General features: G+C 44.7%; 2 protein-coding genes and 2 long non-coding RNA genes across 6 annotated transcripts; 3 read left to right on the top strand and 1 right to left on the bottom strand.

Annotated features, from left to right (window-relative positions):
• Nucleotides 1–5,295: 5,295 nt before the first annotated feature.
• LOC120976281 (uncharacterized) lies at nt 5,296–6,100 on the top strand. Its single transcript, XR_012181108.1, has 2 exons — nt 5,296–5,559; nt 5,637–6,100. It is a non-coding gene; the product is annotated as an uncharacterized lncRNA (long non-coding RNA).
• A 79,312-nt stretch (nt 6,101–85,412) lies between these two features.
• Nucleotides 85,413–92,440, top strand: LOC120976128 (uncharacterized). Of its 3 annotated transcripts, XM_073511323.1 has the most exons (3): nt 85,413–85,941; nt 86,330–86,569; nt 92,065–92,440. In XM_073511323.1, the coding sequence occupies exons 1-3, from the start codon at nt 85,562–85,564 to the stop codon at nt 92,066–92,068; spliced, it is 624 nt and encodes a 207-aa protein (XP_073367424.1). In that variant the 5' UTR covers nt 85,413–85,561; the 3' UTR covers nt 92,069–92,440. The 3 variants fall into 3 exon arrangements, with proteins under 3 accessions (XP_073367424.1, XP_073367423.1, XP_040258888.1); XM_073511322.1 differs by lacking the exon at nt 92,065–92,440 and having other exon boundaries at nt 85,418–85,941; nt 86,330–87,043; XM_040402954.3 differs by lacking the exon at nt 92,065–92,440 and having other exon boundaries at nt 85,422–85,926; nt 86,330–87,043.
• A 24,425-nt stretch (nt 92,441–116,865) lies between these two features.
• On the top strand, nt 116,866–118,188 carry LOC109768466 (cationic peroxidase SPC4). The gene has a single exon (XM_020327180.4). It carries the CDS (start codon nt 116,941–116,943, stop codon nt 118,015–118,017), a length of 1,077 nt encoding a protein of 358 aa, XP_020182769.1. The 5' UTR covers nt 116,866–116,940; the 3' UTR covers nt 118,018–118,188.
• Nucleotides 118,189–142,178: 23,990 nt separating this feature from the next.
• LOC120976280 (uncharacterized) lies at nt 142,179–142,692 on the bottom strand. The gene is made up of 2 exons (XR_005771524.3): nt 142,578–142,692; nt 142,179–142,425 (listed from the first exon to the last, which is right to left on the bottom strand). It is a non-coding gene; the product is annotated as an uncharacterized lncRNA (long non-coding RNA).
• Nucleotides 142,693–144,179: the final 1,487 nt, after the last annotated feature.

Below are 144,179 nucleotides of genomic sequence, written 5' to 3'. Positions count from 1 at the left end.
TCTGATCGTAGTGTCGCGTTAGCAGCATCCTGCAGTAGTGATATAAAATTTCTATTATTTTGCGACTAGTATAATAATTAAATAGCTAAAACACTTGATCAAATGAAAAAAAATGTTTCTGGCGTACAAAGCAGACAGACGCCAGCACTGAAAAATTAACAATGACGTTCAAATAAAAGCAACGCCACCAGTGCGTTCCAAACGATGAGTGCATATGGACCAAAAGATTTGTGTCGTTTCAAAGAAAAGTAACGCCAACACTAAGCTTGTAAAGCTGACGTGCCGATTTGGCCTACGCCGGCACTATTTGGAAAAAATAGTGCTTGCGTTGATGGGAAATGGCGCGCGACCAATGATAGTTGTGGCTAGTCGTTTTTCCACTAGTGAGTGATCCTCCTAGATATTTATTTTCTCACCAGAACCAACTCTCCTAATATGGCCCCTTCTAAACGTTCGCAAACAAGCGAAGATACTCTCCCAGGTAAAGATGGTCCCTTTCTTGGTCATAAGGAAAGTACTTTGCTGTGAAGATAGTACCATAAAGAGTATCCTGATGGGTTATCATTCGCCAACTTTGTTTCTATAGCATGGCTAAATCATAGGCATGGAGGTTTCACAATCCCACACCTTCCTTGTCATTTGGAAGGCATATTCACCACCAAGCTAGCCAATGCATTTTCTTCTCTGCCTCCATGTTCCCCAAACAAAAGGCCGGCATTGCATCAGCTATTTCTTTGCATAGTTTCTTCAGAATTTTGAAAACAGCCATGGCATAAACCGGGATAGATTGGATATTTTCTTCCAAAAGTATTTCCTTACTGCTAAGGACAACAATTTTTCCATGCAACCTTTAAGTCGATTCACAAATCTTTCAATGAGCTGAGATAAACTATCACTATGGTCTAAACCCACCATAGATGGTAGACGATGATATGTGTCAGAGATAGATTCCATCATTATGTTCAATTTCGAACAAACCTGAGCCCTAACCTCCACATTCACATTTGGAATAAAAATAGATACAACATTTCCCTTCGCATGTCATTTGTCCAGAACATGCACAATATTCATCCAATAACTACCTCAGTTAGATTGGATTATTCATAACTGCATTCATAAGGATTAGTGAATCATTAGCAATTAGTAAATGAGAGACAAATGGTGCATTTTTTGCACCCGAATGACATTAATGCCATGAACCTCCTCCTTATGAGCCAAAACACTAGATAAACCCTCGACGCATAACATATAAATATTGTGATAAAGGGTCCCCTTATCAGAGCCCCCTTGTAGTGGTAAATACCTCCACTTCTTGGTCATTATACTTCACTCGATATTTCACCAAAGAAACACAAGCCACTAAGAGCTCCACAAACTCGTCCTGGAATCACAGTTATTCCATCATCCTCTCCAAGAATTTTCATTCCACACAATCATAAGCTTTGTGCATATCACGCTTGACAAGAAAATACCCCTCATTTCCTTCCTTTTTATTCTTTATAGTATGACCGCACTCATAATCTAGCAAAATATTATCCATAATGAGATGGCCTGGAACAAGAGCACTTTCCAGTAGGGAAAAATTATCACCAAGACATAGCTTAAGTGAAAAGCGGTGACCTTACAAATCACCTTATAAAGCACATTGCAAGGACTTAATCGGTCTATATATGCTGGGTGATCTTATCCGGGTTCCACTCTTAAGATTAGAACAATGACCTCCATATTTCAGGAATAGTGTTCTTTTTAACATCATTAAGAACTTTTGCAATTAAAGCATCACCAAGAATGTTCTGTATACAAAATAGCATGCAGTCCATCTATAACGGGAGCTTTGATATCATGAATAGAAAATGTGTTTCTTTACCACTTCAGGAGTATATGGTTTCAGTAGAGCTTCATTCGTATCCGTCGTCACCCTCAGATTAACATTTTCAAGCAAACACGGATCCGGTCCGTCTATCTCGATGGAGAACAGTCCTTCATATTGGGAATTTAGTGGGCTTAAGTATGATGTACCCTCCTTTAAAATGCCTTGAGCACCCTTTAGCTTGTTCATATGGTTCCCTCCATAAAACCTATAGGGTGAGGACACAGATTTCTATCGTGTTTCCCTCCATAAACCTCTATGGTCTGCTCACGGCACATAGCCCCACGATGGCCATGGTTGCTATTAACAACGGAAATTTGAAAAATAATGGTAAAGGAAAATGGGCGATCCATCCACAAAACATCGCTACCCCACAAATTATTCCACCATCTAATATTTCTTTTCCAAGCATGGACATCTCGTGGATTTCCTGTAGAAATGGATAATCTAATTGCATATCTAGAACAAGTAGGGAGAAGCAACTAAAATCATCAGTTTGGCCACAAAACTATCCTTGAATTGGCTAGGCTGCATTGGTTTACCTACATATGGAAAGTTGTAAGCACAACAGAGCAAACAATAATGAAAAAATCGCCCAAGAAATAATGTGGGTAAGAACAACTTTACACAATGTAGCTAGCAAGTATGTGGCATCGTGATGCAAAGGAAATTGAAACATCCTCAACCATGAAAACTTGATCATAGATCTTGTCGGCCGCTAGATCCACCTCTGGGCCTTCTTCGCCGCTCCGTTCGATCCCATTGGGGCTCTCTTGTGTCCCATCAATGCATCGGCATCAGAGACAATGCGGCAACTAGCCCATGATGTTGTGCCTCCTATCGTGAGCACTGCCAATGACAAGGTCCTTGCCTGCCTTGAGCTGGGAAACCATCCCATGACAAAACACCTCATGAAGGAGGCCCTTGCACACCAAGAAGAGGAATCAATGCACCTTCGTGTCCCTGTGGAGCCCCATCTTTTGACGCTCACTCTACCCAAGCGGGTGGCAACATGCCACAGGCTAAGAGTACTCGATGGTTCGGGTTGTTTTGCTGATGCGGGATGAAGGCATCGGTCAGTCATAGGCTCGTAGTGTGTTGATGCTTAGAACTCGACATCTAGGATAATGGCAGAGACGATGCTTGCAGTGCCGGAATTCGTTGAGGAAACGGTGGGCATCACCTCATCGTCAATGGAAGCTCGGGCCTTGGTAGCGAGGCTGGTCGAGCAATGGGTGGCCACGTCAGCCAATCTGTCTAGCATGATTACATGCTTGTGAGGTCTAGTTAAGGCGGCAACAGCCTCCGCTGGTAATTGTATCGGTGGGCTGCGGTCCTTGATGACTGGGCAAGGAATATTAAGGCGAGCAGTGGCCCATATGTTGTACCTGCATGCATAGTGGCGGTCATCATGTGCAACTTGTCGGCGCTCACTTTTCATTGGAAGAGTTTTTAGTCTAGTCCTAGAACAATGGCAATCGCACGAGGATGTTCGTGGCCCCAGTAGCATCATCCAATACTGATGAGTATAAACATTTCTTATGAAAAACACATTATTTACAAAAAAAATGGATCAACACATTAATATTACAGTGACATTTTTTTTTAACACATGAACATTTTTATTTTCAAATTGCATGAACATTTTATAAATACGTGGAGATATATTTAATTATGAACATTTCCTTGAAATACATCAATTTTATTAAATTACACGAATATATTCTTGAAAATGCACCAGTAAAATTTTATAGTAGAATGATGTTTTACAAAAATATCTGAATTATTATTACATGTGAACTGTTTCTTAAGTTACATGAACATTTTTATTAATATGTGAATGCCTTTTTTGTTTACATGGATATTCTTTTGAAATGCAAAAAATATTTTATAGTTACATGAATTTGTATTGAAAACCCTAGGACCATTTAGTAGTACATGAAGTTATTTTTTAAAAATATGGATACCTTTTAAAAGTATGTGAGCATTTAAAAACATAGATACTCATTTATCTCCAAATGCATCCTTGTAATTTCCTTAAAATAAAAGAGAAATCTAGAAAAAATAGAAAAGGAAGAAACAAAGAATTTCTTAAGCAACGTCGGTCTAAATATTTTGAACATTTTAATAAATTACGCTGTACCGAATTATATAAAAATAAAAGGGCTTTGGCCCATCCAAGCTGGGATCAATCTGGGCCGAGAGACCAGATCGAAATGACTGAAATCCCGACGCTGACGTTGATGCTGACGTTGGATCAATATCTCTTCCCGCGCGGAGGAAATTATACGCGGAAAATTACTTCCTTCCAATTTTTCCTGAGTTTACTTCTTGCCTAGTTTAGCATTCTCCCTGAACCCTAGCCCCTCCTCCCACCTACCCACGCCGGTATATATACCCAGCCTCGCAGTCCATTCCAGTCACAGCCAGTCAGCCTCTCCCTCCTTTCCTTCCATTCAGTTCGTTCCAGCTCGCTTCCCCGGCTGTGCGATGGATCCCAAAGCCCTGGCCGCCAAGGAGGAGGAAGAGCTCGTCGAGCAACTCTGCAGCGACCTCACCTGCGCCTGTGCCCACCCACATCCTCCCCCCACCGACGGCGCAGCCGCCATCGTCCCCAGCAACCCCTCTTACCCTGCTCCTGCTGTCGTCAACCTGTCTCCCACGGGGTTCCTCGCCACCCTCCGCCAAGCCGCCGTGGACGCATCGTCCGTCGTCGGCGAGTTCACCCGCGCCAGGCTTCTCAGCTTCTCCCGCGCGTTCGCCCGGGGCTGGGGCCCCGCTGGCCCTGGCAGGTACGAACGTCGCTCCGTCAACGAGCTCGTCGACGACAGGATCTTCCCCGACCTCAACCTGCCAGCCGAAGATGACCCGGAGGAGCAGATGAGGAGGCGCAAGCGCAATGTTTCCTCCTCCAATCTCGACGGTGCCATCCCCGGGCCAAGTAAGAGGAAGAGAAGCCTCTCGCCGCCCAACATCACCGATCTGGAGGAGGAGCTGGCTGGTTCGCAGGTGGCTGCTGCCGAGGCCGAGGATGCTGCTCTCAAACAAGGTAGTATGCCTGATTGTTTTATCAAGGAGATTAACCAGTACCTCTCGATCTTATGGTTCATTTCCCTTCTCAACCGATCCTTTTACATTTTCAGCTGCAATGTTAGGAGAGGAGCAGGCAGACGGTGGATCTGCATCTGTTTTCAATAGACAAGGCCAACCCGCCGCAACCGAGAATGACGAGGCCGAGGCTGATGTTGCTGCTCCCATAGAAGGTTCGCGTGCTTCTTTGATCAAGTGTTCATTCAAGATGGAGAAAGGCTCTCCTATATACTGTTCCTCATCCTATGTCATTTTCTCAGCTGCAATGCCAGGAGAAGCTGCAGGTAGACCTCGGCTCAGCCAGGCTGACATCCGGGAGAGACTCGGGGCGCTGATCTCCAAGGTGAAAACCCAAGCCACCAGGACGTTCCCGGAAAACTATCTGGGCAAGTTGAATTGGTTTCGGAGGCAGGTTGCCGAGGACCATGGATATGCTATGGAGACGTCAGCTCATGTTGGCAGCGCTTTATCGGACCAACCTGCAAGCAGATGCAATGTCGAGAGTACTGTGGGAGAAAGGGAGTTGCCATCTCAATTGAATGTCGCAAGTGCCCAGGCAGAAGAAAGAAGGCCTGAAATTGGTACATCAACAATCGCAGGTAACGAATTGGTGTTCTAGATGTGCCTATCAGAAGTGTTTAGATAGATGAGTTGGATGCTAATGTTCCTGTTACAGGTGGTTTGTTTCCTGTGCATGGAGATGGAGGCATGTCTTCACAGCGTGAAGCCGGAAATGAAGACAAGGCAAGTGACGACGTGCTTGAAGGCAATGCTTCTCTGCAGGTGTCGGTGCCTGATGTCATACCGAGGGTTCCTCAACCCTCGCCTGCTATGGAACATCAGCCGGCCATCGCTAGCCCGAGAAGGGAACCGGGCAATCTGGATGGGGGACAGAACGATCTGGATGAGATGCAACCTGGCCCTTCTAGCTGTGCGAGCGCTCCTCCATAACTCTGGTTTCCTCCTAGTTTGTTAGTGACCTTGTTGGTCTATACATTATTTCAGACTGTGTTTTGTTTACTGGAGCCATCGCTTATGTCTACTAGATTATCAACTATAAGTTCTCGAATGGAATGGTTGACATTGTTATTGTGTCGCTGCTTGGTTCTATGCTTAATATGATCATACCATTTATTTTAATTGTGTGAATTTTCATATTATTAACATGAGAATTAATCATGTTCAGTATTTTGTGTTATGTTTTGGTTTTACAATCTATTATATATACAACTTGGCTGTTACGAAAAATAGGCAAGATGAGATATGTTTCTGTCCTCTAGGCTTCTTGTTGTGGCATCATAACTAAAATATATGTTCATGTTTTTTAAGTGTCCAAGCATTTTAAGAAATACCTATGCATAGATGACATTTAGTGCTACTTCTTGTGAACTCTGCCTATCTGCGCTGGGTGAGGAAAAATATCATGGCTGTATTAAAACATAGGCTTTAGCTATCACGAAGCATGTAAAAGGAGTCATTTAGCTGGCTTACACTAGAACAAAGCATTGGTGAGAGATGATTTTCTTCGGCCAATAGAGCTATGCCATCGTCAGTAATCAAGGCCTTAGTTACTTGGAGCAATACATAAGATGTAGTGGTTGATGTATTAAAATTTCTTTTTCACCATGATAAATTTTGTTTTGGTAAAAATAAAATAAGAAGAGGTCTGGATATTTATATCTGATGTCGTGCTAGATAGTTGGTGCTCTGCCAAGTTCCATATACAAATTATGAATTCTTTTATCAAAATCAAATCTTGAATTTATTTGCTTGCTGGCTAGAGTAATTCTTATACCAATGGCGAAGATAGTAGTTATGCTCAGGGCAAAACGGCAAATTATTTGGCATTTGGAATCTGTATAGACCAGCACTTGAGAACAGTGATAGCCATCAAGGAGAGATGTTCAATAAAGACCACAGTGAATATTTGCGCGGTTTAAATGACATATTCGCGAAGTTTCTGTGTGAAGATTGACACTCTAACGTAGAGACAATTGCATACCTGTCCTCTTTATTTGATGGCTACCTAATTTGGTTCCTTGGCATTATCATTCTTCGAGGTAGCCTCATTTTGAACTTATGTGGTTCGGAAGTCTTGATTTATTCTGGCTACGAGTAGATATTCTAGTGTGCTAAAAGCTAGGACGTAGAGTAATTTATATGGTTGACTCTTCTAGTGGGATCTGTGAGAAAGTCGAGTGTAAATATTCTGCAGTGCTTGCTAGAAGTAGTGGCTATTGAACGTTTTAAGCACAAAGTTTAATAGAAATCATGGAGTTACTGCCTCTAGCTGGTCATTGTTCTTATGTTTCTAGTGCACTTCCTGAGTTTTTGTGCACTCACCCTTGCACTTATTTGGCTTTCACGTAATAGATGAACGACATGCCTGGAAGACGGACGTAGTACCTCTATATCACTTCAGACTTCACACACTTCCATATAATGTTTTGTGGATAACTATACTTCCACCTAATAGTCGTATAATATTAGTTGTTATTTTGTATTGCCAAGTTGATCCTTGGTGATTTATTCGTGTGGACCTATAGTTTATTTGATATACTTCTTGCCTCAGAGACTCAATGATATGTACTGCACTGCGTGGACATATGTTTGAGTTACAATGTTACTTCTTGTCGTATATTTGCACATGCCAGTCATGGATACAGTAGTTTACAAGAGAAACTTTTTCAAATTTTCGCAAAATTTCCAGGCATAGCAAATTGTAGCATTCTGCGGTCTCCAGTGTGTTTCAAACCTTGGCTGTTATAGTCACTTTGATCCGGGTGAACATTATCTGAATGTGATTGATACGAGGTCAAATACTAGCAGCGCCGCAAATGAGTGAAGCATTCTTCACTTGTCCTTGTGTTCAATATGTGCTCGGCCTGCACACCCACGGATGCATCCCATGAATCGAGATATTGGTAAAGGCATGCATCACACAATGCATACGGGCTAGAGGAGTATGTGGTACGTCTTGTTTATTATTTTCAGAAGGATTATTTTTTATTTTGAATGTGTTTTAGTGCTTTTTGCATGATACATCATGCATATATAGCTAGCTAACTCGTTTGATCACTTCAGGTTTTATTGAGAGCATACATATGGTTCATGCATATGAGCTGTTATAATTATGGCCTTATTGGACTGCCGATACTTTACCTACACACATGTTTACAGACACGGTGATATAGTTAGTACATTATATGCCTTTGTTTTGGCAGCGTATATATGGAAGCAACATAATTACATTGAAAAGAAAATTAAATTTGTAAATTAACTCAAAGCTATAGAAAACGTACAACATATTACATACACTATGATCACTAATTTTTAAGGCCTCGCAATCAACTGAGGTCGTCAATTTGGAATTGGTTCACCCGATTTTGACCGGGGCAACAATTTCTCAATGAGGGCTTGCATTCAATTCGTCTAATTCACTATGCTTTCTATGTTTGAGGCTCTCTCAACGATTTTCAAATTAATCGGCAGCAATTGACCTATAAAATTATATCAATCCCGTGAACCTTCTCACCACCTAGAAGAAAGAACCGCCAATACGTGATACTGTAGCACCAATATAGTGCATGCAGTCAATGACGCAGAAAATTTTCTCACATAAATATTACTTGATTAGCATATAACACAGAATCACACTTTGAAAGGCCCAACAAAACACCACATTATAAATTAAAAAACACACACTCCATCATCTCGCCCACTCGTCAAACCAAATATTTCGCCAATTCTAAAATATAACATTTTTGAATAGTCAAGTTTCTTTTACTTTGACCAACTTCAGAGCCAAAAAAAATGAATGTCCAAATTAGTAAATAAATACAATATGAAAATTATTTTCATGATGAATCTAATGATACCAATTTGATATTTTGTAATGATATATTTCTCTACATATTTGATCAACCTTAAATAGGATTAACTTTTCAGAAAACTAATACATCATATAAGCGCCAGGACGTCGAGCACCGCGGAGGTCGTCACCGCCAAGACCGCTGAAGCCCAGGTCGTCAGTGCTAGCGGCAGCGCTACCGCCAAGACCGCCTCCACCTCCGCCTCCGCCTCCATGGATCGGAGTGGTCGGGCTCCGTGACTCGGGAGTGCTGCGAAGACCACAGCCAACGGTTGATCCACCGGTTCCCTGGATGTTGAAAAGACATATTAACGGGATATATGACTGTGTTGAAAGGCATGATATGCTTTGAGTGAATAGATTGGGGATGAACTAACCGGCGAGGGGCCAGCGTTCTGTGCCACAAACTCCTCAAAGGTCAGCAACGTTGGTTGTGCTGGAGGACCCTCTGCTGATGGCCATTGAGGACACCTGCCGGCCGCCATTTCCTGAAAAGCGTGCTGCATCTGGCGATCCCTCTGCTGATGGTATGCATGAAGGCGGTCGTGCCACGCCATGGTCTCCTGGCATGTGTACTCCATGTAGGCCTACAGTATGACATGATGAAACTCATAAAACTACTAAATGCGGAAAATAAAGGGAGCAATGAAGATAAAAGGGAAAATACTTACAGTTTGCTGCTCCTGAAAGAGGGACAGTGACGATGCACTGCTCATGGGCGTGCTCGTGCGCTGGCTCAGGGTCGGGTCGATCCGACGGAGCTGTGTGTAGGAGATAGTAGGAGTGATCACAGCATCGAGAACCGCCTCCCGACCGTGCTCCTTCGGCCCCATGCCCACCACCACCCTTTCGTCCAGATCCGCCGCAATGGGGTCAGGTGTGTCAGGATGTAACGCCAGATACCCATCGGAGTAGGCCTTCTTCCTATGCGCGGTCTTCTTGCCGTAGTACTTGGGCTCGCCAGGCTTGGGGTCCTTCCGCGTATGGGCGATCTCCCACGCCTGCATGTGTGAGAGCGGCCGCTTCAGTTTCTCCTCCTGCAGCACCAAACAGAGGTTAGTCATACATAAGAAAGTAATGGTAAATAGAAGAAGAGGAATGTTTAATGGGGTTAGTCATACATTAACTGCCTTGTGAAGATAGTGGTTTCGGTTTCCCTGAGCATGTACTCCCTCCTTCCCTCGGTTAGCCTTGTGAAGATAGCCGCCCAGGCTCCAGCCTCATCACACCAAAGATCCACCAATGCCGCCCAGGACTCGTCTTTTCCATAACACCAATTTGGTAACACCTACATAATGAAAGCATAATGGCATGTCAACACGAAACGGTGAAATGTACCACAAGGTAATGAAAGCATAATGAAAAATCTTTTATACTTACCTTCAAGAACTCGTCCCTCTCCAAGGTAATGCCCATCCTCCGCGCGTCTTCCTTGGTCATCTTCACACCAAGATAGTCGTGATGGTGTGTCGAGATGGCCACATAGCGCACCTCGTACTGCATCTGGCGGGCCTTCTTCTTGCATTGGCGCAACACGATCTGGTCCGCTCTGGCCCTGTGCTCCGGGAGAACTCGATAGAATTTCTACAATCATGCACGAAACAAGAATGGAAGAAGCCATGAGTTAAATCATTCATGAAACGAGAATGGACTTGTGCTTCTGAAGAGAACTCACCCAGAAAGTGGTGATCATGGCCTTGGCATGGGTCCCATGGTCCGCGTGGAGAGCCGCTTCCCAGTGCTCCCAGCTCGTGGCCAAGACCCGATGGTTCGGGTGCCTGACTGGATCCGGACAGTACAACCCCGGCCAGTGTAACTTCAGCAAGACGGTGATGAGGCCGTTGGGAATACGGACCCCTTTAGAATATATCCAGTTGCTGCAAAAGAATGAACTATTAGCATGTGACAAGAAAAATAAATAACAACCGGAATGAGCATGTGACAAGCAAAATAATGAACTTATTATAAAGTGGCACTTACTCTTTCCCCGTGGGCTCAATGAGCCACTTCTGCTCCTCAGTAGCAGGAACCTGCTTTGGTAGCTTTGCGTTACCACGCAGCCACCCCTTGTTGTCAACCCCCTCCCCGCCAGCACCATCATCCCCGCCACCACCCTCCTCCTCGCCTGCCTCCCCCTCCCCAACCTCCTCCTCATCCTCCTCCTCCTCCACCTCCTCCTCGGCCCCATCCCGAACCTCCTCCTCCTCGCCTGCCTCGTCGTCCTCCTCCTCCTCACCAGAGGAGGGTACCTCACTAGAGGAGGGTACCTCACTAGAGGATGGCCTCGAAGACAACACCCCTAAGTCGGTGAGGGTGCGCTCTTTCTGGCCGCGACCCCCACCACCTCGCCCTCTAGGGGCTCTCCCCCCGCCCCCTCCTCCTCTAGGGGCACCTCTCCCTCGACCTCCCTGTGAGGAGTCATTGTCAAGTAGCCGGGGGGAGGATTACGTGCTCGACCACTCCGACTAGGCAGGCCAACGACCTTGCGTAGGAAACCCACGACGTCGGCCTTCCCCTTGCCCATGTTCCACGAACCTGCATTGAAAAGAGAATAAGCAATTAGTAAATTAATGAAATTAAGGAAAAGGCATGATAATAAACACATTAATAAAAATGCATAAATGGCATATTCCTAAACTATAGAAAAAAAGACTTGACACGTACATCTGCTAGAAACCATATGAATCATCACTGTTGTAACCTCTTTCTCGGTCCGTCTCATCATCACTATCAATCATATCATCTTCGTTGTCTGACGGAGGTGGAGGATCTTCCTCGTCGTCAGCGTCTTCGTTTAACATTTCTAGCATAAGTATGTCATTTTCATTGACAATGGTCTCACCATCATTCCGTGCTTCGTCGTCGTTTGGATCCACATCATCATCACCCAATGGTCTAGCGTCATCGTTTCTAACCACATCATCTCTAGGAGATATGCCCTAGAGGCAATAATAAATGTTATTGATTATCTCCCTGTTCATAATTATGTTTATGTTCCATGCTATAACTGCTGTGGTTCCCGAGCCCGTATATCCATAAAGGCTCTGGGGAGAACCCATATGCACGTGTGGAATAATAAAAGGTAAAATGTATTCCTAGTCGTGCCTCTAAGACTAGCTCAAGTGTTGCATGATGATTATGTTTTCCCAATCATGGGCATGTCTATGCCAAGCAACTTTGAGGGCACAATGTCAGGAAGGACATTTGTGTTGAATCGACCCGAATTGATGCTATGCTATGAGATACATTCGTCACAAGTTAATGGTTTATAACACAGAGATAGTTAATGTTTGCATAATTCCTTAGACCATGAGAGTATTGAGTTTCTTCATGCTTGCTTCATGAACTTTGGGGTTTGTTAAACGTCATCCGTAACTGGATGGCTATTACGGCGGCTTACGGGTTCATGGGAAAGTATGTTAAGTAACTTGATAGCTCAAGATTGGGATTTGCTCCTCCGACGATGGAGAGATATACTCGGGCCCACTCGGTGTTACGGTGTCCATCATCGTCTGGCCAGACACTTTGTGATTTGATCACGGGGATGCCGGAACACGAAACGAGAAAAGAGAACAAAACCGGTAACGAGGTAACTTGCATAGTGGAAAAAGTGTTGGCCCACGGGGATGCAATAAATCTCACCTCAGGTGTTTGTGATATATCGTGAAGCAACAGGAATAGCTCACCTCAACTGGAGGTTCACTCGAATATTCATTCGTGTGGGTATAGGGGTCAATATGGGTGTCCACGGCTCCGATGTTGATCATTGATCGGAAGGGGTTCCAGATCATGTCTATACTTCACCGAACCTATAGGGTCACACGCTTAAGGGTCATCTATCTGCTGAATACTAGACAGGGAGTCTGAGAGAAAATCACCGAAAAAGTTTCGGACACCGAAAAGTTTCGGACAGCGGAATCGTACCGCAGAGAGAGGTCACCGGATGAGTTTCGGTGAAACCGAAAAAGTTGTTTTGGGGTATGCCATTAAGTCAAAATGGTTTTGGCACATGCCTGATAATTCTTGGAGGGTGCCAGAATCATTCTGGAAACTTTTTGGAATTTTCAGAAATAAAAACCGAAAATGTTTCGGAGCTGCCGGTACCGCTTTGGCTGTTTTTCGCAGATGAAATTCACTAATCTGAAATTGTTTCAGAACGAATCCAAAATCATTTTAGTGGGTACTGGAATTATTCTAAGACCCACAGAAATATTTTCGGATTTAGTGGACGCGAAAAATTGTCTTCATGAATAGTGAAAACGCATTCTTGTTTGCTTTTCGCAGATGAAAATCACTAAACTGAAATTGTTTCGGAACGCGTTGAAAATTATTTAGTGGGTACTGGAAATGTTCTGAGCCCACATAAATATTTTCAGTTCGAACGGACGCTGAAAAATGTCGTCATGAATAGTGAAAGTGCTTTTTGCTTGGCTTCTTGGAGAAGCCACCTTGAGGGCCTTTTTGGTATTTCCCCCCTTGGCTTCTTGGAGAAGCCACCCATGGGCTTGGCCTATAAATAGGGGTGGAGGGCGCTGCCTAAAGGATCATCCCTTCTCACATACAAGTGCCATGCATGATCTGGCTTCTCTCTCCCTCCCAGCGAAATAGTTTCGTAGAGCCGAAAGGCTGTCTGGGTTCCGGTGGGAATTAGTTCTGGACGGCGAAGCCCTGCCGGATAGATGACACCGTATGTGTGCAACTCTGTAGAGAGATCGTAGTTTCGGTCTTAGTTCGTGAGTGCCTCCCGAAGGGCTGTCTGTGTGACCGTCCGAGTTTCGAAGGTCCTCCCGAAGGGTTGTCCGAGTGACCATTCGAGTTTCGAAGCTCCTCCCGAAGGGCTGTCCGGGACACCGTCCGGGGGGCTGTCCGGGACACCCTCCCGAAGCAGATGAGGGTATACATCCTCGGGGTTGGGAGGTTGTAAATCCTAGCTGCGGGGATCTGCACCGCCGATCATCATCGACTCTACTTCCCGCTGCGCTACGAGTCGGTAACGAAAAAGATCAAACCTTGTATGCAGTCTCCATAGTGGCCCTGGGCTGGTGCGTAGGTCGGAATTTTTTTTGTTTTCTACTGTGTTCCCCTACAGTGGCATCATGAGCGGTGCTATGCGTAGATGCAGGTTGCAATCTAGAATACATAGAGATGTATGGGTATTGCATAATATAATTTTGGAGTGGATGAGATCTATTGCTGAAAATTATTTATGCGGGTGACAGATGAAATCTGTTACCCGACGTTCTTGTTGCTTCCCTAGAATTTGCGTTTGCTCAATCTCGAGACAGCATGGTGGAATTTGACAAAGTTCTGGCAATCCGTGATCCTGATTGATCATGGAAGTGCTATCAGTTCTTTGGGTTCTCCCGTAGTCAAAAGAAAGATGAAATTCGCAGATGAAAGGGCATTGCAGATATGATCTGCACGGGGGTCATGCGTATGACGAAGTTTAGTATGGGGCTCGGGATTTAATTATCCCGTGTTTCATACACCCCGAGATGTTAATCTAGCAACCTGAATAATCATACTTGATGATAAAATGTTGGTAGCTGCGGTTTAAGTCAAAACCTTAGAAGCCACGTAAAATAAATTTTGCATAAACCGATTAGAGGCGTCTAACTTGGTTTTGCAGGATGTGCATGTGATGTGGTATAGCAGTGCTCATACTAATTCGATTATGTATGAGATGACTATATGATGTAATTTGATTAACATGACCTGCGTGTCATGATTCGGCATGATGGCTGGAGCCATATGATTGCACTTTAATGACCTGCGTGTCAACCTTGTTGTAATGCATTATTTTGTTAGCTATAGAGATAGCAATATTATCTGGTGCATCGACAAGGTGGTGGCAATCTTCGCGAAGGTGAACACCGACGCGAATGCCGAAGACGAAGAAATGAAATACTTCTCCGTCAGAAAGGGCTATACCATATCATGCTATTATGAATTGCCTGAGATGTTTATCCCTTATGATGCACCCTTCTTGATTGCGCGGTAGTCGCTTTTATTAGGGTGATCTCTCACTTAAAATATCAAGTAGTTAGTGTTCTCCCAAGTGTAGCACCGTCACGGCACCTATCTTTTCGGGGTGCGCCATGGATGCATGGTTACGAACGATTAGAGAAGTGTGAGGCGGGTGAGGTCAGACCTCGCAGCAAGATCACTTGGTTGTCTTGACATTCATGGCAGGATCGTCCTGAGCTCAGAACACACGCATCAAAAGATGAGCAAGAGTCACATAGAGATGTGATCGGCAAGTTGGCCTACCGATTAAAATTCCCGTTATGAGATGATGATTCTATGGCGATGAATTGAAGTCTGGATCTTGTATCACTCAAAATTAATTGTGAGAGATATTGATTTGAGTGGGAGCGCACTGTTGAATTAACATGTTTAATTCTCAGTGCAATTAATTATGAACACTGTCTAAGTGTTTCTTGCATAATAGTTCTAGAATAATGGCTCGCATTTCCACCTTCCCTATTAAAATTGAATAGCTGTTAAATATCTGGTTAAAACTTTATGATTGGTAACGTAATATGAGGATTGTCCTCAAAAGTGCCGAGAAGGACTTTGTCCTATCGCATGCTTTCCGTATCCTCCCGCTAATGCTATGGATCATGTGACTCTCGTCCTTCGATCCAAAAGCTAGAATTCTGTTACGGTCAAGTGGAATATGTTTGCTTCCATGAAACCCAAACTTCGAAAGTTGGGATAGTTATATGATATTCATGGAACTGAAAATTATTTTCAGATACAAACAAAGCAATGTTTGTTTGCAAGTATTAGTAAAAGTGTTTACTATGCATTCGACTGTTGGGAAAGGGATCCAGCAGAACGCCTGTCATATAATGAAAGGTGAATAAAACAACAACTTAAAGAGAAAGGAAGTGTCCAAAGGGTGTTAGTATGACTTACACGCCTAGGAAGTCCGGGGCTAATGTCACTCTTAAGTTGGGTGCTTCTTCTGAGAGTAGGAAAAATATTAAAAGTTAAACTGTTAGAAGTATAAAGGCAAAAGGAAAGAAGACTGGAATATCCAGCTCATGTATGAATGTCATACAAGTTTTTTATGTATAGAAGGCTGGTCAAAGATATAGTTCTTGCGAATTATGGTTAAACATGTTAATCACTAATTCTTGGGTATTGGGAGTTCATCACAAAAATGCCCGCTCGATTGCATTCTGTTGCAACTCGATGTAAGAACTACTATGGCCTGAAAGACTAGCTAGAAATGAGGTTAAGGTATACACAGGGAACATAGTAAATGTTACTATACCTTCCATCGGTGTATTGCCGTCTGTATTTATTTTCATAATTCATTTAGAGTTTTACAAAATCTATCCCATTGCATAAGGTATCTTGCAAGAAGGTTGTTCATAAGAGAACTTTTTATGTTCGATGTTATGAATAACACAAGGGCCATACTTTCATTATGAATGAGATGTATGTTATGAATATTGATAATAATATAATACCTCTGGGTTTACTTTCATAATTCATTTTAGAGTTTCATACACTCTAGCCCATTGCACAATGTTTGTTGCAAAAGAGTTGTTCATAAAAACAACAATTGTTGTTAAGTATTATGAATAACATAAGGGCCATACTTCCATCATCGATGGGACGTATGTTATGAATATTGAGGGTAATATGATACATCCATAACACTGACGCTAAATGTCGAAAGACTAAAAGAATACCACACAAGTGTGGCACTACATTTGGTCACATTGGAGAAACCCGCATGGAAAATTCCATTATGATGGATTTTGAAGTCTTTTTTATTTTGAATCATCTGACACTTGCAACTTTCCTCCGAAAAGTGAAGTGACTAAAATACCGTTCACAGGCCATAAGGAACGAACAACAAACTTATTAGTGATCATACATTTGATGTGTGTAGTCCGATAAGTGTTGTTAGTGGTGGATTTATTTATCTTCAGAAATGACTCAAGTAGATATATGGATATTTACTTGATGAGATGTAAGTCTGGATCTTTTGAAATCATTCGAAAGGTTCTCAAAAATGAAGTAGAAGTTATTGTAACAAGAAAATTATGTTTCTGCAATTTGATTGCACAAAGGAATATTTGAGTTACATGTTTAGCGAATGTCTGATGAGTTGTGAAAGGGGTTTCATAACTTGCACCTCCCGGAACACCACTGCAAGTGGAAAGTCCGTGGAGATGTAATCAAACCATTTATGACATGGTAAGGTCAAAGATGACATAAATAAATTTGCCATTATCCCTTTTAAAGTGATGCTTTAGAGACTGCGGCTTTTACACTGAAAAGAGCTACATCGGGTCTGTTGAAATGAAGCCATGGTATGGTATGCCCAACCATCTTATATCTTTTCTTAACATTTGGAATATGGGGCTTGTGTAAAAGGTTACAAACCTATTCCAAATCAGACAAGTGCTACTTTGTAGGTTATACCAAAATGTTGGGTATTCCTCCCTCACTATACCGAGGCAAATAGTTTTGCCGCGAAACGGTGTGCTTTTAAAGAGAATGGTTCTTTCAAAAAGGTGAGTGGGAGAATAGTGCAACTCGATGAGATAAACAGTATCTACGTCATCAGATCAAAGGAAAGAGACCTTGGAAGTAATTCCAGAGTTTCCTACTGCGACTGATACGGAAGTCTCTACAATAAAATGTATGAACTTCGGTCGAACTTGCAGCTGAACCACGTAGGCAAGGCTCGTGCAAACCTCTCAGGTGCGCAAACGAGATATTGTTGTTAGACAACATTATACCTACGATACACAAGGAAGCGTTGATGGGCCCTGACTCCGGAATTGGCTAAATGCCAATACAACCCGAGTTAGTTTCCATATAAGTGATTCAAGATTAAAACCTTGATACACCTTTCGGAAGACTTAGAGTCTAACGAATATTTATGGAACTTAAAACTGATGCGGATAAAAAAAATTATCCATAAAGCTCGACTTGTTGAAATAACAAGTTCAAGAGTTGACTACGATGAGGTTGTTTTCATCATAGCGATGCTTAAAGTCGGTTCGAGTTGAACTAGCAATTAATACATATTTCAATCATGAGATATGAAACATGGATGATAAAAGGATTTCCATCTGATGGAAATGAAAGCTAGGACTTGTATATGATACAGCCCAAAGTAATTTGTCGATCCAGAGGATGCTAGTAGGTATGCAAACTTCAGAGTTCCAGCAATGGACAGAAGAGAGCAAAATGGAGTTGGAATCTTCGTGTTTTGATGAAATGGTCAAAGGGGTTTTGACTTCATCAATGGGTAACGAAGATGCTTGTAATTCAAGAAAGTAAGTGGGAGCGTAATAATATTTCTAAAAACCTTATGTGCTTGGCACATTGGTAATTGGAAATAAATTTCTTCACACAAATTAGGACTTCATTTGAAAATAGTTTTTCGATGAAGTGCTTAGGCTAAATAGCCTCAATATTAGGCATGATGATCTATGGAGATAGATTTACCTAATGGGGCTAAGCAATGAATACATATTGACAAGATGCTAAAACCTTTTAGCATTTAAAACGCCAAGGAGTGATTCTTGCCAAAGTCACATGGAAAGAGTTTTTGCAAGACTCGGTGTCCCAAAACACTGATGAGTAAAATACATGATGCAGATTCCACACACTTTTGTGTTTGGATTAATCATGTATTCCATGGTATGTAAAACAACCAGATATGTCCGATACTCCCAAGGTGTTGCGAGTATGGATACCAAAGTGATCAAATTACTGATCATGGGACAACAGTGAAAGATGTCACAGAGTACTAGAGTAAGTACTGATGACATGGTTTTCTCGCAAGCAGAGATCATGAAGAGTTCGTTGTAAAATGTTACATCGATACAGTCTTCATCTTTTCTCCATGCGATTTTCGATTTAAATTAAGGGTTTTGTGTAACACACAATGTGGTGGCACAGTTAGTTGGAATTTGTTCAAACTAGTTACTGTGGCGAATTCTATAACAAGGGCTAAGTATGTTGATGCTTTAGAAGCGACAAAGAAGATGTTGAATCATATAGTTCATTCATGAACTTAGTATAGTTCCAAGATGGCTTTTGACAATGGGACACTACTGCAGGTAGTTGCTCCATAACTCAGTCTGAGGAATCCAGGTTCGACCTGTGATTCACATACATACAAAGCCAAGTCCACACAAAATATGAATCTTGTGAAAACGTGAAAACGCGAGGACATGCAAAGATACACATGGAACTGAAATCGTCAGATCCGTTGGACATCAGGCTATACCACAAGCGAAGCATATTTACACCGGTGTGCCACAGGTGTGAAGTGCATTAGCATAAGCTAGATTATTGTCTCTAGTGCAAGTGGGAGTCTGTAGGAGATATGCCCTAGAGGCAATAATAAATGTTATTGATTATCTCCCTGTTCATAATTATGTTTATGTTCCATGCTATAACTGTTGTGGTTCCCGAGCCCGTATATCCATAAAGGCTCTGGGGAGAACCCATATGCACGTGTGGAATAATAAACGGTAAAATGTATTCCTAGTCGTGCCTCTAAGACTAGCTCAAGTGTTGCATGATGATTATGTTTTCCCAATCATGGGCATGTCTATGCCAAGCAACTTTGAGGGCACAATGTCAGGAAGGACATTTGTGTTGAATCGACCCGAATTGATGCTATGCTATGAGATACATTCGTCACAAGTTAATGGTTTATAACACAGAGATAGTTAATGTTTGCATAATTCCTTAGACCATGAGAGTATCGAGTTTCTTCATGCTTGCTTCATGAACTTTGGGGTTTGTTAAACGTCATCTGTAACTGGATGGCTATTACGACAGCTTACGGGTTCATGGGAAAGTATGTTAAGTAACTTGATAGCTCGAGATTGGGATTTGCTCCTCCGACGATGGAGAGATATACTCGGGGCCCACTCGGTGTTACGGTGTCCATCATCGTCTGGCCAGAAACTTTGTGATTTGATCACGGGGATGCCGGAACACGAAACGAGAAAAGAGAACAAAACCGGTAACGAGGTAACTTGCATAGTGGACAAAGTGTTGGCCCACGGGGATGCAATAAATCTCACCTCAGGTGTTTGTGATATATCGTGAAGCAACAGGAATAGCTCACCTCAACTGGAGGTTCACTCGAATATTCATTCGTGTGGGTATAGGGGTCAATATGGGTGTCCACGGCTCCGATGTTGATCATTGATCGGACGGGGTTCCAGGTCATGTCTATACTTCACCGAACCTATAGGGTCACACGCTTAAGGGTCATCTATCTGCTGAATACTAGACAGGGAGTCTGAGAGAAAGTCACCGAAAAAGTTTCGGACAGCGGAATCGTACCGCAGAGAGAGGTCACCGGATGAGTTTCGGTGAAACCGAAAAAGTTGTTTCGGGGTATGCCATTAAGTCAAAATGGTTTCGGCACATGCCTGATAATTCTTGGAGGGTGCCAGAATCATTCTGGAAACTTTTTGGAATTTTCAGAAATAAAAACCGAAAATGTTTCGGAGCTGCCGGTACCGCTTTGGCTGTTTTTCGCAGATGAAATTCACTAATCTGAAATTGTTTCAAAACGAATCCAAAATCATTTTAGTGGGTACTGGAATTATTCTAAGACCCACAGAAATATTTTCGGATTTAGTGGACGCGAAAAATTGTCTTCATGAATAGTGAAAACGCATTCTTGTTTGCTTTTCGCAGATGAAAATCACTAAACCGAAATTGTTTCGGAACACGTTGAAAATTATTTTAGTGGGTACTGGAAATGTTCTGAGCCCACATAAATATTTTTAGTTCGAACGGACGCTGAAAAATGTCGTCATGAATAGTGAAAGTGCTTTTTGCTTGGCTTCTTGGAGAAGCCACCTTGAGGGCCTTTTTGGTATTTCCCCCCTTGGCTTCTTGGAGAAGCCACCCATGGGCTTGGCCTATAAATAGGGGTGGAGGGGGCTGCCTAAAGGATCATCCCTTCTCACATACAAGTGCCATGCATGATCTGGCTTCTCTCTCCCTCCCAGTGAAATAGTTTCATAGAGCCGAAAGGCTGTCTGGGTTCCGGTGGGAACTAGTTCTGGACGGCGAAGCCCTGTCGGATAGATGACACCGTATGTGTGCAACTCTGTAGAGAGATCGTAGTTTCGGTATTAGTTCGTGAGTGCCTCCCAAAGGGCTGTTCTGTGACCGTCCGAGTTTCGAAGGTCCTCCCGAAGGGCTGTCCGAGTGACCGTTCGTGTTTCGAAGGTCCTCCCGAAGGGCTGTCCGCGACACCGTCCGGGGGGCTGTTCGACCGCCTCCCGGAGGGCTGTCTGAGGAGCAGATGAGGGTATACATCCTTGCGGTTGGGAGGTTGTAAATCCTAGCTGCGGGGATCTGCACCGCCGATCGTCATCGACTCTACTTCCCGCTGCGCTACGAGTCGGTAACGAAAAAGATCAAATCTTGTATGCAGTCTCCATAGTGGTCCTGGGCTGGTGCGTAGGTCGGATTTTTTTTGTTTTCTGCTGCGTTCCCCTACATCATCATCATCAGGTTGCTCTTGATAGAACACTCCCTCGTATGTCATGGGGTTAATGTTGTAGTAATCGTCTTCATTCGGGTTCGGTAGCTTACCATGTGGCGACACCTTGAACACAACTTCCCAACCCTTTAGGTACTCTTTCTGGCATGGGTAAGGCACATAATATACTTGTGTAGTTTGGGTAGACGCAATGAAGAGATCGGCTTCGGCATAGACGGTTGATGGTTTAACTTCGACCAAACCAATGGAAGGCGTATGTTTTACCCCCTCCCGCGGATCGAACCATCGACATTTGAACACAGGAAGACTTAGGGTCTCGCGCCCCTGGTGGAATTTAGTCTCGTATATATTTTGTACCCTTCCGTAGTAGTCTACTGAATTTTGACCGGGGGTGTACACTCCGGTATTTATAGTTTTGGGATCAGGCCGGCTGTTCTGGTGATCCTCTGTATGGAAGCGATACCCATTCACATCATACTTTTTACATGTCATGACGGCAGGGTCAAAACCCATGGAAACCCATCTCAATTCATCATCCATAGATATGTTCGGATCTTTTCCCTACAAGTATAATTGAAATTGTTGCATGCATTAGTTAACTAATAAATGTTGAACTAGGTATTTAATAGGGGAGTGTGGAAAATTACTTTCTCCATGAACCAAGCAACAAAATTTTTACGTCCAGGGTTTCCATGACGGAGAAGAGTAAGTGCCTCCGCCTCAGTAGGAGGATTCATTCCCGTCCATTCCTCTTGAACGAAATCACTAAAAAAAGAAAACCGGTGTTAGACTGGGACTAAGTGAACATAAAACATGATGATGTGGAAGACATAAAGGAATGGTGTAGTGGTATTACCTCATCCACACTTCCTCAACTTCCCTGATGTTGTGCAAGATATAGAACATGAGGTCCTCCCACTCTTGTCGTGGCATGTTATAAGGTTTCGAGGCCCCAGCCCTCCCACCTTGCGCATTGAATAGATGGAGCTTGGGTTGATACTTCGGCTCTTCTATATTGTATCGAGGCACCTTGTTATGCAGATGGGGAACGTGGTCTGGATAGTATGATGTCCTGAGGTCTGACACCTCCTCTAGGATAACTGCCTCAGCTATGGAAGCTTCAATCTTAGCTTTGTTTCCACATTTCTGTCGGAGATGCTTGTTCTGTCTCTCAGGGCCGTACTGCCAGCGATTCTGCACAGGCCCCCCCAACAATACCTCGTTCGCGAGGTGCAGAATGAGATGTGTCATCGGTGTAAAGAAGCCTGGCGGAAAGATCTTCTCTAGCTTGACTATCAACTCCGGTGCCTTCTTATGCAATTTTTCAATCACGTCTTTACTTACTTCTTTAGCACAGAGCGTGCGGAAGAAAAGGCTTAGCTCGGCAAGCACTTGCCAGACATGCTCGGGGACATAGCCTCGAACCATCACCGGCATTATCCGCTCAATCCATACATGGTAGTCATGACTCTTCAGGCCGGTCACTTTGCCTGTTGAAAGATTGACTCCCTTACTTATATTTGATGCATAACCATCGGTGAACTTCAAAATGTGTTTCAGCCAGATAAGTACTTCCTTTTTTTCTGGCAGTTTAAGGACAAAGTCAGCATCTGTCTTGAACCAGTTTTTTCGACCGCCTGTGGGAGGCTTCATGTTCAGACGTGGTCTATCACAAATTCTCTGTTGATCGGCTCTAGCTTTAACGTTATCCTTCGTCTTATCAGGAATATTGAGGATGGTGTGGAAAAGGGACTCTGCCACATTCTTTTCGGTGTGCATCACATCGATATTGTAAGGAAGTTTGAGGTCCTTGAAATAGGGAAGCTGCGAGAAGGGGGTAATGTGAGTCCAGTTGTGCGTCTCACCATATCCCTCGAAGCCTTTGGCTTTGGCTTTGGCTTTTCCTTTGACTTTAGGCTGGAGAGCTTTTAGCTGAGCAAGAACATCTGCCCCCGAAAATATTGGAATCTCGGTTACTTCATGAACAACCCGGCCTTTCGTGAAGTTCTTCTTGTCTTCCCTGTCTGGATGGTCTGGAGGGAGGAACTGTCGATGCAGGTCAAAGGCTACATACTTGCCACCCTTACTCAGCCAAATCATTCGTAGAGCCTGCATGCACACTGGGCATGGCATCTTCCCACTTGTACACCATCCGCAGAATAGAGCATAGCCGGGAAAGTCATGCATGCAATAGTGCAACCAAACTTTCATCAAGAAATTTCTCTGCAGATCCCGGTCGTATGTCAACGTCGGAAAGTACCAAGAATGGTGCAAAGCATCCACCAGCGGCTGCATAAACACACCCAATTGCTTCCCCGGATAATCAGGCCCCGGAATGATGAGCGACAAGAACATGGTCTTGCGTTACATTAGGGCACCGGGAGGAAGATTGAGCGGAATTACAAACACGGGCCAGCAGCTGTATGGATTGGACGACACACCATATGGATTCAACCCATCACCTGATATGGCTATTCTGACATTCCCAGCCTCGGCTGCTTCCTCAGGGTATTCTTCATCGAACGACTTCCATGCTTCCCCTTCCGATGGATGTACGATTTTTTTTGGATTGTACCTTATACCTTCCTTGTGCCACTTCATCATTTTGGCAGACTCCTTTGTGATGAAAAGGCGCTGCAGTCTTTTTATAAAATCAAGATACCGAAGAACCTTAACGGGGATGGTTAGCTGCTTTTTCTCACCATCCTCACTGACCACCTCAATGTACCGAGACGAACCGCACTGCCTACAGTACTTGTCATCCGCATACTCGTGCCTAAACAAAAGGCAATTCTTCGGGCAAACATCTATTTTCTCATAATCCATAGAGAGTGCCTTCATGATTTTCTTTGTATCGTACATGCTTTTCGGCAGTTCATGACCCTCAGGGAGGCTGTTAGCCCATACTCCCAAGAATGCTTCGAAGCATTTCTGGCTACAGCCGTACTCAGCCTTGACTACAATCAGTTGCGAGATGGCATCCAGCTGAGATATTTTCGCACCCGCATAAAGAGGTTTCTTCGACGAGGCCAAGACCTCCAAGAAGGCCTTTGCGGTTGCCTCCGGCTCCTCCGGTTCATTCTCTGAAGGTGTTTCATTTCCCGTTTCTGCAACAATGACATCATCTAGCATGTCCCTGACCCCGTCGTCCTCATATCCATCAATGCGTTGTCGCATCACCTCCTCTCTACCACGGTCCTGCTCGGCTATGTTTATCGGCGGCATGTCAAAGTTTGGCATATATCCGTGCGTGCGAAGGTGCTCACTCATGTCCGTCTGATTTCTACGGTGACATCTGGCACATCTCGCATAGGGGCATGGTGGGATAATTCTCATTGGACAACGGAATATCTCCTTCAAATACACATCGGTTTTCGCGATCCACTCTGATGTTACTCGATTCCGACGAATAAAACCACTGTACATCCACTGATTATCTGCCATCCTCTGCTTTTTTGCAAGCCACACAACATAATTAAGGATTCATTTAAATTAATCACATCAAATTTTCAGTTTCTACCGCGTTTAATCCACCTACATCTCTAATAGGTAAAGATGGGTCCTAATCCCACCCGAGGATGTGTAGATTGAGTACGTTCTCCATTCTACCCCGTTCCGAGACAAAATTTCGGCAGCACCTCCCCGCTGTTCTCCAGATACACGTCTCGGCAAATAGCCGAGAGAATGTGCTCCGGAGAACAGTGGGGAGGCGCCGCCGAAATCCTGTCTCGGAACGGGGTAGAACATGGAGAACATACCCAATCTACACATCCTCGGGCTGTCCGTGGAAAACGCTGGACAATCCGAAAGAGCTGCGGTGATAAATATGCAATTGAATGCATATTTATCGATGCAACCCTTTCGGACGGAAGACGCCTAGGTTACGCCAGGTGACTTGAGAATAAAATCTACTGATATGAAAAAAGGGAGGAGATGGACTTGTAGCTCACCCTCGGCTGTAGAGGAAGTAGTCGAACAGCAGAGGGATGCTCAGGGGGGCCAATGCGTCGGACAACGGTCACTCCGATGAAATGCGACACCACAAAGCCTGCAAATTCCATCGCGAAAAAAATTAGAACATCACAACTAATAGAGCATATTTAAAACATTTAAACATGCATTCATTTATTTTTGCATCATGTAGGCAAAAAAACTAACAACATTAAAAATATATTCATCATCGTCATCACATATTCATCATCATCATTATCACCTATTCGTCATAATCATTGATCCATCTCATCGAACCAATTTTTTTTGCAAGATATGCAACATATAGCATCTCATCTAACCAATTTTTTTTACTACCTATCTCACTATCTATCTAACTATCTAACTATCTACCTATCTAACTATCTATACAACTATCTATCTAACTATGTATCTAACTATCTAAATACCTATCTAACTAGCTACAAAATTACTAAAAACACTAAAAAATACATAAAATTTTCACCTTCGAGAGGGCCGGCCGGAGTTGGGGCGGGGAGGCGCGGAGTCGGGGCGGGGAGGCCGGCGGGGGGTCGGGGCGGGGCGGCCGGCGTGGGGTCGGGGCGGGGACGCCGGAGGGGGGTCGGGGCGGGGCGGCGCGGGGTCGGGGCAGGGAAGCCGGAAGGGGGTCGGGGCGCGGGGCCGGCGCGGGGCGCCGCGGAGTCGGGGCGGGGCGACCGGCCCGGGGTCGGGGCGGGGTGGCTCGGGGTCGGGGCCGGGAGGCGCGGGCGGCGGCGGGCTCGGGGTGGGGCGGCGCGGGTCGGAGCGGGGAGGCGCGGGCGCCGGCGTGCTCGGGGCGGCGCGGGCGGTGGCGTGCTCAGGGCGGCCGGCGGAGAAGGTGGGCGGCGGCGGTAGGGGTCGGGGTCGGGTGCGGTGAGGGAGAGAAATGAGTGGAGGAGGAGGGTGGCCGAGGGGATAAGGTTGGCCCTATGCCGACGGCATGGCCGTCGGCATAGGCTCGGCCCACATGTCAGCAGCCCGGGGGGAGTGGATAACGTGGACATATGCCGACGGCCCGGCCGTCGGCATAGATGGGAGGCCTATGCCGACGGCCAGGCCGTCAGCATATATGCAAACCACAATTTTTTGAAAAAATAGTCCCACCTTGCCGGGGGAAAAGCAATTTGACCTGTTTAAATAGTTCACTAATCCATACGTTATAAGCTCCGGTATTCATTAGACTTATATAAAGAAAATGGACAATTACTTTGAACTTTTCAGTGCCCGGGCAGCCGGCCCGGTGCCCGAGCACTAAAAGGTTGACAGTGATAGTACATTTTCAATGATGAATACCGGAGTTTTTAATCAATTCAATTATTATATTTTTAGATTCTTAGTTTACCGTCAGTATGGGACCCGGTACCCGGTGCTACGCCTGTGACACCGTGACCTGGGGCTTAGGCGGTACGGGGGCCGTGGGGGGTAGCAATGCCACTGGAGCTTAGCCGTCGGCATAGATGGACATGCCACGTCCGGCGAAAGTCAAAGGGCTAGACCCGGCGGTCGTCTGTGTCAGGGATAGACAGGACGGGGTACCTGTGGGCGGGGGAGGGGGGTAGCAATGCCGTCCGTGAGGGGGTCCACACCCCGGAGACGCGTGCCGCCTCTTCGTACATGCCACCACACCACCCCGCATGTATGAGGGCCCGGTTCGACGCTCCGGTGCCATTGCTACCCCCCAGGGCACCCGTCCCGCCTAACCCTGTAGCGTTAGACCATGAGATCTAGCCCTTTGACTTTACACAGACAGGCTTTGACCAGTGGAACTCTCCCCCCAGGTGTGTTAGGTCAGCCCATAGGAACACTTTGGAGCAACATCCGGGCCAAACCCACAGCAAGATCCCCTCCGTGTAGACCCGACGCGTCTGTTTCACCCTTCAGGTGCCGGCGGCGGCGCCGTCCGCGAGGGGGGCCACACCCCGGAGACGCGTGCCGCCTCTTCGGACATGCCACCACACCACCCCGCATGTATGAGGGCCCGGTGCGACGCTCCGGTAGCATTGCTACCCCCAGGGCCCCCGTCCCGCCTAACCCTGTAGCGTTAGACCACGAGATCTAGCCCTGTGACTTTCGCCGGGTCTACACGGAGGGGATCTTGCTGTGGGTCTGGCCCGGATGTTGCTCCAAAGTGTTCCTATGGGCTGACCTAACACAACCGGGGGGAGAGTTCCACTGGTCAAAGCCCGTCCGTGTAAAGTCAAAGGGCTAGATCCCGTGGTCAAACACTACAGGGTTAGGCGGGACGGGGGCCCTGGGGGTAGCAATGCCACCCGAGCGTCGCACCGGGCCCTCATACATGCGGCGTGGTGTGGTGGCATGTCCGAAAAGGCGGCACGCGTCTCCGGGGTGTGCCCCCCCTCACTGACGGCGATGACACGGTAGTAGACGTTCTGCGGTAACGATGCGGCGTGAATATTATTAAATACTCGGAGCGCGATAAAATCATGAGTTTTTTACACGACGTGGGCACATGTGTTGTAGGACTGATGGTAATTTTTCATAATTGTTGGTGATGGAGTAGTATCTGAACAATTCCCTCTACGCGGATTGCTCTTCGCGTGTCTACGACTATGGCCGGCGGCCTCCGGGGGCTAGCATGTCGCCAAATCTTGCGTAGGCGGCCTCTCACAAGTCTGGAAGTGTTGTGGCGGGTGCAAACGCCCGGCACGCGTCTCCGGGGTGTGCCCCCCCCCCCCCCTCACGGACGGCGCCGCCGCCGGCACCTAGAGGGGGGATACGGACGCGTCGGGTCTACACGGAGAGGATCTTGCTGTGGGTCTGGCCCGGATGTTGCTCCAAAGTGTTCCTATGGGCTGACCTAACACAACCGGGTGGATAGGTCCACTGCTCAAAGCCCGTCCGTGCAAAGTCAAAGGGCTGGATCCCGTGGTCAAACGCTACAGGGCTAGGTGGGACGGGGGCCCTGGGGGTAGCAATGCCACCCGAGCGTCGCACCGGGCCCTCATACATGCGGGGTGGTGTGGTGGCGTGTCCGAAGAGGCGGCACGCGTCTCCGGGGTGTGCCCCCATCACGAACGGCGATGACACGGTAGTACACGTTCTGCGGTAACAATGCGGCGTGAATATTAATAAATACTCGGAGCGCGATAAAATCATGAGTTTTTTACACGACGTGGGCACATGTGTTGTAGGACTGATGGTAATTTTTCATAATTGTTGGTGATGGAGTAGTATCTGAACAATTCCCTCTACGCGGATTGCTCTTCGCGTGTCTACGACTGTGGCCAGCGGCCTCCGGGAGCTAGCATGCCGCCAAATCTTGCGGAGGCGGCCTCTCACAAGTCTGGAAATGTTGTGGCGAGTGCAAACGCCAGGTACGCGTCTCCGGGGTGTGCCCCCCCTCACGGACGGCGCCGCCGCCGGCACCTGGAAGGGGGAAACGGACGCGTCGGGTCTACATGGAGGGGATCTTGCTGTGGGTCTGGCCCGGATGTTGCTCCAAAGTGTTCCTATGGGCTGACCTAACACAAACGGGTGGATAGGTCCACTGCTCAAAGCCCGTCCATGCAAAGTCAAAGGGCAAGATCCCGTGGTCAAACGCTACAGGGTTAGGCGGGATGGGGGCCCGGGGGGGTAGCAATGCCACCCGAGCGTCGCACCGGACCCTCATACATGCGGGGTGGTGTGGTGGCATGTCCGAAGAGGCGGCACGCGTCTCCGGGGTGTGCCCCCCTCACGGACGGCGCCGCCGCCGGCACCTGGAGGGGGGGAAACGGACGCGTCGGGTCTACACGGAGGGGATCTTGCTATGGGTCTGGCCCGGATGTTGCTCCAAAGTGTTCCTATGGGCTGACCTAACACAACCGGGTGGATAGGTCCACTGCTCAAAGCCCGTCCGTGCAAAGTCAAAGGGCTAGATCCCGTGGTCAAACGCTACAGGGTTAGGCGGGACGGGGGGCCTACGGGGGTAGGAATGCCACCCGAGCGTCGCACCGGGACCTCATACATGCCGTACGGTGTGGTGGCATGTCCAAAGAGGCGGCCCGCGTCTCTGGGGTTTGGCCCCCTCCAAGTGACGGCGGCACTGCCTTGCGTGCAGGGGGGCATACCGCGGAGCCCCAAGACGGGCGTCTACTCATGCCTGAACACTTTCACATATGCATGGGGACCCGTGTGATGTTTCGGTGACATAGCTACACCCCGAATCCCCCCACCAACTAGAATTCCCTCTGTGTCGACCGTTTCCCCCCTTCGTGACACAGCGATAGCGACGTTCGTAGTGGGGGGCAATCGATATACCATCGGGGTATGATTTTTTAGATAAGGCAAAATTATCTTATGCAAAAACAAAAACTAAAATAAAGTAAAAATAACAAAATAAAGTAAAAATAAAAAAATAAAGTAAAATAAATGTATGCCGACGGCAAGGCCGTCGGCATATCTGTGCACACACGGAGGTGCAGTCCCACGGATCGATGGCGTGGCATGGCACACGGATCGATGACATGGCAGAGGGGCCTATGCCGACGGCTATGCCATAGGCATACCTTCGCCATAGATAGTATAAAGCAAAATTAAAAATAAAACTAAATAAACATATGCCGACGGCAAGGCTGTCGGCGTAGCTGCGCACACGGATCGATGACGTGGCAGAGGGGCATGGGCCCGGTCTATGCCGACGGCCTTGCCGTAGGCATACCTCTGCCATAGATATGCCGACGGCCGCCGTTACCTCCCGTCGGCGTAGCTTCAACGCCGTCAAACGGTCAGCGCTGACCGGGTAGGTGGGCTCGGGCTATGCCGACGGTCGCTCCTATGCCGACGGTCCCCGTAGGCGTATCTCAAGCGGTCCCGATGGCCTCGTCTATGCCGACGGCCCCGTCGGCATAGATGGATGTACGCCGACGGCTTTTCTACGCCTACGGCCTGTCCTTGGCCGTCGGCATAGGTCCATCTATGCCGACGGGGGCCGTCGGCATAGATGAGGCCGTCGGCGCAAGCAGTTATTCTGGTAGTGCACCTTGCTCGCTTAGATTTAATTTTCCTAATTTATATACCTCTTGGATTTTCTTGGGTATCGAGGAGCCATCTCAATAATTAAGGAGGAATAAGACGTCTCATAAGGAAAGAGGCATTGAGAGAATAAGGAAAGGAAGAGGGATTTCAGATATGATTAGATGATTAAAAAAACAAAGAAGGAAAGAGGAAGGATATAGAAGGAAAGAGGGAACTAAATAAGAAGGCAACCCTGTCGTTTGTCATGACTGAGGATGAGAGATGAAAGCTTCCATATGCGGAAAAGAAGGAGAGAAGGAAGCTTCCATGTGCGCGCGGAAGATGAGGAAGAAAAGAAAGGGATCGGTCATGATGAAGGACTCAAGAAGGATTCCATCTGTGAAAGATGTGAAGGAAAAGGATCTATGTCTGGGAAGGAGATCGCATGCATGGTTGGTGACCCTGCTCACGCCGATGTCAAACTGGGAAGCTCGTATATGGCGAAACCATATTTGGAACCAAAAGCATGTACGTCACAACTCAATTATGAGTCAGGAATATATATAAAACATGTGTACAATATTTTTTTATGGAACATGCAAGCTGAGTTTAACTTGAGCACATATAGAAAAAACATGAGCACGTACAAAATTAGATGTCTTTGCACTAGAAAAAACCTTAGATCGTGACCGATCAAGATTTTGAGTTATTCAATCGGATCCCTAAAAAAATGTGATGTTGTAATACCAATATTTGACGTCTCAAAATTATTTAACTCAAGAGAAAAATATTATATATAACACACACACAAGAAAAACTATGTCTAAATCGCAATAAAAAGTGTTCATTTTTTGTTGGTCATAAGCTATATAGTTCTGAGAACAACATAAATCGTTACTCTTATTTTTCTGCTCAACTCAGAAGCACCCGTCACCAATGTACAAGGAGTCAGACTCAGAGTCCTTGCTATGTGCGACACAAACTTCGCACTTTTCTCTGTTATATTATACAAAGATGGAGTGCTCCTAATATTATGTTATTTCTCATGTGACAACATGGAGGATTTCAAGGACTTTGTTGATGTCGTCATGTCTGGTGATGTGAGCCGTTGCATTAGTGAAGTGAGTTTTCTGTTCCCGTTGCAACGCACGGGCATTTGTGCTAGTATTCTATAAAAAATCATACTAAATTTTCTAGGCATTTGGAGAACTTTTATTTTCGGAAAAGAAATTATTGCACGGATAATTCAGAAAACAGATGGATAATACAGTTTTTGCTTATTTAATCTGAATAACAGAAAGTAAAAAGTGGGTACAGAAAGTTGTGCTTTCTAGATTCATCCATCTCATGCTCATTAAAAGGAATCCATTAACAAGGTTGATCAAGTCTTATTAACAAACTTCTTTCGAATAACGTGAAACCAGAGAATTTTCGAATAACACTAGGTTACCTCAACGGGAATATGCATGTCCCCAACAATAAGGATATCATATTTCTTTTTGACAGTACGAAGAGGGAATTCAAAACCTCCAATAGTGACTGTTGAAATTTTTTCAATAGAATTGATACTACGAACTTGAGGTTGTTTCTTCAGAAAGTGTACCATATGCTCATTACCATTAACATGAAAAGTTACATTGCCATTGTTGCAATCAATAACAGCCCCTGCAGTATTCAAAAAGGGTGTACCAAGGATGATCGACATACTGTCGTCCTCGGGAATATCAAGAATAACAAAGTCTGTTAAGATAGTAACGTTTGCAACCACAACAGGCACATCCCCACAAATACCGATGGGTATAGCAGTTGATTTATTAGCCATTTGTAAAGAGATTTCAGTAGGTGTCAAGTTATTCAATTGAAGTCAAGGATACAAAGAGAAAGGCATAACACTAACACCGGCTCCAAGATCACATAAAGTTGTTTTAACATAGTTTCTTTTAATGAAGCATGGTATAATTGGTACTCCTGTATCTCCAAGTTTCTTTGGTATTCCATTCTTAAAAGTATAATTAGCAAGCATGGTGGAAATTTCAGCTTCTGGTATCTTTCTTTTATTTGTAACAATATCCTTCATATATACTTAGCATAAGGAGACATTTTTAGAATATCAGTCAAACGCATACGCAAAAAGATAGGTCTAATGATTTCAGTAAAGCGCTCAAAATCCTCATCATCCTTTTTCTTGGATGGTTTAGGAGGAAAGGGCATGGGTTTCTGAACCCATAGTTCTCTTTCTTTACCATGTTTCCTAGCAACGAAGTCTCTCTTATCATAACCTTGATTCTTTAATTGTGGATTATCAAGATCAGCAGTAGGTTCTACCTCCATGTGATTAATATTACTAGGTTGAGCATCAACATGAGCATCATCATCATTAACATTATCACTAGGTTCCTGTTCATCACCAGATTGTGTCTCAGTATTAGAAATAGAAATATCATTGGGATTCTCAGGTGTATCTATAACAGGTTCACTAGAAGTATGCAAAGTCCTATCAGTTTTATTTTTCTTTTTATTACTAGGACTAGGTGCATCAATATTAATTATCTGAGAATCTTGCTCCACTCTCTTAGGATGGCCCTCAGGATACAAAGGTTCCGGGGTCATTTTACCACCTCTAGTCATAACCTTAACAGCATTATCATTATTCTACTATTCAACTCATTGAGCAAATCATCATGTGCCTTAAGTACTTGTTCTACTTGAGTTTTAACCATAGAAGCATGCTTACCAGTAAGCTTAAGATCATCAAAAGTTCTACTCATATAATCACCCAAGCATTCAAGCATGTAAGCATTACGTTTCAATTGTCTACTAACATAAGCATTGAAGTTTTATTGTTTAACAATGAAATTATCAAACTCATCCAAGCATTGACTAGCAGACTTATTATGAGGAATATCACCTTCATCAAATCTATAGAGATAATTTACCTCTACTACCTGTGTCGGGTTACCAAGACCATGTATTTTTTCAATAGGCGGTAAATTCTTAACATCTTCAGCTTTAATACCTTTTTCTTTCATAGATTTCTTTGCATCTTGCATATCTTCAGGACTGAGAAATAGAATACCTCTTTTCTTCGGAATTGACTTGGGAATTGGTTCAGGAAGTGTCCAATCATTATCATTACTCAATATATTATTCAATAGCAATTTAGCTTGCTCAACAGTTCGGCCCTAGAAACACAACCAGCACAACTATCTAGGTGGTCCCTAGAACCATCGGTTAGTCCATTATAAAAGATATCAAGTATTTCATTTTTCTTGAGAGGATGATCAGGCAAAGCATTAAGTAATTGGAGAAGCCTCCCCCAAGCTTGTGGGAGACTCTCTTCTTCAATTTCCCTTAAGACAGCTTGTTTCTCATGAGGAGGGAAATATTTTTCAGAGAAGTAGTAAATCATATCCTGGGGACTACACACACAATCAGGAGCAAGAGGATTAAACAATAACTTAGAATCACCCTTTAAAGAGAAAGGAAACAACTTAAGAATATAGTAATAGCAAAAAAAATTCCTCATGAGCAAATAGGGTGGCTATATCATTCAATTTAGTAAGATGTGCCACAACAGTTTCAGATTCATAACCATAGAAAGGATCAGATTCAACCAAACTAATTAACTCAGGATCGACAGAGAATTCATAATACTTATCAGTAACAAAGATAGGTGAAGTAGCAAACTTAGGATCATATTCCATTCTAGCATTCAAAGACTTTTCTTTCCACTTGCATAATAATTTCTTAAGATCATCTCTATCCTTACAAGCAAGAAAGTCCCTAGCTACCTCTCCATCCATAACATAACCCTCGGGCATCACAGGAAGTTCATATCTAGGAGAGCTAGTCTTATCAGGTGTTTCAAAGTTTTCAGTTTCAATAATTTCATCAGTTTCAGAAATATCATCATCTTCAGCACAATCAATAGTTCTAACTCTAGCAAGATGTTCATCAAGTAATTCACGTAGTGGCACAGTTTTATCAAGCAAAGTAGTAGCATCATAAGCATCATTCATTGTAGAGGTAGCATCATCAATAACATGCGACATATCAGAATTAATAGCAGGTGTAGGTGTCGCAAGCTTACTCAAAATAGAAGGTGAATAAAGTGCAGAGCTAGATGGCAGTTCATTACCTCCCCTCATAGTAGGGGGGGAAATCTTGGTTCTAGTATCTTTCAAATTCCTCATAGTGATCAACAGATATAAATCCCAAGTGACTCAGAAAATATTCTCAAGTATTAGTAGTTGAGTTGTCAATTCAACCACACCTTAAAGACTTTCTGCAGCGAAGTATTTAGTAGCAAAGTAGTATGGAAGTAACAGTAACGATGGCAAAAGTAACAGTAACAGTTTTGTAGCAATTGTAACAATGGCAACGGAAAAGTAACGTAGGAAAGATCAATATGTGAAAAGCTCGTAGGCAAAGGATCAATGATGTATAATTATGTCGGATGGCATTCATCATGCAACAGTTATAAACTAGGGTGACATGTATTCCGTATATAGTCATACATGCTTATGGAAAAGAACTTGCATGACATCTTTTGTCCTACCCTCCCATGGCAGCGGGGTCCTAATGGAAACTAAGGGATATTAAGCCCTCCTTTTAATAGAGAACTGAACCAAAGCATTAGCGCTTAGTGAATACATGAACTCCCCAAACTACGGTAATCACCGGAAAGAATCCCAATTATTATCACCTTGGGGTATGCAGATCATAACTCGTATGTGGCACCCCGGCTCAGAGAAAACCGGAACGCCCCGTATTCCAGCCCAGAGATCGAGGAGAAGTCTTCTGGAATACGGCACTGCTTAGCATAGAACAAACCAGCTTTCTATTATTACCCGAATATGATTACAAGGTCTCCGATATTACAATGAATAACATCGGCACGGCGACACTACGCCATCCTCAGTTGCTCTATGCAAGCAGTAGAACAACTCGAAGCAGCGGAATAACTCTAGCAGCGGAACAACGACGACGGTGGTGAACTCCACTCCGCAGGGACTCTGGCTGGAACGCTTATCCTAGGTCGCAAACAAAGAATCCACGGCAAACAAGCATTCAAATCCGGCATGACCTGCAAACTGGCATGACACGCCAGGTCAATACATTGAATGTACTTGCAAGCTCACAATTAACCAGAAGCATTCAAGACAAACAACAACTTGGCAATTACAGGTTAAGCAGGAATTATCATGAGATCATGAAGATAACATGGCATGAACAACATGAATATAATACTGCTAGAACACTATGAGCATGGCATGAGCATATAAATCTGACGATACTAGCATGCAACATGATGACACTACATGCACCATTTATTCTGCTCGGGTTACCTCATAACCATCACATGCATCACTTACCAACCTCGGACATCACACGATCATCTCAGGATCAAATCAAGCTTGGTATAAACAATACCGTAGTAATCATTAGATGACCACAAGGACCTTGATCTTTACCCACGATTCTCACACAGTATCACGAATATCCAACAACTCGGTATCCTCGATACAACGGTGATCATTCCGGCGATCACAACCATGACCAACACTTGGTCTCAAACGGTGATCTTTCCGGCGATCACAACCAACTTATCTCATCGTCGAACCGGGGTTGTCATTAATCAAGTTATTATTAATACTGTTGACTCACGGTGGGACCGACACGAACTGGGCCCTTATCCGCGGGCGCGGCTATCGATAGATTTAGTATACACTCTGCAGAGGTTAGTACACTGTACCCACACTACGGAACCCATGGCCTCGCACTCCCATTCGGGTGGACCAACAGCGTTCCGACAAAACCGATCTATTGTCATGACACTCTCCCGACCAATCCGACCCACTCCCAACTGGGCTAGTCCTGGGTGGCCCCGTGTCTACCAAAGACACAACGACCACCGTCGTGGTCCGTCCCAAACAGGGACAAAAGCGCTTATCATCCAACCTACGGGCACACAAGGTTATGTCTGCCTACCTAATAAGGGTAAGCACGCCCATAACCTTCCCTAGTTGGAGGAACCGGCGAGTTGCACGACAATAGACCTAGCTAGGACCTCCCCATAAGGTAAGCATGGTTGCACTGGTCAGTTTTGATATGGTGGCACCATGACTCAGCCAACAGTTGTTCAAGTTCAATTTAATCCGGTTAAACTTGAATGCAAATATGCTGAGCCATCATAAAATAACATGATGTAATTACAATGCATGAGCATGATATCAACATAAGCATGGTGGTACAACATAACTATCCACTATATCAACAATGAATCATATACAACTGAGCATGGCATATTGACTAACATGAACATCACAAGTACACACTTCTTAGAAGCATAGCATGACCACTAGCATCAACAATAAATATCATGCAAGAACATAACAACAATGCAAGCATTTAACCAACGGGATGCAATGAAACATGTATAACAACGGTACTTGGGACAAACGGCAGTTATGCATCGAAGACCATCACCAACATCAACAGGTACTACTAGCAAGCATAAGCATATGAAAGGAATACTAGCAACTAGCAGGGCATGGTAACCAGGTGCATAACAACATAGCAAGAAGGTAAACACTAACCCAGAAGCATTACCGAAACAACGATAACCATATTTTAAACACGCAAACATTTAATAAATATTCAAGTTGAAAACCATGGCTAATGCATGACTATCATGCAAGTGGGTATTGTGGCTTGCCTAGGGATGAAGAAGGCACCGGGGAGAAGTGCGGTGAAGCCGCGGAAAGATTTGCCGGAAACAGTTCTCTGTCGGAGGGGCTGTTTACGTGCAAGGGAAAAAAGGTCATTTTCACAGTGTCAAATCATAGTGAAAATTAAACCAACAGAACGGGCTTGACGAGACGAAGAAATGGGCTTTGGAATCACCTCATTTGGAGTTGGGAGTAAAAAGATATGAATGTTTTTCTGCCAGGGATCTTTCTGTAATAGAATCATCACAAACAGGTCCTTGGCTGGAGAAACATAACTTGCCTTTTCAGAAAATACGTTTTCCAGAGAGGAAAACGCACTCTGGCCCGCAGAAGAGGAGAATACGCTTTCGGTGGATGAAAGCGTACACAGGCAAAGCCCGTGTCCACTTATCCACGTCAGCCGGGGGCGGGGCCGGGCTCCAGGGTCACTTACAGGTGGGTCCCGCGCCCTTTTCTCTCTCCTCCCTCGCTCCTTCTTCTTCCTCCTCGACGGGGCGCTGGGCAGAGGCGAGGCCGGCCGGCCCGAAGACGATAGCCGGCGGCACGGTCCACCATTCGAGGCGCCCGACCTACTGGCGTGATCAGCAGGACGAGGCGGCCCCCTTCAGGTAGGACACGGCCACCGACGAGCTTGGAAGAGCACGGGAGGCCAGCCGCGGCGGACTGCGGCTTCGGCCAAAAGTGAAGATGCGGCCTTGGCGACTCCGGCGACAAGACGAAGGGGTAGAAAGGTGCTCCGGTGGTGGTGTGGCCTTTTGGTGGTGAAGAGATGGAGGAAGAGGCGTCAACTCGCTCATATTTGAGCGGAGCCGAATGGCGGCCATGGTGGCAATGGAGGTCAAGGAGGGGCTCTGGTGCTCGAGGAAGTGGACGGGGAGGGGAAGAGGAGCGCGGGGAGGCCAGTGGTGTGCTCGAACGGCTCGGGGGAGGGCTTAAATAGCCAGCGGGGAAGGAGGTTGAGCTGGCACCGCCGCGGACGCGTGTCTGGCCCCGCAGAAGCGTGTGCACGCGCTCGAGCTCGGAGGTAGGCGACGAGAGAGGGAACGGACGAGGGGCAGGGCTCACGGAGACGAGGCCGAGCTCGTGGACAAGAGGTGAAGAAGCCGAACGCCATAAATGCCCGGTCGGCACTGTGTGCTCGTGGACGCGCGGCGGCTTGCGTTGGTGAGGAAGCGGACGGAGGGGGAGAGGAGTCCAGGGGAACGGCGATGACGCGGGCCAGCTGCTGGACACGCTCACGCGCGCGAAGGCGATGAGAGGAGGAGGGGGTCCAGCACAAACAACCACTGGACGCGGCCACTTCACACAGAGCGCGTGCACAGGCATGCCATTGTCGTGGTCACCGCGTGCACTGGCATGTAGCGGGGAAGATGAGCTGGAGCGTGTTGTCTAGTGGCAAGTTCATCCAGAGGAGGTTCCTACTGCGGTGGTAGTTTGGTTAAAAGTGACATGGTTAAATGGCAGTTAACACCTGAAGTTTACTGCAGTAAACTTGGATGAGCACTGGTGATCCACAGGAGAGGGATTGGGTCAAATGGAGTTGTCTGGGAGGTTGAGGTAAAGAAGGACTTACATCCTGGTAACTATGGAGGGGTTTGGATCAAGATTTAACAGAGTTGCTTTGCAACTGCCAAATATGGTCCAGAATCAAGATTTGGATGATGCACTCTGATGAAGCATCAACTTGAGCTCAAATTGGGCAAGGAAGAGTAATTTGGTCCTATGAAGATGCTCAAAAAGTCTCATACCCATTGGCCAAGCCAAACTGGTACTTGCTTCACAAACATCTCCTCTAGACAGAAACTTGCGAAATTTCTAGAGGAATAATGGCTTGATGAACCATGCCCAAAATGGGTGGAGGTAAGTTATATGGATAATAGAAGGCCTAGAAAAATTGTCAGCCATAATGGATCAAGATAAAATATACTTGCTTCACAAACTGAAATTTTGGACAGAATCAAAGAATTGAAGATGAGCTCACATTGAGGCATGACATGAGCTCTACTTTGGTGGAGGGCTATGATATGATGATATGAGGGATCATGCAAAATGGCAACTCATTTGGATATGCCTAGCTTGCACCTCCTTCACAAAGCTTCTTTCTGGATAGAAACTTTGGAAAATCATAATTAAATAATCACTAGACAAATGAGGTTTCATTTTGGCTTGTGGCAATGATATGGACAGGAAAAGTTGTCCAAGGAGTTTTAGGTCAATTGGGAAAATTAAAATAGCACTTGCTTCACAATGTGCCATTTAGGGCAGAATAGGAAATGAATTATTTGAGCATGATGATAAACATGACAAATGAAATATTTTGCCATATTTGATAAAGATATGACCCAAACAATTTATGAGAATTATTTGGGAATTTTAGGAGTGATGGAAATAAAGGTTGCTTCACAACCTAGGGCAATTTGAGTTATTCCTTTAATAGAAAAGGAATATTCCCAATAAAAAGAATATTGGGATTTGGGCTAGGATGAAAATGACAGGGTCTAGGGAAGGATTTGTGTATGACAAGCCACTCTTGAAGCAAAGAAGAGTTCATCTTCTTCACTTTCCAGACCACAAATCCACGGAAAAAGAAAACTCAAGCAAAAACCTCAGAAAAAGAAAAGAAAAAGAAAAGAAAAAGAAAGGGCCAAAAATCAGGCTGTCACAAACCTTACCCCCTTAAAGAAATCTCGTCCTCGAGATTTGGTTGCTCAGGGAACAAGTATGAAGATACTGACTTAAGGAAACCGTTTCCAACTCGGGTATCCTTTTTGTTATTTTTGTTCCCACTAAATTTTTATCTGACTGGCCCTGGGGTGGTTTGCTTTAATATATCCATATTCTAAGATGGTGTAGGCGGTGGACCGAAAACGATGCCACCTACACTCACAAGATTAACCGTTAGTGACAAAATAACAATCTATATGCATGCTATGCGACAAACAAATGCAACAATCAAGTGCAACAAACCAACTGGGGTCTATACTACCGCTTTCTAACGTTCGCGCGGGCTAGGGCATCCTACAGCCAGACCTGCTCTGATACCAAGCCTGTGGCACCTCGGCTCAGAGAAAACCGGAACGCCCGGTATTCCAGCCCAGAGATCGAGGAGAAGTCTTCTGGAATACGACACTTCTTAGCATAGAACAAACCAGCTTTCTATTATTACCCGAATATGATTACAAGGTCTCCGATATTACAATGAATAACATCGGCACGGCGACACTACGCCATCCTCAGTTGCTCTATGCAAGCAGTAGAACAACTCGAAGCAGCGGAATAACTCTAGCAGCGGAACAACGACGACGGTGGTGAACTCCACTCTGCAGGGACTCTGGCTGGAACACTTATCCTAGCTTGCAAACAAAGAATCCACGGCAAATAAGCATTCAAATCCAGCATGACCTGCAAACTGACATGACACGCCAGGTCAGTACATTGAATGTACTTGCAAGCTCACAATTAAAAAGAAGCATTCAAGACAAACAACAGCATGGCAATTACAGGTTAAGCAGGAATTATCATGAGATCATCAAGATAACATGGCATGAACAACATGATCATAATACTGCTAGAACACTATGAGCATGGCATGAGCATATAAATCTGACGATACTAGCATGCAACATGATGACACTACATGCACCATTTATTCTGCTCGGGTTACCTCGTAACCATCACATGCATCACTTACCAACCTCGGACATCACACGATCATCTCAGGATCAAATCAAGCTTGGTATAAACAATATCGTAGTAATCATTAAATGACCATAAGGAGCTTGATCTTTACCCACGATTCTCGCACAATATCACGAATATCCAACAACTTGGTATCCTCGATACCACGGTGATCATTCCGGCGATCACAACCATGACCAACACTTGATCTCAAACGGTGATCTTTCCGGCGATCACAACCAACTTATCTCATCGTCGAACCGGGGTTGCCATTAATCAAGTTATTATTAATACTGTTGACTCACGGTGGGACCGACACAAACTGGGCCCTTATCCGCGGGCGCGGCTATTGATAGATTTAGTATACACTCTGCAGAGGTTAGTACACTGTACCCACACTACAGAACCCATGGCCTCGCACTCCCATTCGGGTGGACCAACAGCGTTCCGACAAAACCGATCTATTGTCATGACACTCTCCCGGCCACTCCGACCCACTCCCAACTGGGCTAGTCCTGGGTGGCCCCGTGTCTACCAAAGACACAACGACCACCGCCGTGGTCCGTCCCAAACAGGGACAAAAGCGCTTATCATCCAACCTACGGGCACACAAGGTTATGTCCGCCTACCTGATCAGGGTAAGCACGCCCATAACCTTCCCTAGTTGGAGGCACCGGCGAGAGGCACAACAATAGACCCAGTTAGGACCTCCCCATAAGGTAAGCGTGGTTGCACTGGTCAGTTTCGATATGGTGGCACCATGACTCAGCCAACAGTTGTTCAAGTTCAATTTAATCCGGTTAAACTTGAATGCAAATATGCTGAGCCATGATAAAATAACATGATGTAATTACAATGCGTGAGCATGATATCAACATAAGCATGAGAGTACGATATAACTATCCACTATATCAACAATGAATCATATACAACTGAGCATGGCATATTGACTAACATGAACATCACAAGTACACACTTCTTAGAAGCATAGCGTGACCACCAGCATCAACAATAAATATCATGCAAGAACATAACAACAATGCAAGCATTAACCAACGGGATGCAATGAAACATGTATAACAACGGTACTCGGGACAGACGGCAGTTATGCACCGAAGACCATCACCAACATCAACAGGTACTACTAGCAAGCATAAGCATATGAAAGGAATACTAGAAACTAGCAGGGCAAGATAACTAGGTGCATAACAACATAGCAAGAAGGTAAACACTAACCCAGAAGCATTACCGAAACAACGATAACCATATTTTAAACAAGCAAACATTTAATAAATATTCAAGTTGAAAACCATGGCTGCTGCATGACTATCATGCAAGTGGGTATTGTGGCTTGCCTTGGGTTGAAGAAGGCACCGGGGAGAAGTGCGGTGAAGCCGCGGAAAGATTTGCCGGAAACAGTTCTCTCTCGGAGGGGCTGTTTACGTGCAAGGGCAAAAACGTCATTTTCATAGTGTCAAATCATGGTGAAAATGAAACCAACAGAACGGGCTCGACGAGACGAAGAAATGGGCTTTGGAATCACCTCATTTGGAGTTGGGAGTAAAAAGATATGAATGTTTTTCTGCCAGGGATCTTTCTGTAATAGAATCATCACAAACAGGTCCTTGGCTGGCTAAACCGAACGTGCCTTTTCATAAAATACGTTTTCCAGAGAGGAAAATGCACTCTGGCCCGAAGAAGAGAGGAATACGCTTTCGGTGGATGGAAGCGTATACAGGCAAAGCCCGTGTCCACTTATCCACGTCACCCGGGGGCGGGGCCGGGCTCCAGGGTCGCTTACAGGTGGGTCCCGCGCCCTTTTCTCTCTCCTCCCTCGCTCCTTCTTCTTCCTCCTCGACGGGGCGCTGGGCAGAGGCGAGGCCGGCCGCCCCGACGATGATAGCCGGCGGCACGGTCCACCATTCGAGGCGCCCGACCTACTGGCGTGATCAGCAGGACGAGGCGGCCCCCTTCAGGTAGGACACGGCCACCGACGAGCTTGGAAGAGCACGGGAGGCCAGCCGCGGCGGACTGCGGCTTCGGCCAAAAGTGAAGATGCGGCCTTGGCGACTCCGGCGACAAGAAGAAGGGGTAGAAAGGTGCTCCGGTGGTGGTGTGGCCTTTTGGTGGTGAAGACATGGAGGAAGAGGCGTCGACTCGCTCGGATTTGAGCGGAGCCGAACGGCGGCCATGTTGGCAATGGAGGTCGAGGAGGGGCTCTGGTGCTCGAGGAAGTGGACGGGGAGGGGAAGAGGAGTGCGGGGAGGCCAGTGGTGTGCTCGAACGACTCGGGGGAGGGCTTAAATAGCCAGCGGGGAAGGAGGTCGAGCTGGCACCGCCGCGGACACGTGTCCGGCGCCGCAGACGCGTGTGCACGCGCTCGAGCTCGGAGGCAGGCGACAAGAGAGGGAACGGACGAGGGGCAGGGCTCACGGAGACGAGGCCGAGCTCGTGGACCAGAGGAGAAGAAGCGGAACGCCATAAATGCCCGGTCGGCACTGTGTGCTCGTGGACGCGCGGCGGCTTGCGTCGGTGAGGAAGCGGACGGAGGGGGAGAGGGGTCCAGGGGAACGGCGACGACGCGGTCCAGCTGCTGGACACGCTCACGCGCGCGAAGGCGACGAGAGGAGGAGAGGGTCCAGCACAAACAACCACTGGACGCGGCCACTGCATCCAGAGCGCGTGCACAGGCACGCCATTGTCGTGGTCACCGCGTGCACTGGCATGTATCGGGGAAGATGAGCTGGACCGTGTTGTCTAGTGGGAAGCTCATCCAGGGTAGGTTCCTACTACGGTGTTAGTTTGGTTAAAAGTGACATGGTTAAATGGAAGTTAACACCTGAAGTTTACTGCAGTATACTTTGATGAGCACTGGTGATCCACAGGAGAGGGATTGGGTCAAATGGAGTTGTCTGGGAGGTTGAGGTAAAGAAGGACTTACATCCTGGTAACTATTGAGGGGTTTGGATCAAGATTTAACAGAGTTGCTTTGCAACTGCCAAATATGGTCCAGAATCAAGATTTGGATGATGCACTCTGATGAAGCATCAACTTGAGCTCAAATTGGGCAATGCAGAGTAATTTGGTCCTATGAAGATGCTCAAAAAGTCTCATACCAATTGGCCAAGCCAAACTGGTACTTGCTTCACAAACATCTCCTCTAGACAGAAACTTGCAAAATTTCTAGAGGAATAATGGCTTGATGAACCATGCCCAAAATGGGTGGAGGTAAGTTATATGGATAATAGAAGGCCTAGAAAAATTGTCAGCCATAATGGAGCAAGATAAAATATACTTGCTTCACAAACTGAAATTTTGGACAGAATCAAAGAATTGAAGATGAGCTCACATGGAGGCATGACATGAGCTCTACTTTGGTGGAGTGCTATTTTATGATGATATGAGGGATCATGCAAAATGGAAACTCATTTGGATATGCCTAGCTTGCACCTCCTTCACAAAGCTTCTTTCTGGATAGAAACTTTGGAAAATCATAATTAAATAATTGCTAGGCAAATGAGGTTGAATTTTGGCATGTGGCAATGATATGGATAGGAAAAGTTGTCCAAGGAGTTTGCGGTCAATTGGGAAAATTAAAATAGCACTTGCTTCACAATGTGCCATTTAGGGCAGAATAGGAAATGAATTATTTGCGTGATGATAAACATGACAAATGAAATATTTTGCCATATTTGAGAAAGATATGACCCAAACAATTTATGAGAATTATTTGGGAATTTTAGGAGTGATGGAAATAAAGGTTGCTTCACAACCTAGGGCAATTTTAGTTATTCCTTTAATAGAAAAAGAATATTCCCAATAAAAAGAATATTGGGATTTGGGCTAGGATGAAAATGACAGGGTCTATGGAAGGATTCGGGTATGACTAGCCACTCTGGAAGCAAAGAAGAGTCCATCTTCTTCACTTTCCAGACCACAAAGCCACGGAAAAAGAAAACTCGAACAAAAACCTCAGAAAAACAAAAGAAAAAGAAAGGGCCGAAAATCAGGCTGTCACATTGTAATAGGTGTCTACAACTTGCAAGATAGGATCAAGAACACAAGTATATTCATGAAAACATAATAGGTTCAGATTTGAAATCTTGGCACTCGGGCTCTAGTGACAAGCATTAAGCATAGCAAAGTCATAGCAACATCAATCTCAGAACATAGTGGATACTAGGGATCAAACCCTAACACAACTAACTCGATTACATGATAAATCACTAGTAGAAAAAGGGCCATTTGTCCCAGTTCATAAGGCCCATCTGTCCCGGTTGGGGAACCGGGACTAAAGGGTCGTTACTAATGCCTAGGCCTTTAGTCCCGGTTCTTATACTAACCGGGACAGATGGGCCTCCACGTGGCCGGTGCTGCGAGCCCAGGTAGGAGGCCCTTTAGTCCCGGTTGGTGGCACCCACCGGGACCAATAGGAATCCACGCGTCAGCTGTTCAGGGGCTAGGGTTTTTGTTTTTTTTCTGAAAGGGGGTGGATTTGGGGGTTTTGTGTGGTTAATTAAGGTGTTTCATACATTGTGTTAGGTAGCTAATTAATTAATAGAGAGAAGTGTCCTCTCTTATCTCCGTGCTTGGTCGACGCTACGTACTATACGTATAGAGAGACCCTCGACATGCTAGGTAGTAAGAAAATGAAGGAAACCATTAAGTACAGAAGTTCGTCATGCATACCGAGAGAAGTGATCGACCTCTCCTTCTCCGAGAGATTGGTCGAACAACAAGTTTTCGTATTATCTATCCGACGCTACTGGCTACATACATATACAATATGTAAGATCTCTTACAATCCCCTAGCATTTGAACTCAACTTCCACATGGTATTCTCCGGCTTTATTGATGACGTGGTCAAGAAAGAATCCCGCCAATTCCTCTTGAATTGCTTTCATGCGATCTTGTGGTAGGAGTTCATTCCGCATCTGCCACGTCTAATTTGAAGAAGGGGGTTAATACATATATATGAATGAAACTCAACAGAAATGATGGTGTAATAAAATGAAATTGTGAATATTATTGCTTACGCTCTTCATATTGTCTTTTAGAGTACCCCGCTTATCTTTGCAAGTCACGTTGTAGATGAACTCGCACACGTAGTATCCACAGTAATCATTCCCTTGTTCCTGCCACAAGCACTTTACGAGAAATAGAGGTCAATCAAACTGATAATGAAGCATTATAAATGGCATTGATGAAAGTAGCTAGAATTAATGGGAGATGCGCGCAACTAGCTAGCTAGTAGTACTTACTTTCGGGTATGTATATCGCAGCTCCTTCGGTAGTCCCGGAGCTTCTGCGGTGAACTCTTTCCAAACCCTGCAAGACAAAGAAAATAATTATTACTTGAGATATCAGGAAATGAACAAAAAGTTGCCGATATGGTGCGATAATGATCGATTGAACTTACTTGTTGAGAATTTTAGTCATGTCCGCATAGGTCCCGGGATCTTTTCGTCTCGAGTCTAAGACGGTTACTAGTCCCCGCTCAAGCTTAATCTCTAGGATAATATAGTGGAAGCTGCGCACGCATGCATAACTCATCAATTACATTACTATAACCTCGCTGGAGTAATAAGGGAAACCGAATATGCACACGACAGTAACACTCACTCAAAGTTTTAAGGAAAGAGTATTAAATCTTTGTTTTGATTTACTATCAATGATTTGAGGAAGTTGGCCTCGGCATCTCTGGCGCTCTTTTTAACCTGAAATTCATCTATGAGATTTGTGTTAATGAACCCAATAGCATACATTTCTGCTTTTCTGCACTCGACGATCTTCAATCTGCATAATATAGTGAGGATAATTATAAATACATGCAATGAAAGAGTTGAGCTATATATAGAGACTTAATGATAGAAGTTGTACTTACAGACAGTAGCAAGTTACCGTTAATTTATCGAGGGCCTTTTGATTGAAGAACTGGAAGAACTCCTCAAATGGAACATGCAACAGATCAATTCCAATGAGGTCGTGCTCCTCTTTAACTCTCAGATACAAAGTATTCGTCCCCCCAGACTCTCTGCAGGTTTTCATGTACCAATCATGGAATCTTCGCATCATCGTTGTTAGAGATTTTTCATCTTTGACGAGAGGCTTCCCGTACTCGTATCTGTGTTCGTCCACCTCCAAGGAATCATAATGTACATCATCGGGCAGGTAATCTCCAAGATTGCTACAACTGGGCACCATCCCCGGATCATTAGAGACGATGTCGCTAGACACATTGACAGGGGGCACGATTGGTTTGCTTGTTCGCCAAGCTGGGCAATTTTTTCCCAGCTGCTCGTCGTTCTTTTAACCTTTGATCAGTGACAGTACTTCCCGACCGTTCCGCTTCGAGATATACCTTTTCAGTAACGCGCTCATAGTTGGTTTTCGGCGGAGACTTTGGTGGTTTCCTCAGGGCATCGATAGTGCGCTTTGCTTTCACCGGATCTACCTTCTCCTCCGGAGGTGGATGTATCTTTGCTTTCACCCCTTCAAAGAAGTCCTTCACTTCGGTCCGCACGATCTTCGCGTTTTCCTCCTCGGTCCTCTCGTACGGTAACTTCTCTAGAGGCTTGAGAGGTGGACCGTATCAGTATTGCCTCCCGCCTCTGGCTGTACTGCTAGACGCCGGAGCAGACGGAGCAGCTGCGGCTGTCTTCTTTCGTGCTTGCTTACTAGGCGGAGGAGAAGGACTACGACGCGCCGGAGCAGCCGGGGCGGCGGCAGGTCTCTTCCGCCCTTGCTGGCGAGGCGGAGAAGGAGGAGGCTGGTGGCTGCTCGGGCGCGCCGGCGCAGGCAGAGAAGGAGGCGGAGTGCTACCACGCGCCGGAGAAGGAGGCTGAGTGCCCTAATCACTCACAGGAGGAGGAGGCGGTGGAGGATGCGGAGTGGCCTGACTCGCCGGAGGAGGAGGAGGAGGCGGAGGCGTCCAGTTCGGAAGGTTGATGAGCTCCTTCCGCCATAGGCATGGAGTCTTCAGACAAGAACCCAGCCGAGTCTCCCCGTCACCCGTAGGGTGGTCAAGCTGGAGGTCCTCAAATCCTTCTGTGATTTCATCCACCATCACCCTAGCATATCCTTCTGGAATCGGCCGGCAGTGAAAAGTTGCGCCAGGTTCAGGAGGTGCAACAGAGCCAACAGCCGCCTTGACTTTCAATTCCATCCACTGCGTCATAAGGTGGCAATGCTGAGACTCCATGATAGCATCCACAGGGTAGCTAGCAGGAGCCGTGAAGACAGGCTCCTGAAGCAGCTCCGTGGAAGCCACGCTGCTTCTCCGCTGAGATGGCGGGGTAGCTTCGGGTGTAGCTTCGGCAGGTCGCGTGCTGCGAACTGCGTCTCGTTCCTCTAGCGCTTGTACCCTTGCGTGCAGCGCCTGTAGTTGGGTCAACTCCTTTTTCTTCTTCCTCTCCCGGCGTTTGTAACCGCCTGCGTCGGGAAATCCAGCCTTCCACGAAAGGGAGCCTGGCGTGCCTCGTGTCCGTCCGGGGTGCTCAGGATTCCCGAGGGCCTCTGTGAGCTCGTCGTTCTCTCTGTCCGGAACGAACGTCCCTTGCTGCGCTTTTTTGATATACTCCTGAAGCTTCTCGATGGGTGTGTTCAGCTGCTCGTTGGTCCAAACGCACTTCCCTGTTACAGGGTCCAATTTTCCCCCAACCCCGAAGAACCAAGTCCTGCAACGGTCTGGCCAGCGTCGCATCTCTGGTTCGATCCCTTTATCAATGAGGTCATTCTCAGCCTTGTCCCACAACGGCCGGGCTTTCAGGTAGCCACCTGACCCCGTGCGATGGTGATGCTTCTTCTTTGCAGCATTCTTCTTGTTTGTCGCTGACATCTTCGCTGCTCTCTCAGATTTCTTTTTCGTGACAAATGCGGGCCACTGATCTTTGATCTTCTCAAATCAGCCGATGAATTCTGGAGTCTTGTCTTGGTCGACAAACGATGATTTCAGGTCATTCTTCCACCTCCTGAATAGCTCATCCATCTTCCTAAGAGCATAAGCCTTGATCATTGGCTTTTTAACTGGATTCTCCGGATCTTCCTCTGGCGGGAAGGTGAAATTTTCCTGCAGCGCGGTCCAAAGATCAGCTTTCTGCCTATCGCCGACATAAGACACCTGAGAGTCTATGTCCTTAGGCTTCAACCATTGCTCGATGCTGATCGGGATCATGTCCCTAACTAGAACCCCGCATTGAGCATTAAATGTTTGCTTGGTCCGGAGGGGTTCAATCGGTTGGCCAGCGCGATCAATTTCGATGATTGTGTATGTTTCATCCGTGCGCAACTTTCTCTTTGGGCCTCGTCTCGTTACCGAAGTGTTGCTCGATCCGGAGGGCTAGAAAAGAAGAAAAAGAAGAGAGTTAATATGTGTACATACCAAAAACAATTAATGCATCAATTAGCTATATAGTCAGCACATGCTTAATTAATTAATATATATACCTGGCCGGACTCCGTTCGGTCACCAGAGTCGTCATCACGGTGTCCTTCCCCCTCCATTCGGTCACCGGAGCCGTCATCACGGTGTCCTTCCCCCTCCATTCGGTCACCGGAGCCATCATCACGGTGTCCTTCCTCCTTCATTGTTTGATCATCGTCGTAGCCTGCTTCTTCATCCTGTCTTTCCAGCCCATCGGTGCATGGATGAGGCCAAGAAGATCGTGTGCCCTCTTGATCTGCTGCACGTTAGATAACATGCATGTATCAACGATTGCATAATTTATCGGAAGGAGCACGCGGAGAAAACAAGCTGTCCAGTGTGCAATGCTTCTCGATACAAGAAGGCCGAGAAGAAATGTCCCCAGAAAGTTGTATGGTACTTACCGATCACTCCCCGTCTCCAGCGGTATTTCATAGATCCCAAGGAAGCAAAGCTCATGCGCTGGCACGCGGAGAGGAAGAAGCCCGACGATGGAGATGATCCAAAGCTGAGACATGTCAAGGAAGGAAGCCAGTGGAGAGTGTTGAACGGCTTCTATCAGTATTTCGAATGTGATGCAAGGAACATCGTGCTCGGCGCGTGTACCAATGGCATGAATCCGTTTGGCAACCAGAACACCAACCATAGCACATGGCCCGTGTTTGTATGGATGTACAACCTCCCCCCTGGTTGTGCATGAAGTCGAAGTACATTCACATGAGCATGCTGATTCAAGGGCCGAAACAACCAGGAAATAATATTAATTTGTATCTGGGGCTACTTCAAGAGGAGTTAGACACGTTATGGAAAACACCGGCCAAGACATGGGACGCCAGCAAAGGTGAGTATTTCTATATGAGAGCCGCGCTGATCACGACGGTGCACGACTATCTCGGTTACGGATATGACGCAAGCCAGGTGTGCCATGGATATTGCGGATGCATGTGGTGCATGGATGATACGACGTCTCAGCAGCTAACGTCAAGGAAAGATGGCGGGTCTGGGAAAATCGTGTACATGGGGCATCGAAGATGGCTCGATCCGGACGACCCGTGGAGAAACCATGGAGATCTATTCAATGGTCATGCTGACCATCAAGGGCCTCCACGTAAGCGGAGCGGCGCCGAAATCGATGAGTTGTTGAAAAACTGGGAACTGTGCCCCGCGTCAGGAAAGACGATGAAAAAGGCGCGGGAGCTGCTGCTGAAGGTATGGAAGACGAGGTCTGTGTTCTGGGACTTGGAGTACTGGCACAAACTCGACACACCTCATTTCCTTGATCAAATGCATATCTGTAAGAATGTCCTTGAGAGCTTGCTCGCGACACTAATGAACATGCCGGATAAGACCAAGGATGGGCCGAAGGCAAGAAAAGACTTGCAAGATTTGAATATCAGGGAAGATCTGCACATGCCGCCCCATAAAAAGACAGAGACGGAGACAGAGGCGCGGGAGAAGAAGGGCCAGAAAGTAAAGGAAGAGGATTATTGCCCCCCTTCTTGCTTCACCTTAAGTCAGGCTGAGATCGATCAATTCTTTAAGTGCCTTACCGGAGTCAAAGTTAGTTCCGGTTACTGTGGCGAGATAAGCAGATATCTAGACACGAACAAGAAAAGGTTCAGCGGGATGAAGTCCCATGACTTTCATGTCATGATGAGGCAGATACTACCTGTTGCACTTAGAGGGATAATGGACAAGCACGTCTTTGACACGCTTATTGGTCTCTGCAACATTTTCGACGTCATCTCTCGAAAGTCGATCAGTGTGAAGCAGCTCCGAAGGCTACAGGAAGAGATCGTTGTGATACTGAATGAGCTTGAGATGTACTTCCCGCCCGCGTTTCTTTTACGTCATGGTGCATCTGTTTGTCCATATTGTGGATGACATAATAGATCTGGGGCCGTCATTCATTCACAACATGATGCCGTTTGAGAGGATTAATGGGATCATCAAAGGATTCATTCGTGACATGTCCCATCCGGATGGAAGCATTGTCCAGGGATATCTGACACAAGAGTGCATCTCTTTCTGCGAGAATTTTCTATATGGCGCAGACCAGCAGCCTGGTGTTGGTGTTGGTTTGCCCATTAACAAGCACGATGGGAGGCTCGAAGGAGAAGGTCACTCCAACGGTCGCAGGGAACTGCACGTGGCATACTCAGATCGACGCAATGACTTTGACAAAGCAAACTTGGTAGTGCTACAACACTTGACGAGGTAGATCCTTTCACGGCACTGCACAAAGAAATTATCGCAAAGAAGTATAGTGACCGGGGGGTATGCAGGACGGACGCCGAAGTTACTAGAGAGCACAACTCCACTTTCTTGCATTGGTTCAAAGAGCATATTATTACTAATACCCCGGAGGAGGGCTCTAAGGACGGATTGCTCATATACACCTTAGCACATGGCCCCTCGCCCAACCTCGTCACCTATCAGGCATACGATATCAAAGGATGCACGTTCTACACGGAGGCCAAAGATATGGAAAGTGATGATCAGAACTCAGGGGTGACGATGGAATGCATGACCGACAGCGACAACGGCGCAACTGAGAGATTTTACGGAAGGGTCGGGGATATCTTGGAGCTTGACTACTCTGGACTGCACAACACGACGATGTTCCGTGTCAGATGGGCTAAGAACGTCGAAAGAGAAAACCGGTATTTCACTACCATGACCATACCCGACGCCAAGAGCGCCACCGTCAATGCTATCGCAAAAAACGAGCCATGGGTACACGCTAAGCACGTGACACAATGCTTCTTCATAACCGACCCGTGCAATCCCAGCCGTGTTGTCGTGAGGAGAGGCAAAAGGAACATCATTGGAATGGATGGAGTCGCCAACGAGGAAGACTACGATCAATATGGCAACCCAATGAGGGAAGATGACGATGACGATGAAGCATACATCAAAAGAAGAATCAATACTACATTACCTAAGAAAAATCATACTCCATGGAAACGGAAAAGTCACAATGAGGGGCTCAATTATTCTTCAACGAACAAGAAGGGAAAGAAGCTCAATCAAAAACGAAAACGTCAACGCTGAGTTACCTAATGTTATCGGTCAAATGATGTAATATATATGTTCCTATTTTGTATACACAATTAGACATTATGCATGGGTCCAATGATGTAATATATATGTTCCTATTTTGTATACACACTTGGCCATTATGCATGGGTCCAATGATGTAATATATACGTTCCTATTTTGTATACATACTTAATCGTCAAATGATGCAATATATATCACCTTCCCTTCATTCATTGCTCTTAGAAAAAAAGTAAAGAAAAGTGAGAGAAAACAAAGGAAAAAGAAAATAGAAGAAAACAAACAGGATAACTGCTATAGGTACTGGTAATAGAAGTAGCGCTTTTCTGAAAAAGAGCTACAGCTAGTCAAGGTAGCAGCAGCGGTTTCCTTATAAAACCGCTATAGCTACATGTAATAGGAGTAGCGCGGTCTGCATAAAATCGCTATAGCTAATTTAGCTATAGCGCATTTGGTTTAAACGCGCTACTGCTATGTCCACTTAACCCCCAAAATCCTTCTCTCTCTGCTTCATCCCGCCTCTTTTCCCCCCAAATCCCCACTCTCTCTTCCCATGTCGCGCCGCCGAAGCCATTCCCTCGCCGTGCCCTGCGCTCGCCCCCGACCCCGGCGCTCGTCCCCGGCCCCGGCCCCGACCCCGACCCCGGCTCCGGCCCCGGCGCTCGACCCCGATTCTGACCCCGACCCCGACCCCTCCCAACCTCGGCCGTCGTCGGGCCTGCACCCTCTCTAAGCCCCCCACCGCTCCTCCTCTCTCTGCTAGCTAGGGTTCTTTGGTTAATTTACTTAGTTTTTAGTTAGGGCAGTAAGTTTTCGCTAGGTTTTTAGTTTAAGTAAATGTTGCTATTTAAATTTTATAGTGCTAGCTAGTTCATTAAAATTAGTATTTAGAAACAGAATTAGTTTAAGCAATTGTCCAAATCAACATCCCTTGTTAAAGCAAATTTAGGTAGGCTGAATTCTACTTTCAAATATTGTTACGACTTCTTGCATTTTTCTTCAAGTTCTATATTTTCTTCCTTTTATATGCAAATTTGAAGTGGACTTGTGATATGTGGACATGTGAAGTTTTGGACATGTCATTTGGACATTTGATGTTTTGGACATGTCATATCTGGAAAATGATGATTATGTGCAGGATAAATGATCCGAGTGGCCTAGTTTATGCCTGAATTTTGATTCATTTCCGTTCCGGTGAATTTCAGGCGCTCGATATGACCATTTTTTAGCAAAGGTCATGCCGAATTTTTCCGTGAATTTTGGCATGACTTGTGCTAGATAGTAGGCATATCGAGTGTCGGGAGTTGCTGGGAAACGACATTCCGGCAAACATAGATCTTTTTTATGTCATTTCTCTTTTTTTTCATAGTTTTAGAATTAAAAGAGGAGACTTAATCATAGGAAACATGTCGAACAATGAAGAAACTGGGCCTTCTGACCAAGATGCAGACGAGATGGATTATGATGGTGAGCAAGAGTACCTCGACTTTTTGTTTGCCAAGCAACGTCAAGGTTTGCTGGTCGGCCTTGATGATGGTACTGACGCTGACATCGACACCAACGGCGCCGGCATCGATGGTGGCGCCGAGACCGGCGGGGAAGGTAACGGCGGGGAAGATACCGGCGGGGAAGGTACCGGGCCGATGCCGCTACCGAAAAGAAGAAGCAGAAGAAGCTGAGGATACGAAAACCTAACAAACTAGGCATTGGACGACTGGTGATCACAAAGATGGCACCTGGCAAGTTTGAGCCATTAGAGACGGAAGAACCTCGCAAGTGATATGGGAACCAAGTAGGATGCATCCTACGGGAATGCGTGAGCATCAACGACGATGACTTAAGGAGTAAAGAACATTTGAGGCAGTTGCTCCTGACGAAGTTGCACAAGATATTCAAGTTCCCCGACCGGGATGATAACATAAAACAACCGTGGGATGATCCGAAGATGAAAAAGATTAACAATCACGCCATGGGCATGTTCAACAATGATTTGGCCTCCTGGAAAGGGAGGGTGAAATGAGCTATTGAGGCTGAGGAACCCCTATCCAAGATTCTAGAAGAAAATCCGACACTTACAGAAGAGGAGTTCGAAAAGTTCATGGACACTTGCGCTACCGAGGCAGCCAAGGCTAAGGCTGCGAAATTCAAGAGCCTTCAGCAAAGGAACACGGGGAAGCATCGCCTCGGAAGCCGTGGCTACCTCGGTAAAAGGCCCATATGGGATAAGGAGGACGCGGAACGTGAAGCCGCGTGTCTCCCAGACCCCTTCGCGAAGTTCACCAACCCCTTGGAGTGTGACTTCATCAGGGCCCGCTACTACTTCTTCCCAATAGGAAATTGCTCTCCTCCATGGTCAAAATATACCATACAAATAGCAACATCTCCATCCTCTAACCTTACATTAATTTCTTCAGGTTGGCGCCATGGCTACTCCTTCCATTATGTAATAAGTTAGCATCATGTAGTGAGAGTCGAGGAACACCAATGTTTGTGACGTGCAGAAGCAATTAGTCAGTGCAGCGCTCCAATTTACATGATCGTGTGGGACAAGGAAAAGAAGGTTTTTTACATGGACCAGATCACGAGGAAATTGATTAGACTACTGGTAATTATTCTGTTACCACCTTACATTTAGCTCCAGATCTAGTCGACTACACATTCGTAAACGGTTCACATTCCTTCTGCAGGAGAAGCAACACCAGGTTGCTGTCGAAAGCCCTACTTCTCCAATGAGGCCCAAGTGGGACACCCCTCTCAACCAGGCCTTGAACGAACTTAAGGGACTCCCTTTGGGCCAGCGACCGCAATATGGTCATGTGGAAGGTGTTTTACAACGAGGGCCTGGAGGCCAAGAAGCAGAAAAATAAGTTTAGTCAGGCGGACATCAACGAGAAGGTGAAGCTTACGTTCGAGAAAAAAGCAGTTGAGGACGCGAAAAAAACAGCCAAGGAGAAAAATGAGTTGCTACAGCAGGCAGTCAATGCAGCTGTAACTGCGTGCAGAAATGATTTCGCTACTAACTTGGTCCCGGCTATCATCAACTGGACGAAGAAAAATCCAGACAAGACGGTACATGATTTCCCGTTGCCCAGTTTCGTCGCGAGCAACTCCGTGAACAACAACACCACCGCACCATCACTTGCTCACGAAACCGGGCCTCCTCTCACACCCGCACCCACTCATAGCAGCCCATCCTCAGTCTCTGGCGCGCTAGGCAGGCCTTCGCCTTTGGCTGAGCTCGACACCCTCACGGTAATTACATGTCGCACGAACATATATATCTAGAATATTCCATTTCCGTTGCCTATCCGATATTTTACGCCACAGACATGTGTTTGCAGGCCGACGAAACCCCGTTCACCGTACTCTACTTGATCAAAGGCCAGAAGGTGGACATGGGAAAGGGGGTGATAACGAAGCTCTTGGATCTCACGTTCCACAACCAACCGATGCTCGTTGGGCACTTCAGGGTTACCTTGTCGAGTGTGACATCGAGGCACGAGGATTTGCCTCCTCCATTACGCCTAGGGGGAGAGGACGACGAGACCACTCCATGGATTGGCAGCTGCAAGGGTTGGGTGCTGCTATGGCCGAAGAATCTTCTTCATCTAGAGCCGGCCGAGAGCACACCAATAACCGCACATCAACAAGCATGTATGGAGACCACCACCCCACCTATGCAATTACCAGCTCCTGTAGTGTCGGGTGAGAGCGGCGGACAACGTGATGAAGGGGGTGCAATAGTACTGGTTGATGTAATAGGTCCCGTAGAACAGAGATTTGATGATGAGACGGAGGAGACGGAGGACCCAATGGGTTTCCTCAATACAAACACGTATGAGGGTGACTTAGATATGATCAGTCAACCATATGGATGATCTGCCCGGGCAGGAACATCATAGCAGGGATTGCAAGAAGTCTCTCTTCATGAAATCCTCACAGGACACGCCTGAAGATGCCGCCTCAACACAGGCTCAACTAGCCGGGGGTCGTACAGTGCTTAGCCCGGCAACACTGGGGCAAGGGTTAAGGAAGGGTCGGGAAGGTGTGCCCAAAAAAAGGAGACGAAGAGAGCGGGGAAGATAGCTGCCTCCAAACAAGCCAGAGCACATAGCAGCCAGACGGTGGATTTTGAAGAGCGTGTACCCATGAAAGGTGCGGCCATGTTCCATCTCACAGGCGAGCCGATGCTACCGCCAAAACTGCTGGAGGCACTATCAGGGGGTCTCAGGAGACTGCACGACCATGTGCTGTCGACTGAGAAAAGCCTACTAGCCTCGAAGGATCCAGGATATCCGACATACGCAGCTCGTGTGCCTGAGGGGAAGTGCTACGTCGACACACGGCCCGCGGAGGTGTTCTTCCTGCGGTTTGACCATATCTTTGAGATTTTTCTGACAAGACAGCTCGATTTTACAATCGTCCGCCTTTTTGCGCTACATATGAGCTCTGTGATGAAGAGAGAAGAAGTCTCGCAAATCTGTGTGGCAGATCCGTAATAGATGCATGAGTCTTTCTTGAGTCTCGGCGACTTTGAGCGTGAAACTGCTAGGGACTACCTCCAAAACTTCATGGTACAAAATAAGGACCAGGAATTTGTCCTCCTGCCTTATCATCCAAAGTAAGTCAGTTCTGGATAACCCTTTTGTAGATTTCAATCATTCCTTCTCGCTCATATGGAGAATAAGTTGAGGTGTCTTTTCCCCGCAGCAACGGGCGCGCCATCCTTATCGTTCTTTACCCGCGAGTCTCCCACGTCGTGTATTTCGACCCTACCAGAGACTACGAGAAGAAGGACTACACCCACATTATGAATATTCTAGATGATGCTCTCCGAGGCTTCAGCATTAGGGGTGGCCACGTGCAGATCAGGAAACAAAGGAACAAGAAGTTGGGCTTCTTGCATAAAACTAACTTCTGTTGCATCCATGTCCCAAAACCAAACAAGAAAGATGGATTCTACCTACTCGATCTCATGATTGAGTTCAACACGGATCACCAAAAGCTTCGTATGACAACCAGAAACGATGATCATATCCGCAAGTGGGTAGAATCTCATGGAGAAGCGGATTATAAACTTAGAGATGACTTCTTTCGCATCCAAAGGGACATTGCGGCGATCATCATGAAAGAAGTCGTCGATGAGAAGGGGATGTTCCACGACGGCCCTATATCGCGAGCTGACGTCCGAACTCACATAGGCATGCAACGTCATGACCTCACGCCATTCAAGAAGCTAGGGTCCATCCTTCATGATATGGAAGGATGGAACTTCTAGTGATTTACGATGCCGATGATGATGATATGTGTCGGTTGAACTTGTATACTTTCTGTAGTGATTAAACTTTGTGATGTCCACGGTCCCTGCCGAACTTGCGTAATGCTACTTTGTTAGTTTGGGTACGATGACATGCGTACCTCTAGTTAATTAGTTTTCGTACTATATGTTGCATCTAGTTGCTAACCCTTTCTTTTTCGTGTTGCTCTAGTATATTTTGTTGCATATGATCGTACATTCTCTTGATGAAGACGCATCTCTAACAGGTACCTAGATTCTTGATGGCGAATGAGTGCTATGTCATGTACGAAGGGAAGGTTCCGGGACTATACGATGAGTGGTATGAGTGTCAGGCGCAAGTGGAGGGGGACTCGGGCGCCAATCATAAAGGCTTCAAAAGCACACAAGAAGCACAAGCTAGTTACTTGAGGTACACGCTAGCGCAAGAGAGGCCTCATAACCGCCGCCTCATGTACTGCATAGTTCTGCTATCACTCATAGTGGTAGCACTTCTCACGTATATCATTGTTTAGATGGATGACGTTGTATTTGCAAGTATTCGAGACTTGCATGTATCGCTATTTTCGAGATGATGACGAGAGATCACTTTGTGTTGGATGATGATTATGATGAGACTATTTGTATGTATATGCTATGATTACATTTGTGGTCTGGCAGCCATTTGTATGTGTACGATGATGACATTTGTATGTGCTAAAGATTCTTGTATAAAGTCTGTTCAAATACAAAACAAATATGCAGAAAAAAAACTAATAAAATTAGCAGTAGGGAGTGGCGAAAAGTTAGCAGCAGCGTGCCACTAGCAGTAGCAGTAGCGCGGCCTAATAAAGTGCGCTAGAGCTATTAGTAGTAGAGCGCTTTCATAGCGCTCGCTGCTGCTACGCTTGTATAGCACTAGCGCGGGTGTACACGCGCTGCTGCTACAGGTTAGCTGTAGCGCCGTATCAGTAGCGCGGGACCCCGCGCTACTGCTATACCTAAAACCCGCGCTGCTGCTAGGCTTTTCCCCAGTAGTGCTTGTTTGCATATAAGAAAATAAATGACATGAGCTCTCAAGGTAGTACCATTGCCTCTTGTAAGTACAATACTTGCATCAATATCTCCAATGTTTTACTCCCTATGTGCACATATATATGATGTTTTAGAGACTTGTGTCAAAAACATCTTATATACATTTACAAAGGGAGTAGTTCTCCATTTATGCTTCAGCTACTTGCCAACTGATATACCATGAGACCTTAGGGGACAAAACGAACTTCAACTAAAGTAAACTGAATTGATCATAAATTGTATTGGATGTATATCACATGCGCAAAAACATAGCATCATTGCATCTTGTTTCCTTGAGCGGAGCTCTATCAGGAAAAAGTTGCATAACTGCATTAAAATTTTGATATTCATGTCTTACTACCTAATGAGAGAAAATTGAAGGTGCATCGTACGAGAAAACATATTACATAAGAAGTGTTACAATCTTACATTGTTAGCACAAGCAAATAGCTGATCTTTTATTTTAGTGCAATAATGGATTAACTCATAGTCACTGCTTCCAAATGATTCCTTCCAACAAAAGTAAAATTAATAAGTCTACTAACTCAGTATTGTCAGATGAAAGTACTAATAGAGATGTGTCCACATAATCACACCCAATTACTAATCATATCTCTGCACTTCCAAACTGCTATGAAAGCAATCATATCAGCCTTGGAAATTCTTTTAATCTTCTTAAGAAAATAGTGCTCTGTATCTTCAGAGTAATCAATAGTTACACTCAATCAACACCTTAATGAAGAAAAAATTAATTAGTCAGGGGTACAAAATACATGTTTGGATTTTCGACATGGTCCATAAAGAAGCATGTGAAAACAGAATTCCACAAAAAACTAATTGTTATTCATATCCTTATAATAACACTTCTTGGACCTATTCTGGAAGGCTATAGCATGAAGGGCGCCAGCAGATCAACTCCAGTATACAACTATTATTCTAGTTAATTTCGTGCCAATATTTGTACTTATAGATGGAAAATATGAAGCTACAAATACTATTTTCCTGGATGAATGGCATCGCTGCATGAACTAATTTGCTCAATATGACTGTTTTTTCTGGATGAAAAATATCGCTCCATAATACTAATCACAATGTTACTATTGAGATCCGTTTCGACATTAAAAAATGACGGACATTATAATTACATGAAACTGTGGAGAGGGGAATTATGCTCACCTGAATCTATAGAAATCACTTCCATCGTCTTTCATGAACACAGATCTATCAAAAACATAGCATAGCTGTATCTCCTCATCCAACTTGGTCAGATGCTGCGAGAAAGAGGAAGCGGCTACAACATGATTGAGAATATGTATAGATACTCGTATCTATGTTAGGAGGAACCTGATGCTGAAGGAAACAAAACATGGAAGCCATGTTGGAGACCTTGGCTAGCATCATGACAGAGGAAGACAATACCAGATTGAGAGGGAGACGGCTGAGCTGATCATGACCAGCTACATACTTGTAAGTGCATCTAGTGCCCCTTAGTGATTTTGGTGTATTGAAGACTTATAGGTTAAGGGACTAATGTGTTTATGAGTATACACAGGTCTATAAGTCTATGAGGAGTTTGATATTTACAGAGAAAGTCGACCCCTAAAAATGAAGTTCTTCGACTGAAGACTTTGGTATTTCTGAAGACTTTGAAAGTGAAGAAATTGGTGTGACCTTGAAGACTTGGTATTCATTTGAGGAACATGAAGCGTGAAAACTATTTTTTCGTAGTTTCATTTTCTCTTTCTTGAGTCATAGGAAACACCGTACTGTTAAAGGGGGTCAAGGAAATACTAAGTAAAAATTTCCATGTGATGCTCAACTCAAAATCCTACACCTACCAATCCCTTCGAGTGAAGCCATTGGAAATCTCATAGTTCAGTCATATTCTTCAGTGACAGAGACGAAGTTCTTCTGGTCTCTGAGGAATTTGTTCTGACTGAGGAGTTAGGAATTCGCCAGTGCGGATTGCCTACACAGTGAGGAACATGATAGCCCTGAGGAATCTGAGCCTCAAATTTCCGACCGTTGTTGTGCTATGCGCCAGCTGTCCCAAAATATCTTATCCACCTAACGGTCATATCATTGAAGGGCATTTATGTCTTATCATCTCGGGCTGCTCCCTAGGCTATAAATAGCCGCCCCCTACAACCACTAGCTGGTTGGCTGCTCCGAGAGAAACTGACACTTGTCATTTGAGAGCATCCCATCCTCCGAGGACTTTGAGCGAAAATCATCAAGTGAGGAAAACCCAAACCCAAACACCTACAAACCCAAAGTGATTGAGCATCACTGAAGAGATTGATCCTGCGTGGATCCGACGCTTGTTACCTTTGAAGACTGTGCTTCTTCTAGACGGTTAGGCGTCATGGTCTAGAGCATCCAAGAGGAATTGTGGATCGCCGAGTGACCGAGTTTGTGAAGGTTTGGAAGTCACCTGAAGACTTACCACGAGTGATTGGACGAGGTCTGTTTGACCTTAGTTCAAGGAGAATACGGTGAGGACTGTGTGTCCGGGACTGTTGTCCTCAGGTTTAAATACCTAGTCGCTCCAACCAGACGTACAACTGAGACAGCAGTTCGAACTGGTCTACCAAATCATTGTCTTCACCAAGCTAACTGGTTCTATTTCCTCAACTCTTTCATTTCTTCATTACTGTGTTGTATGCTTGTTCATATCTGTGTTTGAAGACTTTGACTGAAGACTTTCTCAATCTCCTCAGTTCAATTTCTTCAGTCTGTTTGTCTTCATCCTGTGTTATCCTGTGTTTACGCTTTCTGTACTCTGTGCTTGTCTTCATTTCATCATAATGACTATGCTTGTGTTCTGCTATGCATACTTTTGATTACTTATTCCGCTGCAAGTAGTTCTTCGCTAAGGAATTTCCTCACCCACAAATTCCTCAGTGAAGAATTCATAAAAATCGCCTATTCACCCCCCCTCTAGTCGATATAACGCAGTTTCAATTGGTATCAGAGCAAGGTACTCCCTTGTTCTGTGTGATTTTGGTTTAACCGCCTGGAGTTTTAGTTATGTCGACCGCAGGTATGATCAAGGTCTCTGCTGGGTGTCCTACCTTCGATGGGACAGACTACCCCTACTGGAAGAATAAGATGCGAATGCATCTTGAGGCAATTGATAACGATCTCTGGTATGTTGTGGAAAATGGTCTTCCCTCTGTCTCACCCTCACTGAACGCTGCCGATGTGAAGAGATTCAAGCAACTCGATTCTCAAGCGAAGAATATCATATGTGGCCGTCTGAGCAAAGGACAGTATGGAAGAGTGAGTGCTTTGGAAACTGCTAAGCTTATCTGGGATATGATGTCCAAAGTGAATGAAGGAGTCTCAACTCAGCGTGACTCTCGAGTTGATGTTCTTCGCAATCTTTTCAACCGCTTCAAAAGACTCGACAATGAAAATGTTCAACAAACCTTCGATCACCTCACTGACATCTCAAATGAGCTTCAAGCACTTGGTGCCACTGACATCACCGACCATGAGGTGGTGAAGAAATTATTGAGATCGCTTGATTCCTCATTTGATACTCTGGCTTTGATGATACAAGAACGTGCTGATTACAAGTCACTTGATCCCGCTGATATCCTCGAGAGGCTAAATACTCATGAATTTCAGCTTGCTGAAAAGAGAAATCTCTATGGTTCGAGCTATGGCAGATCACGTGCACTGAAGGCCAAGGCAGTTTCTGAGTCTGAAGATGAAGACTCTGACAGCAGCCTTGGTGATCCTGAAGAAGTGAGCCATGATCTAGCACTGCTAGTGAAGAAATTCCAGAAGTTCTCAAGACGTGGTCGCTTTGGAAGACCCTCAAGGAGCAATGATTCCTCATCCAGTGACTACAAGAAGAGGCTTTGTCACAAATGCAAGAAACCAGGACACTACGTTCAAGATTGTCCTCAGTGGGAAAAGGAATCAAAGAAGAAGAAATACAAGGATTACAGTTCTGATGATGCGAAGAAAAAGAAGAAATCCTCAAAATCTTCATCATCAAAATCCTCAAAGTCTTCATCTCACAAGAAGAGCAGCTCCGAGAAGGCTCGGGCATTCATTGGCAAGAAAATGGACTCTGAGGCTGAATCTGAAGAAAATGAGGAAGAGGAGGCATCTGAGGATTCCGAATCAGGTGTGGCGAGCCTAGCCCTCGTTACCGCATTCGTCAGCAAGTCTATCTTCAACACTGAAGAAAATGACCTCACCAACAAGGCTGATGAAGGCAATGATGACTACGCTCCCACCTACTGCTTCATGGCAAAGGGTGCCAAGGTACTCAAATATTGCTCATCTGAATCAAGTGAAAATGAATCTGATGAAAACCTTAAGCCCAGCTATTCTAAACTTGCTAAGATTGCTGTGAAACAACAAAGGGCCCTTGAAAAGGTTCAAAACATGCTAGACAAAAGTGATGATATGTTGGGTGAAGAAATGGATCGCACTAAAACCTTGACTTAAAGTCTTCAGAGACTTCATACTAAGTATGACACCCTTCAAGGTCATCATAACACTCTCTTGTCTGATCATGAGAAGCTTTCTTATGAATTTCTTCAAAGAAAGCAAGATCTTGAGAAGCTAAGAGTGAGTTATGAAGATCTTCAGAAGGAGCGTGATTCATTACTTGCTCAACAAATCAGCGCTGCTCAGGAAGAATTTGTTCCTCCATGTTTGAAATGCATTGAACGTGAATCTGCTAATTCTTCACCTGAATGTTCAAATGCTTCTAATGCTACAAATTCTTCAACTGTCTCTGCTATCACTAATTCCTCATCTGAGGACATTGCTAGTATCACTAACGATGCATGGCTGAAGGAATTGTACATGACAGGCATGTACAAAAGCCTCAAAGGGCATCAGACTCTTTGTGATGTGCTTAAAAAGCAGATCCTCAACAGGAACCCTAGTAAAGAGGGTATTGCCTTTGAGAGGAAACTCAATGCTGATGGTACATATTGGAAGCCTGAGCAGTATCCCAAAACCTCATGGGTTGCTGCAAAGGGACCTCCAGTTGATCCATCTAATTTATCTGGCTTTACATGTGAATCTTCTCATTCCTCTGATGAGTCATTTGACTCCAACTACAAACTGTTTAAAAATCAGAATGGTGAAGTATTTGCTAGATATGTTGGCACTGACTGCAGGAACGGTTCCCCTATGAAGAAAATCTGGGTCCCCAAAAGGTGCCTTGAAAGTCTTCAAGTAAATGTCCTCATGACACCACCTGTGAAGAATAGGAACCCCAGATCAAATTCTTCATATGGATCCAAGTCCTCATACGGACCAAATTCCTCACATGGATCATATTCCTCAAGAGGATCAAAGTCCTCATATGAACATCATCGTGCTAACAACTCTATTTCGCAGGGAAGAGCCAAGGGCTATGAATATGAGCATTATTCTTCTAATCATTATGTTCATAAGTCCTCGAAGAATTTCTCTGCTTATTCATATGCTTACCCTAACTTCTCTGATGTGAAACGAAATGGATTGGCTTCTATGCCACCTTTTTCGTATGGAGCTCTTAGAGTGATGAACTCTTTGCCACCCCTTCAGATGTGGGTGGTGAAGAAAAAGAACTAATATCTTCTGCAGGGTCAGGTCTCCAGACGTGCTCAAACGTCTGAAGAATTTGCTGGAGACCTGAAGAGTGCCTGAAAGGACGCAGGCTAATCATGAAGAAATGAACTTTCATTTCTCACGTCCTCATACTGTTTTTAACTGTTGGATTGCTTGATGAAATTGGTCTAATGAATTGTGATGTCATATTCTTCACCGATGAAGTATATGAAGTTCGTAAGCTGCACTGATTCATCTGTAGGATGATAAACCCAAAGCCACTGAGTGGGTCCTCGATAGTGGATGTACAAATCACATGACTGGTGACAAGAATCTATTGATTGATGCTCCCTTATCACCATCGCATCTGAAGCATATCATCTTCGCTGACAAAGGCAAAAGTCAGGTATTGGGTCTAGGTAAGGTTGCAATCACAAAGGATCGACACATGGACAAAGTCATGCTTGTCGAGTCCTTAGGATACAACCTCATGTCTGTCTCAATGCTTTGTGATCTTGATATGGTAGTTGTCTTTGGCAAGTATCGTTGTGTTGTGGTTATGGAAGCTGACAATTCCAAATTCTTCGAAGGCTTTAGGAGAGGAGACTTGTATATTGTTGATTTCTCTACAGGACCGCAACCGGCCGTGTGCCTACTCGCAAAAGCTTCAGAAGGTTGGCTATGGCATCGACGACTTGGTCATGCAGGCATGAGGAATTTGCACACGCTTGCAAAGAAGAAGCATGTCATTGGCATTGAGAATGTCAAATTCCTCAAGGATCACTTGTGTGGAGCTTGTGAAGCTAGAAAGATGACCAAGGCTAAGCATCCAGCGAAGACTATCATGACCACTACTCGACCATTCGAATTGCTTCACGTGGACCTCTTTGATCCTAACCATTACTCAGCTGTCACAAATGACGCATCTCTCTATGGGCTTGTTATTGTTGATGATTACTCTCGTTACACATGGGTACACATTGTTACTTACAAACATGAAGTGCAGGAAGTCTTCAAACGATTTTCCTCGAGGGCTTCAACCAACTTTGGTGTGAAGATCAAGCACATCAGAAGTGACAATGGAACTGAGTTCAAGAATTCTGGTCTTGATGACTATCTTGATGAGCTTGGTATTACTCATGAGTTATCTGCTCCTTATACTCCTCAGCAAAATGGCGTCGTGGAGCGCAGGAACAGAACTCTTGTTGAGATGGCTCGCACTATGCTTGATGAGTACAAGACGCCTCGTCACTTCTGGATTGAGGCAATTTATACTGCGTGCCACATCATCAACAGGGTATATCTTCACAAATTCTTCAAGAAGACTGCCTATGAACTCCTCACTGACAAGAAACCCAATGTGAGTTATTTCAAAGTCTTCGGTGCTAAATGTTGGATTAGAGACCCTCATCACAATGCTAAATTTGCAACGAAAGCACATGAAGGTTTTATGCTTGGTTACGGAAAGGACTCGCACACCTACAGAGTCTTCAACAACGTTCTTCACAAGGTTGTTGAAATTGTAGATGTGCGGTTTGATGAAACTAATGGCTCGCAAAGAGAGCACCTACCCTCTGTGATAGATGAACCAGCACCTGAGGAAACTATCAAGTTCAAGGCTACTGAGGATGTCATTTCTACTGAAGAATTCATCCCAGAACGTGAGGAACGTCGAGTTAATGCACCTGAAGAAAATGCTGAAGAAAATGGTGCTGAAGAAAATGCTGATCAAATTCCTCGACGACAACCAACTCATCCTCGCGTTGCAAAAGAAGTGCAAGTTGAAAAGATCATCGATGACATTGAAGCACCAGGTCCTTTGACACGCTCAAAAGCTTCACATTTATCTAACTTTTGTGGGCACGATGCTTTTGTCTCTATCACAGAGCCCACTAAGGTAGATGAAGCATTTCTGGAGCCTGAGTGGATTCAGGCCATGCAAGAAGAATTACATCAATTCGAGCTCAACAACGTCTGGGAACTGGTTAAACGTCCAGATCCTCGCAAGCACAATATCATTGGCACAAAGTGGATCTACCGCAACAAGCAAGATGAAAATGGCCTTGTGGTGAGGAATAAGGCACGTCTTGTAGCTCAAGGCTACACACAGGTTGAAGGAATTGATTTCGATGAAACTTTTGCACCTGTTGCTAGACTTGAAGCTATTCGCATGTTACTTGCTTATGCTAACCATCATGATATCACTTTATATCAAATGGATGTGAAAAGTGCATTCCTCAATGGTAAGCTTGAGGAAGAAGTATCTGTTGCTCAACCCCCAGGTTTTGAAGATCCAAAGCATCCTGACAAAGTCTTCAATCTCAATAAGGCCCTCTATGGCCTCAAGCAGGCCCCTCGGGCGTGGTATGATACTTTGAAGGAATTCCTCATGAAGAAAGGCTTCAAACCCGGTTCACTCGACCCTACTCTTTTCACTAAATCATATGATGATGAATTGTTTGTGTGCCAAATATATGTTGATGATATCATCTTTGGCTGTACTGACCAACGTTATAGTGATGAATTTGCCTATATGATGAGTGAAGAATATCAAATGCCTATGATGGGAGAGTTGAAATTCTTCTTAGGTCTTCAAATTTGTCAACAGCGCAATGGCATATTCATATCTCAGGAGAAATACCTCAAGGATGTACTAAGGAAATTCGGCATGCAAGATTGCAAAGGCGTCAAAATTCCGATGCCCACAAATGGGCATCTGTGCACTGATGAAAATGGTATTGACTTTGATCAAAAGGTATACCGCTCCATGATTGGTTCTTTATTGTACTTATGTGCATCTAGGCCAGATATTATGCTTAGTGTTTGCATGTGTGCCCGATTTCAAGCAACACCGAAGGAATCACACCATAAGGCTGTGAAACATATTCTTCGATATCTAGCTCACACACCAACACTAGGGTTATGGTACCCCAAGGGCTCGGCTTTTGATCTCGTTGGATATTCTGACTCTGACTATGCTGGTGATCGTGTGGATCGCAAGTCAACATCTGGTACATGTCATTTCCTCAGACGATCTTTGGTCTGTTGGTCCTCGAAGAAGCAGAACTACGTATCACTGTCTACTGCTGAAGGTGAGTACATTGCTGCTGGTTCTTGCTGTGCTCAATTGCTGTGGATGAAGCAAACTCTCAAGGACTACGGCGTCAATGTGAAGAATGTGCCTCTCTTCTGTGACAATGAGAGTGCCATCAAGATTGCTCACAACCCAGTTCAGCACTCGAAGACAAAGCACATTCAGATCCGTCATCATTTTCTTCGCGATCATGTGTTGAAGGGCGACATTTCCATTGAGCATGTGAAGACTGAAGAACAGCTAGCCGATATCTTAACAAAGCCCTTGGATGAGAAGAGATTTAGCAAGTTGCGGTATGAGCTAAATATCCTAGAATCTTCTAATGTTCTTTGAAAAGGACACTCATCCTAACACTTATGCAAAATTGATGACTTAGATGTGCAACACATGAAGAAACGTTTTTCTTCAATCAATGAAGAATAACACTCTAAGTGTGAAGAAATTAATGAAGAATTTGATTCTCAGAACCCTACGACAATTGTACGCGGTGTCTGAAATCATCATTCTTATATGGTGGGTCACGCCACCACAAAAGTTGAAAATCTTCAATTTGAGTTTTTTCCTCAGTTTTGAAATTCCTCAGTTGTTCATATTCTTCAACTTTGCAAAATCTTCACTGTTTCCGTCGTTTTTCTTCATTAGCTATATATATATATATATATATATATATATATATATATATATATATATATATATATATATATATATATATATATATATATATATATGAGTTTATGTCCTCTACAGCATTCACTTATGGCTAATTCTTCAAGTTGGTTTTTCTGCTAAGTGAATGTGATCGGACCCTTCCCCCTCTATGCTATACTCAACCCATTCTATTCACAAATTCTTCATGTGCGTTCTATTTGAAACTCGTTCAAAATCTTCACTGTGTCCTTGTCAGCTGAAGAATTTGCGAACGGAACTTTTAACTTATCTTATCCAAATTTTCGGCTTTGCCGCTCAAACCGTTCCGCTTCCCACGATATACTTATCTATTCACCCACGATCTAACACGATCTCCACTTCTCAGTACGTGGGTGACACATGTCATGCGAATGAGAAGGGTCAGGGGCACGTTCGTCCAATTTCTTCGGGCGAACCGTTTTTCACCGTGGCTATAAATACCCCCTCTCCCCTTCCTCACTTCTTTTACTCCGCTCGACCTCTCTCCAGCTCAAGCTTCTCAAACCCTAGCGCCGCCGCTACATCATCGTCGCCGGTGAGGAAGAGCTTCACGGCCTCGACCTCGTCGCCGCCGTACTCGCGCCCGCCGCGGAAATCTTCACTCCGCCGCCGCCGTAGCCGTCTTCCTCCGCCAAGTTAGGGCGTGGAAGATCTGCACGGACGAGCTTCACTTCTCCACATCCCAGTTCGTCGTGTTCTTCGTTCAGGGTAATTAAAAGTTACTTTTACTGCCCTCTTTGATTCAAATGTTTACTACAAAATCTTCAAAGGTGTTTTTCTTCAATTCCTCACACACTAAACACCTCACATATCATCTGTTCTTGATTCATTTCTCTAAGCAATAATTTTTCTTCAAGATTCCTCAATTGTGTGGACCCTCGATCTATACAACTCTGGAACCTAAGACAAAGAACGCTTAGTGAAATTCTTCAAGACTCGTCTGGTCAAATTCCACAAACTTGTTCTTTTTGAAAAACCTTCTGAGAACGCATATGACCTCTCCAAATTCCTCGCAACTATACTCTGTTCACAGGTACTCATGTCCGCTGCTGAATCACTAGGTTCTCATCAACTTAACTCATTTTCAGCGTTCCTCGAAGAAAAGTTGCATACTTCTTCAGAGAGTTCAATTGTTCAAATTCCTCAACTGAAGAAAATGGCTGATGGAAAGAAGCCACAGAAAGGAGGAAAGAGGCCTGAGGTCAATACTGCCTTTGAAATCCCTGAGGACATTTATGCTGGGTACTGCACACCCCCTGAGGAAGATAAAAATCAGCGCAAGGTGCGCATTCATAGGATAGAAAGGAGATGGGCAAAAGAGTGGAGGGAGTACAGGTATGTGACTCCAAAATACATGAAGAAATTCGCTGTTACTCCTCCATGCTCAAGACCACCATTGGCACCTGGCCAAGAGGCAGATCCCACTAGCATCAAGCGCGGTGAGGATTTTCCTGAAGAATGGGCCAAGCGCTAGGCCAAGTTGGCCAAACAGGCAAAATATGCAGTGAGGAAATTCAACGAAGACTCCACTGCTGCTGCTGAGGCCTCTGTAAGGCCGAAGAAATCCATGGCAAAGAAGCCTGCGCACAAGCCTAGTGCTTCTTCTTCAATGCCATCACGGCCAATTTCCTTAGCTAAGCCCTCACGGCAAATTCCTCAAGCCGCTCCTGCTCCTCCAAACTCCTCAGCTGCTCCGACAAAATCCTCAGCACCTGTGCATCTTGCCACGTGCCAAAGGACTACAGGCATCTCCATTGCCTCAGGAGCTTCAGCTAGTTCCTCAGCTGCACCTAATTCTTCAACAGGACCCTCTCTGCTGAAGACAAAGACCACTGCTGGACGAGGCTCTCGCCCAAGTCCTCACAAGAAGCAGGTCGCCTTCCAAGTGTCGTCTGAAGAAGACGAAGCTGATGATGAAGAACTTGCTGAAATCATCAGAGACAGGCAAGTCAGGGCCGCTAGAGCCAAGGGCACATATGTGCCACTGCTTTTGGATCCAAAGTTGATCCTCGACTACATTGACCTCTGGCACAAGGACCCAAACACTCCTATGCCTGATTTCAAGTTGACACCTGGCCAAAGTCACATGCTGACCCATTTAATCCAAGAAGAAAAATGGAAATATGAGAAGGCCAGGCAGCTCAAGAAAGCACAGTACAGGAAGGAGAAGTTCATGAAGAACAACGTTGTCTCTATGACAACTGATGAACTTGTAAAGATCCAGTCTGAAATCAAAGTCCTCAGCGATGATTTCAACGCTTACTATGCTGATTGGAAAGGAGCCAAGGCCAGGTTTGTTAAACTGACTGAGAAGTTCACCACCAATGTTGCAGCCCCATCGCAACAAGAAATTCCTCAAGCTGATGCATCTGCTCAGCCAACTGAAGAACATGCCAGGGCTGATGATAATCAGGCTGCTGAAGAAAATGTGAGTTCCAGGGCTGATGACTGGATTCCAGCCGCTGAAGAAAATGCCAGGGCATCCACTAGCGGTGCGCCTGAAGAAAATGAAGAGGTCAGGGCAACTGCATCAGTTGTGCCTGAAGAAACTGAACCAAATTCCTCTGCTCCTCCTGCGCCTACCCCAACTCCGATCCTTCCATCTGGATCAGATGTGAAAGGAGACCAAGGCTGCAGAGCGTGCAGCTGTGAAGAAAAGGAAAGCATCAGCTACTTCAGATTCTTCAGCTCCGAAGAAGATGAAGCCCTTGACCAGTTCGTTTGCAAATCCAATTGATGTTGTTCCAGTTTCCTCCATGCCATCAAAGGAAATCATCCCTTTTGATGAAGAATATGAGATCCCTAGCGGATCTGATGAAGAAAATCCTTCTGCTGCTTCGTCAGAGCAGATGGATGAAGAAATTGAAGCGGATCAAATCCCTTCAACACCAGTTGTTTCCTCGCCCATGCCTCAGTTTACTACTGAAGAGGCTGACGTTGAACAAATTGAAGATGCAGATGTGGACATTGGCTGTACCATACCTGTGATGAATGATGACTTTTGGGAAAGTCAGCACCCCAATTCTCCACTCTTCACTCCACTACAGCAAATTCCTCAGTCCCCAGTCACTACAGTTCAAATGGGATCTGATGAAGCTCATGAAGACATTCCAGCCACTAGTGCTGAAGAAAATGATAATGAAGAATTGAAGAACCAGGCTGCCACTAAAGACGAACCAGAAATTCCTCAGTCTGAAGAACCTGAGATTGCGATTCCTGAGGTCATCATGCAACTGACTGACACTCCTCTGCCCAAGCCAAAGGATCCATTCTCAAGGAAGCAAAAATTCAAGGCTGAGGCCTTCTTTGGCGAGCATGTATTCTTCACTGATTACAACCCTTATGACTCCGCTCGCATAAGGAAGAGGCGTTTCTGGACTGCCAGCCAGGCAAATTTCTATTCCTCAGTGCTGTTCGACAAAGACAAAGTCTTCGATCATGAGCACATTCCTCACGTGGATATGGAATCTCTGTCGTGCTTCGAGCCAGTCCTAAGTGTTCTTCACGACGCTGGATTGTTAAATTTCTGCACTGACATCTATGATTGGAATGAAGAACTTATTCTTCAATTTTATGCGACGTTGCACATCACCGGAAATTCTAAAGATGGGAATTCATGGGTGCTGGACTGGATGTCTGAAAACACTCACTACAAAGCACCAGCTACTGAATTGCTTCGTGCTTTGCCTCTCAGTCCGCCCCTTGAAGGTGCTTGTTGCGTCTACAATGAACCTGAGCTTACCGATCACTACATGCAAGTGCCGATGAAGCCTTTGAAGCCAGGTCAGGCCCCAAGAACAAAATTCCTTGTGAAGGAATTGTTGTATGTGCCTCGGACTGTCTATCGCATTTTGACAAAGACATTGAGTCCAATCAAGGGCCACGACTCGAATGAAGAAGAAGTCGTTGGCATCATGAAGAATCTGCTTTTCAATATCATTCATGGCATTCCCGTCAACTTCCATGATTTCTTCATGAGGACTCTGGCCAATGTCGCAATGTCACCATTTGAGTTGAAGCCTTATGCACCATGGATTATGAGATTCATCAGAACAAGGTCTTCACTCAACTATAAAGCTGATACACTGAACCATTGCAGCTACTTGCCCCCGATCGAAGTCCTCAAACGGACATTTTCCTCAGCTGATGAAAAGGGCAAGGCTACTGCTGTAATTGATGAAGGCATTCGTCCATTGGATGGACAATTTCGTAAGGCTGCATCCTACTCCACCAATGATGACTCTGCCACCCATGACTCTGCCGCCAACGCACCCAAGCAAAATCCTCAAGGCACAGCACCCAGGGTGATGAATGACCGTGAGCTTCTCCTCAGTCTTCACCAGAAGGTTGATCGCAATCACAAATGGGTCAAACATCAGTTTGGTTCAATTCTTCACAACATGACTGCTACCCACAATGTAGTGAAGAAAAACCACTACTACCTTCATGAAACCCTCAACCGCACCTGGGCTGTTCTGTCGCACATATATGGTGAAGAAGATCTGAAGAAAATGGGTCTCAAGGAAGATCTTGACTGGGCTGCACCTCCTCCGAAGAAGTACAAGAAGGTCAAGGTTCCTTCCTTGGTGGCTAGCTCATATTCTTCATCACGTGACACTGATGAACATGAAGACTTGGACGACACTGCAGCAGGCCCTACTACAACAAACGACCCCAACAACGCTGATGCTCCTTCATCACCTTGATATTCTTCAGGGGCGTTAGTCCTCATTTTCGACCCTTTTGGTCATTTGATGACAAAGGGGGGTAAATTTGAGTTAGTCTTCAAGCGGGTCTATCTTATGGGCGTTTTTTTTAAGTTACAACTCTCGTTCTTCTGATGACTTTGTTGGATCGAGTTGTAAACTTAAACTCTATGGTGGCCTGATACTTTTGTTGTTTTTTCTGCATGCTTATTCCTCGTTAATGTTATTGCACGCATGATGAATTACATCAGTCACCATATTTCATCATGCATTTCAAATTTTTCATATATTATGTCAAATGCGTGTATGAATTACAAGATATAGGGGGAGATCTCCATGATTCAACTCTTCAAGTGTGCATTGCTTCAAAAGCAAATTCCTCACTATGCACGTCTTCAGGGGGAGTTCTTCAATATCTTGCAATCAAATTCCTCAATATCAGTATTTACACATCACATGTTTATCCCCGTTGAAAACTTAACCTATATTGTCATCAATCACCAAAAAGGGGGAGATTGTAAGTGCATCTAGTGCCCCTTAGTGATTTTGGTGTATTGAAGACTTATAGGTTAAGGGACTAATGTGTTTATGAGTATACACAGGTCTATAAGTCTATGAGGAGTTTGATATTTACAGAGAAAGTCGACCCCTAAAAATGAAGTTCTTCGACTGAAGACTTTGGTATTTCTGAAGACTTTCTGAAGACTTTGAAAGTGAAGAAATTAGTGTGACCTTGAAGACTTGGTATTCATTTGAGGAACATGAAGCGTGAAAACATTTGTTTTTGTAGTTTCATTTTCTCTTTCTTGAGTCATAGGAAACACCGTACTGTTAAAGGGGGTCAGGAAATACTAAGGAAAAATTTCCATGTGATGCTCAACTCAAAATCCTACACCTACCAATCCCTTCGAGTGAAGCCATTGGAAATCTCATACAGTTCAGTCATATTCTTCAGTGACAGAGACGAATTTCTTCTGGTCTCTGAGGAATTTGTTCTGACTGAGGAGTTAGGAATTCGCCAGTGCGGATTGCCTACACAGTGAGGAACATGATAGCCCTGAGGAATCTGAGCCTCAAATTTCCGACCGTTGCTGTGCTATGCGCCAGCTGTCCCAAAATATCTTATCCACCTAACGGACATATCATTGAAGGGCATTTATGTCTTATCATGCCGGGCTGCTCCCTAGGCTATAAATAGCCGCCCCCTACAACCACTAGCTGGTTGGCTGCTCCGAGAGAAACTGACACTTGTCATTTGAGAGCATCCCATCCTCCGAGGACTTTGAGCGAAAATCATCAAGTGAGTAAAACCCAAACCCAAACACCTACAAACCCAAAGTGATTGAGCATCACTGAAGAGATTGATCATGCGTGGATCCGACGCTTGTTACCTTTGAAGACTGTGCTTCTTCCAGACGGTTAGGCGTCATGGTCTAGAGCATCCAAGAGGAATTATGGATCGCCGAGTGACCGAGTTTGTGAAGGTTTGGAAGTCACCTGAAGACTTACCACGAGTGATTGGACGAGGTCTGTGTGACCTTAGTTCAAGGAGAATACGGTGAGGACTGTGTGTCCGGGACTGTTGTCCTCAGGTTTAAATACCTAGCCGCTCCAACCAGACGTACAACTGAGACAGCAGTTCGAACTGGTCTACCAAATCATTGTCTTCACCAAGCTAACTGGTTCTATTTCCTCAACTCTTTCATTTCTTTATTACTGTGTTGTATGCTTGTTCATATCTGTGTTTGAAGACTTTGACTGAAGACTTTCTCAATTTCCTCAGTTCAATTTCTTCAGTCTGTTTGTCTTCATCCTGTGTTATCCGGTGTTTACGCTTTCTGTACTCTGTGCTTGTCTTCATTTCATCATGATGACTATGCTTGTGTTCTGCTATGCATACTTTTGAGTACTTATTCCGCTGCAAGTAGTTCTTCGCTAAGGAATTTCCACACCCACAAATTCCTCAGTGAAGAATTCATAAAAATCGCCTATTCACCCCCCCCCCCCCCCCCCCCTCTAGTCGATATAACGCACTTTCAATACTTGCCCTTTTTATAGAGGGAGCGACGACATACATACGTTTATTTTCTTTTGAGAACAACGACTTATATATATTCAGAAAGACAGAAAAACAGAATTGTGATTTTGTTTTTCCTGTTTGCAGGTGCATGCATACAACCCTACATGTTGCATGTTGCCGTTCCAAGATGTACACGATAGGAAATCAACTTTTGCCTTGTATGCTTGTAGGAGGGTAAGAAAATAAGACTCCATGTCTGCAACTATGTCTCCTCTCCAATTAACTCAGAATCACATAATTTAGATCTGATGGTTACTTTTATCATCAATTATGCCTTCTTGCCTCCTTAAATCTGAATCACACAATTGAGATCTAATAGTTATTTTCTTCAGTTAATTAGGACGAACATGGAGGCTCAGATGGTGTTCCAATTAGTAAATATGAGATATAAGATATATGATGTTTTATACAGTCAAAATCAAAGTCATAGAGGTACTACTAATTTTATTTGTCTGTGTTTACTCTATCTGTTATATGTCACCCTATTCTTCAAGCCAACTGGTCTACGCTCTTGCTCACGTATATATGTTGTCTCGTGTAATATAGTTACACCAGCTTGTACGGCATAGAGCCGACAACAGTGATATTTCTTAAGAAATAAATGATTTTGCTACCTATCTTGAGCACACCCATGCCAACAAGTATTTGTAGTACTAGATCAATGTCTGGGATACCAACCACAGGTTGGATGAATGTTTATCGGTGATATTAGATTGGTAGATATATTTTCTATTAATATTGTTAGACCAAAATATGTATAATTACAATTGGACATATGATATAAAGTTATATTCATATCATGAGATTCCATTTGGTTTCTACGTGATATGTATTATGCCGATGTGCGGAGTTAATACTCATCACAAGCGTATGATCTATGGTTGTTTGTAATACTTGTATGTTTTGTCGTATTATATGTGTTCACATAAAATTACAAAGTCTAATATTTATGATCTTCCTATATGTTTATTTATGAAGATCTCAGTTCTTATGAAGACATCAACTAGGGGTGACTAATTTCTTTTCTAGATGATAATTGTCCGTTGTTATGAAAAACAAATCTGTTGTCATCTATATGCTTACGAAAAGTAAACTCATTAAGCTCGAAGTAACTGTACATGCTAAAAGATGATGATTCTAAAAGTATGCACAAGTCTTGCAGAGCACGTGGTTCGGTAACATATTAAAACATTTTTACTCGCAGAATTATTAATTATTAAAACCAACTATAGTACGTATGATTTGGGCAAAACCTTTGTCCAGTATATCAAACAGAACATCAGAATGTACTAAAACAGTTTATTTACTTTACCCATGCAAATATTAGTCACACAAAATATCATTAATACGTATTGTGGAAAATATTACTCCACATAGACAACAGATAACTGAAGACCACACCGCAAACAGAACATCGGATTGTATCCATGTAACTTAGCAGATCACTCCTTCAGCTGATAAAACATCACTACATGCATTGCATTAAAAATCCAAACTAAATGCATGGGACACTAATCTATTCACTAATATCCACAAGATTAATCTCAACTCTTTTTTCAGAAATGCAGAACAAACACACACACACTCATAAAAACACACATACACCCACCCATATCAATAGACACACGCAAACCATACCTCTATGAGCACCTCTGAAATGTTGATCCAGAAGATCTTGAGATTGACAGACTCACCACGTGTGCCTCACAGCCGACGAGAACATCGTCTCCCACTAAAAAAACATCACCGGATAGACTAGAATAATTGCAGGAAAATGTCAGCACCCTTGCCAAGTCTAGGACTTGAAGCCAAGTGGTTTCCATGACAATCAACCTAACCACCTTCTCCTCGTCCCTTTCCTCTGGACAAGACCATGGAACCTACTATCTTCCTGCGCATTTATTAGTCCCACTCACACTTTGGGTCAAAGTTTGACCATAAATTTAACTAGCATAATATAATAATATCATTTGAAACTTCCTTCAAATACGTATCTGCCAATATAATTTCATGACACATAACTTATTATGTTTTCATTGTATCTAAGGTCAAAGTTTAGCACAAAATACGAAGGGGACTAAGAAACCCAAACAGAGGTAGTATTAGATAGCAAGGAGCGGCCGGTTTGAGGCAACAGGGGGTCGCCACTTCTGCTAGAATCACCAGCAAGAGTAGGGGCGAAGGGAGGTGCGAGGATGGGTGATAGGAGGTCATGCCACACCGAGCCAGTCATGGGATCCAAGAATCGTCCATCCGATATACTTGGGTTGTGATGGTTTTTTTTCCTCTGAAGGACCATTCTTTTCTATCCAATTCCAAATAGAGATTTGTCATGAAAAAGTTGCGGGGTTAATTATATGGCAATTATTTGAGCATAATTACTAGAGATTGATGCATACATTATAAGAGCATATACAAACATTAGTAGTGGATAGGGAGACAAGATGGACCTAACTGGATAAATTATTTTAACCAAAAATGTATGGAAGGGAAAGCATGACAATTTATTAAGTGTGGGGACAAAAAGGTACAACGATAAATGACTACCATGTGACATATGCTTTGAGGGGCCCTTAGGATGCCAAAACTACTGGCAATTAATGTCACGACGAAAGCAACAAAGGAAATGCATGCATTGATCGTATTTGTAGAATGACCATGCATCCCTCTACATTTCAAGGCTTTGACAATTAAAGCTCCATTTTTTCAGTCAAAAGCTTTAACACAATGTATCTTCGACAAGAACGCTTTACACTTTGAGGGCAGGAAATTGAAAGAGTGTGTAGTTTCCTAGGTAGTTCTTGTATTGAAAGATATTATATAACCTAGTTTGTTGAGTTCCACAGAGGTAACTAGGCAGATGATTTTCCAGAATACAAGCCAAAATTTTATCATGTTTTAAAACTATAGTGCTACCATTTCAAAATAACTCTCATATTTCCTATATACCTAAAAGAGTCATTCCCACTAACTTATTTATCTCAACGTGCAAGCATGCCACATCACCATACAATTATGGATTACGTAAGTCCCACCTCAAGATGCAACCATGCATGAGAAAAGGCCGTCACCAGATGCCATGCAACGGAAAATATTTTCATTCTGTGATTCTACTTATATTCAATAAACATATTACAACTATGCATAACCAAATATAATAAATCATATTTATTTTATTTTGGTTCACATTTTTTTTATATAAATATTTATATTCCATACAGCCAAATCTCATTGAAATATATTTCAACAGATTCCCGTAGCAACGCGTGAGGTATCATCTAGTTAATTCAAGCTCGGGCTCCATAGAGTCCCTCTTCAAACAAAAAAAAACATATTTGACAGTTCAAACATAATATGAAAATAACTACATATGTTAATATGGTTCTATAGTACATATTTATAAAGTTTAATCATGAAATACGTCAACATGTGAGCCACCCAAAAGGACAAGTTCATGGATTTTGAATTGTGACAGTGCATGTACTCTTGACTTTTTCCGAAATCAGAAATTCGTTACCAACTTTTGTTTATCACATGCCTAATAATGTATATCATCATCAAACTCCCCGCAAAAAAAGACAAGTTCATGGATTTTTAATTGTGACAGTGCATGTACTCTTGACCTTTTTCGAATCAGAATTTGTTTACCACTTTTTTGTTTATTCACATGCATAATAATGTATATCATCATGAAACTCCCCGCAAAACAAAATATCGTCATGAAACTTTAAACATATGTAGTATACACCTATATACGAACATGCCTAATTATTTTTGAGACTTTTATATAACATTGAATGTAATTTCAGAACTTCTCAGAAAAAAAAAGCTCCATGGAGCGTTGGCTCTACAATGCATTTTCTATAGGGTTGAGTCTTGTTGTGTACAAACAATGATTACTCTATTACAATTACTTATAATTCTAGTTGCACAATCAGGAATCAGGATGCCAGTTTTCTTTTTCGCCGGTGCTAGGCATCGATCGGCCCCCAGCCGCTCGATCTAACCTCCTGCAGTCGTCTAATCTGGCCTCTGCCACTTGACTGTCTTCTTCCGCCAGTCAACACATCCCAGAAAAACACGCACCCCCTCCGTAGCTGCAAGTGTGATCCCGTCGAGCTCGCCGCCCCCTGACGCTGCTCGTGACACCCTCACCCTCCTCGCCATGTCCAGCTAACACAAACCTAAAAGAAAAAAAAAACCTCCCTTACTCGGTTGGAGCAAAACAAATTTGCCGGTTAAAACTCACTTGCAGTTCCAGAAAAAATCTCAGCAACAAAAATACTAAGGTAGTTAATTGTACCAAACAAGATAACCAGTTCCAGCAAAATATTTAACTGGTTCCAGCAAACTTACTGGCGGTTCCAGCAAAAATCTCAGCAGAAAAAAAACTATGGTAGTCATTGTACAAAACAGAATAGCCAATTTCAGCACAAAAAAATACACTGGTTCCAGCAAAAATAATCTCAGCAGCAAATACACCGGTGTCGATTTTAGGAAAAAAAACCGTTCCAGCAAAAAAATGCGGGTTCGAGCAAAAAGATGTGCCGTGGGGCGAGGGCGCGTCGGGTTCTAGCACCAGGGAACACTGGTTCCTGCATAGCCGCGCGTGCCGGTTGCAGCTTCCACGTCGGTTGGTTCCAGCACCTCTAGAATCTTTACCTTTGCCGGTTGTTTTTTTTTTCTGAAAAGGGGGATTACCCCCGGCCTCTGCATCAATCGATGTATGCGGCCATATTATTAAATAAAAATGCAACAAAGTATTAAGGTCCAAAGAGGCTCATAAACTGAGCAGTAGTCGAAACAAAATAAATATGAAAAGCGCCACATCCGGCAATATAGAACTGAAAAGTGCCACATCCGGTGATAAAAACATGCTATGATGCCTACACACCTAGCCTATTATTAGCTGGCCACCCAAATCAGCTGAAGATAGCCCGTGCTACCGTCTCCCAGCGGTTGCACCCAATAACCAAAAGCTCCCTAAAGTCCGCATGAGTGAGTAAGGACCACATACGGATCCATGTTGTAGATCTGTAGATAACCTGCAACAAAATGGTGAATTTTGTCCCATTAAAAATCGTATCATTCCTTGTGCTCCATATAGCCCAGAGTAGTGCACATATTCCTATCCGAATATGTTTTGCGATGTGTATGTCCACTCCATTAAGCCATGTCCCAAATAACGTGTTTATGCTCCTTGGGGAATGAACATTAACATCTATATGAATTGGTCGCCATAATAATTGTGCGAGAGGACATTCGAGAAAGAGGTGTTTAATCGTTTCATTTTGATCAAAAAAACAACACCTGGAGTTACCAACGCAATTCCTTTTCACTAAGTTATCTTGGTTAGAATGACTTCTTTATGGATGAACCACATAAAGATTTTAATTCGAAGCGGAACTTTAATCTTCCAAATGTGCAAAGACCTCGACAATGGCCCGGAGTCAATTAGGTCCGGATACATGGATTTCACTGAGAATATTCCATTCGTGGTTAACTTCGAGTGAATTGTATCCGCCTGATCAAATAGGTGAACATCCATCAACCTACAGACCAGGTGCAACCAAGCATTCCAACGTTCCCCTACTAGGGATCTCCTAAATTGGATATTAAGCAGTATCGAGTATAATACTGTGGCGACATAATCCTCCTGACGTTGCACAATATTATATAAGGAGGGATATTGCAAAGCCAAAGGCGTCTCCCCTGGTCATGTATTCTCTCAGAATCTAGTAGTTGTACCATTACCAACTAGGAACTACAGCCGTTGGAAGAAAGTTACTTTCGTCCTCATTAACCCCTTCCAAAAGGGTGAGTATGTTGGCCTAGCGGTGAACTGGGCCAAACTCCTAGAGTGTAGGTATTTATTCCGTAAGATTTGCACCCACATACTGTTGGGGAACGTAGTAATTTCAAAAAAATTCCTACGCACACGCAAGATCATGGTGATGCATAGCAACGAGAGGGGAGAGTGTTGTCCACGTACCCTCGTAGACCGCAGCGGAAGTGTTATCACAACGCGGTTGATGTAGTCGTACGTCTTCACGATCCGACCGATCAAGTACCAAACGCACGGCACCTCCGAGTTCTACACACGTTCAGCTCGATGACGTCCCTCGAACTCCGATCCAGCCGAGTGTTGAGGGAGAGTTTCGTCAGCACGACGGCGTGGTGACGATGATGATGTTCCACCGACGTAGGGCTTCGCCTAAGCTCCGCAACGGTATTATCGAGGTGTAATATGGTGGAGGGGGGCACCGCACACGGCTAAGAGATCTCAAGGATCAATTGTTGTGTCCATGGGGTGCCCCCTGCCCCCGTATATAAAGGAGCAAAGGAGGAGGAGGCCGGCCCTAGGAGGGGGCGCACCAAGTGTGGAGTCCTACAAGGACTCCCTAGTCCTAGTAGGATTCCACCTCCATATGGAATAGGAAAAGAGGAAGGGAAAAAGAGAAGGAAGGAAGGGGGCGCCCCCCTTCCCTAGTCCAATTCGGACCAGACCAAGGGGAGGGGTGCGGCCACCCTTGAGGCCCTTTTCCTTCTTTCCCGTATGGCCCAATAAGACCCAATACGTATTCCCGTAACTCTCCGGTACTCCGAAAAATACCCGAATCACTCGGAACCTTTCCGAAGTCCGAATATAGTCGTCCAATATATCGATCTTTACGTCTCGGCCATTTCGAGACTCCTCGTCATGTCCCCGATCTCATCCGGGACTCCGAACTCCTTCGGTACATCAACATACATAAACTCATAATAAAACTGTCATCGTAACGTTAAGCGTGCGGACCCTACGGGTTCGAGAACTATGTAGACATGACCGAGACACGTCTCCGGTCAATAACCAATAGCGGGACCTGGATGCCCATATTGGCTCCCACATATTCTACGAAGATCTTTATCGGTCAGACCGCATAACAACATACGTTGTTCCCTTTGTCACCGGTATGTTACTTGCCCGAGATTTGATCGTCGGTATCTCGATACCTAGTTCAATCTCGTTACCGGCAAGTCTCTTTACTCGTTCCGTAACACATCATCCCGCAACTAACTCATTAGTCACAATGCTTGCAAGGCTTATAGTGATGTGCATTACCGAGTGGACCCAGAGATACCTCTCCGACAATTGGAGTGACAAATCCTAATCTCGAAATACGCCAACCCAACAAGTACCTTTGGAGACACCTGTAGAGCACCTTTATAATCACCCATTTACGTTGTGACGTTTGGTAGCACACAAAGTGTTCCTCCGGTAAACGGGAGTTGCATAATCTCACAGTCATAGGAACATGTATAAGTCATGAAGAAAGCAATAGCAACATACTAAACGATCGAGTGCTAAGCTAACGGAATGGGTCAAGTCAATCACGTCATTCTCCTAATGAGGTGATCTCGTTAATCAAATGACAACTCATGTCTATGGCTAGGAAACATAACCATCTTTGATTAACGAGCCAGTCAAGTAGAGGCATACTAGTGACACTCTGTTTGTCTATGTATTCACACATGTATTATGTTTCCGGTTAATACAATTCTAGCATGAATAATAAACATTTATCATGATATAAGGAAATATATAATACTTTATTATTGCCTCTAGGGCATATTTCCTTCACATACCCCTCGGTCTCAATAGATATTCTGTATAGCCACTTGCTAAGCAGATATCTATTCTTTTACCTCTAAATTTTCGATCCCTAACCCGCCTTGGTCTTTTGGTCTACAAATGATATCCCATCTAGCCAATCTGTACTTCTTGGCCTCATCACTTTGCCAAAAGAATCGGGATCTATAGAAGTCAAGTCTTTTCCGTACCCCTACCGGTGCCTCAAAGAAAGATAGAAGGACCATCGACAGACTCGTCAAAACCGAATTTATCAAAACCAACCGACCTCCGTAAGACATTAGCTTGCCCTTCCAGCAGCTCATTTTCTTTTCAAATCGGTCTTCTATACATTTCCATTCCTTGTTTGTTAAACGTCTATGATGAATTGCGATCCCTAGATAACTAAAAGGTAAGGATCCCATTTCACAACTGAACAAATTTCTATAGTCATCTTGTTCCTCTTTGGATCTCCCAAAGCAAAACAATTCGCTTTTATTGAAGTTGATTTTGAGCCCAGATAGTTGCTCAAAAAGACAAAATGCAAGCTTCATATTCCTACCATTTGCAAGATCATGTTCCATGAATACAATAGTATCATCCGCGTATTGTAGGAAGGAGAACCCCCCCCCCCCTCTACAAGGTGGGGGACGAGTCCTCCTACTAGGCCACTCTCTTTGGCCCGACCAATTAGTACTGCCAACATATCCGCTACAATGTTAAACAGCATAGGAGACATGGAGTCTCCCTAACCCCTTACGTGTCTGGAAAGAATGTTCTATATCATCATTGACTTTTATGCCGACACTACCTTTCTGTATGAATGAATCCACCTGAGATCTCCAAGATTCATTGAACCCCTGCATATGTAAGGCTTGCTGCAAAAAGGGCCATTTGACCTTATCATACGCTTTTTCAAAATCCACTTTAAAGATAACACCATCTAGTTTCTTCGTATGGATTTCATGCAGCGTTTCATGTAGGACCACAACCCCTTCAAGGATGTGTCGTCCTGGAATGAAAGCAGGTTGTGTTGGTTGCACAACCGAATGGGCTATTCGTGTCAACCTGTTCGTGCCAACCTTTGTAAAAATCTTAAAGCTTACAATGAGAAGACAGATCGGTCTAAATTTCTCAATAAGAATAGCCTCAACCTTCAATGACAACAACGTCATTGTTCCAAATTTGAGGTGAAACAGGTTTAAGTGACCATCGAACAAATCACGGAACATAGGCATAAGATCTCCCTTTATGATATGCCAGCATTTTTGATAAAATTCCGCTGGGAACCCATCCGGCCCAGGGGCTTTATTATGCTTCATTTGCATTATTGCATCAAACACCTCTTTCTCAGTGAATGGAGCAGACAACACCTCATTCTCTTCTAAGTTAAGTCGAGGTATGTCCCCGATCGCACTCTCATCTAGAGCTACGAAACTTTCTTATGGTGCTCCAAAAAGCTTATAATAATAATCAGAGATGTACAATTTTAGTTTCTCATGTCCTACAATTGTACCCTCATCTTGTTCGAGCTGAATTGTCTTCTTCTTTCTATGTTTCCCATTAGCTATCATGTGGAAAAATTGTGTATTATCATCTCCTTGGACGATCTTAGAAACCTTTGCTCTAAGCGCCCATTTCATCTCCTCCTCTCTCATAAGGGCTTGTAACTTCTTCTCGTTCTCATTCTTAATATCTCGCTCAGACATATTAAGAAGGGTGGATTCCGCTTTCACATCAAGTTCATTAATAATTCGTGTCAGTCTCTCCTTTTTCAACTTTATAAATACCACTTTGGTTTTTGGCCCATCCCCTCAAGAATTGGCACAAATGTTGGTTGTAGCTCACCTCACGAACGGCTCCAGCAAAGCCACCATCGCCGGGATGCAACTCTCACCGACGCCAGTTCCAGCACACAAGGGGCACCCATGTCGCGTCATCGACTACCTCCGGGCAGATTGCATCTGACCGCCCCAGTAAGCAGCCCTGTCAGCCGATGGTCGCGGCATCGTCGCAAAACCAGAGTGGTGGTGGTCATGGCCGCTGTTTCAGATCTGAAAGATGGGTAGAGGGATTGGCCTTGGAGATGGGTGGAAAGGGCTTCGAGTAGGTCTGCTCGTTGGGCGGAGGCAGCCAACGGCGGTGGTCAGGCCGGCATCGCAACAGAATTTCAGAGAACGGCAGAGGCGCGGAGGCGAGGAGCGGAGCATCGAGTGTTGAGACAGAGCACTGCTACATAGACGACCCCTTGGCAACCGATGTATGCACTGACACATGTTGACAGCCGTCCATCACTTTGGTTGCATGGGTTGGTGCCATCGATCACAGCTTCGTTCAGAGATCGGCTGCCCATGTATCGTGTGCATAGTGATTTCGGTTGAGAAAAGGATAAGGAGTTTGGGAAAGTGAAGATAGACACAAGCGTGGGAAAGGGACCGGACACTCGTCCAACACATGTGTTATTTGTGCGACGTTTGATTTGTCGCAATCCAACGGTGCTTGTTGGACGGGCGTGGCCATTAGGCCGGCCAGCCAGTGGAAAACGTTTCCCTTTCTTTTTTGCCGGGCCGGACAAGTCTGTAATCGAAAGTACTACTCCCTCTGTTTCTAAATATTTGTCTTTCTAGAAGTTTCAAATGGTGACTACATACGGAACAAAACGAGTGAATCTACACTCTAAAATATGTCTATATACATCCGTATGTGGTGATCATTTGAAATCTCTAGAAAGACAAATATTTAGGAACGGAGGGAGTAGTTAGTATTACGACTTCGTATCACCAAAGTTGCATATGTATTAATAATTGAATTTTCACTCAAATATGGTGTGATTGTGAAGATAAAATATAAATAGTGTGCAGCCAATGCAGCACCCGGGGCCAAGTGGAGAAGATAACGGCTGCCGCTCTTGGACTCATCCGAGGCCAGGTGGAGAAGATGAGGCCACGCCAGGCCAGGCTGCTTTACTCGCGGCTGACGGCAGGTTGGAGGAGGACGAAACAAGACAAGGGCTGACGGCTGTTCGCCTCGCCACCGACGCACTCGACGTCCGACGACACCCGAGCTTTGGATTCGTGTGACAAGAGTGCAAGACAAAGGCTGATGACGTCTGGACACTCCAGTACAACACTTCTCACGCACGCACGCACGCGGTGGCGCTCCCTCGCTCCTCACCCAACACGCGCCGCCGGCCGCAGAGAAGAAGAAAGTACCAGTTCACAGTGTTCACTCAGTGTCAAGCCTCCATACCCAGTTCCCCAGCCAACACTCGCCGCCCGGCTGCGCGATGGGAGATCCAGACGAACGTCAAGCCGTAGCCGCCGGGGAGCTCATCTCCGCCCGCGACCCTCCTCCCACCGAGGGTAACGCCGTCGTCGGCGTCGCAAACCTGCCGCCTCCTGGATTCCTCGAGGCCCTCCCACACGCCGGCCTGAACACCACGGCCGTCGGCCTGGTCGATCCCGCCAGGCAGGAGCCCAGGGGCCGCGCGCTCGGCCGGGGCGACAAGCGCCGCTCCGTCCAGGGTCTCGTCAACGAGATCGACCACAATTTGCCGGCAGGAGAAGCCCCGGACGAGGGCGAGGGCAGCGCGGTGGAAGCCCCGCAGGGGACGCCCACGCAGAGGAAGCGCACGCATCGATCTGCCATCAGGTCTGTGCTAACCTGGTACGGTAATTATAGTTTCATCTGTTCAACTGTGCATAATCTCGAGGCGCTACATCTGGTCTTAGCTCGTGGAATCCTTGCATATCTGACGCACCGTTGATCCTGCCTAGTGTTTTTGTCAAACTGCTGTGTAAAACAAACTAGAAAGAAATACTTATATACATATGCTACCGCTAGTGGTTACTGGTCAGTACTACTACATTTTTAGATTCGATTTCATTATATAAGTCTAGTTAGTATAAAATGTACTTATACCAAACACAAGAGATTAACTTGTGAATTAGTTGCGGTGATGTTAAATATCGAATTGATCATCCTTTATGAGATTGGTTCGCTTTGGTGCCAATGTTATATGTACTTGAGATTGATATATATACTGTTGTGTTAGGAGGAGGAAGCAGAGTGGGTCCTCGACCATGGCCAACCTGGACGACGATGGCCAGAACAAGGATGAGAGCACTGGGTTGGGGCTCTCGGCGAAGCGGGAGAGGAAGAGGAGCAAGTACCTCTTGCTGCCATACACCAACGATCTTGACGGGCTGGATCTCGACGAGAAGGAGGAGGATGTCGGTGCCCGGGAGGTCTTGCTGTTGGTGCGCGGCTTCGCCAAGGACATCCTTCATCGGAGGTATTTTCCTACGGCTGCAAAGGGGTATCTCGGAAGGCTTAGGAGCTCAACATTCTTGCCGGAGAATACTTTTGCAAATAGTGTTGTTGTTCCTGAATGTTCAGCAGAGGATGCTTTTGCAAAAGCTACTGCAAATGCTACCATTGTGGTATCTGATTCATCATTTGATTCTGAGATGAAACAAGGAGAGGGTGTATTCAAGGGGAGCGGAAGGAAGAATGATCAATATGGAGGTGGAGGTTCTTCTATCAAGGGGAAGGAGGTGGAGAAAACCCCTCCAGCAAAAACCCATCTTGACCATGGCTTACTTATTACTCCCGCTATTCCTCTCAGGCAAGTGAGGCCAGAAGGTATGATAAGCCATGTGAAATCGGGAGTTGAGGTAGATACTGTCACAAGTGTGCAGAGACCAACGGAAGAAACCGTTTCTCCTGGTTTGCTTCCTGAAAGCTGAATAAAACTGTTGCTTGTTGATGATTTGGTGCGGCATACAAGAGTATATAAGAGGGTACAAACCGACTTGGGGTAGGGGTACAAAACTGACTTGGACTAGAAGTCGTATACTATAATGACTACTCTAACATCCCCCCGCAGTATCAACGGCAGGCTCGACGACGTTGAGACTGAAACAGATATCTTGAAACAGCTTAGTAGGCAGTGCCTTGGTGAAAATGACAGCAAACTGAGCCGTAGAGGGAACATGAAGCACCCGAACCTGACCAAGAGCAACCTTTTCACGAACAAAATGAATATCAATCTCAATATGCTTTGTGCGTCGGTGTTGAACTGGATTGCTGGTCATGTAGACTGCGGATATGTTGTCACAGTAGACAATAGTGGCCTGCTCAATAGGCCTGTGTAGCTCGGAGAGTAACTGCTGAATCCAGATTGTATCTGCAACGGCATGTGCCACAGCGCGATACTCAGCCTTGGCCGACGAACGTGAGACTGTAACCTGTCTTTTCGAAGACCAAGAAATCAAATTGTTACCAAGAAAAACACAAAAACCAGAAGTGGACCTTCGAGTGTCAGGACAACCAGCCCAGTCTGCATCAGAGTATGCGGTAAGCGAGTTTGGAGAAGAATTATTGAGGTGGAGACCATGATTGAGAGTTCCTTTTAAATACCGAAGAATGCGTTTAACATGATTATAGTGAGGAACCCGGGGATCATGCATATAGAGACATGCTTGTTGAACAGCAAAAGAGATTTCAGGACGAGTAATGGTGAGATATTGGAGAGCACCTGTTAGGCTACGATAGAGAGTAGGATCGGAAAAGGGTTCACCGGTAGCTGAAAGTTTAAAACTAGTATCGACAGGAGTGCGAGATGATTGACAGTCAAGCATACCAGCACGATTAAGAAGATCAAGAATATACTGGCGTTGGGAAAGAAAAAGGCTGGAGGAATCTCGAACAACAGCAATGCCTAAGAAATGATGAAGGAGTCCTAGGTCAGTCATAGAAAAATCAGATCTAAGAAGAGAGATAATATGATCTAAGAACTTTTGAGAGGAGGCGGTAAGAATGATATCATCTACATAGAGAAGTAAATAGGCAGTGTCAGAAGTTTGATGATACACAAAAAGAGAGGTGTCGGAGAGAGATGGAGTGAAGCCTATTGTTTGAATGAAGGAGGAGAAGCGTTGAAACCAAGCTCGTGGGGCCTGTTTAAGACCGTAGAGAGATTTCTGAAGAAGACATACATGAGTTGGAAAGGATGGATTTTCAAAACCCAGAGGTTGCTGGCAGTAGACAGTTTCTTGAAGGGAACCATGGAGGAAAGCATTTTCAACATCAAGTTGGTGAATGGGCCATGAAGAGGAGACAGCAACACTAAGAACGGTGCGAATGGTGCTAGGTTTAACAACAGGAGAGAAGGTTTCTTCGTAATCAATTCCTTGTTGCTGAGAAAAGCCACGACAAACCCACCTGGCTTTATATCGTGAGAGGCTCCCATCGGAGTGGAACTTTTGGCGAAAAATCCATTTGCCAGAAACAATATTTGTATTGGGAGGACGAGGAACAAGTTGCCAGGTGTTGTTTTGAAGTAAAGCATTATATTCTTCTTGCATGACAGCGGCCCAATTGGGATCAAGTAGAGCAGTTTTGTAATTCTTTGGAAGAGAAGTGAGAGATACGGAGGTATGAAGGTTTAGGCGGTCTTGGGGTTGATGAAATCCTGATTTGGCCCTAGTACGCATGCGATGATCATTAATCGGGGCTGCTGTAGGAATAGCACGAGGGGGTAAGGTGGGTACTGGTGAGTCCGGCGCAGCGGAAGAGTCGGACGAAGGAGTAGGGCTGGGTGGTGGAGTGGGAGCAGGGCTGGGTGGTGGAGTGGGAGTAGGGGCCGGGGGTGTTGGGGAGGGAGCAGGGGTCGGGGATGTTGGGGACGTCTCGGGTGGGGTGAGTGTATGGTTGGGATTGGCTATGGTGGGTGTTAATGGTGGTGGTGATAAGTTGTGTTCGGCAGGTAGGGGAGTATATAGTTGGAAAGGACGGGGAGAGGAGGTGTTTGCGGAGCTAGGGGTGTTGGATGGTGTAGTAGTGCGTTGTGAGAAAGGAAAAATGTGCTCAGCAAACGTGACATGACGAGAGACATGAACGTGTCCGGTGTGAAGGTCGAGACAGCGATAGCCTTTGTGCTCGTCAGAGAAGCCGAGGAAAGCACATGGGATAGAGCGTGGTGACAATTTATTTGCAGAAGTGGCGTAGGCATTGGGAAAACAGAGACAGCCGAAAACACGAACCGCGGAGTAGTCGGGGTGGGAAAGAAAGAGGGAATAATAGGGAGTAGTGTTGGGTTAGTTTTAGAAGGTCGAATATTTAGAAGGAAGGTGGCCATGTGTAGGGCTTCAGCCCAAAACTTGGGAGGCATAGATGATTGAATGAGGAGAGTGCGAACTATATCATTGAGGGTGCGAAGAGAGCGTTCTGCTTTACCATTTTGAGGGGAGGTGTAGGGACATGAGAACCTAAGCAGGATGCCATGTTGTAAGAAGAAAGTACGATTTTTAATGTTATCAAACTCGCGACCATTGTCACATTGGATAAAGCGAATTGGGATGAAGAAGTGAACAGACACATAGCGTTGAAAATTAAGGAAAAGAGAATGGACCTCGGATTTGTTGCGTAGAGGAAAAGTCCAGACAAAGTGGGTGAAATCATCTAGGACAACAAGGTAGTATTTAAAATCCGAAACACTTGCAATGGGAGAGGTCCATAAATCACAATGTATTAATTCAAAGGGATAAGTGCTATAAGAACTAGAGGAACTAAAGGGAAGACGCACATGTTTGCCTAATTGACAAGACTCGCAAAACACGGAATTATGAGAGTCCCTATTACATGGTATGGTAAATTCACTAAGCATAGAAGCTAAGACGGCGGGGTTGGGATGGCCCAAGCGACGATGCCAGAGATCGACGGAGGCCAGCATTGATGTTGGAGGGGTGGCGGCAGGAACTCCATTAAGAGAATAAAGATCACCGGAGCTATTGAAGCGAGCGATCTCGGCCTTGGTCAGGTAATCCTTCACAGATAAACCAAAAGGGTCAAATTCAGCCGAAACTAGATTGTCACAAGTAAATTGGCGAACAGAGATAAGATTTTTAATGAGGGCGGGTGCAACTAGAACATCGCGAAGTAAAAGAGGTTTGGTGGAAGAGGGAAGTTGAGCCTGACCAACACAATATATAGGAATAGATGATCCATCTCCAAGGATAATGGAAGGGAAAGGAGATTTAGTGCAAGAAGATAACCAATTACTAGATGCAGACATATGACTAGAGGCCCCTGAATCAAAGATCCAATCCGTACCTGAGTTTCCTTGTGCAGCAAAGTTATTCATGCCCTGGAGAAAGGCAGCTTGATCCCAGCTCGGCGTCGCAGGTGAGGGTGGCGTCGGAAGCAGTGCCGGCGGATACGATGGTGAAGGCAGTAGGGCCGGCTCGGGAGTGTAGTAAGCATTGGCCGGCTGTGGTGGGGGTGGCGTCGGGAGCAGGGCCGGCTGAGGTGTGTAGTAGGCGCCGCCGTCGGTGCTGTAATGACCATAAGGAGCATACGTCGGGGCGGCGTGATAGGCATTGGCCGGCTGTCGAGGGTTGAGAACCCCGGGAGCACCAGTAGGCGGCCGAAGGCCGGGTTGCCAGGCACCTGAGTATGCCGGCGGGGTGGACGGAGCGGACCAGGGCATGGGCCATGCTTGAAAAAGCCCCGTCCAAGGATCATGAGGAGGCCGCCATGCAACCGCAGATGGAGCACTGGTGGGTGGTGCAGGACTCGGTGCTGGTGATGTCGTAGGCGGAACCGAATGAGTCGACGGCGGCATGTAGATAGGGTTTTTGCCGCGGTAGTTCGGACTAGGATGCCAGCCTGGGGGCGGTTGAACAGATGACGATGCGGACGGCCCGGCGGCAGGAGCCGGCCTGGAAGGCGGCGCTAGTGTAGACGACAGAGGAGGACGAGCCGCAACATGAAAGACCTTGGGGCGAGAGTCCTTGCGAGCTTGTGTTTCCGCCGCGAGTTGTAGCAAGGAACGAACTTCAGCGAAGGTAGGAGGGGGCCGTATCATCGGTATGAACGAGGCTTGCTTGTCAAAGTCTTCGCTGAGGCCGACGACGACGATATTGATTAGCTGTGAGTCGCTAACTGTATCGCCGAGTTCGCGGAGCTCATCACCAATGGTCTTAACGCGCTGGCAGAACAGGTTCACCGGGGCGTCTCCTTGCACCATATTGCGAAGCTCGGTGTGGAGAGCGTTTTTCTGAGCGTCGGTGTTGCTTTGGAAGAGCTGACGGAGGGAGTGCCAGATGTTGGCAGCGGTGGCGCCGTCGTGATCGAGCATGTTGAAGATCTCGGTGGTGATGCGGGTGTAGAACCACTGGACGATCACGAGATCGTCTTTCAATCATTGCGGATCGTCGGGGCGGGGAAGACAGTTGGCGGCGACATGCGAGCGCAGGTTGCAGCGGCCGAGGTGGAGATCGAAGAGATGTCTCCAATGGTAGTAGTTGTGGGCGGCGAGATCAAGAACTATGGGGATGTAGGGGCTGACGTCGGAGATTGTGTCAGCAAGAGATATTGGTGCGGCGAGGATGGGTGCAGGGTAGTTTTGTGGAGCTATGGTGAGGGCCGAGAGAGAGGCGGCCGCGGCGTTGGCAGCCTTGGCGATGAGTGCGGCCCGGCGCTCGAAGTAGCCGGGCGGCGGCGGCGGCGTTGGCGTTGGCGGAGCCATACCCTAAATCCTGGGACCGGTATCTGATACCATGAAAGCAGAATAAAACTGTTGCTTGTTGATGATTTGGTGTGGCATACAAGAGTATATAAGAGGGTACAAACCGACTTGGGGTAGGGTACAAAACTGACTTGGACTAGAAGTCGTATACCATAATGACTACTCTAACACTTCCTATGCATGAAGGCGTATCTTCTCAGTCCACACATGGAAATGAAGACACTGTCCAAGAACAAGAACCTAATGCTTCTCTGCAGGTGATGGTTCTGAAGGTACGGAACGTTCATACACCCCGACCTGCCCCGACAACTCAGCTGAGCATCCCTGAAATGAGGAGGGGTGTCAAGCACATGATCTCGCGCCTGCAAAATGGAGTCAAGCCCGTCCAGGAGAACCTTCTAGGCGATTTGCAAAGGCTTCTGGCAAACCTTGACAGGGCACAACCCGGGCCTTCTAGCTCCGCGACTGCTACTTCATAGCCCTTGCCCACCATCTAGCTTCGCGGCTCTGGCCTCTCCATAGTTCTTCTTAGTGTATGGACTCTTCTTCTTTTTTCATGGAGCTTCTTTTTTCCATTTGATGATGAACAAAGTATAATTGCAAAGTCAATGCGAATGGTAGACATTATTATCATGTCGTTGCTTGCTTGCTTGTCACTTAAGACCATTTTCTATACATCAAACCCTCATTATACAGCCATGAGGCACCACACCCCGGCCACCTCCATGTCGCACCACCTACAGGCTTCTTCCTCACCACGTGTCAGTGATGGATCCGACTCACCCCTACCATCTCATGACACATGACAATAGATCGGGCCACCCCGTCGCAGGCTGCCTTCCACCTCCCCACCTGACCATGATCCATGCAACGAGCATCGTTGTGAGCACGTATAAATCGTCCGCGTGGGACTTGGGCGACAAGGTTAGGACACACGACAGCAGGCGTCAAGGAGAGTGTGTAGTTGACAAAGGACAAGCGCGCTGAAGAGTTTGTTGCATCTAGGGCATTCTCTCTTGCGCCGCTTCCCTCTATTTTTTGTGCTGCTGCTCTCCAGGCCTACTATTGGCGACAATGATGCGACGGACGTCTCCCACGCCCTCCTCCCAGGGCCTCCCTGAAACGACCACAAGCCGGTGATCTGGTCGTGCGACAACTACGACGCCTCCATGCTGCCAACGCCAATGGGATGGACCAACGTCCTCACATCCCCTTTCCATGCCCTACCTGTGACGGCAGTAGTTTTCTGCTAGTTCCAAAAATTGTACATTGGCAGACTTTTTGCAAAATCTGCGTGAAGACGACACGGACTCCTCCAACATAAGGGGCTATACCATGTCACTAAATTTTGAATTGCATGTGATGTTAATCCCTTGCTATGCACCTTATTTCATGTGCAGTTTGACCTCTGGCCATGGTGCCGATGGTTTAGGCATTGTGGATGGTGGTCTGCGCAGGAGAATGCGAGGGTACAACCTACTAGAAGGCTAGGAGCGGCCGGTTTGAGTCAATATGGTGGTCCCTGCCACCGCTATAGTTACCTGCGGGAGTAGGGCCGAAGTGAGGAGCGAGGGGAGGGGATGTGAGGTCCTGTTACACCGCAGCCTATTGTGGGATCTATGGATCGCATGTTCAATATAATTTTTCTGTGACGGACCATTTTTTTCCTTTCCAATTCCAGTTAAGAGTTTATCATGCGGAAACTACTGGTTTAATTATATACAAAATTGTTTGTGCATAATTATTAGATATCGATCCACACATTATAACTTCAAGTGCAAGCATTAGTTGTGGATAGGGGGACAAGATGGACCTAACTAATTGCAAGACAAGAAAGTGTCTTGAAGAGAAAGCATGGGAATTTGTTAAATGCAGGGTCACAAAGGTACAACGATAAACGACAACCTTGTGTGATATGCGCCGAGAGCCTCTCAAGATGCCAAAAAGCCTAATCATTAATATCACGACGAAAGAAATGGAGGAAATCCATCGATGGATCGTATTTGTACAACGGCCATGCGTCCCTTTATGTATCAAGCGTTTAACAAGTAAATCTCCATTCTTTTTATTCAAAAGCTTTAACACAATGTATGTTCGACATGAAAACTTTACAATGGAGCTACTCGGTGCTATCTGCATACGCTATCAAATTCGCAGGCCGGTAGCCTGAAACCGTGGCCAATGTGATCTGGAAGTCTAAGGCCCCTCCTCGACGCAAGTTCTTTGTGTGGCTGGCCCAAAGCAATAGGTGTTGGACGTCATATCAGTTGGCTAGGCGGGGATTACCCCCACCAAGAGGCTTGCCCTATGTGTGATCAAGCGAAGGAAACAATGGAGTGTATCTTGGTTAACTGTGCGCTTGTGAGGATGGTGTGGGCAGAGGTACTATCATCTTGGGGGAGAGGTTAGTGGACGCCGACCACTGACGACCACGTTCTCTCCTGGCTCACCGCGGAGTGGTCGGGGATTCATCTCGAAGAAATTGCATGCACTTATGTTGCTGATATGTTGGACGATCTAGAAACATAGGAATGACATCTTCGACAATGTGTCTCCATCAGTTCTCATAGTTCTCACTAGGATTCCTGAGGGAGGGAAGACTTGGCACCTTGAGAGGCTGTTTAGTGGAGATCTCGATGTTTTCTTTCCAAGGTTGTATGGGTGGATTAATAGCAAGTAGTCCGACAAGTCTAGGGTTGGTGATGTAGCGTCTGCACTGAGGTGCCCATTCGTAAAACATTGTGTGGATGGGCTCTTGCCTCTCCTCTCTTGATTGTTGATATGCATGCTTATGCGTATCCTAGAAAAAACATTTCCACTTAGAGGTAAGGAAGTTGAGGAGAGTGTGTATTTTCATGGGTAGTTCTTGTATTGTTAGATATCCTATAGCCTAGTTTGTTGAGTTCCACACAAATAACTAGGTAGATGATATTCAAGAATTTTTGCCAATATTTCAGCGACATTTTTTAAACTATACTTCTTAAGTTTCAAAATAACTCTAATAGGAGTATTATATTTGACTAGAACAAGGAATGATGTGTATTTAGGTGGGGACCTTGGGTTCATACGAGTTCAGATGGAGTCATGGAGAAGATAATGGCTGCCAACCTTGAATTCATGCGAAACCAGGTGTAGAAGATGATGTCACCTCCTTTAGTTTAGCACTATCACCGGGTGGAACAGGAGTGGTGTATGTGTTTTTAGTGGGATATACAAATGGTGGAATTGCTGCATAATATTCAAGAGTTCAATAACTAATACAAAACTTTTTTTACATTTTTTGAAAAAGTTGAATGCAAATGGATGTTTACTACGATTGGATTTGTTTAGAAATAACTGATTTGTTTAGTTTGGAAGAGTTTATTTTCTTCTCACAGCAAATATGCATGTGTGTAGCGGAAGAGAAAATTGATCTATCCACCAAAATACCCATCAGCATAGCACTGCAGGGAAAGGGAGGCGCATGCCCAGGTATATAAGAAATGCATATCCTACTTCAGCATCCATTACTAAAGTGGATGTATGTGTGGCCATACATGGATTGGTCAGTTTCGCTTTAACCCTAAGAACCAACCTCTCGTTGGATGGTCAGGAGGGCAGTGATACCCAAATACCACCAGGAAAATTAAACCACAGGCTTGACATATTGGTTAGGAGGAAAAAATATTCTTTCAGCGGGAGGCGATGATCGCGTCGATAGAGAGACACTTGTGGTGACTTCATAAATCTCAAGACCCGTCGGCTCAGTGTCTCTAGGGATGGGTGTATGTACATGTTTGTGAGTGCTACTGTGCTTCTTAAAAGAAGGTCCCCTTTAACCTTTGTATGCAGCAATTTAATGTGCCTTGCGTTGCATGGAAGAAAACAAAACACCACACGTTTATAGTGACTCGTTCATGTTGCCACTTTTCATGTTCCCTACCGTCGTCGATGATGGTAGGGTTTTTGCTGCCTGCAATTCAAAAAATTGATGAAACCACATTCATCTCCTTTGAAGGTGCCTCCTTCAGCATTACACTATCACCATACGAAAGAGCAGTGGTGCATTGAAGTGTTACTGTTTTATACAATTTTTTTAGTATTCAGAAGTAAACAGGTTTTACTATGTTGTTTTTTGGATAAAAGAGGAGTGGTGCATTGAATTGGGATTATTTATATACATTTTTTGGCTGATATTCGAAAGCAAACAGGTTTTTACTTTGTTTTTTTTAGAAAATGTTGGTTGTTTGGTTTGCAAGATTATATTATGTTCCCTTTCTTTTGCATTATTTGAACTTGGTCCAAATACAAGCATTTCACGTGGATAGAGATCGCTAAAAAACACGCACATTTTGGAGAGACCGAACCGCACGCATGCTTCCCATTCCCCATACAATAGGAAAAAAAACGTTTCCCTGTCCCGATCAAAGGTTAAATTTCATGGGGGGCGGCCGCCACATACACCCATCACGTGTGCGCCTTTTCCTAGCGAGTCAATTCGCTGCCGTTTGTTACCCTTCCTCTGGCGTTCAAAGCTTATCACATTATATTTCCATTCCTCTAGCATTCGTTATTATTCCATCGTGCCCCATGTCTCTCTATTCTCATTGTCCCCCATATCCATCTGCTTTCTTCACCGATGTGGCATAGCAGCTGAGTGTTGCTTCAAGGGTCATCACTCGATGCTACTGTGCATAGCTCTATCACTAGTACATGACATCCTCATTAGCAGCGTTCTGTGGAGCAAACTAGCAGCGTCTAGGCGGCACGTTGCCATTGCCACGCTGCTGGTAACAGGTTGCAAGCAGCGTCTCAAGGGAATGCTACTAGTAGATGGTCTCTAGCAGCGTTCCAGGCAAACAATGCTAGTACGCACCATGCTGGCAGCATTCACGGGCGCAAACACTTCTAGTCCTATAAACAATGGCAGCGTTTGCTCGTCTCGAACACCGCTGGTGTACATTGTTCATAGCGGCGTTTACAGAAGTCAAGTGCTGCAAACATGCTCAATAGTTAGTAACGTTCACACTACCACAAACGCTACTAATGCTTTGCTAGTGGGGAATAATAATTTGCCACTGTAGCAAATTATTGTCGTAGCACCGTTTGCTTGCACATTCAATACATAATCATATAAAGTATGTATCGTGTTTTATATCAATCCAAATATGAAAATTGTAACATACACGCGTTTAGATGACACAGTGATATCGAGCTTGCAATTATATATGTCGTATTTGTAAAGCAACTTGCATGGTCTATCTTTGACGGCCGCGGCACGATTCAAGGCGACGATTGTTGAATTTAAAGTTGACGAATATGTGATGTGTCGTAATAAATAGAACAAATGTCATTATAGATCCTATCAAACGATATACTAACAGATATATCAAACTGAAATGTCTGGCACATCGATACCAAACATAGGAACATGGCATTTATGAGAAGTGCTCGTTTTTCTGTCGTGCCGGAATTATTATGTTTCCATGCATGCATCCCTGACATAAGAAGGGGTGTCAAGCACATGATCACAAGCCTGGAAAATGGAGTGAAGCCCATCCAGGAGAACCTTCTAGGCGACTTGCAGAGGCTTCTGGTGAACCTTAACAATGTCCGGGCCTGGTCCTTGCTCCATAAGCGCTACTCCGTAGCCCCTGCCCACCGTTTCGCTTCTTTGTTGTTGCTTCTGCAGAGTTCTTGTTGGTATATGGACTCTGCTTGTCTTGTTTTGATGGAGCTGTTTTTTTCAAGTTGATGATGAACAAAATGTAACTGCAAAATTCCATTGTTATTTGGTGGTTGCATCATTCTGTCATTGCTTAATTTCAACTTAATATTTTTTTCCTGTACATCATGTTGGGGAACGCAATATTTCAAAAAATTTACCTACGATCACGCAATATCTATCTAGGAGATGCATAGCAACGAGCGGGAGAGTGTGTCCACGTACCCTCGTAGACCGAAAGCGGAAGCATTAAGTAACGCGGTTGATGTAGTCGAACGTCTTCGCGATCCAACCGATCAAGTACCGAACGCACGGCACCTCCACGATCTGCACACGTTCAGCTCGGTGACGTCCCTCGTACTCTTGATCCAGCTGAGGTCGAGGGAGAGTTTCGTCAGCACGACGGCGTGATGACGGTGATGATGAAGTTACCGACGCAGGGCTTCGCCTAAGCACTACAACGATATGACTGAGGTGGATATCTGTGGAGGGGGGCACCGCACACGGCTAAGACAATTGTCAACTTGTGTGTCTATGGGGTGCCCCCCTCCCCCGTATATAAAGGAGTGGAGGAGGGGAGGGCCGGCCCTCTCTATGGCGCGCCCCAAGGGGGATTCCTACTCCTAGTAGGAGTAGGTTTCCCCCCTTCCCTACTTGGAGTAGGAGAAGAAGGAAGAGGGAGAGGGAGAGAAGGAAAGGGGGGCCGGCGCCCCACCCCAATTCGGATTGGGCTTGGGGGGCGCCCTCCACCTGGCCGCCTCCTCCTCTCTTCTACTAAGGCCCAATAAGGCCCATTGACTCCCCGGGGGGTTCCGGTAACCTCCCGGTACTCCGGAAAATGTCCAAACTCATCCGGAACCATTCTGGTGTCCAAACATAGCCTTCCAATATATCGATCTTTATGTATCGACCATTTCGAGACTCCTCGTCATGTCCGTGATCACATCCGGGACTCCGAACAACCTTCGGTACATCAAAACACATAAACTCATAATACCGATTGTCATCGAACGTTAAGCGTGCGGACCCTACGGGTTCAAGAACTATGTAGACATGACCGAGACTCATCTCTGGTCAATAACCAATAGTGGAACCTGGATGTTCATATTGGCTCCCACATATTCTACGAAGATCTTTATCGGTCAAACCGCACAACAACATACGTTGTTCCCTTTGTCATCGGTATGTTACTTGCCCGAGATTCGATCGTCGGTATCTCAATACCTAGTTCAATCTCGTTATCGGCAAGTCTCTTTACTCGTTCCGTAATGCATCATCCCGTAGCTAACTCATTAGTCACATTGCTTGCAAGGCTTATAGTGATGTGCATTACCCAGAGGGCCCAGAGATACCTCTCCGACAATCGGAGTGACAAATCCTAATCTCGATCTATGCAAACTCAACAAACACCATCGGAGACACCTGTAGAGCATCTTTATAATCACCCAGTTACGTTGTGACGTTTGATAGCACACTAAGTGTTCCTCCGGTATTCGGGAGTTGCATAATCTCATAGTCATAGGAACATGTATAAGTCATGATGAAAGCAATAGCAACAAACTAAACGGTCATCGTGCTAAGCTAACGGATGGGTCATGTCAATCACATCATTCTCTAATGGTGTGATCCCGTTAATCAAATGACAACTGATGTCTATGGCTAGGAAACTTAACCATCTTTGATTAACTAGCTAGTCAAGTAGAGGCATACTAGTGACACTCTGTTTGTCTATGTATTCACACATGTACTAAGTTTCCAGTTAATACAATTCTAGCATGAATAATAAACATTTATCATGATATAAGGAAATATAAATAACAACTTTATTATTGCCTCTAGGGCATATTTCCTTCACATCAAACTCTTAATCTACAAACAATTTCGCATTCTGCTACACCAAAACTCGAACTACAAGGAACAAAGAAAAAAAACTACACCTCCCCCCTTGACGTAACCTTATTCTCCCCCACCCCAGTGCGTCGACCCCATAATCCTCACCCCACGCACCTCATCCATCTTCCTTCGTCCTTTGTCTCTCTCCTCTTTTGTCCCTTGGAGAGCCATGTGCGTCCTCCCCTCCACCTTCCTTCCCGACCACACAGCTGTGGACTAGTGTCGCCTTCCACCAGTCCATACTAGCTCACAACTCTACCAACTTCCTCCCTCATTGTACCAACCATATCCACGATAGACCATGCCTCGGCCACCGCCCACGACGCATCCTGCCCCTTCCACTTACATGTCACGTCAAGTCGGCCACCTCCACGATGTACTAGGGCCTTCTCTCCCGTCTCGCTTCCCTCTATTGGTTTCCCTAAAGCTCACCAGGCCTCCTACTGGCAGCACTAATTGGAGGGACACTGCCCACCTCCTCCTAACATGGCCTCCAGATCACCCACAAGTGTAGGGGGTCTATTGTAGCCCTTTTCTATGAGTAAGATTGTCGAACATGACGAGGAGCAGAACAAATTGATCAATAAATTTTAGCAAGGATTACCTGTAAAAGCTGTAAAGGTTGTTTGATGATTTGCTCATCACAAGAATAATTTTAGCAAGGATTCCCTGTAAAAGCTGCAAAGCTTTGATAGTTCTTTGTTTGGTGGAACCTATAATAATGTGTTGTTATTACTTGAAAAAACATCATACTTATCATTATGCCCTCTATGCAAGCATCAGCAAATACAAGAGAATAATTCAGATAACATATGTTCACAAAAATATTAAGATAACATATAACCATAGCATTGCACTTTAGGGTTCCAACAACCCCTCATGCAACAGTTCATAAACTTAGAGTTTGGTAATTTCTATCACTCCAACCACCCACCAAAGATGAACTAATCACACAACGGTCTCCTCTTGGTCCTTAATGGTGAAGTAATAAGTATTCCACGTTCACACATCACCACTAGAGAATTACACTACAACATTATCTCAAAACATTGAACTTTATTATACTTCACAAGATTACTACCAACATGGACATCATACGGATCAAGATTAGTGCAGATAAAAAGATGATTAACAATCTAAGCATACAAAGCTTTAACCAATAAAACTTCTAACCATCAACTACAAACAATAATTATCACTAGAATATACTCTCGCAAAGGATATTAATGATGATTGCAATAGACATGTCGAATTTTCTAAAGAAATAAGTAAAAGGTAATGTTATTACTATGTCTGCTATGAATATTAGTTGTGCTAATAATATGGAATACTTAAGCTTGGGGTGACGGGTTTTATGAATAAGAATTGTTCATTCCCTACCTTGGAGAAGAAATTTTACTATGATGAAAATATGCCTTCTATTTATGATGATTATAATACTCGTGAAAGTGTCTTTGGAGTAGGTCATGACTTAGGTAGTAATGATCCCACAATTTTAAAGTGTGTTAAATTTGATTGTAGTATTATTGAAAGTGAGTTTGGAGAGGTCATGAATTTAGATAGTGTGGATCCCACAAATTTTGACGGGTGTTTGAGTTCATTATGATAAGAACGGAGTTTGTATTTATGATGAATTTTGTAGAGTTGCTTTACGAACAAGTCCTTATTCATTGAACCGGTAGTGTGAACAAGAGAACTTGGTACTGAAAGACAAGAGCTCTGACTAGATGCTCGTTGCGACGAGTTGTCGCCAGAAAAACACAAGGCGTGTGTAACTGGGCCGGCCCATGTTGGTGCTAGTATTGTAGCGCGCCGGTCAATTTTTCAAGTATTGTAGTGGTATCTAGCTAGTTCTCCAACCAAAAAAGGACTGCAAATGGATTTTAAAGAAAACGTAAGATAAAATATATCATATTTTTAAAACATTTTTTGAACATTTTTCAAACGAGAAAAGATATTTTAAATTTGAGGGAACAAAATTTTAGAAAAGTTAATCTTTGTTAGAACTTTTTTGAGTTTTTTAATAATTATTTAACATTTCTAAAAAATGAACGTTTATTTAAAAACATGAACCTATTTCAACAAACCTGAATATATCTTATTTTTAAATTCAGTAATATTTTTACAATCTCTAAAAAAATTATATGAGAAAATAATGACAAAAAAGAAATGAAAATAAGTATGAAAAAAAATCCTTACAGAAAACAAATAGGAAAAATAATAACAAAAACAAGACAGGAACTAGAAGGTTTCGAAAAGCAGGAAAGCCAGAGTGGCGAATTGGGTCGGCCCATTACTACACTTTATGTGTGTTTCATCGACATTTTGTTACAGAGAGTAACAAATAGGATTTGCCCTTACAACCTAGTGGAATCCTCAAGACATAAGAGAACTTCTCGTGAGGGTTTATCGTACTACCGTCGTCGCCGCCATCTAAGAAATTTAGGTTCCCTCGCCTCCATCTGCCATCTTGACACTAAGAGGTGGGGGGACCTCAGATTTTTAAACCTCTATGTTCTTCGTCAACATCTAATGATCTTCATAGTTTCGTGAGAATAAATTTCCTCTTGTTCTTTTGGCACTGCCATGAGGTTAGAGGTTTTTGTCCTCGCAAATCCGATTATTCGGATATGATGAATTTATGTTGTTGTCTCAAGCTTTTATTGTTGCTTTGATTCTTTGTGGAGGTGAAATCTTTTATCGATATCATGGTGAAGATATAGTGATTCGACGGCCTGTACTTCTAGGGGATCATCCCGGCTCAAGTACATTCATCGATTAAGACTTTCCATGTTTTTAGATGGCGACTCAAAGCGCTTTTAAAAACCATTATTGCTAATGTTCATGCGGGTGAAAGATCGACAACATCGTCGATCCAGTCTAACCGCAGCCTCTTTACCAAAGTCTTTTTGAAGTATTTCTTCGAGTAGAGATTGATACCGGAAGAAGGTGTTTACAAGAGATTTCATTGTAATTCTTAGTCATAGGAATTACTTTGTATTTTCTTAGATCTTCGGTACAAATCAATGTACCTGTAATTGTTATGACATATGAATATGAATAAAATTACAGGTGTTTCTCAAAACAAAAAAACCTAGTGGAATCCTCAAAAAAAGAAAAAGAACTAGTGGATTTGGAAACCGATGGGCTAGTTGTTTTAGCCTTAGTATTTACCAAAAATCTAGGCTAAATGAATAGGCCTGCAATTCCGTAGAAAGACATCGCGGCCCTCTGCGGAAAAATAGAATTTCTTGAGATGGAAGTATAGATATAATATTCTCACCGAGATAACTGGAAATCCCAACCGATAAGAATCCTAGTGAACCTAGAAAAAGAATACAGGCCCAGAAAAATTTACCCCTTTTTCGAGAACCTTTTCGAAGTTCTACCCATATGTGTTCTGATCGCCGATTCATATTAGATATACTAAATCCAGCAAAGGTTGATTGAAATTGAGAGAATAAGCTAAATAATTTTGACTTTACTTTTTTGATTCTGAAATAGCCTTCAGCAACAATAAATAGGTTAGATACATTGACTTTCTATTCAAAAAATAATCGTTCATTAAATTAAAATAAATAAAATAAAGCACGCTATACCTGGCTCTGCTACATGGGCCAAGAACACGGTAGGAGTCAAGCTCGCCTAGGGGGCGATTCTGCTCACAAAGGATCAGTATTAGACATTCTATCCCTTTTACATGTGCTTTCACGGGCTCCCCTATGTCTTGCTATAACCTAGACAGAGGGCAAGCCTCGCACCGGGGAAGCTCTAAATGGACAGGCCCAGCCACGCAGGAGACTACGACCTCCTTTTTCTTTCTTTTTTATGCTTTATATTTTCTTTTTGTCTTTATTTTTTAATTTTGTTTATACTTTAAAATATTCTAAACATATATTACAAACAAATGAATAAAAAAATTGAAAAATTATGACAAAAGATATGAAAAAGGTTAAATGTGTATAGAGAAAAGGTTTATCACATATACAAAAAATTGTATAAAAACATTGATCATGTATTTGTAAAATATTAATCAAGCATTTTAAAGACATTTGAACAAGTATTTGAACAATTTTAATCATGTATTTTAGAATGTTAAATGTATGTACAAAAAAATATTGACCATGCATTATAAAAATGATCTTTTTTATCATGTAAAATTATTCAAGAATTTTAAAAAATGTTGAAAAAGTATTTAAAAATGTTAATCAAGCAATTGGAAATGTTAAATGTGTATAGAAAAATGTTGACCATTTATTTAAAAAAATGATGCAATTTGTTTACCATGTATATAAAAATCTTAATCAAGCATTTGGAAAAATGTTGAACAAGTATTTGAAAAACATTAATAAAGCATTTCAAAAATGTTAAATGTGTATAGAAATAATGTTGGCCATGTATTAAAAAATGAAGAATGTTTTTATCATGTATATAACTTTTTTAATCAAGCATTTAAAAAAATGTTTAACAAGTATTTAAAATATGTTGATAAATTATTTAAATATGTTAAATGTGTATACAAAAAATGTTTACCATGTAATAAGAAAATGTTATATTTGTATTTGAAAAATGTTAATCAATAATTTCAAAAAAATGTTAAATGTGTATAGGGAAAATTGTTGTCCATGTATTCAAAAAATGTTAATCTTTTATTTAAATAATGTTGAATTTTTATTAGAAAACTGTTCTTGACGCACACGAAAAATGTAGAATCTATACCTACTATTAAAGGGAGAAGCATTTCTTACCACATAATTTCGTCAGTTTTTCGTCCGTCCACCCCGCCCGTCCAGGTTGGTATGTCGTCCAAAAAAGAAATCTAACCACGAGCGCTGACGTACCTTTGCTCAGAAACGCTGAACTTGGCCTTTTTTGGGCCGTGATCACGTATTCCCATGTCTCGCGCACGTGGGCTTGAGGCTGACAAAAAATAGTTGCAGGTGCCAAGATCGAACCACAGACCAGCCATCAGGTATCCTTACAAACATCCAACCAACCCAACAAATGATTGTGGTATGACAAGAGGTTTTATTTGTGTTATATAATACCACCTCGCTTTTTTTATACACGACTAACAAAAGGGCCTGTATGTTGCAACAGGAGAAAAAAATCATAAGCTCCAGTGGCCATGATCATATTTTGCTGCATCACCGAGATACACTATCACTCTCAATTTCGTGAAAGCATCAACATTTTTTTTAAACTCGTGAACATATTTGAAATCATAAGCAATTTTCAAATTCATGAACTTTTATGAATTTTCAAATATTTTCTAGAATCAAGAATATTTTTTGAATTCGTCTTGTTATAGTAGACAGTCGGGAAGTACACTTACATAGGCAAAAGTTAAAGCATGAGGCTCCAGTGGCGGTGGCACCGAGCTTGGTCAGCCGCTCCATGTGCTTGTGTGCTTGTGGTGGTCGCTGGCAGTGTCTGCCTCAGTTTTGATGTTGTTGCTATGGCGCCCTATCACCATATCTTTCGCAGATCAGGAGTACATCAAGGTTAATGGATTAGGTACGCACTTCTGTTTTGTGTGATCGATGGACGTATGGCATGATAAGGATCTGTGTATCTGGGTTTTTTCATGAATACCCAAAAGCTTGGGTATCATTTCGTTAAAAGGAAAAGGAAAAGAGGGTATTTTTTTGAAAAAAGTCCATTTTTACTATCCTGAATAAAGTGGGTGGTTCACTTTACCCCTGATCTATTTTTTGGCTTCTTTTACCTCCAAAACAAATCCAAACCGGACAAAACACCCCCCTGGCTGGTTTTTCTCCACCCTCTGCTGATGTGGCACTAGTCAACGGCGGTTTTGACCTGGGTGGGGCCCTCTTGTCAGGTTTCTCTCACCTCTCTCTCTCTCTCCAGGTACACCCGCCGGCGAGCGGAGTAGGGTCAGGCGGGGTCGTCAGGAGGCGGTGGCGCACGGGGCCGAGGGGGTGGTGGCAACCACCGGCGGTGGGTACTTGGGGCGGGCTCGCGCGGCGGCGGGATGGCCTGGCCGGCGGGGTCGACAGGAGGCGGTGGCGCGCCGGCGAGCAGAGCAGGGCCAGGCGGGGTTGGCAGGAGATGGTGGCGCACGGGGTGGAGGCGGTGGTGGCAACCACCGGCGGTGGGTACTCGGGGCGGGCTCGGGCGGCGGCGGGATGGCATGGCCGGCGGGGTCGGCGAGGCAACGGCGGCGCGGGGGCGGGGCAATTTGCGGCGGCGCGGGACGAGGCTCCTCTGGCAGGACGCCGGCGCGATGGCGGGGAGAGGGCGGCCGCTCCTGGGCGACGTGGTGAGGGAGGTGGGGCACGGGTGGCTCGGGCTCGGGGCGAGCTCCTTCGGCGGCGGCGGTTCTGACCTAGAGAGAGAGAGAAACCTGACAAGGGGGCCCCACCCAAGTCAAAACCGCCGTTGACTAGTGCCACATCAGCAGAGGGTGGAGAAAAACCAGCCGGGGGTGTTTTGTCTGATTTGGGTTTGTTTGGGGGTAAAAGAAGTCGAAAAATAGATCAGCGGTAAAGTGAACCGCCGACTTTATTCAGAGTAGTAAAATGGACTTTTTTCTTTTCTTTTCTTTTTTTTCGAAATCGCGAAAGAGGGTAGTTGTAATGTCATGGTACACGTGCACGTACCTACGCGTCTTCCTTATCTTGTAAGACAACCTTTCGCAACTAAATAAGATACTTGTTACACGTTCTCAATTTTTCGACGAGTAGTACGAAGCTAGCCGATCGAGCTTTGTTCATACAGGTCGATATCGATCGATCCCAAGTTCATTTCGCTCTACATCGCAGAAGACCCCAAACTGTATTTCCGTATGTGGTTTCGAAAAAAAAAGTTCATTTCGCTCTAGTTGCAACAGCGTACGTGTTGCATGCTAGCCAGCTTAGGGCCAATTTTTTTGAGCTATCTAGTGGAAATAAGCTCATTTGTGCCTATTTTTTCAGCTTATTTGCGGTATGATCAGTGAAAAGTCTGTAATGCCCTTAGACAATATTGTTGTTCTGATTTAATGATATCACGTTATTTTTAATCATTTTGTTGCCCATATGAACATAAATTCGACTTCCAAACACCATAGCATGTTATAAGGGCATCTTAAGGCGGACCCGTAAACCTCCCGCAACCGTCTGGACCGCGCTTTCTGAACCATGGAAGCCACCCAACGCCGATCTGTATCGGTCCGCGAGGCGGTCCGGACGGGATTTCTCCCGCAAACAGGAGACAAACATGGGGAGGTTCATGGGAGTCCGGACCGATCCCAAGCCCACTTCTAACTGCCCTGGCCAGCCAAAAAACGCCCCCCCCCCCTCCCGCGCACGCTCCCGCCTGGCGCCAGCTGCCAGCATTCATGCCGCTCAATATTGAAGATGGCTCAGGATGGACGCGACCTCTCACCGCCTTCACCATTGAAGCGGTGCGCCGACCGAGGGCGCCGGTCGCGACGCGTCTCCGGTGTCCTCGGCTATTCAATGCCAGAGATGCGTGACTGGACGGAACGGCGCGGATATCTACCAGGCCCGTTCAATGCCGCTCTCCGTCTGTCCGCCGCCATTAAGCAGGCTCGCCGGCCGAGAAACCCACTGAGGCGCCACGCACTGATGCACCCAGAGACCTCGCCTTACCGGAATCCGTTATATAAAGGCGGCCACACCCGGCTAACTACACACCACTACACCAGCCCCTCCACATCCTCTCCCTTGCACTGCATCCGCCATGACCGCCAGCGGGAAAGCACTGTGGGACAGTCTGTCGCCGAGATGAAGCACCCGGTGCCCGCCCTTGCCGCCGCCTGGCATAGTCGCCGTGCCAGGCGGATCGAGCCGGCTTGCCAGCCAGCTCGCGCGAGGTCTCCGACGATGAGGACAACACCACGATGAAGGCGGGCTCCGACGTCTCCGCCTCAGCTCTGGTTCCTCCTATGCATGCCGGCTTCACCATGGAGCAGGCGCAGGCGCACTTCAACGCCGCCATGGCGGAGGTTTAGCCTGCGCCGGCACCTCTGTCGGCGTTCCAGCAGCCGTAGGAGGAACAGCGGTAAAACTTGTTCCTCCTGGAGTAGCACCGGCTGGCGGAGGGCCAGATCTATGACGAGCGCGCGAGCGAGGAGGCCGTGGCGGCCATGGCCGCGGTGAACCCCAACTTCGGGGCAGAGCAGCGTGTCGTCTACGATGTCGTCCGCGCTTAAGCCACCGCTCGCCAGGAAGCGGCTGCCGCGGAGGCACAACTACAGGTGATCATGGAGAACTACGCCAGCTGCGCCTCCTACGTGCCGCCGACCAACCATCAGCCGGCCCGGTGGGACGAAGACAGCACCGGCACCACCATTTCCAATGTGGACCTCACATCCACCGGCGACGGACAGGTCGCGGAGTCCTCCAAGTATGAGTAGGCCACGGGAGGCGGCGGTGCCTTCTGTCCTATGTGGGACCGTTCGTCTCCCGTGTTCTACTCTTCCTCGCCGCAAACCGTACCTTCACTTCATTGGTCTTATCACCAGCGCTCATAGAGACGGCGGATGAAGGACGACACGGGGTCGAACACCGGGCGCCGCCGCCAAAGGATAGGTTTAGGGGCGGATATTTTTCCTTCTAAATGCTCAAAATGTAATGAAATCTGTCATGTTTGTATGAAATCCGTCATATTTGTATGAAATACGTTCGTGTTTGCATGAATTTTCTCTGGTTTGTTAAAAATAAGTTTGAATGGCTAGCATTGGATGTCGTCCTCCTGCATCCTGTCCGCGGACGGATGCGGGAGGAAATTTACGGGTTGCCATTGGAGATGCCCTAACCAAACATAAGGAAGATCATTGTCTCACATACGAATATCGTATTGTGCTTTCATCTAAAGCCAACATCATCTAATGTAGCATACGAACACCTAGATATTATTACTCGGCACAATCAGGCCAAAGCACATCCATATCAAAATTTAGACTAACATACATCAGCACCTCATAGCAAATCAAGATAAAACATCATACCATTTATCATCAGCAAAATTTTGCAAAGGAAAAAAGGAGCTCCTCGGCTTGCTGGACGAACTCATGCTCGGGCTCACGGACTTGGAGGAGGGGAGAGGGAAAGGGGGTCTGTCCATCAGAATGCGGCGTCGGCCGCTGGAGTTGAGTGACGGCCGGACCGAGCCGCATCAAGGAGCAGAGGAGCCAGGGACAGAGGAGTAGTAGGGTGGGCAAAGCAGAGGGACCTAGAGGAACTCGTCTACCCGGCACCAACGGGATCCATGGCATCGGAGTAGGGCCGCGTCGAGTGGCGGAGAAACCCTACTCTTTCATTGAAGGAGGGGGGCGAGAGGATGCGGGCGCAGAGGCTGGGTCCATCAGTTGATGTGTGCGTTGAAGGTAGTGTCATTTCCTCCGAATTCTATGCAGGTGGGAGGGCGAGGGGATATACCAGTTCGTTTTTTAAGTGACCGTTGCCGAAGCTGCGGGAAGCTACCCTACCCTAGCTTCTTCCCATTGTGAAAAAGAAAATTGTGGAAACAAATTAAGTCTTTTCTTTCAAAATGAGTTATGTTGAGTTTCTAACTTATTTTGACAATAAACTCCTAAAAGCTAGGAAAGAACTGGCCCTTAACGGCGTCGGTCGATTGGTCGGTGCAACACGCCTAAGTTTTTTTTAGGGAGACATGCGTAAGTATTTCTTTACTCGACCCGATGGACTAAGCAACGTGTACGACCCGTCGGTCGATCGGCCGGTGCAACACGCCTAAGTTTTCGCCTAAATACTTCACAGTGCAGCTGCGCCGGATGGACGCGGCGAGCGCACGCGCTAGATGACAAAACTAGTTTGTTGTGTGTAATAAACGCGTTATCCACTGGGTAGTGTAAAGCGCATGCATGTGCCAACGTCATCTATTTATTCTGTTTCAAATTTTCAAAAAGCTACAACTTTTGAACCGAGTGTCAGAACGCAGAACTGTTTTCACTGCAGGGTTCCTCGCGACGAGCTCTTCAAAACTAGATCCCATATGAATATGTTTTGATGATTTTTTTGGAAAGCAACTTTGATGCTAGATGAAGCAACATTAGTGTTAAACATGAGCAACTCTGCTGCTAGATGAATTGCACCGTGTGTATGACTAACTTCGCCTAGTAGCCACCTAGTTAGTTGTGTGCAACAGTGTAATAGGGGGGTCACCATAATTTCTAAGTTGCATACATTGGAAAATAAGTTGTGGATTGTTTAGTTGCCTATCATACTGTGAAAATTTCTTACCGTAGAGTGGAAATTCTAACATGGCTTATAGGTTGTCTACCGCAGAAACCAGGTTGCCCTTTCACTATGAAGTTGCCTACGAGTGATCCTCAATTTCTAACAATACTATGAAAGTTGTCCATCAAGGGACCTAAATTGCCTACAATATCGAAAAGTTTTTGCGGGATTTAAGTCATCTATCATGATTTCAAATTTTGAACTATGTGGGGATGGGTGGTATGAGATCTGTGTATTTTCCTTTTCTAGGGGAGTCTGCCCGCCAACGCTATTAAGCACACGGATGTTGGCTAGCCAGGTCCTGACGAGCTCTTCAAAACTATACCCACATGAATACGTTTTGATGATTTTTCTTTCTTTCAGAAAGCAACTTGGGCGCTAGATGAGACAAGCTTAGTGCTAAACAGAAGCAACTCCACTCCAATTTAAAGTAACTAAGTACCAACAATGAGCAACTAACTAGTAATAGAGAATAACCTTGAACAGAGGTAGACAACACATATCACCTTTATAAGCAACTTTTTTTCTACGAGAGACAACTTTAGTGCAAAAAATAGGCAACTTCACTACACTTTCTCCTAATTAATTTTCTCTAACATTCTCCTAACTTCCTCACAGGTACTTTTAAGTTGCATATTCTCCTAGCTTCCTCACTAGTACTTCTAAGTTGCATATTGTTGATTCTAAACTGCCTATAATACTATGAAGTCATCTAACATTGATACTCTTGTATCTGCTATTGCTAACTACGATAGGCAACTTGGTGCTCAATTTTGGCAACTTTTAGAGTGTTTGCATGCAACTTAGAAAAACAATGGTAAACCACTTCACAATATTGTAGGCAACTATTTTTGCAAAGTTAGGCAACCAAGAAGCAATGATAGACAACTAATTACCAATAGTAGGAAACTAGGCATCAATTGGTAGGCAATTTACAATATTTATAGGCAACTGCACATCAATTGTAGGCAACTAACTATCAAACAATAGGCAAATGAGCAACCATGCATGATAGGCAAGTTGGAATAATGTTAGTAAAATTCACAGGTACACATAGTGTAGTGAAGTTGTTTTGTATGTAGCACTAAAGGGGCGTTATGTTTTGTCTGATTTTTCTTGTTTTTATGCCAACAAACCTAATAGGAAGTCCTACTAGGCCAAAGAGAAGAAGTTGCTTCTCTATAGCACGATAGTTGCCTCCTTCACACCCAAAGTTGCCCTAAAAAAGTATCCAGTTGCCCACAGTCAACCATACAATTGCCTAAAACAAAGTATCCAGTTGCCCACAATCAACAAATAGTTTGCCTAAAACCATGTATCCAGTTGCCCAATCCTCACGAACAGAAATATTTTATCAAGACCATTTTTTGATAAATATCTAAATGTTTTAGATACCTGTAATTAAGTTTGGGTCATAGAGGGGGAGTCAAGATTTTCCCCTCCTCGGGTGGGATCCCTTGGTGAGACCGTAGAGGGGAGCGGGTGGAACATACCTATATATGTTGTCTCTACTAGTTGTTTTTGTGGGTTTTTTTTTTGCACAAGGGTTGCATGATGTTACTGCAAGGAGCTTATGGGGCAGCAACCCCTCTTTTAATGCATGACACTAGTTGCTTCAAATTTTGTAAGAGTTGTCTGAAATCATAGCAAAGTTGTTGCATGTTTTTTACTTTTGCATAGGGGATGCATGCCATTTTTTACTGCAAGGAACTCATATGGGGCAGCAGACCTTTTTTACATGCCTGATAGTAGTTGGACTCATTGGATGGCTAAAAGTGTGTAGAGAGGTCGATTCCAATATTTGGGGCGTTTTGGTGATCCACGTTGGAGTTGTCTTTATGTTAGGCGATTTAGAGGTGAAACTAGTCAATTGATAGTCATGGTAACCGACTTAAAAGGATCCTCCGTTGATAGGTAGTCATACTAGGAAAAAGGAGTTGCTTTTCTATAACACTAAAGTTGCCTCTGTAGCACACAAAGTTGCTCGGAAAAAAAATTCTTCGAAACCTACTCATATGGGATCTAGTTTTGAAGAACTCGCCGCGAGAAACCCATCGGTGAAAATGGATTTGAATTTTGACATTCTAATCAAAAGTTACAAGTTTTTAAAGTTTTTGATCCCGTAATAAATGCAGGTGGGAGCTGGCGCGGGAGGTTTTTCCTTTTCTAGACTGTCCTGACGCGGCGTGCGGTAAAATTTTCCTTTTGGGGAGGGCGCTCGCTGGCCCGAACGGGCGCTCGTGCGCCAGGTAGCCAGGTCCTTTCAAGTTTTCGAGCTTTTTTTAACACTTCAAGTTTTGAGAGCTACTTGGTGTGGACGTCCGTGCATCGAGGAACCATATAGACCTGGATTTTGTTTTGAGACAATATATACTTGAAGTTTTTTTTAGACAAACTCTGAAGCTTTTTATTCAGACGTTACAATGTTTACATGGACGAAAGAGAGACCGTCCGGCTGCGCCAGCCAAACATGTCGGCCAGCCGGAAGGGATAATGCATGCTTTGCGAGCTTGTAAGTCTCGATATTCGAGCTCCTAAATTCGTGGCTAATATTACAAACTTGGAAAAAAAAGATCTATGCTCTATTATTTCATGTATGATCGCTCCATACTCTGTTGGGTTGTTCTCTCTGATGTCCTCGACTACCACCTTTGCGTCCGAAGCCACCTGGATGTTTGACACGTTCAAATCATCAGCGAGAGCCAACGCCTCCCTGATCGCCATGCATTCGAGAGTCACCGGTTTTGATATGCCTCCGAATACCACAGCCGAGGCTCCCAAGAGCTGACCAGCAGAATCTCTGGATATTGCGGCGACAGCTCCATGTCTTCTTCCCCTCACCACTGCAGCATCAACATTCACTTTCGTCTGCCCTATAGGTGGAGCTATCCATCCCGTCCGCCGTGGCATAGGGTTGAAGATGATGTTACGAGTTGGCATTTGGGTCTATCAAAGCTCAGAAGCTAGCCGCGTAATGGGCGGGCCCAACTCTCCCGGGAGGTTTTTTTTTCTTTGAGTGGTAACTCTCCCGGGAGGTGATATTATCGCTTATTAGCGATCTAAATGGGCCAGGCCTAGCATACAATAAGACGCGTGTCTCCCAGGAAAGAACGCTCCATTTTATTTTGGATTTTTCAATTTTCTATCTCATTCGGTCTTATTATGTAAATAAATATATTAGAATGTTTTAATTTAATTTTAGAAATGATCGTGAATTTGAAAAATGATCACGAATACAAATAATGATTACTAAATTGAAAAAAATGTTCACTAATTTAAAAAGTCAATGCAACAAAAGGTTCTTGAATAGAAAATAATATTTATGAATTTTAAAAATCTTCATGGCGTTAAAAAATCACGAATCTTAAAAATTCACAAATTTAATAAAACCTAGAAATAATAAAATCGAAGAAAAGGAAAAATAAAGAAAACAAGAAAATAAAAAACCGGTAAAAAAACTTATGGAACATAAGGTTTGAGAAGCTTCTGAAAACCAGTTGAAACCTCCTCCTATCACACGAGTGTATCCACCCAAAATATAGTGCTATTGGAAAATTCCTGTCGATACATTATTTGCGGGTTCAACCGCATTCTTTAGTTATTTTTTATCTTTTATTTGGTCTTCTTTCTTCTTTTTCTTTTTCATATTTTATTTTCTTTTTTATTAATTTTCTTTTCAAAATTTCCAGTTTTCTCTTTTCATTCTGCCTTTTCACCTTTTCTAATAAATAAACATTTAGTATATGAAAACTTTTCTAATTCTTAACATTTTAAAACTTTGTCAATATTTTGCTAAAATTATGACCTTTTTTCATTGTGAATACATTCTCAAATTCATGACCATTTTTATTATGAACCTTATTTTTAACATTTTCAAATATGTCTTAAATAACATGTTTTCCAATCGATTTTTCCTCAAGAGCGTGCTGACGCTACACACTTCTGTTATGCTCTAATTATCTAGTTCTAGTCTTGCGGAGTGTTCTAGTTGTGTGCTCTGCATGCACCTACGTGTTCCTTTGCTTGCACCCCAATCTCTATCTTTTGTTGTACTACTTATTTAACAACCCAATGCAGTGCAACACGAGATTTGAAGCTCGAGTTGTTGTCTAGATTGGTAATGAGATCCTGCCATGACTCGCACCCTGACTAGCACTACGTGTCCCCTATTGCTCCCTTCACCTCTTTCGCCACTCTCTCTTCTACTTCATCCAAACCTCTTCTGCCCTCACGAGCATTGCGTCGTCTGCAATTTCTACCTTTGCCCCACCCATTGTTTCTCTTCATCCCCTCTCGGTCCTAGTTCCACCATTATCCACTACATCTGTTTCGTTCTTGATCAACAACGATCACCACTAGCACGACTTGTTTTGGCTCATCGCCACCAACTACGACGCCCTTGACCACACGGGCACCAGTGACGAATGGCGCCATGCTTATGTCTATGTGTTGTTGTGGTTCATGCCACTGTCGTGATAGCCTCCTTGACGGCGTGATGACCAACAACACCACCGTCCTCACCGTCTGGTCGTGGTTCAAGCTATATCCTCGCCAACCATGCTTCCCCGTCGATCCACCTAAACCGGCAGTACCGCAACTTGATGTAAGGAGATCTATCAATCATGGAGTACACCTGCCGTATAAATAATCTTGCTACCGCCATGGCGATTTCAACAAGGTATTGATTACTCTTTGAACATGCAGCTCCTCGACGGCCTCATCAAACCGTTCCATGTGATTGATGTGCCTCTGCCAGGCTTTGTAACAGCCATCTCCCATCTCTCCGTCGTTGAACAAAAGATGCAACAGCACGCCCTTGCCGAGGTCTCCACGGTGGCTCCTGCGGTGACCACAACAACTCCTTCATCATTGTGAGTGGTGTCGAACGTGGCAACCAAGGCCGCAACTATCATGGTTGTGGCAACAGAGATCGCGACAGTGCCGTCATAGGTTTCTATTATTACCGAAAAAGTCTTTATGCCCTGCTTTATATAAAGCAAGCACCAAAGGCACAACAAGTCACCAACAGAGTACCAAATGACAAAAAAAGACGAAAAAGTACGATACGACAAGAACAAGAAGTGCAACGGTTATTGCAGAGGGTACACCTCAACAAGCCCTAGAAAGAAAAACAAACAGAGGAAGATAGGGGCGAGCCCCCGAGGATGGGGTGTCTAGTCTGGTTCCGGCGGTGGAGGTAGAAGAGGGGGTGCCAAGCGAAGACTTGCAGTCGGAGTATCGATGCCAGCGCGCTCCGGTCCATGGCTAAGCATCTTCCACAGCTGCAGAAAACCACAAAGTTCGTAAATAGCATTAGAGGACCGTCTAAAAGAATTGACGGGTCACGCTAGCTTGTAACTCGTCATAGAGATCCAGGATTGGACTGTCCAGCATGAGAAGACGATATGGTTGGAGCCTTCTTCAACGTCCCACAAAGGTTTCTACTATTTGCTAATCCTCTCCTTAAATTTTGTTGTGGAGCCCTAAATTAATTCATGGGCCTCCACCTAATCAAGTAAATTCCATACATAAGCAAATCATCTGTTCATCATGCCAAAAGAAATTATGTCTAAAAAAATCACCTGCTTATTATTTGTTGGGTGGATGAACCTGATCTCGTGGCAGGCACAAACGCTAGCCAAGGACCGGTGCGTTGCTCCTAGCCGCCGGCCTGCTTGTGCAGTAAACTATGACTATGTAAAGCCGCCCGGGCGACCCCATTGCTAGGAGGAATAATATTGGCGACTCGTGGTGGAGAATTTTGTAACAGGAGAGGGGCTCAAGAAAGAAAGATGCTTGCATGATCAGTGCAAGTAGGAGAGTAAAACATAGAGAGAAGACTGGTATGCACAGTATCTAGCTAAGCTCTGCTTTTTTAGGGTTATATATCTAGATTATCTATACCAATTTGAGTATAGTGTAGAAGTGTTTGGTGACGAGGTTTTCCAGTGCGATATGAGCAGTAATCAACGGCCTATGCTGACGTGCCGATCAACGGCCGCTGCTGACGTGTCGAAGCCGAAAGCTACCCCAACTTCTAAACTATTAGTGGTAGTACAAGATTAGTTAACGACTCCCACTAGCTGGAGTAGCTTAATTAGCTAGGCCACACTCACACTGCTCCTAGTGGTAGTACAAGTTTTTTTTAGATGGTCACGTTTGGCCGTGAACGGCGAGACCATAATAGGAATGCACACTCTGGTCAAATTTGCAACTTCCCTTTATCAGGGTATATAGGCATGTATGGTTTTTTGGATTCGGACTTGTATTCCTATAAACATTCTCGGGCAATAAAGCTCTCTGGTTACTCATAAAAAATACCCCCTATGTAAAGAAATATAAGAGCGTTTAGATCACTAATTCTATAAAAAAAAGCTTATGTGTCTCCCCAAGCAAGTGGAAGTATTGCATCTAGTCAGCACATATATTGTCGTTAGCTAGAGAAAAAGGTGGACATTTGGTCGTGTTCCTTTGTTGAGTGCATGAACCTGAACCTGATCTTGTGGCAAGCACACACACTAGCCAATTAAGAAGAGTATAAAGCGAAGAACCCGTGCAGCTGCTTCCTAGCCGCCAGCCTGCTTTTAAGCACGGGTGAATTAGTTAAAGCCGACGACTGCCTTTAATCATGACGACGCATTCTAAACAAATTTCTAACGGAAGAGAAAGGTGCAGTGCATGCATGGTCAGTGCAAGCGGGAGAGTGAACACATAGAAGTACTATCTAGCTAAGGCGTAGCAAGGCGAGTATTATAGTTTAGGAGAGTTGTGTGATGATTGTTAGAAGTAATTAACCACATGTTAATTAAGGGATCAATCCCTGCCTGTTCTAACTGCATGCAGGCAGTTGCCTAGTGTCGCGTCGATGGGTTTCAAGCACACGCCCAGCGTCTCGATCTCCGCCCTGTATAAGAATTAAGAGGCATCTTTATCAAATAAAGAAACTGCTGATCATTTACTCTTGGTCGTCATTTGCCTCTGTTTACAGTTGCTTTCAGCAGTGATCAGTAATCGTCGTTAGCCGCCTCCCGGCAAGTTGAGGAATCTGCTGTACGTTTGCTTTCAAAAAAACATCTCCGGATGCATGCATGTGTACGCATGCCTGCATCGGCCAATCATTTTCCTCCTTTCAAATATTTGACTTGACCACCCTGCATGCGCGGTAGTTTCCAGCCTCGGCTCCACCGGTGCAGGTGCATGATCGATCGAGCTCCATGTCAGCCAGGTAAGATTCATGGAGAATGCACGCGCGCCTATAAAAACCCACGCACACCTCCAAGCTCAACACAGCCACATCCTAGGTCACCATGGCTTCTTCTCCCTCTCCCTCGGCTGCTCGTGCCCTGCTCGTCCTCGCCGCAGCAGCTCTGGTGCTGAGCTCTGTGTCAGCCGCGGCTGGCTCGCCGCCGCTTGCCAAGGGCCTGTCGTTCGACTTCTACAGCGCCAAGTGCCCGCAGGCGGAGTCCATCGTCTTCTCCTTCCTCAAGGACGCCGTCCGCAAGGACGTCGGCCTCGCCGCGGCGCTCCTCCGCATCCACTTCCACGACTGCTTCGTGCAGGGCTGCGACGGCTCCGTGCTCCTCGACAAGACCAACGGCGTCGACAGCGAGAAGGTGTCTCCTCCGAACGTCACGCTCCGTCCGTCCGCGTTCAAGGCCATCAACGCCATCCGCGCGCTCCTCCAGAGGGCGTGCGGCGGGCCCGTGGTCTCCTGCGCCGACATCGCCGCGCTCGCCGCCCGCGACTCCGTCCACCTGGCCGGCGGGCCGAGGTACGCCGTCCCGCTCGGCCGCCGCGACGGGCTCGCCCCCGCGTCCCTGGACACCATCTTGGGCGCGCTCCCGCCGCCGACCTCCAAGGTCCCCGTGCTCCTCAGCTTCCTGGCCAAGATCGGCCTCGACGCCGACGACCTGGTGGCGCTGTCCGGCGCGCACACGCTGGGGATCGCGCACTGCGGCTCCTTCGAGGAGCGGCTGTTCCCCAAGGAGGACCCCACCATGAACAAGTGGTTCGCCGGCCACCTCAAGCTCACCTGCCCGCGGCTCAAGGTGGACAACTCCACCGCCAACGACATCCGCACGCCGGACGTGTTCGACAACAAGTACTACGTGGACCTGCTCAACCGGCAGGGCCTCTTCACCTCCGACCAGGACCTGCACACCGACGCCGGGACAAAGCCCGTGGTCACCAGGTTCGCCGTCAACCAGGGCGCCTTCTTCGACCAGTTCGTCAAGTCCATGGTGAAGATGGGGCAGATCAACGTGCTCACCGGCAACCAGGGTCAGATCCGCTCGGACTGCTCCCTGCCCAACGCCGCCCGCAGCAGCGCCGGCGACGAGCTGCCCTGGTCTGTCGTCGAGGCCGCCGAGAGCTTCGTGTTGTAGTTAGTGGGCTTTAGTCGGTTCATCTCTAGCTGTTTGTTTCCTCCGCAATGGTTTGGACTCTGGATGTGAGAGTGATCGCGTGTGTAAGTTTGTCAAGCAACGAGAAATATTACTGTGGCCCTCGTGTAATCGGATCCAGAAATACATGGTTGTGCTAACTTGGGAGGAGAAGAGCTCTCTTGTCCATCTTTTTAATATATTTCTTCTTAAGTAATCTATACAGTGCTAGATATGTTATTATTATGTTCTTCAACAGAAGCTCCCGAATGATGTTGTGCCTCCGCTGATGTATGTCGAAGGTCAGATGTAAATTGTTTGCGTATGGCCATGGACGGAGGGTTTCGACATACTCAGACTTCTCAAACACATGGAGGCCTATCCCTCAAAAAAAAAAACACATGGAGGCCTCAAAATCAAAGGATGAAGAAAAAATTGACTGGGCGAAGGCCACGAATTGAAGACCGGTGGATCTCTATGCTCCATAATGAAGAGTGAAGTTTTTTTTTTCTGTTTTATACTATTTTCCTGAGAGAGAGAGGAGTAGGTCCTAGTACTTTCATGTGCTAGGAAGTTATTTACCTAAATGATAACAATTAGCTAGTAGTGGTTAACTTATGATGATCATTATAGTGACATGTTGTTATATCACTACAATGATAATGAGTTGTTATATCATTGCTACTGTATAAAAATTTGTATAAGGAGTATAAATGTACTGAAATGAAATAAGGTATAGTAGTGGCGCGGGGTAATACCCAGCACTACTGCTATTTAGCAATAGCGTGGGTCCTATCCCACGCAACTACTGAGAAATTTAGTAGCAGTACCCCCTTGCTACTACTAAAAGTTAGCTGCAGCGCTCTAGCAGTAGCACGATCCCTGAACCTTTTTTTTCTTTTTGTTTTTTCTTTCTTTTTGTTTTTTCTATTTCTTTTTTGATCTTTTTTTGTTTTGTTTTCTGATTTTCCATCTTCATTTTTATTCTTGTTTTTTAGTTTGCGAAAATCTTTGAAGTTCCCCTTTTTTCTAAACTGTGAAGCTTTTTTGAAATGATGAACATTTTTTAAATACATGTACATTTTCTTCGAACTCGTGGTTTTTTTTTTTTTACAAATTCGTGAACCTTCCCATAAATCATGAACAGTTTTTTAAAACCGTGAACATTTTTTAAAACTCACCAATATTTTTGGAATCGCAAATATACTTAAATTCGTGAACATTTTGTGAGTAATTTGTGAACAATCTATTAAATCATGAACGTGTTTTCAAATTCGCAAACATTTTTTGGAATCATGAACATGTTTAAAATTCAATACTAGTTTTTTTAAATCATTAACGTTTTTTACAAATTCATAAGAAAAATCAAATTCACGAATATTTTTTGAAATCTCGAACATTTATTGAAATCATGAACATTTTTTAAATTTGTGAAAAAAAATTGAACTCCCGGGCATCTTTTTGAAATCATGAATACTTTTCTGAAATCATGATTGTTTTATTCAAAATTAGCAACTTTTTCTGAAATTTATATCTTTTTGATATCCCGAATTATTGAAAAAATAGGAAAAATGGCGGCTTTCCGGGCAGACTTGGGCCGACCCAGAAGCGTGCGAATGGGGGAGAGGGGGGTGTGGGCTCGCTTCATTCGCAACAGCGTGTTATGCCGAAATCACTAGTTGAGGAGTACTCGTTGCAAAGATCACTACAACTTCCCAGGGCGCGCCACTTGTCGCAACCTGAGAGTTTTCCCTTTTTTCGTATATCCATTTATTCAAAATGTTTTATGTCTCAAACCGTGCGTCCAAATCTCAAACCGTTTTCACCGTTGGATTCCTCGCGTCGAGATCTTCAATACTAGATGATAAGTTTTCATGAACTTATTTTTCACGAAAAAAACCGGACGAAAAAACCAAACCGGGAGCACGGGTTTTTTCCCTTTCTGAAAGAGGCACGCCCATGCTTCTCACGAAATCACAACCGTGCCTCTCACGGAATCAAAACTGTGACTCTCGCGGAAGGAAAAGAAAAAGAGAAAATGTGTTTTTTTTTGTTTCCGAGGAGGCACGGCCGTGACTCCCGCGAAAGCATACCCGTGCCTCTTGCGGAAGCAAAACCGTGACTCCCACAAAAGAAAAAAAAAACAGAAAACGCGTTTTTTTCGTTTCCGAGAGGCACGGTCATGACTGCGAAAGGACACCTGTGCCTCTCGCGGATGCAAAACTGTGACTCTCGCGAAAGGAAAAAAACAGAAAGCGTGTTTTTTTCCATTTCCGAGAGGCACGGCCGTGACTCTCGGGAAAACACAACCGCCTCTCGCAGAAGCAAAAACGTGACTCGCGCGAAAAGAAAAAGACAGAAAACACGTTTTTTCGTTTCCGAGAGGCACGGCCGTGACTCTCGTGAAAGCAAAACCGTCCCTCTCGCGGAAGCAAAACCGTGACTCTCGCGAAAGAAAAGAAAAACGCGTTTTTTCGCGTACAATTTTTTTGGGTCAAAAAGCTAAGGAAGACCGGTGCAAAACCAAAACGTCGAAAAAACCCGGAAGAAAACCGTTTAAATAGCCGAAAACGCGTGCGAAAAAAAAACAAAATCCGGAGGGAGCGCCCACAGCACGACACGTGGCGAATGGCTAAGAGCACGCCAAGTGGCGCTGATCGTTGCGAGGCTTCCGAAGAAGCGCTCGTTAACTAGTGACTCCCATGTTATGCATCGTATAGGAGCTCCCTGTGTTTGCACACCTAATTTGGCCGCACACGACAGGTCTGGGCGTTAGTCCTCTAACACGAATCACTAGGTACTACTCTAAAAATATCAATCACTACGTACTGAATCCTACGGTCTATCAAATCAATGTGACCAAATTATTTCTCGGCTAGGTAGCTGAGAAATAGCAAAACCGTAAGATTAAAGAGTTAACCCAATAAAGGATTCCGAGTCATGTGATCGGAAAAGAGAGGTTGAGACCAAGCTTGAACAATATGGGAGGCATATGGAACAACATAATATGTATGTAGCGAACCAACCTATGGTTGGATGGTTAGAGGGACAGTGGTATCCCCAGCCCATCAGGGTTTAAGTCCCGCATTATTTCTGAATTTATTTCAGGATTTCTGGCAATGCGCTTTCAGTGGGAGAGACGTTTATTTTTTAGATAAAAGGCGTACGCCTGACTTTATAAATAAAGGCACCAGGCAGAGTAGCACATCAACATCCAAGCAACCACAGTAACAGGACAAACCAAGAGAAGAAGTTCTGGTACAAGGCTATCCAGCCAGAAAAGGCACGCAAGCCAGACATAAGACTAGTAGAGGAGACGCCAGGGTTTAAGAAGCTTCGCGTTGTCTGCGCGCCAAGGACGAAGCCATAGCCCGAATCTTGGACGCCATAGCATCGAAGGTCTCACGATGAGCATCCCTAGTCAATGATCTCCACTGCTGCAAGAATATTCTAGTTTTAAATAAGCAATCAGCAGGATTATCTGGGAAGATATGCTCGATGGTAAACTTGTTTTTAGTGGTCCATAGCGACCAACAGATCGCTGCAAATCCAGCCCAGAAGACCCTTTTTGAATTCCCAGATAAACCGCTGACCAAACCCCTAAGATCCTCGAAAGAGGAGGGATCCCACGACACCTGGAGCCAGGAGCGGATACAACACCAAACAAATTTAGCCAAGGAGCACCGGAAGAAAATGTGCTCCATGTTTTCAAGTTCCCTACACAAGCCGCATCTATCCGAACCCGGGCCGTTCCTTTTCCGGATTTGATCCGCTGCGGGAAGCTTCCCACGAAAAGCTTGCCACATGAAAATTTTGATCTTAGGCGGGACGTGAGCACTCCATATGCACTTGAATTTGGAAGTAGGAGAGCCCGATATCAATTTAGCCTACAAGGATTTGACCGAAAAGCGACCAGAGGCAGAGTGGGGCCAGACCACCGAGTCCTCTTCCTCCGAGAGCAGAGGGAAGCAAGCAGTAAGACGATGCCAGTCTTCCAACTCTTCAGGAGAGAGCGTCCTACGAAGGTCCAGGTCCCAATTATTAGCCGAGAGCTCGAAGATTGAGATCTCTAGGGCAAGACAGTAAGAAAACAAAACTGGGAATGTCACCGCAAGGGTGGGAGGGCCTCCCCACACCACTAATCTAATTAAAACCGAGTAGATTTGCCATTCCGGACATGGGAGGAGACGTTCCCGTCGACGACGAGGCGTCTATGGTGACTTCGTAAATTTCAAGATGACATGTCGGCTCAGTCTCTTGGAGGTGCTCATAGGGGTAGGGTGTGCGTGTGTTCGTTCATAGGGGTGAGTGTCTGCGCGTATGTATGAGCGTTTGCGTCTGTACTAATGTTCAAAAAAAATATGTATGCAGCATTGTGTAGGTCGGTGTGATGTGTACAAGCAAATTTTTTTTTTTTTGAGATATACAAGCAAATTTTTATGTACCGGAAAACCCAGAGCTCATTTTCAAGGCGCTAGGCGAATATTCGCCCTCATTGTAGCAAAATGTCGACCGCTAATGGGCCAGTAGAGGTTGAGCGGCAGACCGAGTGAACCTGACAGTTTCCGTCCTTTCCTCCATGCATGTTTCTTCTGTTTTCTTTATGTTTTCATGTAATGATTTTTTGGGGTTTCTTCAGTCTTTCAATTTTCTTTGGGCTTTTATTTTTTCTTTTCTTTCCTTTTTCCTTTTTCTACTTCCTATCTTTTCAAAATTCATGAACATCTTTAGAGATTCGTAGACAGTTTTTCAAATACATGAAGTATCTAAAAATGAGATTTTTTTAAATTTGGATAATTTTTCTAAAATATGTAAATATTTTCGTTCAAAAATAGTTTCTTAAAAATACATGAACACCTTTGGGAATAGAAGATTTTTATTCAAAATTTGGCAACATGTTTGAAAAAGCTTGTGGTCACCAAGTTCGCAATGTACTTTGGATGTTTGTTTCCTCCACAATAGTTTGGACCTTGCATGTCATAGTAATCACGTGTTAAGTTTGTCAAGCAACGAGGAATATTACTACGACCCTCGAGTAATCGGATCCAGAAATGCATGGACGTGCTACTTAAAATTAAGGACGCCGATAAGTGTCACACGTGTGGGTGTTATGGGGTTTGCCCACACATTTTATGTGATGTATAAGAGGAACAGCCCACACACCCACGTGTGGGAAAAAAAGTAATGCCCACACACCTCTTTCTTTCCCTCCCGATCTCTCTCACACGCGTGCGTGTGGGCAAAATAGATAACGCCCACACGCCTCGTACGTCAGGCCTCGTACCTCGTGGTCCCGCACGCCCCGCGTACAGTCACCGCGCGTCCCGCAGTTGCCATGGTCCAGACCCTCGTCCATGTTTGCTTAACTGCAGTTGCCATGTCGTTGAACTTCGGTTGCCATGTCGGACAACTACAGTTGCCATGGTTGCTCAACTGCAGTTGCCATGTATGGTCTGGTCTACTGCAGTTGCCATGATTTCAAAACTTTAGGAGTTGCCACCCACTAAACACTAGGCAGTTGCCATGTAGCACTACAAAAAGGCATGGCAAAAAACATGTTCGGGTAAAAGAGAGAGTTGCCATATGCTCACAAGCACGCTAGGGCAGTTGCCATGTAAAAAAAAGAGTTGCCATCTGCTTACGTGCACGCTAGGGCAGTTGCCATGTACCATGCAAAAACACATGGCAACTCGGGTAAAAAGAGTTGCCATGTGCTTACAAGCAAAGCTAGAGGTAGTTGCCATGTACCTACAGAAACACATGGCAACTGCCAGTTTTGGGTGTGGGCTAGGAGACGGGCGTGTGGGCGAAGTGATAAACGTCCACACACCAGCCCCCTCTGCGTGCGTGAAACTGGTGTGTGGGCGAATTGCTAAACGCCCACACACCAGCCCCCCCGTGTGGTGAAAAAGGACGTGTGGGCGACCGGATGAATGCCCACACACCAGTTTAGTCCTACGTGGCACACAAAAACTGTTAGAACGCGCCAAGATTCGTGCAGAATTGGTTGAACGAGGATCCATGCGTGTGATCGAGTTGCCAGACGCCCACACGTGTGGGCGTTAGACTTTTCGAAAATTAAAGAGTCGGCTTAGTAAAGAATTCCGAGTCATGTGATCATGAAAGAGAGGTTGAGCCTGAGCCTGACAAAGGGAATAATATGTATGCAACATTGTGTAGGTCCGTGCGATGTGTAGAAGCAAACATTTTTTATGCTGGAAAAACTTCTGATCTATTTATCAATTATCTACAATAAAAACCAAAAATAAAAAATTAATACAAGCATTGAAGTGAGCCGAAGGTGCACCGTCGCCATCTTCCCTCCATCATCAGAGCCAGGGGCACCTTGTTCTGGTAGACAATTAAAAAGTCATCGCCAGAAGGCCCCAGAGACCAGCACATCAAGACAACAACCGCCGCCAATGAAGAGAAGCATAGATCTAAAGGATCCATCATGTAGACACACGGACATAAACGAACAAAGAGTAGATCCAAGCGAATCCACCTAAGACAAGCGCCGACCGAATCTCGCTAGATCCGTCGGAGACAAACCTCCAAACTCTACCAAACTCATAGAAACTGCTAAAAACGAAGCCCTCTTGCCGGCAAGGACCGGAATCCACTGCACACAGCCCTATAGCCACAGGAGACAAGGCAGCTCGGTAGCTATGAGGCAGGAGGCAATGAAAACCCAAGGCTGGGTGCCCAATGCCTTAGGAGCCAAGGGGTGCGTCTGCATGGGAACATGCATTCTGGGCAAGCGAACTTTAACATACCGCAAACCCCAAGCTCATGTTTAGCCCGCTAGGGGAATCCTATTCGCCCCTCATTATAGCAAAATGTCGACTAAACTCATAGAAGTGGGCTAATGGACCAACAAAAGTTGAGCATTCGATGGAGTGAGCCTGGTAGTTCTCTTCCTTTCCTCTATACATGTTTCTTCTGATTTTTTATTTTCTGTTTTCTTGTAACATTTTCCTTGAATTTTTTGGTTTTCCATTTCCCTTTAGGTTTTCATTCAACTTTTCTTACCTTTCCCCTTTTTCTACTTTCTAACTTTTTAAAATTCATGAAAAAAATAGAAATCCCTCAATACTTTTTTCAAATCTTGAACATTTTCTTAAAATCCCTGAACATTTTTAGAATAAAATAAAATTTCAAATTCGACAATTTATAAAAATTAGGGAATATTTTTTAAAAGCTGTTGACATGTTTAGAATCCACAAAATGTTTCAAATCCTATAAAGTTTTTTCAAATTCATGACTACTTTTTTAAAAAGTACATGATTTTGTTTGATAATTTAAGGGTGTATTAAATTCTGTAAGTTTTTTTAATTTTAGTTAAAATTTGAAGAAAAACTGAAAAAAATTGCTTTTCCAGCATGATTTTTCTTTTGGTTTATATTCATGTTAAAATTGGTTGAAAATGAACTTCAAATTAAAAAATGTACCAAAAAAACCAAGAGAAAACCATCCAAACTAGAAAATATAGGGGAAAACCACATGAACATCGCTGTAATGAAGAGCGCCCGGGTATTTCCTATATAGCGCTTAAGACGCCCGTCATAGTATATTTGGCAAACGGATGACCCCCCCCCCCCCCCCCTCCCCCGTTGGGTACGCCCAACTACATTTTTCTTTTTTAAACCAAAAAAAGTGGGTGCGAGGGGTATGGTTCGAAACCATGAGCTCCTACTCAAGTGGTAGCTACGGTAGCCAACTAGGAAACGAACCAGAATGTGATTAGTTGCATCTTTTTGTTTTTTTGTTCCTTTTTCTTTTCCTTTTTTTTGAATATACAAGAATTTTTTTCATGAAAATCGAAGAACTTTTTTCAAATCCGTTGAAAATTTGGTGATTTTTTGAATTCATGATTTTTTTATTCAAAATTGATGAACTTTTTTGAATTCATGAATATTTTTTGAAAATCCATGAAATTTATTTCAAATTCGATGATTGTTTTCCATATTTGGTGAACTTTTGTTCAAAATTGATGAACTTTTTTCAAATTTGATGAACTTTTCTTCAAATTTCATGATTTTTTTTTCATACCCGACGAACTTTTTCAAAATGAATGAACTTTTTGTCAGATATGATGATTTTTTCCAATTTTGGTGAACCTTTATTAAAATTCGATGAACCTTTATCTTAAATTCATGAACTTTTTTGAGGTTTGGTGAACTTTAAAAAAAAATCTATGAACATTTTGAGTTACAAACTTTTTCAATTTTTGTTATTTGTTTAGTGTTTACGTTTTTTTCAAAATTCAACGGGTGACCGGTCAACTTGTCAACCGCAACTGATCAAATGTGATCGAGCGACCCGGGAAACAGGGGAAATCCGATTAAGCAATCGCCTTCTACATGCACGCTAACCAATACAAAATTAGATCGCGGGGATTGCACACATTAATTTGAGTGCTACATATTGGGTCGGCTCAATTCATCAGTTATTATTAATTTGACACAAGACGCTGGCTCGACTAGGCTAGATTCTTGTTGTACTTAAAAAATTGGCTTAAAAACCAGTTTTTGCAACAACAATCAGAATTAAAAATCCCCCTATAAAAGAATTAAATGTTTATGATTTTCCAAATAATATTTCATAGTATAAAAAATCAACAATTCCAAAAGTGAAACTTTATAAAAATAGAAATTTAAAAATGTCCCAAAATTAAAATTTTACACCAACTTTAAAATCTGCAATAATTTAAATTGTATTTCAAAATTAAAACCAATTCTAGAATAAAAATCTTCAGCAATTTAAAACTAGTGTTCATGAATTGTTTTTTTTTTCAAATTTTAAAAGATTTTCAGAATTTAGAGAAATAATGAATGAAAAAAATTGAAAATGGGAAAAATAAGAATATATAAATGTAAATAATAACACTAAAATAAAAAAAATGAAAGAAAACCACTAAACCAGTATAGAAAAACACTGAAGGCTCAGAAGAAGGCAGAAGAAAGAAAAGAAAAAAATGGAGCGCAGTTCCGAAACCTTCCCAGAATTAGAAGAACGAGGTACATGAGCCGTCAGCATGCGCAGGGTCGCGCAATTGCTGGACGACCCCGTAGACATCTATTCCTATTCGGTGATGTCTCCTATTTGAAACAGTCAAGGAAACGCACCCAGCCGTGCAAGTGTGCCAGCCTAGTTTGGCACCTGAGCATTCATCCTTTTTTGCAATCTTTTTTGTTTTTGTCTCTTCCGTTTTCTGGTTGTCATATCGTTTTTTGCAATAAAGCAGTGGATACCTTTAAGAAAAGGTGAAAAAAAAAACTAATGTATTTTTATAATGTTTGAATTGTTTCTAAAAGTGGATGAATATTTCAAAAAGGTGAGCATTGATAAAATGTGTGAACATTTTTTAAACCCGTGAACACTTTTTAAAATGCGTGAACATTTTCTAAAATTGCATGAACATGTTTTCCGACGGTGTATAGGAGACCAGAAAACCGTAGGCATTCGAAGGCGCCTAGAGATCCAATCTGCAGCACGACCTGACGACCGCCCCTCGCGTCGCCCCTGCGGGCGACCCGGGGGGAAAACCCTAGCCGCCGCCCCTCGAGTCTCCTCCTCCTCTCCCCCTCCTCGCCGCCGTCCATAGCGCCGCCGGGCGAAGCCTGGCCGGCTGGGCGGCGGCGGGGCTTCTCCCCATCCTCTCCGTCTTGGCTGGCGCGGGACAGCGGGATCCAGAGGAACGCCGGGCGAACGTGGGTCCGGCGGCCCGGCGGGCGGGTCTCTCATCGGCGTCGTGCGCGGCGCGGCGGTGGCGACCTGCGTGTCATGAGGTGGTGGCTGCGTTGGCCTGACCGGTGGTCGCGGGTGCCGCCGGATCCAGATCGGATCCATCTGGATCCTTTCTTCGGACTCCGTCGGCCGCCACGGGGTGGTGATGATCGTTGCTGGCCACGTCGGATCGTTGGATTCGGCGTTTGGAGATCTACAAGGAGTTCTTCTCGATCCTCCTTTCTGGTGGGTTGAGCCCCATGGCTCTTTCATCTTCGCGGGTTTCGGATCGTGGCTTGCCGGATCCGGAGTACACGGAGGTTTGGTGGCATAGGATGGGGACCGGAGGAAACTTTGGTCGGCGTGTTCGGCCCGGCATCGGCGACGTCACTTGACGCCGTTACCCTTCCTGGAGGCGAAGCCGAGGTCCCCCCTATCCACCCCCGAACCCCTCCCGGACGAAAGTCCAAAATTCAGTCTGGATTGGGCGGCGGCGTCCTGCGCGTCGTATCCTTCATGGAGGCGCCGTCTTGGGAGGAACTCCTGTTCGGGGGAGAGATGTTGTGGATGGTGGGCTCCGAGTAGCTCCAGCAGTGGCGATGGTGTGGAGGTTGCCAGGTGGTGCGGCGTTGTATCTACCGCGTCATTGACGACGAGTGGTGGCGGCATGGTGCAGCTGCATATCGACGACGGATGCGGCTGGATGGACGAGCGCAGGGTGGTCGAGCTGTCTGGCGCCATAGTGGCGTCGACGACAGGCCTGGCAAGGTCTGTGCGCCAGTACCTGCTCTGGAGATGGATCGGTGGAAGAAGGCGGCGGCAGCCTCGGTGAGTGCGCCGGACCGGCATGTTGTTGGGGATCGTAGCAGAAATTTAAAATTTTCTACGCATCACCAAGATTAATCTATGGAGTCATCTAGCAACGAGAGAGATGAGTGCATCTACATACCCTTGTAGATCGCGAGCGGAAGCGTTCAAGTGAACGGGGTTGATGGAGTCATACTCGTCGTGATCCAAATCACCGATGACCGAGCGCCGAACGGACGGCACCTCCGCGTTCAACACACGTACGGAGCAGCGACGTCTCCTCCTTCTTGATCCAGCAAGGGGAAGGAGAGGTTGATGGAGATCCAGCAGCACGACGGCGTGGTGGTGGAAGTAGCGGGGATCCCGGCAGGGCTTCGCCAAGCGCAAGCGGGAGGGAGAGGTGTCACGGGAGGGAGAGGGAGGCGCCATGGGCTAGGGTACTGCTGCCCTCCCTCCCCCCACTATATATAGGGTCCCTGGGGGGGGGGGGCGCTGGCCCTGGGAGATCCCATCTCCAGGGGGGGGGGGGGGGGCGGCGGCCAAGGGGGTGGCTTGCCCCCCAAGCCAAGTGGGGCGCCCCCCACCCCGAGGGTTTCCAACCCTAGGCGCAGGGGAGGCCCAAGGGGGGCGCACCAGCCCACCAGTGGCTGGTTCCTCTCCCCACTTCAGCCAATGGGGCCCTCCGGGATAGGTGGCCCCACCCGGTGGACCCCCCGGACCCTTCCGGTGGTCCCGGTACAATACCGATAACCCCCGAAACTTTCCCGGTGGCCGAAACTGGACTTCCTATATATAATTCTTCACCTCCGGACCATTCCGGAACTCCTCATGACGTCCGGGATCTCATCCGGGACTCCGAAAAACTTTCGGGTTTCCGCATACTAATATCTCTACAACCCTAGCGTCACCGAACCTTAAGTGTGTAGACCCTACGGGTTCGGGAGACATGCAGACATGACTGAGACGACTCTCCGGTCAATAACCAACAGCGGGATCTGGATACCCATGTTGGCTCCCACATGTTCCACGATGATCTCATCGGATGAACCACGATGTCGAGGATTCAATCAATCCCGTATACAATTCCCTTTGTCAATCGGTACGTTACTTGCCCGAGATTCGATCGTCGGTATCCCAATACCTTGTTCAATCTCGTTACCGGCAAGTCACTTTACTCGTACCGTAATGCATGATCCCGTGACCAAACACTTGGTCACATTGAGCTCATTATGATGATGCATTACCGAGTGGGCCCAGAGATACCTCTCCGTCAAACGGAATGACAAATCCCAGTCTCGATTCGTGCCAACCCAACAGACACTTTCGGAGATACCCGTAGTGCACCTTTATAGCCACCCAGTTACGTTGTGACGTTTGGCACACCCAAAGCACTCCTACGGTATCCGGGAGTTGCACAATCTCATGGTCTAAGGAAATGATTCTTGACATTTGGAAAAGCTCTAGCAAACGAACTACACGATCTTTGTGCTATGCTTAGGATTGGGTCTTGTCCATCACATCATTCTCCTAATGATGTGATCCCATTATCAATGACATCCAATGTCCATAGTCAGGAAACCATGACTATCTGTTGATCAACGAGCTAGTCAACTAGAGGCTTACTAGGGACACGTTGTGGTCTATGTATTCACACATGTATTACGATTTCCGGATAACACAATTATAGCATGAACAATGGACAATTATCATGAACAAGGAAATATAATAATAACCATTTTATTATTGCCTCTAGGGCATATTTCCAACACATGTGACCCAGTCCCGGTATGTGGCTAGGATGGGGCATCCGGCATTAGATGTTAGGATTTGGTGCGATGTCTGTTTGGTATTAGGCTCGGACATTCGGCACCACACTAGTAGAAAATAGGGCTTTCGTTCGGGCCTGGCCAGCTCATTAGTCCCGGTTCCGCACGAACTGGGACCCATGGGGTGCATTAGTCCCGGTTCATGAGCCCAGGGGGGCGGTTCGTCTGGACCTTTTTGTCCTGGTTCAAGGCACGAACCGGGACCAATGCGCCTCGCCCCTGGCCCATGACCATTAGTCCCGGTTTGTGCCACAAACCGGGACTAAAGGGTTGGTCCTTGTTGCGGCCAGAGTTTAGTCCCACCTCGCTAACCGAATGGCGCTCACACCGGTTTATAAGCCCGTCCCTCTCTGCCTTGTTGAGCTCCTCTCAAAATGAAAATAGATGCCCTTATACAAGGAATTTGACCTAAATTCAGAGTGAGTTTCTCTGAAATTCATAGAAATTTATTATGAATTTAGGTTGAATTTTCTCTATAAGCGCATCTATGCTCATTTTTTTATGTTGGGGTTGGCGATCTTTACAGACTTTTTGTGTGTTGAATATGCACCATTCCAAATCAGTCTCTGCTTTGAATGGTGCATTTTGAACACACAAAAAGTCAGGAGTTCAAATAAATTTTAAAAAATGAAATCCCTTTGTAACAGATGAGTTTTCGTAAAAATCCTGATACTTTGAAAGAGATTGTCCGTTTTGTACACGAAGTGCATCCAGTTTTTGCTGTAACCCTCTCAACTTTCTTGCAATGCTATGTGGATGAAATGATGATACCATGCCAACTTTCAACCTTTTCAGAGTTCATTTGAAATGCTTTTCAATTTTAGGGTCTTATAGCTCAAAATAATTAGTAAATGCAAGAAAAATAACAAATGAAGTCAGAAAGGATTGAAAAATGATGATGTGGCTTTGAAGGGTGCATTTTGAACACACAAAAAGTCAGAAGTTCAAATAAGTTTTAAAAAATGAAATCCCTTTGTAACAGACGAGTTTCCGTATGAAATCCTGATACTTTGAAAGAGATTGTCCGTTTTGTACACGAAGTGCATCCAGTTTTTGCCGTAACCCTCTCAACTTTCTTGCACATGCTATGTGGATGAAATGATGATACCATGCCAACTTTCAACCTTTTCAGAGTTCATTTGAAATGCTTTTCAATTTTGGGGTCTTATAGCTCAAAATAATCAGTAAATGCATGAAAAATAACAAATGAAGTCAGAAAGGATTGAAAAATGATGATGTGGCTTTGAATGGTGCATTTTGAACACACAAAAAGTCAGGAGTTCAAATAAGTTTTAAAAAATGAAATCCCTTTGTAACAGACGAGTTTTCGTATGAAATCCTGATACTTTGAAAGAGATTGTCCGTTTTGTACACGAAGTGCATCCAGTTTTTGCCGTAACCCTCTCAACTCTCTTAAACATGCTATGTGGATGAAATGATGATACCATGCCAACTTTCAACCTTTTCAGAGTTCATTTAAAATGCTTTTCAATTTTAGGGTCTTATAGCTCAAAATAATTAGTAAATGCATGAAAAATAACAAATGAAGTCAGAAAGGATTGAAAAATGATGATGTGGCTTTGAACGGTGCATTTTGAACACACAAAAAGTCAGAAGTTCAAATAAGTTTTAAAAAATGAAATCCCTTTGTAACAGACGAGTTTCCATATGAAATCCTGATACTTTGAAAGAGATTGTCCGTTTTGTACACGAAGTGCATCCAGTTTTTGCCGTAACCCTCTCAACTTTCTTGCACATGCTATGTGGATGAAATGATGATACCATGCCAACTTTCAACCTTTTCAGAGTTCATTTGAAATGCTTTTCAATTTTAGGGTCTTATAGCTCAAAATAATTAGTAAATGCATGAAAAATAACAAATGAAGTCAGAAAGGATTGAAAAATGATGATGTGGCTTTGAATGGTGCATTTTGAACACACAAAAAGTCAGGAGTTCAAATAAGTTTTAAAAAATGAAATCCCTTTGTAACAGACGAGTTTCCGTATGAAATCCTGATACTTTGAAAGAGATTGTCCGTTTTGTACACGAAGTGCATCCAGTTTTTGCCGTAACCCTCTCAACTATCTTGAACATGCTATGTGGATGAAATGATGATACCATGCAAACTTTCAACCTTTTCAGAGTTCATTTGAAATGCTTTTATAAACTCTAATAGCAAAAGGAATCAACTAAAAAGCTTTTATAAACCTCTAGTATTTTCGTAAAGAATTAAAATTTAAATTATTCAAATTTGAAAACTAATGGAGTAACAGAAAGTTTATAATTATTCTGAGCTAAAAGCAAAAAGAATAAAAAGAATAAAGCAAAAATCAAAAGAAAATAAATAATTCGAAAAACAAAAAAAATACTGGAAAAAATAAAAAAATGCCGCCTAATGGGCCACACGGCCTGCATACGACTAGAAACCCATCTGCACATGGGCCAGGATGCAGGCCCAATAGGCCCAACATGGCAGTGACAAGGGTAGGCATGTAATGCCTGCATATTAGAGAGGAGCTCAGCACCTGAGCCGCAACGCAGCTTATAAACAGGTGCTGAGCTCTCTCAGCTAGCGAGGTGGGATTAAACTTCCCACCACACCGCGCCAGCACATTAGTCCCGGTTGGTGGCTCCAACCGGAACCAATGCTCCCCTTTGGTCCCGGTTGGTGGCACCAACCTGAACCAATGCCCACCCTTTAGTCCCGGTTGGTGCCACCAACCGGGACCAAAGCCCTCTGCTTTCCGCCCTTTGGGCTGCTGAAAAGAGGCCTTTGGTCCCGGTTGGTGCTACCAACCGGGACTAAAGATGGCATTGGTCCCGGTTTGTGCGTCGAACCGGGACCAACGCCTTTGCTATATAAGCCAGCACTTAGGAAATTTTCAGATTTCCATCGCCAGTTTCCCCCCGCCCGACGACGCCGCGAGCTCGATCTACGCCGCCCGCGCCCCCGAGCCCACGCCGTCGCCGTCGTCCTCCGCCCCCCGCCGCCGTCGCCGTCGCCCTCCGCCGCGCGCCCCCGAGCCGTGTCGCCCGTACGTCACCGTCGCCGTCGCCCTCCGCCCCCGGCCCGCCGCGGTCGTCGTCGCCCTCCGCCACCCACGCCGTCGCCCTCCGTCGCCCGATGTGAGCCGCCGCCACGCCACGGCTCTGTTTATTTATTTTTTCATATAATCTGTATTATTTTTTTGTTCATTGCATTTTTTCATATATATATATATATATATGGTAGCTATATGATGAATGGATGTGGCTATGTATGTATGAATATAATGTTCATAGATTTTTTTTGTTTATATATGTTTTTTTTCATATATGTATTAATTTTTTATTGAGGTTAATTATTAGTAGATATCGATTTTAGGTTAGTGCTTAGTAGTTGAACTAGTTGATTTAATAAAACTATTTTATTAAATTTTACTATATATAGAAGTAGTTTATTTTTAGTAATAACTACTTTATTTTATATATTTATAGTAAGTGCTTAGTAGTTGAAGTAGTTGATTAATTAATAAAACTATTTTATTAAATTTTACTATATATAGAAGTAGTTTATTTTTAGTAAGAACTACTTTATTTTATTTATTTATAGTAAGTGCTTAGTAGTTGAACTAGTTGATTAATTAATAAAACTAATTTATTTTATTTATAGTAAGTGCTTAATTATTAGTTGAACTAGTTGATTTAACAAAACTAGTTTATTTTACTATAGAAGTAGTTTATTTTTAGCAAGGAAATTAATAGAACTAGTTTGTCTTTTTAGTTAAAGCAATTATTCCCGCATCGACGTCGACGATGCCTATCCCGCATCCTTGTCGTCGACTCGGCAGAGGAGGCCAGCTTGATCAGAGGGGCCATGTCCGGGACTGGGCTCCGCCGGGCTGGTTTTGGGAGGTGCTACCTTCCGGTGGGCGTTGGTTGGTGAGGAGCCAGCCCGTCGTTGACCCGATCCTTGTTTGGTGGCGGTCGCATGGGCCAGTGACGGTGCCGAGGCTTCCGGACACCGCGGAGGTGGTACGTCACCATGTCAGCGAGGAGGACCAGCACGTCCGTCGCTACATGGTTGCGTTGGAGGGCAGGTTCGACAATACCTGGCAGGTTCTTCAGGGATCTCACTGGAGCTATGATCCTGTGATGGTTCTGTCCCTTTGGGTGTCCACCGCCCGCGCCGATACCCGTCGGGCGCTACTGTTCTAGCTGTACTAGCGATGCTATATGTATGATAGTATTCGAGGTGTATTAGTGATAATATTCGACGATGTACGGACGCATGGAGATGATGTAGTTTTGCTTATAATTGAATGCATCCTAATTTGAATACTACTTTATTTTATGATTTAATTTTGCTTATTGAATGCTCAAAGTGGAAAACTACTCCTACTTTGAATGCTAAAATTGGAGAGCACTATGATTAGTTGATAGCTTATAGGGTTTTTGTTTTCGCAGAAATCTAGGAGCCCCCGCCCCCTCCATCATCCCCGCCGTCGTCCCCGTCACCGCCCCCTCCGACATCGAGGTGAGACCAGCCAAATCCTCTTTTAGAAAGATAATTAAACGATATTTCGGGTTGACTGTAAGTCTGTCGAGTCTCCACCATATATGAGAGGACGAAGAATCCCGACTGTTGTCGTGGGGGTAGCTTCTCCTTCGTTCCCGTGTGCTAGACAATTTGGTGTAATGCACTCGAGAACGAAAGGAGGAGCTACCATCACCGACGGTCGCAAATGTCAGAGAGGAATCAGTGAAGGAGAGTTCCACCATATATATATGGGAGGACGAAGAATCCCGACTGTTGTCGTGGGGGTCGCTTCTCCTTTGTTCCCGTGTGCTAGACATTTTGGTGTAATGCACTCGGGGACAAATGAAGGAGCGACCATCACCAACGGTCGAATGTATACACCACGTGAGCTGAGAGTTTTCAAGAAAAGACTCGACAAACCGATAGTCAACCAGTGATGAATAATAATGATCTAACTTAGGTTTTTTAGTACATATATTTAATTGTAGACTTTTAGTATTTGAATTATGAACATAGGAAATGTCGTACTCGGACGACGAAAGTCTCCCGGGGGAGTGCGACTGGTGCCACGATGACCGAGGTCAGTGCGACAGGCCTCACCTGGACGAAGATCGGCGCTTCAGTATTATGCTGGAGGAGACCTTCGATGTTGAAACGGTACGCAACGACGACAAGTGTTATTTTTCGTAATTAAGCATGACTTCAACTATTTCAACGTGTACTTTTCATCTTTTATAATTCGGCTAGCTTATCCCATGCCATGCAAGACGCTACGTCTTGGAGAGGATGGGTTTTGAAGACCATGAAAGTATGGAAACAAAGAAAATTCACCTAAGGACCCATCATGATATATATTTTGAAGTAAATCTGTCTAATTCTGAGAGCGTAACCCATTTTGGCTGCAAAAATTGGGAAGCATTTTGCAAGATGTATGGTTTTGATGAGGGTATGCTTGTCACCATGGATCTTGGTGATCCTGACATCGAGCAAGACAATATGGACATTTGGGTCCTTGTTGATACGCCTCCAATTCTACCGCTATGTGAGTTTCTCAAACATAGTTATTAGCTAATTTATATTGTTCATTTCAAAATAGTTGACAGCTTATTTTCATTGACAGCTTATTTTGATTGTTCAAACAATGTGCGGAACATGGTAGACAGAACCTACTACACCGATGGCTCTTAGTTAACTTATAAGGAGAAAACTCATCTGGTCGGATTTTGTACTGATCTTGAGAATTACAATATCTATTGTAAAACTCCTCCACATTATGGTCAATACGTGCCACTAGTGCACGTGTTGAACTACCGTAACTACTATGGAGATACCCTGGTAAGATTTCTTACTATTACGACATCCGTGCATATTTTGCATACTTCTAAAACTAGTACATCATTGCTAACTATGAAGTTATTACTATGTTTTTCAACAGATAATCCCAGAGGATTGTGTGCCTCATTTGATGTATCAGAATGGTAGGCTTGATGTTTTGAACATACAACCAGGTCATCCTACGAATCTCAACTGTCCATACCGGATTTCTAAAAGTAGTGGAGACATGCAAATCAAAGAATGGAAAAAATGTATGGACAGTCGCAAGGAGGTTCTTGGAAGCAAAAGGAAGCGAAGCGCAAGAATTGGAGACAGGATGATCTCCATTCTCCATAATGGAGAGTCAGGGTCTATATTGTTTTATGCTATTTTACCTTAAAGAGGGTATTTCGGTCCTACCTAATACTGATGATCATGTGCTAAGAACAATTAAGTAGGGTTGGTTCGATGACTATGAGGATGATGATCGTATGACTTGTTATTAATAACGAGTAGAAGTTGTATGATGATGATTAGTAGGACTTGTTATTATATATGATGATGCATGATGCGCGCATGAAGAGTTATTATATATCAGCGGGTGAAATGAACATGGATTGGATTGAAGTGAAGGCAACATGCATGTGGTGCATGTCGAAAGTAGTACAATCCAACTTGATCAAGTTAGGATTAGTATTACTTTCGATATGCACCACATGTTGCCTTCACTTCAATCTAAGCCATGTTTAGGCATAGCAGTACGTAGCGTTGGTAAACCAAGCACGGAGATATAAGAGAGGACACTTCTCTCTAATAGCTACCTAATAACAACCTAAATTAACCCCCAAAACCCCTAAATCAGCCCATTAAAAAAAACAAAAACCTCAGCTCCAGCCAGATGCTGACGCGTGGATGCCTATTAGTCCCGGTTGGTGTCACCAACCGGGACCAAAGGCCCCCCATCCTGGGCTGGCCGCAGCGGCCACGTGGAGGACCTTCTGTTCCGGTTCATGTAAGAACCGGAACTAAAGGCCAAGGGCATTAGTAACGACCTTTTAGTCCCGGTTCACAAACCGGGACAGAAGGCCCTCACGAACCGGGACAATAGGCCCTTTTTCTACTAGTGCCACTGCATCAAGGGGGTAGGAGTAGCGACAGATGTTGCCTAGATGGTGGCTTCAGACTTACTGATGTACTACTTTGTAAGGTCTTTTATGCTTAATAATTAATAAAGTGGCCGTATGCATCGTCCAGATGCAGAGGCCGGGGGTGCATCCTCTTTTTCTAAAAAAAAATGAACATGTTTTCCGACGGCCTCGACGAGACCCGGCAACGAGCGCCTCATCTGGCGACAGGCGGCTACTTGTCCATGGTGCTCACCAACATGATCTCAGATGGCATCGACGAGACTTGGAAGCGTTCGCCTTGACTGGCGGCATGTCCAGGGATCCATCTCAATCAGCAATTGGTTGATTCGTTTCTTGCATGTTGTTACATTACGTGGACTAGTAGTCGTGGTGCGCAGAGGTTGTATCTGTTCTTGTTATAATTCTTTGAATTCATAGCCATTTTGTCCAACTTGTTACAGATCGCAGTCGAGAAATCATGCAGCCCGGCTACTCCATGTCAGAGTGAGATGAGCATTGTCTCAGCGAGAAGGCTCCGGACGGGAGATGCCATACGACCAGTGGTGGATGACGGAGACGGCATGCTGGCGACGAGCCGACGACAGTTAGACGATAACACACATGAAGCTGTACACCGATGTTCTGAACGTGCTTCCATTAGAACTCTCATGTCAATCAGCGTGGTGCATGAGATGGGCTGCTGGCCAGGGTCTCAACGTGGGCTAAAATACTTCATGCATGGCTAGTGATCCACCCAGGCGTGATCCAATACATTATACATGCACATACTACTACTTTTATTGGAAGTGTATAACTTTTTGAATTAGACGGTATATACTACTTCATTTAGATGAAGTATATGTACTCCATAAAAGAACATCAGAATATGCCATCCGTCATTTCACTTGCTGTACTCACAAAAACATTGGTATATACCATCTATTATTTCACTTGGATCTCAGATGGACATATTTTTTTCTTGAGATAATTGGATATACATGTAAACTTGGTATAAAAGGAGCGTGTTCGCACTTCCGCCAATTTCTGGTTTGTCATCCCAATTCGGTTTTATTTTCAGTTTGGTATTAGGGATATCTACGTAAGAGAAGAAGCAAAAACTAAATTAACCTAACTAGACATGTGCATGGACAGCCCGTCTAGAAAGCTTGGTGTCTAGGGCAAATTAAGGCCTTGATATTGCGCCTCAAGGCCCACCCAAAACCTTGGAAATGCTCGAAAGAGGTGTTTCTATTTATTTAGAAATATAGGTTTTAAATCCGGGGAAAAATATTTTTCTAATGACTGAGTTTGGCTTACTTTACATCGGTTTCTTGCTTGCCCGATTCGAAACCTGACCCATCCCATTGTGTGCTTAGAGCATCTCTACATAATGCAAATTTGGAGATGTAAAATTTACATCATCAAAATGTGCATTTTACATCTCCAAAAAAGAGGCAACTCCAACAGATGATGTATATTGGCGATGTAAAAGTTCAACTTCAATAGATGATGCAAATGAATATGTAAAACTAGTCGGCATGAGCGCCGGCGGCCGAGCGCCGCGAGCCGGGAAGAGCGCCGACAGACTGAGCGGCGGCAGCAGGTGCGCCGGGGCCGAGCGACAAGAGCCGGGAGGTCGCATGCAGTGGCGGGAGCTCGAATGGCCGGCTACGCGGCTGTGAGTTGAGTGGCAGGGCAGCGGTGCGACGGCCGTGCGGCGCGAGAAGGTCGTGTCTGGCGGCGCAAAAGCGGCACGACGTGCCGGCAGGTGTGTGCCTCGAATCCGACGGCGGCGGGGCGGTGGGGGGGGGGGGGCAGCTCAAATCATGCTGTGGCGTGATGGTGATTCGGCGGCGGAGAAGCGGCCAATTTGGAGGCGGGCGGCGGAGGGGGCGGTGGAGGGGCCGAACCTGGCAGCAACACGGAGGCGGCGTGGTGCGGTGGGTGAGTGGCGCGGCGGCGAAAGTGTGGCGGGACGGACTCAAATCGGCGGCTCCTCGGCGGCATGGTGGGTGGCCGGGATAGCCGGCGGAGCCGAGGATGGACGGACGGGCGGCGGCTGCAAAGTTTTCGGCCTGAAATCCCCGACGGCGGAGGCGAGCAGTCGTCGGGCGGGCGGGCAGGCGGAACGAAACTGAAGGCGGTTGGGCGGTTGGCGTGCGGCTACCAGTTTTACATCTCTTGTAGGTAGATATATATATATATATATATATATATATATATATATATATATATATATATATATATATATATATATATATATTTGCATTTCGAGGTGTTGTATTTTACATCTCCGAGGGCGGAGATATTTTTTTTTCATCTACATCATCTGTTGGAGAGGGTTTTTGAGCCCGAAAGATGCAAAAGTTAGTTATTTTTGCATTTACATCATCTTTTGGAGATGCTGTTAGGTTAGAGACTAATCAATATATATATATATATATATATATATATATATATATATATATATATATATATATATAGAGAGAGAGAGAGAGAGAGAGAGAGAGAGAGTCGTCCATTGAACAATTAAGTAGTAATGTACTTGATTATTTTTATTGTTCCATGCTCGTTAAAAATTCAAGGCTCAATGGGTTTTGCATGATGCTCGGAGCGGGATACATGTGCGCAGTGGTAGCATTTGCTTGTGGGCGCACATACTCAACGGTAGCCCTCGGCTTTGCACCCTCTAACAAAGTTTGTATCAGTTCGACCGATGCAATGTAGATAATTGGCGTGGTGTTGTGTACAACGCCTTACATTTACATAATAAAAAAAAAGACTTAAGTACTTTGTTATGACATAAAAGCTAAAATATTGCAAGGCCTCAATTACGAATAAAATATATCTTGAAGCACTGGCACTTTGATGAGGCTCGATGTTGTCTCTGCTTAGCCCTATACTAATGTGAAGGCAAAAGGAGCGTCAATATCAGCACACACATGACCATGGCACCAGGGATCTTAGATTCCATCGGGGGAACACTTGGTGTTTGGGTTACTAATCTGAGGTGTGGGGAAGCAACGCAAGGCTATTACTTTAGGTTACTTTATTACTTGTACATCTATTTATAAGGAGTTATAGGTGGTAGAATATGGAAATTGGAAATGCATTTTTGCAAATTTGATAAGAATTGATATTTTTTACTTTGGTGCTCCCTCGTCTTTAGTTTATTAGACCCATCTAAAAAATTGATATTTTATTTGTTGCTCCTTTCCTTTGGTAAAATAGGCAAACATTAATTTCATCTATCATAAATTATATATATTCGCATGAAACAAAAGAGCTTTATTAATTAACCAGGAATAATGTTAGGGCACTCCTGATGCATTGTATCTAGAATTGTGTCATATGCATTAATATTAGGCACAACTCCTCTCATGGCTTGTATGTTAATGTATCTAAAATAGCTCGTAGTTAATGTGTTTTGTGTGAAAAAAATTACGAAGAGAAGCACAACCGGATGCGGGCATGTGGCTTTAAGAATAAGCCTTTTTTTCATTCAACTTGTCGTGTGAACAGTTAAAAAATGAGAGCTCCTAGTGGGCACTCGTTGCAACGAGGTATCGCCCAAACGCAACAGGGCCGGCTCATGTTGGCGCTAGTACTCTAGTGCCTTTTTCCATTTACGTTTTGTAGCGGTTGATAGCCCGTTTCACCAAAAAAATCGGCTGCAATACAAAGTTTTTAAAACATGTGAAATGAAGAAGATGAATATTTTCAAACGCTTTTTTGGAACACTATTAAAAAATTAACATTTTCTCAAAAACAGACATTTAAAAAATGGAAATGGTTGTTGAAAAAGGCGAATGATTTTTAGAACTTTTGTAAAAACAATTATAGTATTAAATATTTTGTGAATTTTGTGAATACTTATTAAAAACACGTACATTTTCAAAAAGCTAGAAGGTTATTAAATTTTAGGTGTAGTTTTTTAAAAATTGAACATTATATAAAAGTAAAACAGAAAAATGTAAAACTAAAAATGACTTAACAAAAGAAAACCCATAAAAATCTTAGAAAAATCAATAGGAAAAAGAAACATGAAAAAACCAGATAAGACCTAGAAGGTTCCTAAGCCGGGAAAGCCAGAGTAGCTAATTGAGCTGGCCCATGAGTGCACTTGATGTGTGTTCCATAGACACTTTTCTTTGTCGTACACCCTGAAAAATTGATGGACCGGCAGATTTAGACTTAATTTGGACCAGAAAACCGGGCTACGCTACATGCGCCAACCTCCTGGGGCCAGTTCTTCTCACAAAGAAGTATTTGACTATTTTTCTTATTTTATACTCCCTCCATCCCGAAATAAGTGCCTCAACTTTGTACTAGCTTTAGTATAAAGTTGTACTAAGGTTAAGACACTTATTTTGAGACGGAGGGAGTATATGCTTGCACGGCCTGAAGTTATCCGTTTTTTCCTGTTTTATACTATATGCTTACATCTATAACCTTTCAAGCAGAAGAATTCCAACTACATGTATTTGTCTACTTAAGAGAAGAAGTAAGAAGAAATCATATTTCATCATTTGTTAAACTAACCGGACCTGAGCATGAACAGCTTGACTCGAATGTTTGGTGCCCAAGCCAAGTTCCAGCCTTGTCCCCAAAAGGCTTAAGAGGAGTACGTGCTGCCTTTTGTAGAATGTTAGGTATGATAATTCATTATTTTATCCCAAAGTCATTCATTTAGTATTTTTATCTGAAAACAATGTTTTTTTCTCGGGATTCGGCTAGACATAGGCCTGGCCTTTTAGACCAGTTTTTGTATCTCCAGCCCGATAATCAACATATACAAGGAGCGCCATCCATATAGACATATAAAGTTTCTCAAAAGAATATAAATAGTATATAAAGTTGTAATGTACTTGATCTTTTTATTGGTCCATGCTAGTTACAAATTCAAGGCTCACTGTTTTTTTGCACGTTCATCAGGACGGGATTCAGGTCCGCAGTGAGAGCATTTGCATGTGGGTGCACATACTCCATGACGGTAGCCTTCAGCATTGCAACATTTAACACAGTTTCTGTCAATTCGACCGATGCAATCTGGATCCTTAACTGGGTGTTGTGTACAACGCCTTGCATCTACATAATAATAATGATGATGAGATTTTGTTATAACATACAAGATAGATATTGTGAAGCACTCGAGTACAAATATCATCTATCTTGAAGCACTGGCACCAGCATGCACCTCGATAAGGCTCGGCGTAATCTCTGCTTAGCCCCATACTAACCTGAATACGCAAGGAGTGCCAGTATGAATACGTACATGACCATGGTACTGGCGATCTTAGAAGCCATCGGCGGAACACTTGGTGTTTGGGTTTACTAATCTGAGTTGTGGGGAAGCAATGCAAGGCTATTGCTTTACTTGTACATATATTTATAAGGAGTTATAGGTGGTACCGTATGGAATTAGAAATGTATTTTTGAATAATATATAAGAATCGATAAATTTAATTGGATACTCTCCCATCTCTAGTTTATTAGAGCCATCTAAGGTCCTTGCTTTGGAAATAGGCAAACATTGACTACGTCCATATCAAAATTTGTATATCTTTTTCTGCATAAAACAAGAGAGCTTTATTAATTAAATAGGGATAATTAATGCTAGGGCGTTCCCAAATCCCAATGCACTGTACAACCTCCGTTCCCAAATATAAGTCTTTTTAGAGATTCTAACAAATGACTACATACGGAGCAAAATGAATGAATCTATATTCTAAAATACGTCTACATACATCCGTATGTTGTAGTCTATTTGAAATGTCTAAAAAGACTTATATTTAGGAAAGGGGGGAGTATCTACAATTGTATCATACGCATTAATATTCTGATACAATTCTTCTAATGGCTTTGTATCTTATTGTTACAATGGAAGTATCATAGCTAGTATCATATATGTTAATTATAGGCATTTTTGTTGAGATGACACACAATTAAATGAATATAGAAAGGACCGAGTATCATGATATGATGCTGTATCATCAAATGATACTAATACGTGTCATGCATGATAATAAATGATGCTTATAAGATATCAAGCGATGGTATTATGCATTGGAGGTAGCATCATATGCATGATATTAGTATATGATACTTGCAACCTAAATCTAAAATAGCTCTCAATTAATGTGTTTTTATGAGAAGAAAGTGTGAGTTGTTCTGGATATGGAGCTAAGAGTCGTACCTACATACTCCCTCCATCTAGATGAATACGTCATCTTAGATTGTGCACCGTAACCAAGAAGAAGGAGAAAACGAGAGAACTTAATGTTATTTGCTAATTAATAGCATTGCATGCAATGAACTAACCACTGCATGTCGTGTTTGGTAGTCTTGAGTCATTGAAAACATGCACACCCCACATCTCTTATTGATTGATATGTCAAGAAACAAGAAACGAGGTGAGAGTTAATGCACCGCGCCTAAGTATTTTGGGATTATTTGGTTTTCGTAAGATAACTTATACACCTAGGCGGAGGGAGTATGTAACTCTATCTTTTCTCATTGAATAATGTGCCAATGTATTCTTACTTAGGCGTCATTTAGATACCGTCCATAATGTAGCACTCGGATTGCACTTACAATCAGTAGTGATGTGTCCCCTTATGGGAGTAGAAGAAATTCTCTCTGCCGTGGAAGGTCCTAGCAATGTTCCGCTTCTTCATCGCTTCAATTACCTCCATGCATTCATCTTCAACTAGAAGATAGTTGCAGCCAACATCGCTCGCCAAAACGAGACTGTCCCGAGTGCCCAGGCCTCCGCTGTCGTCGCGTCTTCAACAAAAGGTATCGCTACAAGAAATAGCTAAGAAGAAACCATTTGCATCATG

This window comes from Aegilops tauschii, chromosome 3 (assembly GCF_002575655.3).
Source record: "Aegilops tauschii subsp. strangulata cultivar AL8/78 chromosome 3, Aet v6.0, whole genome shotgun sequence".
Taxonomy (NCBI): domain Eukaryota; kingdom Viridiplantae; phylum Streptophyta; class Magnoliopsida; order Poales; family Poaceae; genus Aegilops; species Aegilops tauschii.
This window is presented reverse-complemented; position numbering and strand designations above follow the sequence as displayed.

Coding starts and splice junctions, on each gene's coding strand:
- LOC109768466 (XM_020327180.4), top strand. CDS start 116,941: ATGGCTTCTTCTCCCTCTCCCTCGGCTGCTCGTGCCCTGCTCGTCCTC.
- LOC120976128 (XM_073511322.1), top strand. CDS start 85,562: ATGGGAGATCCAGACGAACGTCAAGCCGTAGCCGCCGGGGAGCTCATC. Junction 85,942..86,329: donor ATCAGGTCTGTGCTAACCTG/GTACGGTAATTA, acceptor CTGTTGTGTTAG/GAGGAGGAAGCAGAGTGGGT.